The sequence below is a fragment of the Lithobates pipiens genome, unplaced genomic scaffold, assembly GCF_037356315.1.
Source record: "Lithobates pipiens isolate NorthernLeopardFrog02 unplaced genomic scaffold, aLitPip1_a1.2 Scaffold_10, whole genome shotgun sequence".
In the NCBI taxonomy this organism is placed as follows: Eukaryota; Metazoa; Chordata; class Amphibia; order Anura; family Ranidae; genus Lithobates; species Lithobates pipiens.
This window is the reverse complement of record NW_027507686.1, coordinates 169405815-169549993: the sequence shown is the minus strand read 5'-3', so window position 1 is coordinate 169549993 and position 144179 is coordinate 169405815. Positions and strand designations below refer to the sequence as shown.

The 144179-nt window shown below is 44.6% G+C and overlaps 1 protein-coding gene across 2 annotated transcripts; it reads left to right on the top strand.

The window, feature by feature from the left end:
- Window positions 1–24059: 24059 nt before the first annotated feature.
- Window positions 24060–127490, top strand: LOC143935649 (pre-mRNA-processing factor 39-like). 2 transcript variants are annotated; one of them, XM_077459676.1, is made up of 14 exons: window positions 24060–24161; window positions 39081–39277; window positions 45884–46009; window positions 53633–53751; window positions 68690–68857; window positions 69537–69681; window positions 76262–76366; window positions 76472–76636; window positions 86203–86329; window positions 87274–87542; window positions 88291–88469; window positions 123818–123880; window positions 126201–126672; window positions 126768–127490. In XM_077459676.1, the coding sequence occupies exons 1-14, from the start codon at window positions 24122–24124 to the stop codon at window positions 126810–126812; spliced, it is 2220 nt and encodes a 739-aa protein (XP_077315802.1). In that variant the 5' UTR covers window positions 24060–24121; the 3' UTR covers window positions 126813–127490. The 2 variants fall into 2 exon arrangements, with proteins under 2 accessions (XP_077315802.1, XP_077315811.1); XM_077459685.1 differs by lacking the exons at window positions 24060–24161; window positions 53633–53751 and having other exon boundaries at window positions 39113–39277.
- The last annotated feature ends 16689 nt before the right edge of the window (window positions 127491–144179 follow it).

Sequence of the window (144179 nt, the reverse complement as noted above, 5' to 3'; positions counted from 1 at the left end):
TGTAGCTGGGGCAGGAGGAGGAGGGCGTTGGTCAACTTCCTGGCTGCCACTTGCCACAGCCTCCCCCCGACTGAGGTCATCCTGTGTATGAAAAGGGGACATAGTTTTAGCTTTTTGCTCATCAATCACACCATTTTGTGCTCCTGGCTTTTGCAAATTGAATGTTACCAAATAGAACAGACTATCATTCTGAGCCCAGCATTTTTCTTTCCCGTCCCAATCATTTTTGGTCACTACTGTCTATTGAGATGTAAACCACTGTGAGAAATCACAACTTACTGATCAATAAGAACATCTATTTAACATCATTAAATGTAACACAAGAAATATGTTCAACAATGCAATACCTGTCTCAAGCTGGGCCCCACCACATGTTGCTGCCTGGAAGGCCCAGGTTGGACATCAGAAGCCTCAGCTGGGGGTGAAGGATGCCTTGAAGGAAGCCTGGAGAGTGGTGGCCTGAGTGGTGGCCTGGGTACCCCTTGGTCTACCAGAAAATGCAGCCTGTCAAAGTGAACCATCCTGGGGTAATAAACAGCATCTGGATCTCCTGCTCTCAAGGACTCCAGGTGCTTCTTTCTCTCCCTGATATATGTTAGCTTCATGTCCCCAATTTTCCCATTCATATAGGCCATGTCTGCCGTGGGGACCATGATCCGCAACAAAGCAAACAGTTTCTCCAGTGCTGCGTTCCTCTTTGATCTGTCATTATAAAACTTGTTGTGGAACTACCACAGGCAGGGCATCTCCATGTACATGTTCTCTGATGAAGTCACATGACGATACGCGTGGGAAGGAAGTGCTTGTGGATACAGGAAGCCACGTCTGAGAGACGAAAAGGAACATTTTAAACTGCTATCTGGCGTTTTTAAACTGATTTGTTTGTGAGTACCTTTCCATTTGTTTGAGTTTTGTAATAAAAGTGTATACATACTTCACCATTTGGAGCCCTCCTGTTTCCTTCTCTGTGAGATCCTGCCTTAATGTGGGGAGAAGTCCTCCTAGCTTGGAACTAAGGGTACACCGCTGTCACCATCTGAGACCTTGGTCTCTTTATGCTGTTTGCCTTACAGCAGTAAGGTAAGGGGCCACCCTATATGTTAACTGCGGGACACTGAAGAGACACCAGAGTGTGCACAGTTTACGTTGTATTGCACCTGCTACTACGAGACGCACTTTACGGATTTTTTTTGCCATTTTTTTATTTTTGTTTGCAGTTTGAGAGACTTCTACATTTGTCTGCACTGAATGTTTCACTATTTAATTTTGCTTTATACACACTTTGTGCGATACTTTATTTATTTGCATTTATCACTTTATGGGTATATGCGATTTCTTTTCTATTTATGCGATTTTATGTGTTTCTATTTACACAGAGTAAGAAAATTTATTTATTGGTATTCATCACTATCACTGTGTGATTTTATACTTTATTTATTTGCATTTATCACTTTATGGGTATATGCTATTTATTTTCTATTTATGCGATTTTATGTGTTTCTATTTACACCGAGTAAGAAAATCTATTTATTGGTATTCATCACTATCACTGGGTGATTTTATGCGATTTTTACTTTGGTCTATGCGATTTTATATGTGGTTTCTATTTCTTTACATATATATATATATATTCGTTTGGAATGCTTTGTTGCACTAGTCACTTTGATCACTGATCACGATTTATCACGGGAATCAGAATTTATGCACAGATAATTTATGTTTTTATTGGTTAGCACTTTATGGATTAATATTATTTAGTTTAAGGGAGCGCAACACCATTTATTTGATTTGTTGCTATCTCCATGTACAGTTCTATGAATAGCCCCATAAAGTTTGCATTTGTGAAAGGATCCATATTGTCTGCAAGACACAACACAAGACAAACCCTCAAATACTAATAATGCAATTAAAAACCCTCCTAATCTTGTCCCAGCATCAGCCTAGATAGAAGCAGTCTAGTCTAGTGAAGCACCAAGTAAAAAATGTTACCTTCGTTTCCACGTTCGTCGCGTCCGCGCCTCACACTCTCCTCCCAGATCGTACGGATGATACACGCGTGTTGCGTTTTATACACAGTGTGCATGCGTGAAACTCCGCCCGCCCCTGACGTTCTTTCCAGACTATTCCCCGCCCCTTCGCAGTGGGGAGAGCACATGGCGGAGAGAATGCAGGTGCGCACTAATAATAGTTCCACTAACGAGGAGGAGGGTGAGGAAAGCCCGGAGCCTGAAACGTCCCGATCCAGGAAGACAAGATTTAAGGCCTCAAATATGTCTTTTGGAGAGATGTTGGAAATGGACATATTGAACAGGACCGACTATGATGGGAAGTATGGACCTTACCCAAACCCAAATATCAGAAAGGCCAAGATCATGAATAAAGTTGTCAAGAGTCTTCTGAAGAATTTTGGGGTACACCGATCCAAGGATCAACTGAGAAAACGCTGGTCAGACCTGAAACTGAGGGAGCACAATCAGTACAGAAGGATCAAGCGTGTTCTTAAAAAAAGTAAGTAGTTTTCGTGTGTTCATATGATTATTCTTGCTTGCATACTGCTCCATGTGCTTTGATTTCATGTTGTGCATTTTAAAATGGCCACTTTCAAGGTCATGGTTTCGTTCGTTCATATGAAACATCGTTCTGCAGGGAAGTATTCCAGCTTAACAAAGTGTCCCCAATAATGTTCTCACCTTGTAACTCGGCCCAAAAACACAATTGTACAACATTTCCAAGCAATGTTTCATATTCCTATTTCTGCCCTCTGTGTGCTAATTAATCTTTGTTTACATTCTCATAGGGGAGAGAAAGACTCGGCAAGTATGAGGACACCAGGGACCACACCCCTCCCAAAGAAGGGCAACTTCCAAAAGCAGAAACAGAGGAGGAGGAGGAGGAAGAGGAAGGAGAGATTGTGGAGGTTGGAAAAATAGTCACCACAACAGGTGAGTGTCGGAGAACACAGCTTCCGGTAAGCTCATCAATGTATATCACCATATTTGGATTATATGGTGTGTTTGTTTGCTTTGTTTTGTAGGTGATGTGGAAGAAGATTCCCGTTTTACCAGTGAAAGTGCCCAGATCTTGATCAGGGAGATAATGGGGTGCAATCGGGATTTGGAAATTGTCCAACAAAACATCAATGATGTTAAAAAATAAAATGAAGAACATCATTTATGTTTGGGGAGAGTGTGAAACAAAAAAAACTAGATAGGGTTTTATTTTTGCTTTTTTTTTTTTTTTTTTTTTTAAATGTATTTTGCAAAATTACAAATTTGGAAGATGCACAGAGTGTGTAAACATGCGCTATCTCCCATCATGGGGGATCAATGTACATGTTTTGTGGAAAGTGTCTGAGATGAAGGGGTTGCAGCCCCAAAGCATGTACATTGATCCCCCATGATGGGAGATAGCACATGTTGACACACTGTGTGCATCTTCCAAATTAGTTTTTTTCAGGGCTGACACCCCATGTGATGAAGGCAATATCAGCCCAGTTTGTACATACTCATGTCTGATATTGTCTTCACTTTTCCAAGTTGAACTTTGTAAGTTCCTGTGTTCTGTATTTTACGGTTTGATACATGCTTGTTTACACAAAAACAACAAGGAAAAAAAATCTGATTAAACTCCGTTTTGGATACACAAAATCTCTTGGTTTATTGTAAAAACCTTTACTAAACGCACATGTGAATGTGCTTGTATTAAAAAGTTGAATTCTCAACAATGTGTGGCTTCCTTTTTCATTGGGCATAAAATGTATTTGTAGTCAAATTTGAGTTTGTGCTGAGGAGTGTGGTTTAATAAAGGCAACTCCACTTTGCACTCCAAGTGCAGTTTCAGGTGTACTTTTGCAGTGCACTTGTAGTGCATAGTGGATGTGCCTTTAGTAAAAAAAACACCCAGAGTGAGGTGTAAATTTGGACAATCATGCCATTTTCCTGCCATGGTGCTGAAAATGAGCACGATTTGGGTCAGTAATGCACTACATACATTCGTTAACAAAAAGAAGGTGTGTGTGTAGCAGACCCATAACATAATAAGATTATCTGAAGAAGAGACTGTCCCCTCATCTCGCTCTGAACTTGGGTTTGCACTGTTGGTGAAAAAGGCACAACTTTAAAAAAAACTGGCAAAGTGGGAGGCCACAGTCTGCCATTCCTGTGACGTTGAAGGACACTGTGTAGTGAAACAAGAACAAAAACTAGTAATTTGACAAATCAACATTGCAAGCAGATTAGACATTTCTGGTCAAAATTGTTATAACATTTTGAGAACTGAGTATTTAAAGCCTAAAGTATAAGGTCCCCTTATGAGAGTCATAACCCCCCCCCCCCCCATCTGATGGGCCTTTGCAAAAAATGAGGGGGGGGATGTTTTGGACAGGTAACCCTCTCCACTTGATTGAGAGCTGTGTGGGCCAGTCCGCTGTACTTTCGAAATGAGCGGACTGTTCCCGCCCGGAGAAAAGTCTGCTCATTTCGAGCGCGTCTCCAGGTAGGCGGGGCCCGCAAAGGAGACGTCGCGGGCTCCGCCGCCTGGAATGGACTTAAAGGGGAACTCCAACGCCGAAAAAAATCGGCGTGGGGGTTCCCCCAAAGTCCACAACAGACCCTTGTCCGAGCACGCTACCGAGCACGCGCGGCCCCCCCTTCCCCAAGGCACCCCCCCATGTTGAGAGCACGCGGCCTGGTATGGCTCAGGAGGGGGGGCGCGCTCGCTCGCCCCCCTTTCCTGGCCGGCCGGGTAGCGTGCTCGGACAAGGGTCTGTTGTGGACTTTGGGGGAACCCCCACGCCGATTTTTTTCGGCGTTGAGTTCCCCTTTAAGTCCATTCCAGGCGGCGGAGCCCGCGACGTCTCCCTCGCGGGCCCCGCCTACCTTGACACGCGCTCGAAATGAGCGGACTGTCCTCCTCTTGTGTGGGCGAGTCCGTTCATTTCAAAAGTTGCGCGGACTTAGTACGACGAACTTAGTCTGCTCAAAAAGTGCCGTGTGTGGGCAAGTTCGTTCATTCAAAAGTTTGAGCGGACTGTTTGACGAACTTAGTTTCGGCAGACAGTCCGCCCGTGTGTACGCGGCCTCAGGTTTTCATTTAAACCAGGATATTGTTCTGCCTTCATTTTTTTTTTTCCAGAACCTCGTTCTGTGGAAGAGAGATCACAACATTTTCTTGATGTGGTGAGAGCGGTCAAGGTATATTTGAAAGAGACCGCACAGATTTGTAAAACAGATGTTTTGTTTGTGTTGCCAGACAGTCCTAAAAAAGGACAGGCAGTGTCAAAATCTACTATTCCTAAATGGATTTGTCAAGTGATTGTTCAAGCCTATGGTTTAAAGAGGAACAATCCTCCTTTTCATATTAAAGCGCACTCCACCAGGTCTGTTGGTGCTTCTTGGGCAGTGCATCACCAAGCCTCCATGGCTAAGATCTGCAAGGCCACAACTTGGTCTTCAGTCCATATGTTTACCAGATTCTATCAAGTAGATGTAAAGGGTCATGAGGATATCGCCTTTTGGCACAGTGCGCTGCAGTATAATCCTCATGTTTGTTGGTGCCCTACTTTTGTTGTCTCCCTTCCTTCAGTTGGCATTGCTATGGGACATCCCACATAGTAACTACTACGGCTCTGTGTGCTGTGATGTACGATAATAAAATAGGATTTTTATAAATGCTTACCTGTAAAATCCTTTTCTTTGGTATAAACGTGTATTGCTTTGCTACAAAACTGAGGTACTCTCAGTAGTGGCAGGGGTTATATAGGGAGTGCACGTTTTGTTTTGGGACGGGCCAGTGTCCATCACCTGAAGGTGGCCTATAACCCACATATTAACTGCTATGGCCCTTGTGTTGCGTAACGTAACTTCAAAGAAAAGGATTTTACAGGTAAGCTGTTATAAAAATTCTATTTCTTTCTCGTATATCACGAGACACAGAGTCTCAGTAATCGGTGATGGGTTATATAGGGTATCACTAGGTGATTGGACACTAGCACACCCTAGACAGGAAGTTCAACCCCTATATAACCCCTCCTCTTACTGGGAGTACCTCTGTTTTTTTTTGCCAGTCTCTTATATGTGGGTCACAAGTAAAGATGTGCTTTGCTGAGCTCTGCTGGAATATCCTGCACTGGGGCAAGCCATGCAACCGTATCCATTCAAGGTGTCTTTTCAAGGCCGAGTTGGATGGTACCTGGGCCTCATGTCCGAAGAAATTAGGGTTTTACCTGTAACGCTTCTCTTTTTAGAGAGCTAGACCCCAGGATCCAGTATTTTTTTTTTCAGCCATATTCATGGCGGGGTGCTTTACAGGCCCAGAACTGCGGATCCCCCTATACAAACGGAGCCCATTGTCAGAGGTGAAGATTGGGTCTGTTACACAGAACCCTGCAGCTGGATAAGGTAAGGGAGACTCCTTTAAGAATTTTTCTAATTCGAGTAGGCTTCTCCTTTAAAGAAGTAAACTCTCCCACTCTGATGCTTTATTTGATAATTACTTATTATAATGGACTAAATGAAACTATAGCCACTGTAATCCAGCCCAAATTGCATATTACTGTTTAAAGAAACTTTAAAAACTTGTTTCCAGGGGTTAGGCAGCGCCATCTTAAGTACTGTTTTCTGAGTCCACAGTGGAGTGTATTTCCGCCCTTACATTGAGCACTTCCTGTACTGTTAACCAAGCCTCCTTCTCAATCCAACGTTTCTATGGCAACCCTGCTTCCCTGTTCATAGCTGACTTGTTTATTTCATAGTATATACTTGTGCTGATTACCTAGTGTTTGCCTGTATGAGTCCTATCAGCTTCAGCTGATAAAACTGCAGTACTGCTGTCCCATTCCCTGCTTTACACTGTATGTGAGGTCACATGATCACATGGTGTGTAGAAGGAAGCTCTGAGTGATTAGCAGCCTGCTGGGAGTTCAGTGCTGTGCCGTAGAAAGTCCTGATAACAGATAGATAAGACATAGAGAGTGTGCCATAAATCAGGGGCGATCTGGGCATGCTCAGTGACATCATTCTAAAGAACAAAAAGGATTACAACAATACTAAGCAAATAAAGAGATATCTACAAGCAGTGTTCAATAGGGTTTTTTTATGCCGATTCACATGGGACAAAGTTGTAGGGGAGGCTTTACAACCACTTTAAAGTGGAGGGCCATCCTAAAAAAAAAAAAAAAAAGCATTAATATTCTTAAAAAAAAAAAAGGGACATGTCAGCCTCGGCGGCCGACATCACGGGCACCCTGGAAAGGTAATTTAACATATTAAAAGTCAGCAGCTACTTTTGTTTCAGCTGCTGACTTTAAAAAAAAAATTTTTAGGGCTGAAACACAGGTGACAATTTCTTGGAAAAGTAGCCACACGGATGCATAGCGCTCTCAGAGTTAGGACATTGAGACAGAAGGGCGCCAACTCCCGTCTCAGAAACATCAACTTCTAGGATAAAAGGCAACGTAGGATCAGGATGTGCCAACACAGGAGCAGAAACAAAGGCAGCTTTGAGAGTCTCAAAGGCCTTAATGGACTCCGGAGACCAACTCTGTGGGTTACCGTCCTTTCTGGTCATATCAGTCAGAGGCTTGATCAGAGATGAGAAGTTACGAATAAACTTATGATAGTAGTTGGTAAAGCCCAGTAAACGCTGCAGAGGACGTAAACCCACGGGTCGAGGCCACTGTAGGACTGCCGACAGTTTCTCTGGGTCCATCGAAAAACCAGCAGTGGAAATGACATAGCCCAGGAATGTAACCTGTTCACGATGGAACTCGCACTTCTCCAGTTTACAATAGATTGTTCTCTCTTAGTTTCTGAAGTACACGACAGACATCTGTGTGGTGGCTCTCCAGGGACTTGGAAAATGAGGATATCATCGAGATAAACCACCACACACAATTGCACCAAATCTCGGAGGACATCGTTAATAAATTCCTGGAAAACTGCCGGGGCGTTACAAAGGCCAAAAGGCATTACCAGGTATTCATAATGGCCTGTTCTGGTATTAAATGCAGTTTTCCACACGTCGCCCCTTAATGCGCATGAGATTGTATGCCCCTCTCAGGTCAAGCTTTGTAAAAACCGTTGCTCCCTTGAGGCGGTCAAATAACTCCGTAATCAATGGAATCGGGTAGGCATTCTTAATCGTAACACGATTGAGACCCCTATAATCTATACAAGGTCTCAGTTCACCGCTCTTATTTTTCACGAAGAAGAAACCAGCACCAGCAGGAGACTAGGACTTGCGGATGAAACCTTGAGAAAGTGCGTCAGCAACATACTCCTCCATGGCCTTATCCTCCAAGACCTACAAGGGGTGGGCCTCGAGGAGGTATGGCACCAGGTTGAAGGTCAATTGCGCAATCATAAGGCCAGTGTGGAGGCAAACTACCGGCTTGACCTTTATCAAAGACATCGCCAAAATCACGGTACTCCTCCAGCAAGGAGGGGAGTGAAGCGGTGCACAGGACCTTGGATACCTTCAGGAAGCATGTCTCACTGCATTGTGGTGACCAGGAGAAAACCTCAGCACGGAGCCAATCAAAAGAGGGGTTGTGCCTCTGTAACCAAGGATAACCAATAACCAGCGGAAATCTGGGTGAGGAAATAACTTGGAATTGGATTATCTCATGGTGAAGAGCCCCTACGGCCATGGACAATGGAACTGTCTCATGAGTCACATGGGCAGGCTGTAAAGGTCTCCCGTCAAGAGTCTCAATGGCAAGTGGAGTGTCACGCAGCTGCAGCGGAATCGAGTGCTGCGAAACAAATGCAGCATCAATGAACAGGCCTGGAGCCATTTTTTTGTTCATGCAGAAACAGACTGTTTATCCATTTACATCCGTTTTTTGTCCGATCTGTTTTTTTTTTAATGGAAGAAAAATAGGGCTTTGACCTGCTTTGACCTGTCCCAAAAAATGAATGTCGATGGAAGTAGATGTAAACAAATGTACAGTGCCTTGCAATAGTATTCACTTCTCCCTTGGCATGTTTTGTGTTTTGTTGCCTCACAACCTGGGATTAACATGGATTGTTTGAGGATTTGCGTCATTTAATTTACAGAACATGCCCACAACTTTGAAGATGTTATTTGTTTTTTTTTGTTTTTTATTGTGAAGCAAACAACAAATAGTACCAAATAACAGAAAAAGTCAATGTGCATAACTATTCATCCCCTAAAGTCAATATTTTGTAGATCTTTTGCGGCTATCACAGCTCCAAGTCTCTTTGGATAAGTCTCTATTTTTGCCCATTCCTCCTTGCAAAACTGCTCCAGCGCCTTCAAGTTGGATGGTTTGTGCTTGTGAGCAGCAATCTTTAAGTCTGACCACAGATTTTCTACTGGATTGAGGTCTGGGCTTTGACTAGGCCATGCCAACAAATTTACATGTTTCCCCTTAAAGCACTCAAGTGTTGCTTTAGCAGTGTGTTTGAGGTCATTGTCCTGCTGGATTGTCCTAGCCTCGAATCACACACAGAGTGGTACAGGTTTTGCTTAATAATATCCCTGTATTTAGCACCATCCATCTTTCCCTCAACTCTGCCCACTGCTGAAAAACATCCCCCACAGTGAAACATGGTGGTGGCAGCATCATGCTGTGGGGATGTTTTTCAGCAGTGGGCAGAGTTGAGGGAAAGATGGATGGTGCTAAATACAGGGATATTCTTAAGCAAAACCTGTACCACTCTGGATGGTGTTCTTTGGGTGATGTGTTGGGTTTGCGCCAGACATAGTGTTTTTCTTTGATGGCCAAAAAGTTACATTTTAGTCTCATCAGACCAGAGCACCTTCCTCTATACATTTTGGGAGTCTCCCACATGCCTTTTTGCAAAAGCAAAACGCGCTGTTTTGTTTTTTGCTCCAAAGTAATGGCTTTCTTCTGGCCACTCTGCCATAAAGTCCAACTCTATGGACCTCATGGCTTATTGTCGTCCTACAGTGCCTTGCGAAAGTATTCGGCCCCCTTGAACTTTTCAACCTTTTGCCACATTTCAGGCTTCAAACATAAAGATATACAATTTTTATTTTTTGTGAAGAATCACCAACAAGTGGGACACAATTGTGAAGTGGGACAAAATCTATTGGATCATTTAAACTTTTTTAGCAAATAAAAAACTGAAAAGTGGTGCATGCAAAATTATTCGGCCCCTTTACTTTCAGTGCAGCAAACTCACTCCAGAAGTTCAGCGAGGATCTCTGAATGATCCAATGTTGTCCTAAATGACTGATGGTGATAAATAGAATCCACCTGTGTGTAATCAAGTCTCTGTATAAATGCATCTGCTCTGTGATAGTCTCAGGGTTCTGTTGAAAGCGCAGAGAGCATCATGAAGACCAAGGAACACACCAGGCAGGTCCGTAATACTGTTGTGGAGAAGTTTAAAGCCGGATTTGGATACAAAAAGATTTCCCAAGCTTTAAACATCCCAAGTAGTGATGGACGAACTTCCGACGGGACGTTTTGCGAACGCGGAGCGCGAACGCGGCCGATAGTTCGAACCGTAACGTTCGCGGCGGGCCCCATTGACTTCAATGGGAGGCAAACTTTGCAGAAATACATTCACTTGCCGCTGAACATGGCCATATAGCTCTGGGATGCCCTTCTCTGAGAAATACTTCCTTCCTGGGACCTTCCATTGTGGTGTTCCAATGGCCACAAATTTTCGAAAGGCCTCCGAGTCCACCAGTTTATATGGCAGTAGTTGGCGGGCTATCAGTTCTGACAAGCCAGCCGTCAACCGTTGGGCAGGAGGGTTATCCGGCGTCATCATTTTTTTATGCTCGAACATTAGGCCCACTGTTATATTCTTAATATCTAAATTTTAATTGGCTTTATTATACTTTATTCAGAATATAATCTTTCCATACTGTGTGAAAGAAAACTTTGAGTCAATTGATTCTATGTTATGACTTGCGATAATTGGAAAAGTAAACATTTAAAACCTGTCAGGATTTTGATAAATGTTGTTTGTTAAAATTCTGCAGTTCATTATATATATGTTTTTAGAAAGTCATTCCTATGTAATCGAGATGATATTTTGCTTAAGAGTCTGAAATTCTACCTTCCCCCTACATCCTGTCATTTTAGGCTGTGGAGCTGTGTTAAGAGTTAACACATGTTAGGTTATTATAGTAACCACTCATTAGCCCACACTTTTGTAAAGGAGGAGTTATCTTTCGGGCGGGAGATTAGAGCCTGTTGATAGACTGGGAGCAGACTTTCTCTTGAAGATTCTGCAGCCTAGCAGAAAGACATATCTCATGCACACAGAGCTTTCCAGCATACAAAGGGTTATTCGGCCATTTTAAATGACACATGACTTGATATATTGAAAAAGAAAGATACTAATGATTATTATTTTACTATTTTTTGTAAGTATTCTTTTCTATTTAAATGTGTACAAATAAATACACATTTTTGAATTACGCTGACTCAGAACTAATTAAGGAAATTCGTCTCACAATATCAATCGATCTCACCATATATACTTAAGACTTTGAAATATTTGAACATTATTTGCGAGCAATTTTTTACACCCACGGAAGCCTGCCTTTTTGCAGAAAAACGTGAGCTTGGCGTGATGGAAGGTGGAGTGGAGGACAATTGTGAGGAGAGAGGAGAAGGAGAAGTAGAAGACGAGGCTGGATGGTGAGAGCCTGGAGTGTGGCTTTGTGTGTTCCGTTGCTCCCACTGGGCTCGGTGATGGCTGCTCATGTGCCTTCTTAAGGGGGTCGTCCCTAGGTGAGTGTTGGGCTTACCGCGACTAATGCATTGACTGCAAAGATTGCAGATCGCAACGCTATTGTCAGCAGCGGACACATTAAAAAAAAGCCCACACTGCGGAGCCATGCGCCGGTGTCCTGGGAGCGCCAGATGTGACCGTACATGGTTGATGACTCGCTCCTGATACATTAGCAGTCTGCTTTGTCCCTCCTGTGCAATGTAAGTTATTCCTGCTTCTCCTCCCTATCTGCTGGTCCATATCTCCCTCTGAACTCCCCTCCTCTTCCTCTCTTGTGGGCACCCACGTGACATCACTAGACACGTCATCATCGACGTCACCTTCCTCACCGCTATAAGTGGAGATCTCGGAGTAGGCAGCAACACCGGGGACCAACCTCCTCCTTGGGCTGATCTGGGTACTGTCGTCAGACTGCTGAGTAGCGGTTGTTGCTACCTCCTCTTCCTGATCCAATACCAAGAGTGACTGCGCATCAGAAATGTCTTGATATGGATCGGAACATAATTCCGTGACTCAAGCGGAAGGTATGTGGTGGTGTTGTTGGTAGTGTCTTTGGGGGTGCACATAGCAGAGAGTGAAGAAGAGGGTGCAGATCGAGAGGATGAGGAGGGTGCAGAAGAGTAAAACTGAGTGAGCCACTCAACCAAGTCTGGTGCGTCCTTTAAATGAATTGAACGCACCTTCTGCAACTTCCCACTTTGGCTCAAGCCTGTTGCTCCTGCCCTACCCCTACCACCCTTGCGGAAGGGCCTGCCTCTTCCTCTGCCTGTCATTTTTTAAATGACCCTGTGACAAAACTCTCAGTCCCTATACTGATAAAAGACTGCTGCAGTATAGGGCAGCAGTCAGCAGTAGTGCACCTCATCCCTATGTATTGTGGACCTATACCAGTCCTTAAGGAATAGCAGACTGTACCTCACTCAACCCTATGTACTGTAGCACCCTAGACCTTACCAGTCCTTATAAGGGCCTTTGTGGAACAAGTAGGTTGTGAATGATTAGCAGACTGTACGTCAATCCCTATACTGATGAAGGACTGCTGCAGTATAGGGCAGCGGTCAGCAGTAATGCACCTCAACCCTATGTATTGTGGACCTATACCAGTCCTTAACCACTTGCCGACCGCCTCACGCCGATGTACGTCATCAGAATGGCACGGGCAGGCATAAGCACATATATGTACGTCCTTTGCCTCCCGCGGGTCGGGGGCCCGATCGGGCCCCCGCCCGGTGCCTGCGGCGGTCGGTTTTCGTTCGGGAGCGATCCCGGACGAGGGGACGGCCATTCATTCATGGCCACCCCCTCGCGATCGCTCCCGACGAATGGAAATCCCCGGTGACATCACTTCCTCTCCTGTAATGTAAACACAGGAGAGGAAGTGATGTATTCTCTCCTCCGTGTCGGTATTTTTCGTTCCGACACGGAGGAGAGCGGATCAGTGAGTTGCACCAACACATCCCACACACAGTAGAACATGCCAGGCACACTCACACCCCCCCTTTACCCCCCGATCACCCCCCCAATTACCCCTGCCCCCCAGTCACAGTGACACCAATGTCATTTTTTTTTTTTTTTTTTTTTTTTTTGCATTGGTGTCATTTGTGACTGTAATAACTGTTAGGGCAGTTAGGGTTAGCCCCCTTTAGTTCTAATGTACCCCCCTAACCCCCCCAATAAAGGTTTAACCCCGTGATCACCCCCCGTCGCCAGTGTCACTAAGGCTGGGTTCACATTGCAGCGGTTTATGAGAACGAATGTGATTCGCACCGCACTGCAGTGCAAATCACATCCGATCTCTGTGCGATTCGAGTTCAGCCATTCGCCGCACCCGCCGCACCCGCCACACCCGCCGCACCCGCCGCAAATTCGCACGGGACCCTTTTTTTGGCCCGCAGCAGAATCGGATCGCATGGGTGTTCACACCATGCGATCCGAGTTTGCAGATCGCACTGCGATATGCGAACTGATCTGGGGGTGTCAGTAACATTTCACTGACACTCCCAGCAGTTCGCATAGGGCAGTGTGAACTGCCGCCGGGAGGCATGCGATGCGGGAACCCGCCGCGGATTCGCGGCGTTTCCGCATCGCTCCAGTGTGAACCCAGCCTAATAAGCGATCATTTTTCTGATCGCCGTATTAGTGTCACAGGTGACGCTAGTTAGGCAGGTAGGTATTTAGGTTCGCCGCAGCTTTTTATAGCGCTAGGGACCCCCATATACTACCGCATAAAGCCCCCTGATTGCCCCCTAGTTAACCCTTTCACCAGTGATCACCATATAACTGTTACAGGTGACGCTGGTTGGTTAGTTATTTTTTTATAGTTTCAGGGCACCCGCCATTTATTACCTAATAAAGGTTTAACCCCCTGATCACCCGGCAGGTGTCATTTGTGACTAATAACTGTTAGGGCAGTTAGGGTTAGCCCCCTTTAGTTCTAAGGTACCCCCCTAACCCCCCCAATAAAGGTTTAACCCCGTGATCACCCCCCGTCGCCAGTGTCACTAAGGCTGGGTTCACATTGCAGCGGTTTATGAGAACGGATGTGATTCGCACCGCACTGCAGTGCAAATCACATCCGATCTCTGTGCGATTCGAGTTCAGCTATACAGATAGTATGGCTGAATTCGTGTCGCACCCGCCGCAAACTCGCACGGGACCCTTTTTTTGGTCCGCAGCAGAATCGGATCGCATGGGTGTTCACACCATGCGATCCAAGTTTGCAGATCGCACTGCGATATGCGAACTGATCTGGGGGTGTCATTAACATTTCACTGACACTCCCAGCAGTTCGCATAGGGCAGTGTGAACTGCCGCCGGGAGGCATGCGATGCGGGAACCCGCCGCGCATTCGTGGCGTTCCCGCATCGCTCCAGTGTGAACCCAGCCTAATAAGCGATCGTTTTTCTGATCGCTGTATTAGTGTCACAGGTGACGCTAGTTAGGCAGGTAGGTATTTAGGTTCGCCGCAGCTTTTTATAGCGCCAGGGACCCCCATATACTACCGCATAAAGCCCCCTGATTGCCCCCTAGTTAACCCTTTCACCAGTGATCACCATATAACTGTTACAGGTGACGCTGGTTGGTTAGTTATTTTTTTATAGTTTCAGGGCACCCGCCATTTATTACCTAGTCTCACTAGTGTACCCCTAAATTTAGGGGTGTCTACTTTCTAAAATGGGGTCATTTGGGGGGGGGGGGTTTGTGCCATCTTGGCATTTTATGGCCTTCAAAACTGTAACGCCCTTAGAAAGCCTGAAGGCGGTGCTTGGTTTTTGGGGCCCCGTACGCGGCTAGGCTCCCAAAAAGTCCCACATATGTGGTATCCCCGTACTCAGGAGAAGCAGCAGAATTTATTTTGGGGTGTCATTTCACATATGCCCATGGCATGCGTGAGCAATATATCATTTAGTGACAACTTTGTGAAAAAAAAAAAAAGTTTGTAATTTTCCCGCAACTTGTGGCAAAATATAAAATATTCCATGGACTCAACATGCCTCTCAGCAAATAGCTTGGGGTGTCTACTTTCTAAAATGGGGTCATTTGTGGGGGTTTTGTGCCATCTTGGCATTTTATGGCCTTCAAAACTGTAATAGGTAGTGAGAAGTGAACTCAAAAAATTACGCCCTTAGAAAGCCTGAAGGCGGTGCTTGGTTTTCGGGGCCCCGTACGCGGCTAGGCTCCCAAAAAGTCCCACATATGTGGTATCCCCGTACTCAGGAGAAGCAGCAGAATTTATTTTGGGGTGTCATTTCACATATGCCCATGGCATGCATGAGCAATATATCATTTAGTGACAACTTTGTGAAAAAAAAAAAAAAAAATAAAAAGTTTGTAATTTTCCCGCAACTTGTGGCAAAATATAAAATATTCCATGGACTCAACATGCCTCTCAGCAAATAGCTTGGGGTGTCTACTTTCTAAAATGGGGTCATTTGTGGGGGTTTTGTGCCATCTTGGCATTTTATGGCCTTCAAAACTGTAATAGGTAGTGAGGCGTGAAATCAAAAATTGACGCCCTTAGAAAGCCTGAAGGCGGTGCTTGGTTTTCGGGGCCCTGTACGCGGCTAGGCTCCCAAAAAGTCCCACATATGTGGTATCCCCGTACTCAGGAGAAGCAGCAGAATTTATTTTGGGGTGTCATTTCACATACGCCCATAGCATGTGTGAGCAATATATCATTTAGTGACAACTTTGTGTAAAAAAAAAAAAAAAATTTTTTTTTTGTCATTATTCAATCGCTTGAGGCAAAAAAATAAAATATTCAATGGGCTCAACATGCCTCTTATCAATTTCCTTAGGGGGTCTACTTTCCAAAATGGGGTCATTTGGGGGGGTTTTGTACTGCCCTGTCATTTTAGCACCTCAAGAAATGAGATAGGCAGTCGTAAACTAAAAGCTGCGTAAATTCCAGAAAACGTACCTTAGTTTGTAGATGTGACAACTTTTGCGCAAACCAATAAATATACAATTATTGACTTTTTTTTTACCAAAGACATGTGGCTGAATACATTTTGTCCTAAATGTATGACTAAAATTGAGTTTATTGGATTTTTCTAATAACAAAAAGTAGAAAATATCATTTTTTTTCAAAATTTGCGGTCTTTTTACGTTTATATCGCAAAAAATAAAAATCGCAGAGGCAATCAAATACCATCAAAAGAAAGCTCTATTTGTGGGAAGAAAAGGACGCAAATTTTGTTTGGGTACAACATTGCATGACCGCGCAATTACCAGTTAAAGCAGCGCAGTGCCAAAGTGTAAAAAGACCTCTGGTCATTTACCAGCAAAATGGTCCGGTCTGAAAGTGGTTAAGGAATAGCAGACTGTACCTCACTCAACCCTATGTACTGTAGCACCCTAGACCTTACCAGTCCTTATAAGGACCTTTGTGGAACAAGTAGGTTGTGAATGATTAGCAGACTGCAGCAGAAGGGCAGCAGTCAAGTATAATATTCTTTCTATATTTGGAAGAAAGAATATTATACGCGTACAAGCCTATTACCATACCAGTCCTGAAAAGAACCTTTGTGGACCTAATAGTAACAGCTACTGATTAAACTGACTGTCCCTCACTGCCTCACACACAGCTTCCTGCCTGCCCCTATTTAAACTGACAAAACACAGGCTGCTGGAACAATAACTTGAATAGCACTTTTGTGGACCTAATAGTAACAGCTAATGATTAAACTGACTGTCCCTGCAGCACACAGCATCCTGTCCCTTTCTCTACACTGACAAAAGACACTCAGGCTGCTGCAACAATCACTAGCACAGCACTGCCTCAAACCTATATCCTGAACTACACCTAACACCTACAGTGCCTTGCGAAAGTATTCGGCCCCCTTGAACTTTTCAACCCTTTTGCCACATTTCAGGCTTCAAACATAAAGATATAACATTTTTATTTTTTGTGAAGAATCACCAACAAGTGGGACACAATTGTGAAGTGGAACGAAATCTATTGGATATTTTAAACTTTTTTAGCAAATAAAAAACTGAAAAGTGGTGCGTGCAAAATTATTCGGCCCCTTTACTTTCAGTGCAGCAAACTCACTCCAGAATTTCAGCGAGGATCTCTGAATGATCCAATGTTGTCCTAAATGACTGATGGTGATAAATAGAATCCACCTGTGTGTAATCAAGTCTCTGTATAAATGCACCTGCTTTGTGATAGTCTCAGGGTTCTGTTGAAAGCGCAGAGAGCATCATGAAGACCAAGGAACACACCAGACAGGTCCGTAATACTGTTGTGGAGAAGTTTAAAGCCGGATTTGGATACAAAAAGATTTCCCAAGCTTTAAACATCCCAAGGAGCCCTGTGCAAGTGATCATTTTGAAATGGAAGGAGTATCAGACCACTGCAAATCTACCAAGACCTGGCCGTCCCTCTAAACTTTCAGCTCAGACAAGGAGAAGACTGATCAGAGATGCAGCCAAGAGGCCCATGATCACTCTGGATGAACTGCAGAGAACTACAGCTGAGGTGGGAGAGTCTGTCCATAGGACAGCAATCAGTCGTACACTGCACAAATCTGGCCTTTATGGAAGAGTGGCAAGAAGAAAGCCATTTCTCAAAGATATCCATAAAAAGTCTCGTCTAAAGTTTGCCACAAGCCACCTGGCAGACACGCCAAACATGTGGAAGAAGGTGCTCTGGTCAGATGAAACCAAAATCGAACTTTTTGCCCACAATGCAAAACGATATGTTTGGCGTAAAAGCAACACAGCTCATCACCCTCAACACACCATCCCCACTGTCAAACATGGTGGCGGCAGCATCATGGTTTGGGCCTGCTTTTCTTCAGCAGGGACAGGGAAGATGGTTAAAATTGAGGGGAAGATGGATGCAGCCAAATACAGGACCATTCTGGATGAAAACCTGTTGGAGTCTGCAAAAGACCTGAAACAGGGATGGAGATTTATCTTCCAACAAGACAATGATCCCAAACATACAGCAAAATCTACAAAGGAATGGTTCACAAATAAACGTATCCAGGTGTTAGAATGGCCAAGTCAAAGTCCAGACCTGAATCCAATCGAGAATCTGTGGAAAGAGCTGAAAACTGCTGTTCACAAATGCTCTCCATCCAACCTCACTGAGCTCCAGCTGTTTTGCAAGGAAGAATGGGCAAGAATTTCAGTCTCTCGATGTGCAAAACTGATAGAGACATACCCCAAGCGACTTGCAGCTGTAATTGCAGCAAAAGGTGGCTCTACAAAGTATTAACGCAAGGGGGCCGAATAATTTTGCACGCCCCACTTTTCATTTTTTTATTAGTTAAAAAGGTTTCAAAAATCCAATAGATTTCGTTCCACTTCACAATTGTGTCCCACTTGTTGGTGATGCTTCACAAAAAATAAAAATTTTATATCTTTATGTTTGAAGCCTGAAATGTGGCAAAAGGTTGAAAAGTTCAAGGGGGCCGAATACTTTCGCAAGGCACTGTATGTCCAGATACTCCAGTCTCTGCGGTGGAACTCTGCAACTTCTCCAGGGTTACCTTAGGTCTCTGTGCTGCCTCTCTGTTTAATGCCCTCCCTGCCCGGTTTGTGGCCGTCTCTTGGCAGGTTTGCTGTTGTGCCATGTTCTTTCTATTTGGTTATGATAGATTTCATGGTGCTCCTAGGGATCATCAAAGATTTGTTTATTTTTGTTATAACCTAACCCTGACTTGTACTTCTCAACAACATTGTCCCTTGTTTGGAGAGTTCCTTGGTCTTCGTGGCAGTGTTTGGTTAGTGGTGCCTCTTGCTTAGGTGTTGCAGCCCCTGCGGCCTTTCAAAAAGGTATGTATATGTAATGACAGATCATGTGACACTTAGATTGCCCACAGGTGGACATCATTTCACTAATCATGTAACGTCTGAAGGTAATTGGTTGCACCAGAGCTTTTTATGGGCTTCATGAATACATATGCACATGCCAATTATCAGTTTTATATTTCTGAAAAATAGTTTTATGTATATATTTTTTTGCATTTTACTTCACCAACTTGGACTATTGTGTTCTGATCCATAACATATAATTCAGATTACAAAATCATTGAACTAAAGGCTGTAAGAGTTCTGAGTTCTTCAGTGTGCCTGAACTGCAGGTCTAGCAAAGTCTCTAATTCCACCCAGAGAGTAGCCACTTGCAGCTGTGTACTTCAAGGCTGAACAGATCTCTAGCCAGAGATCATGGCAGTCAGCACGTTGACTCAAAACTTTAAGCAATCCTATGAACGTGTACAAGTTGTAACTAAAGGTAAACAGGAACCTTCCTCAGTACCTGGAATGTTTCCCGTCTCCTCAATTGTACTAGAAAAGCGTGCATTCGTCGATGTCCTTCTCAACTCAGTAACCAAGCACTTCCCAGGATGCCACTTGCCGCTCCTCCTACGAAGAGTCCTCCCCCAGTCCCTTCCACAAGTTGCGGTGCCTCTCCAAGCCAAGAGCACATCCGGACACGTTGAATCCTCCCTCAGTTACTGCACCTTGGACCAGCCGGGTCCGAGACTCAGGAACAGACGGATCCCTACCCCACACCAGACGGGTCTATCAGGGGCCTTCCACAGGAATATGTTGCGGGGTATTGAACACCCCTCACGGGGCTACACCTGTCCTGGAACCAGACCAGATCCCACGGGTCTCACAAACTCCTCTCTCCTGAACACGTGACCCACACCCCTTAAGTACCCCTTCCCAGACTCCTCAGCGGGCCCCGGCACTCCCACTGATTGGTTCCGAGAAGGCTGATACTTAAACATCCAACCAGACCAGGTTCTGGCCTGTCATGTGCACCTCACTGTTCACATGACGAGGCAGAACTTCAAACACAGCCTGGCGAGATTGGTGTTAAGGCCTAACCTACACAATCAACCCTCAGAACCCCTACTGTTCCGAGGCAAAAACTAAATTTACATGCGTATGACATTTGATCCAAAATGTCATCCGCTACACACAGGCATATACAGTGCATCCGGAAAGTATTCACAGCTTTTCACTTTCTCCATATTTTGTTATGTTACAGGCTTATTCCAAAATGGATTCAAGTTTTCCTAAAAATTCTACAAACAATACCCATGACAATGTGAAAGATGTTTGTTTGAAATCTTTGCAAATTCACTAAAAATACGGGGCAGTTCCCACTGCTGCGGGGTTCAAGATTGCATGCGATTCGCACCGCACTGCACTACAAATCACATCTGATGTCCGTGCAGTGCGATTTTAGCCATACAGATAGACTGAATTCGCATCTCATTCGATGCGAGTTTTCGGAAAAAACTTGCAAAGGAGCTTTTTCTTGGTCCGCAGCAGAACACCCATGCGATCAGATTCCTGTCCGAGTTTGCAGATCGCACTGCGATATGCAAACTGATTGTGGGGTGTCATTAACTTTTAACTGACACTCCCAGCAGTTCGCATAGGGTAGTGTGAATTGATGCCGGGAGACATGCGATGCGGTAACCCGCAGTGGATTCGCAGGGTTCCTGCATCGCAGCATTGTGAACCGACCTTAAAAAAAAAAATAAACGTATTCACAGCCTTTACCATGACACTCAAAAGTGAGCTTCCACACTCAAAAGTGTGCCTCCTGTTTCCACTGATCATCCTTGAAATGTTTCTACAACTTGATTGGAGTCCACCTGTGGTAAATTCTGTTGACTGGAAATTATTTGGAATTTTCGGCGGGGGTGGCAAGCAGACCTGGCCCCCTCACTTGCACCTCCTGATTGATAAAAAAAAAGGGAGGTCCACTGGCACTACACAACCCCCCCCCCCGGCAGTGATCCTCTCGCACTAGCGCCACCCCCGCGCTTGATGACCATACCTGTGGTAGAGGTGCGGGGAGGAGGATGGGGTGGCACTGCTCTGCTGCATCGGGGTAGGAAGAAGAGAATGCTGCTTACGGGGAATTGCTTCTCCACCTGGCTGAACAGGAGGCTGGTCCTGAGACATTAGCAAATATTAATTGAATCACGTGCATTAATCAGTAGGGAGCGGCACCCCTAATGGACCACTGCAAATTTTTGCAAATTTATTAAAAATAAACTAAAAAAAAATCCCATGTACATAAGTATTCACAGCCTTTGCTCAATACTTTGTGGAAGCACCTTTGGCACCAATTACAGCCTCAAGTCTTTTTGAGTATGATGCTACAAGCTTGGCACACCTATTTTCAGGCAGTTTCTCCCATTCTTCTTTTGCAGGACCTCTCAAGCTCTATCAGATTGGTTGGGGAGCATCGGTGCACAGTCATTTTCAGATCTCTACAGAGATGTTCAATTGAGTTCAAGTCTGGGCTACTCAAGGACATTCACAAAGTTGTCCTGTAGCCATTCCTTTGTTCTTTTGGCTGTACGTTTAGGGTCGTTGTCCTGTTGGAAGATGAACCTTCGCCCCAGTCTGAGGTTCAGAGTGCTCTGGAGCAGGTTTTCATCAAGGATGTCTCTGTGCATTGCTGTATTCATCTTTCCCTTGATCCTGACTAGTCCCTCAATTGCTGCCGCTGAAAAACAACAGTAGGGATGGTATTGGCCAGGCGATGAGCTGTGCCTGGTTTCCTCCAGACATGACACTTGCCATTTAGGCACAAGAGTTCAATCTTTGTTTCATCAAACCAGAGGATTTTGTTTCTCAAAGGCTGAGATTCCTTCAAGTGTCTTTTGCCAAATTCCAGATGGGCTGTCATGTGCCTTTTACTGAGGAGAGGCTTCCGTCTGGCCACTCTACCATACAGGCCTGATTGGTGGAGTGCTACAAAGATGGTGGTTCTTCTGGAAGGTTCTCCTCTCTCCACAGAGAAATGCTGGTGCTCTGTCATCAGAGTGACCATCAGGTTCTTGGTCACCTCCCTAACTAAGGCCCTCCTCTCCCAATCTCTCAGTTTGGCCAGGCGGCCTGCTCTAGGAAGAGTCCTGGTGGTTACAAACTTCTTCCATTTCTGGATGATGGAGGCCACTGTGCTCATTGGGACCTTCAACGCTGCAAAAATTGTATCTGTACCCTTCCCAAGATCTGTGGCTCGATAAAATCCTGTCTTGGAGGTCTACAGCCAATTCCTTAGACTTCAGTTTGTGTTCTGACATGCACTGTTGTGGGACTTTATATAGACAGGTGTGTGCCTTTCCAAATCATGTCTAATCAACTGAATTTACTACAGGTGGACTCCAATCAAGTTGTAAAAACAGTTAGGGCTTGGGTCACACTAAGATCACATGCGGCTCACAGCAGGGGTCCAGTGCATCTCTGTTCTCCGTTTCAGGGACGAATCAGGCCCAAATTTTTACCTGAATTCAGACCTGAAACTATGCCAAAGAAGCTCAGAACCCCTGTGCAATCCATGCAGCAGTCGCCACGGAGATTAATCTCCTGTCGTGCGAATTGGATGCAGAGAAATCTGCATCCAATTCACACTAGTGTGAACCCAGCCTCAAAGATGATCAGTGGACACAGGATGCACCTGAGCTCAATTTGAATGTCATGGTAAAGACTCTGAATACTATATATACATGGGATTTTTTTTTTGTTTTTAATTTTTAATAAATTTGCAAAGATTTTAAACAAACTTTTTTCACGTTATTATTATGGGGGATTGTTTGTAGAATTTTGAGGAAAATAATAAATTGAATCCATTTTGGAATAAGGCAGTAACATAACAAAATGTGGAAAAAGTGAAGCGCTGTGAATACTTTCCAGATGCACTGTATATATCCTGCAGAACTGATAGTATTAACCAGTTCCCGGCTGGCACATGACGATTTACATCGGCAGAATGGCGTACAGGTACGTCCAGTTGAAATTGCAGCCCTGCCATTGCGTGTGTGCCGGTTGAGACCCCCGTAAGTCAGGTCGCGGGTCCCGCAGACTCAATCACTGCGGGGATACCCACAATCATCGTCTCACGGGGAGGCTGAACGGGGAGATGCCGATGTAAACAGCATCTCACCGTTCTGCCTAGCAACAAGTGACACTGATCTCTGCGATTGGAGCAGAGATCAGTGTTCACTAACACACAGCCCAGCCCCCCACAGTTAGTAACATGCCCCTAGGACACACTTAACCCCTACACTGCCACCCCCTGGTTAACCCCTTCACTGCCAGTGTTATTTACACAGGAATCAGTGCATTTCTATAGCAGATTGCTGTATAAATGACAATGGGCCCAAAAATGTGTCAAAAATGTCCAATGTGCCCGCCATAATGTCGCAGTCACAATAAAAATCGATGATCGCCGCCATTACTAGTAAAAAAAAAATTATTAATAAAAATGCCATAAAACGATCCTCTATTTTCTTAACGCTACAAATTTTGCGCAAACCAATCAATGATCGCTTATTGCAATTTTTTTTCTACCAAAAATATGTAGAAGAATAAGTATCGGCCTAAACTGAGGAAAAAAAAATTTTTTTTAGATATTTTTTGGGGGTATTTATTATAGCAAAAAGTAAAAAAGTGTGTTTTTTTTCAAAATTGTCGCTCTTTTTTTGTTTATAGCGCAAAAAATAAAAAGCGCAGGGGTGATCAAATACCGCCAAAAGAAAGCTCTATTTGTGGGGAAAAAAAGGATGTCAATTTTGTTTGGGAGCCACATCGCACAATTGTCAGTTAAAGCGACGCAGTGCCGAATCGCAAAAAGTGGTCTGGTCTTAAGCCAGCAAAATGGTCCGGTCTGAAAGTGGTTAAAAATGCATAGAAAGTAAAACTAAAGAGGACAACAACATTATGCATTATTTTATTCCCGGAAAATCAGAATGACTACAGTACACGGAGGAGTCAGGCGGAACTGTGTATCTTTAGGAGGAGGAGGAGGACTCTTGTATACAGCACAGCCCACCATCGCCCCGCTCTGCTCGGACAGGGAAACTGGATGTCGCCCATTGATGACGTAGAGGGACAACATGGCGGACCCGAGGAAGCGTAGAAGGTTTTCGCCAGCAGGTCTGATTATTGACTATTTATAATGCCGATAAGTGTGAGTGTCGGGTGTTGTGGCGCGGTGTTCAGTGGGCGGGAACTGAGTCGGTGACGGACTCAAGGGGCATATAACGGGAGTCATGTGTCTTGTCCATTTGTTCAGGGGCCCCAGCTCCCAAAATGGCCCTGTAGGTGAAAGCAGAATATGCAGTGGTGTGCACAGCGCCTCATATTGGCTCTCTATAGAACAATTGGAGGGAGATGCAAACAACCGACCCTGCGTCCTCAATAAAAACAAACATTTCGGTAATAAATGCACCCATATAGCAATAGAAAAACATGTGCATGTGTTAATCTGCATTGGGGCATGCAGAGCATTGCAACTGTGAGCAGTGTTTCATGGGTGCAATGCTCTGCTTTCTGCAGACTGTTCCTCCAGGTATGGACCTTCCGCTATGGTGTTATCCATTGAGATGTAAGAGGCCGTCTGCTGTAGTTTTTCAATCACAGATCTGTGAATGGATGCTGTGCAGGCAGGTACGCACATGTGGGTAGAAGTACCCCATGGTTCAGGTAGGTAGGAGGTCGCAGAATGGCACCACATATCATTAACATGGAGTGTACTACAGTGTATACTCATGTGTTTCATCCATCCCTGTGCAGGCAGGCCCATTTATGTTAATTGGATGCAGCATCCGCACAGACACAGCTCCCAATTTAAATCAAATATATGTGCTACTGGCGCAACAAAATTAAAATGGAGGGCCACCCTAAAATAAAATGGCATTAAAACTTAAAAACAATGAAAAAAATATATACTTTTTTTTTTTTTTAACTTGCCTGAAACCGCTGCTGCTAGGCAGGCTTCCTATTCTGCCTCTTCCTATATCGTGGAGCTTCCTCCTCTTTGGCGAGTGCCCCCGTTGCCTTCTGAGACATGTGTGTGTGTGTCCCAGAAAACAACGGGGCCATTCACAAACCACCACACGACTCGCGCATGCGCAGTAGGAAACGAGCAGTCAAGCTGCAAGGCTCCACTGCCTGTTTCACTTCGTTAAGATGGAGGAGCCGGCAGTCGATCTGATGGACGGATCGGACTCAGGTGGCCAACATCGCGGGCTCGCTGGACAGGTAAGTGTCCTTATTAAAAGTCAGCAGCTACAGTGTTTGTAGCTGCTGACTTAAAAAAAAAAAAAATAGCGACCGGGAAGGCCCCTTTAAATAAAATAATTCTAACCTAACAATTGTGAAAAATTGTTTTGTTTGCGGCAGTCAATAAACTGTTTTACCTTTCGCTGGAAAGAAAATGATAACAACAAAATGTTGACTGCGCTAACCCCTATCATATATTCCTAAATACACCACTTATGGTATGCCACCAAATGATTCATTCATTTATGTACAATATGCTAGTGTCTGTGTCACACATACTGTACGCAATCATCGAAACATTAAATAATGCTAAATGGTCCAAATAATATTATAATAAGTGAATCAATCAAAAAATGTGACAAATAAAAAAATGACACAAATTAATAATAAATCAATAGTTGTCCAGTAAATTAATGGGTGATAATAAAATCAATAAGTGTCTAATAAGCGTCCAAGGTTAGGAATGCACAGGAAAAGTTTAATCACAGAGGAGAAATTTTATTGAGATTGTTTAAACTAGCGGGCACATTTAAACCAGCAACAACACTGGACACTGATTGATTTATTGGACACTTATTGATTTTATTATTACTCATGCCCACCCAAATATGGCTCGGCATTAGAAGAGCCCAGCCATATTTGATCACAGGGGGCTTGGTCTGACGTTTTGCCTAGGTCAGCTTCCCATTGAGTGTGCAAGGGCCCATAAAATCAGTAAGTGAGGCGTACAGGTCTGAAACTAGGCCCAACAGGTAGGGGTCTTTTCAAAAGCGATTTTTTAAATGGGGTTAGACGTTTGGGAGATTCTGGTTGGCACTTGAGAAGATTATGAGTAAGTATAGTGGTGTATTTGAATACAGTGCCTTGCAAAAGTATTCACTCCCCTTGGCTTTTTACCTATTTTGTTACATTACAGTCTTTAGTTCAATGTTTTTTTAATCTGAATTACCGTATTTATCTGTGTATAACACGTACCCCAAGTTTAGGAGGGAATTTTAAAGAAAAAACTTTTAGGAGGGAAGTTTAAGGAAAAAAAACGTACATTTAAATGCCCATTAATGCAGCCTTATCAGTGTCATTTGCAGCCTCGCGTTGCAGCCTTGTCAGTCATTTGCAGCCTCGCATTGCAGCCTTGTCGGTCATTTACAGCCTCGCATTGCAGCCTTGTCGGTCATTTACAGCCTCGCATTGCAGCCTTGTCGGTCATTTACAGCCTCGCATTGCAGCCTTGTCGGTCATTTACAGCCTCGCATTGCAGCCTTTTCGGTCATTTACAGCCTCGCATTGCAGCCTTTTCGGTCATTTACAGCCTCGCATTGCAGCCTTGTCGGTCATTTACAGCCTCGCATTGCAGCCTTGTCGGTCATTTACAGCCTCGCATTGCAGCCTTGTCGGTCATTTACAGCCTCGCATTGCAGCCTTGTCGGTCATTTACAGCCTCGCATTGCAGCCTTGTCGGTCATTTACAGCCTCGCATTGCAGCCTTGTCGGTCATTTGCAGCCTCGCATTGCAGCCTTGTCGGTCATTTGCAGCCTCGCATTGCAGCCTTGTCGGTCATTTGCAGCCTCGCATTGCAGCCTTGTCGGTCATTTGCAGCCTCGCATTGCAGCCTTGTCGGTCATTTGCAGCCTCGCATTGCAGCCTTGTCGGTCATTTGCAGCCTCGCATTGCAGCCTTGTCGGTCATTTGCAGCCTCGCATTGCAGCCTTGTCGGTCATTTGCAGCCTCGCATTGCAGCCTTGTCGGTCATTTGCAGCCTCGCATTGCAGCCTTGTCGGTCATTTGCAGCCTCGCATTGCAGCCTTGTCGGTCATTTGCAGCCTCGCATTGCAGCCTTGTCGGTCATTTGCAGCCTCGCATTGCAGCCTTGTCGGTCATTTGCAGCCTCGCATTGCAGCCTTGTCGGTCATTTGCAGCCTCGCATTGCAGCCTTGTCAGTGTCTTTGCCGGCTTGCCGCTTAAAAATGGCGCTGCCAAGATACATAGCGGATGTCCTGTGTATCTCGCTGGCGGTCGGTAGCTTTCAGCTATTTTTGGCTGTTCTCCGCTATTTTCGCCCGTTCTCGACGGCTTCCGAAAGCCGGCGAGAACGGCAGAGAAGCTGAGCAACGGCAGGGGATCGGCATATAACACGCACCCATGATTTCCCCCTGATTTTAAGGGGAAAAAGGTGCGTGTTATATGCTGATAAATACAGTATATGTGATAGATCAGAACACAATAGTCTAAGTTGGTGAAGTAAAATTAGAAAAATATATACATAAAACTATTTTTCAGAAATAAAAAAAACGGATAATTGGCATGTGTGTATGTATTCACCCCCTTTGTTATGAATCCCATAAAAAAACACTGGTGCAACCAATTACCTTCAGAAGTCACATAATTAGTGAAATGATGTCCACCTATGTGCAATCTAAGTGTCACGTGATCTGTCATTACACACACACACACCTTTTTGAAAGGCCCCAGAGGCTGCAACACCTAAGCAAGAGGCACCACTAACCAAACACTGCCATGAAGACTAAGGAACTCTCCAAACAAGTAAGGGACAATGTTGTTAAGTACAAGTCAGGGTTAGGTTTAAAAAAAAAAAAATATCCAAATCTTTGATCCCTAGGAGTACCATTAAATCTATCATAACCAAATAGAAGGAACATGACACGACAGCAAACCTGCCATGATACGGCCGCACACCAAAACTCACAGACCAAGCAAGGAGGGCGTTAATCAGAGAGGCAGCACAGAGACCTAAGGTAACCCTGGAGGAGCTGCAGAGTTCCACAGCAGAGACTGGAGTATCTGTACATAGGACTACAATAAGCCGTAGGCTCCATAGAGTTGGGCTTTATGGCAGAGTGGCCAGAAAAAAGCCATTATTTTCAACAAAAAACAAAATGGCACGTTTTGAGTTTGCGAAAAGGCATGTGGGAGACTCCAAAATGTATGGAGGAAGGTGCTCTGGTCTGATGAGACTAAAATTTAACTTTTTGGCCATCAAAGAAAACAATAAACCCAACACATCACATCACCCAAAGAACACCATCCCCACAGTGAAACATGGTGGTGGCAGCGTCATGCTGTGGGGATGATATTCAGCAACTGGAACTGGTTAACTGGTCAGGGTTGAGGGAAAGATGATGAATGGTGCTAAATACAGGGATATTCTTGAGCAAAACCTGTACCACTCTGTGTGTGATTTGAGGCTAGGATGGAGGTTCACCTTCCAGCAGGACAATGACCCCAAACACACTGCTAAAGCAACACTTGAGTTGGTTTAAGGGGAAACATGGAATTGTGTTGGAATGGCTTAGTCAAAGCCCAGACCTGAATCCAATAGAAAATCTGTGGTCAGACTTCAAGATTGCTGTTCACAAGTGCAAACCATCAAACTTGAAGGAGCTGGAGCAGTTTTGCAAGGGGGAATGGGCAAAAATCAGAGTGGTAAGATGTAGCAAGCTCATAGCGACTTGGAGCTGTGATAGCCGAAAAAGGTCTCTCCACAAAGTTTTGACTTTAGGTGGGTGAATAGTTATACTTGTTGACCTTTTCTGCTATTTTGTCCTATTTGTTGTTTGCTTCACAATAAAAAAAAAAAAATCTTCAAAGTTGTGGGCATGTTCTGTAAATTAAATGATGGAGTTCTTCTGGAAACATTGCTTCTTGTTCTTCAAACAGGCCTGCCTTCCAAAGCTGCTATCTCTACAATATTTATGGACTTTTTTAAGCCATTGTTTTTTCATTTGTCACACTTGCATCTGCAATCTTGTACACAAGCAATTAGATTGGTGGTCAACATTGTATGGTTGTTAGCGCTCACTCCGTCTGTCTATATGTAAATTAAATGATGCAGATCCTCAAACAATCCATGTTAATTCCAGGTTGTTAGGCAACAAATCCCGAAAAATGCCAAGGGGGGGGGGGGTGAATACTTTTGCAAGGCATCGTATATCGAAAAGCTTTGTCAGCCAATGGATTGTGTCAGTGTTTTGTTTATTTTTATTATTTTTACAATTTGACCTTTTAAATATTTATTTATTCAGTTTCCTTTTTTTTTTTTTTTTTTTTATTAAGCCCAGTTGAGGGGTGACTTTGATGAGATATCGGGGGTCTATGTTTAATGTTTATTAGAGACAAACAACAAACATTTACAGTAAAGTCTACTCACAACACCCAATCTCCTGAGCCAAGTAACAGGGTTACCAATTACCAACAGGGTATATTGGTACTCTATACAGTAAAGAAATAACGTAAGTGCCATTGAAACAAACAAATTGGAGGGTACGGGTAAAGTGCACAGCACTAGTTCGGGTATCATGTTGTCTATCACAGAAGCTGAGAGGTGTTGCTAGAAGAACAAGAAAAGGTGATAAAGTGTAGAGGGAAAAAAGAAGGAAAGGAGAGTCAAGGAGGGAGGGGGGAGGGTGGCCTGCGTGGTAACTTGTATAGAATCAGTATAAAGGATTCTTCACTGTGCAAGTAACAAACTCAGGGGTGGGGCATGGCACCGCCTCTTGAAGAGTTGAAGGGGGGACTCCTCTGAGGGATGCAGCTATTCCGGAGGTTTGTACAAGGGTGTGTTCCGCTTCAGTGAGATTGTGTTAAGAGTTCCTTGTATAATGAAGTGGTGGTGAATTCCCTCCAGCAAGACCATGTCAAGAGGGTTCTTTGTGAAGTAGTCTTATTGGTGTGAGTAATGTCCTCCATGAAATGAACTGCCGCAATTTTGTGCATCCAACAATGCAAAGACGGGATTTTGGGTTGGCCCCATAGGGCAGGTATTAGTGCCTTGGCTGTGTTCAGCAGGGGAGGGATTATGGAGCGTTTGTACAGGCCAACAGGATCTGTGGTTGCATGGAAGAGAATGGTCCAAGGATCATTAGGGATGTTAATGCCCGTAATCCGCTGAATGATTTGGATGACATTGGACCAAAATGGTCTGATGAGTGGGCATGACCACCAGATGTGTGCATGAGTGGCCTTGGATCCACAGTTCCTCCAACATAGCAGGGAGTTTTCGGGAAACATCTGGTGAAGTTTCGCTGGAGTGTAGTGCCACCTGGTGAGCAATTTGTAATCAACTTCAGCCATTTGTGAGGCAATAGATGAGATGTGGGTTAGTTGTAATACCTTCCTTTTTTGTAGATCTGTGAGGCTTGCGTTTAGATCCTCTTCCCATCTAGCCAGAAAGGACGGGAGTGAGTTGTGGAGGAGTCTAATAAGGGCTTTATAGAACATCGATATGCAGTGCAAAGGAGGATCCTTGGGGTAAAACACATCTTCAATATCAGTTAGAGTCTCAGGACCTCTTAGTGGTTGAGGCAAGGCCCGCAAGAAGCACTGTAGCTGAGCGTACCTCCACCTATCCAGGAATGTAATGGGTTTGGTACGGAGTATATCCGATAGAGGCTTAATGACAGTGTTCCGGAGGACTTGGTGCAGCAGCAGGGGTCTGTCAGGGGACCAGGCCCGAAAGCCTGGGTCTAGTAGTCCTGGCAAAAAGTATCGATGTTGAAGAAGAGGCATTAGGGGGGAGTTGTAAGACCAGGAGAACTTCTTATGTAAGTTGTCCCATATAGCTAAGGTGGAAGATGTGAGCGAGGAGGTTTCACTGCTAAGATGTCTGTACGTGCGAGGGATCCATGGTGCAACTGTAAGGTCTGTACCACATAAAAAGTGTTCCAAGGCAACCCACAGCTTGGTTTTAGTGGCGTACTTCCAATCTGCTATCCTGGAGAGTATGGCAGCGTGGTAATATGCTCTAAAATTTGGCAGGGCCAGGCCCCCAGCATCTTTGGAACGGTGTAAGATGTCCCTGGACACTCTGGGGTGACTCTTCCTCCAAACATAGCGGGAGATCATGGTCTGCAGCGTTGTAAAAAACCCCATGGGCACCCCCATGGGGATCATTTGGAATAGGAATAAGATTCTGGGCAATATGTTCATTTTGATAATGTTAACCCTCCCCAGCCAGGAGTGCGAGAGGCTCTTCCGTTTCCTCAGATCTTCCCTGATTGTGTTCAGTAGGGGGAGGTAGTTATGTTGAAAGAGGGAGTGAGTACTTGGCGTAAGGTAGATTCCCAAGTATTTCATGCTACGTGGGACCCATCTGAAAGGGAAGAGGGGCCGTATAGAGTCTGCTTCTCGTCTGGGGAGATTAATGTTCAAAATTTCTGACTAAGAAAAATTTATTTTGAAGTTGGAAAGCTTTTGATAAGTAGAGAGGGCCGACATCAAATTAGGCAGAGAGATACGGGGTTGTTGGACAAAAAACAAGATGTCATCAGCATATGCCGCATATTTGTGGATTGTGGAGCCTATTTGAACCCCCTGGATATTAATGTTATGTCGAATTGTGGACAGGAAGGGTTCAAGGGTAAGGGCAAATAGGAGCGGGGATAGGGGGCAGCCCTGCCTGGTACCGTTATAGAGCGAGAATGAGTCACTCAGAGAGCCGTTTATGCAAACTCGTGCAGTGGGAGTGGAGTAAAGGGAGGTTATGCGGTGGAACATTTTAGGGCCAAGTCCCAGGTGATGCAGAGTCGTTTTGAGGTAGTCCCAGTCCACTCGATCGAACGCCTTTTCGGCGTCCGTAGAAACAAGTAGGGTGGGCTGGGAGCACCGTCGAACGTACTGAATCAGGGATATGGTCCAGAGGGAATTATCCCTGGCTTCCCTACTGGGTATGAAGCCAACCTGATCCTTTGAGATCCAACTAGGGATAAGGGGAAGTAGCCGGTTGGCCAGAACCTTGGAATAAAGTTTGACGTCAACATTAAGCAGGGAAATCGGCCTATAGCTACTACATACTGTAGGATCTTTACCTGGTTTAGGTATGACTGTAATATGGGCTGTAAGGGTTTCCGGCCGCAAACAGGTTTTGCGTGATATTGAGTTGGCATATGCCGTGAGGTAGGGGAGTAGGACGTCACTGAATGTTCTATAGTAACAAATAGTGTACCCGTCAGGCCCTGGGTGAGGATTTTAGGGCTACCCGGAACTCCTCCTCCGTAAAGTCCTCTTCTAGTGCCTGGAGTGCGGAAGTGGATAGCGTGGGTAAATTGGCCTCTTTTAAATACGCCTGTATGCGGTTGCGTTTTTCTCCCGGGGTTAGCGGGGTTGTTTCACTCTGCACATTATATAGATCCGCATAATAGTCTTTAAAGGCTGCGGCTATGTGGGGGGTAGCGTGTACTATATTGCCATTGGGGAGTTTTATTTTGGGGATAAAAGACCTGGTCTGTTTCGCCTTGAGGGATCTCGCCAGCTGTCTACCGGGTTTATTTCCCCACTCATATATCGTCTGAGCGAAGCGTTGGAATTTCCTTTTAGTGTCCAGATCTAGGAGGGTTTTTAATTCCTCCCTTTTTAGAGTGAGGGCTTTTAAATGGGATGCATGTAGAGTAAGTTTATGCTGTTTGTCCAGTTCTGCAATTTGACTCAGGACCTGCGCGATCTGCTGACCATGCTCCCTTTTTTTCCTAGAACCCATTTCAATGAGTCGTCCCCTCATGGTAGCCTTGTGAGCTTCCCATACCACAGAGGGGGGGGGGGACTCGGGAGAGGTATTTTCCTTGAAGTACTGTTTCATATGTGTGGACAACTCAGAAACCTCCACCTGGCCAGAAAGGAGAGAGTCATTGAGTTTCCAGTTATTGGAGCGGTGCGCTAAGGAGGGCATGGTCATACACATCGACACGGGTACATGGTCTGATATAGTGGCTGTGCCTATATGAGCGGACCTTAGAAGTTGGAGATGGTGGTGGTCTAAAAAAATGTTATCAATGCGTGAGTACGACTGGTGTGTTTTAGAAAAGTGAGAATAATCCCTGTCTCTAGGGTGGAGCATCCGCCATACATCGATCAATTGTAGATCGAGAAGTTTGCGTTTAAGTGGGGACAAACTTTTAAACGAGATGTGTGAGCGGCCCTGCGAGGTGTCTAAGATGGGGTCCAGCGGCATATTAATATCCCCCGCTAGGATATTTATACCATCGGCAAATTGCGCTAATTTAGAGAGAATCTGGGATAGGAAAGCAGGTTGGTGTCGGTTAGGGCAATACACGTTTGCCAACGTGCAGCGCGTGTTACCCAAAAACCCCTTTAGAAAAAGATACCGACCATGATTGTCCGCTAGCATTTCAACAAAGCGGAAAAGAACACTGCTGCTGAATCCTATGGCCACTCCCTTTGCCTTGTTAGTATCAGACAGGCTGTAGTACCATTGCGGGAATTGAGGGGAGGTCAGATATCAGAGGTCTAAATAGACCCCTGACATCTCCCTTTTGAGACAGGCAAAGGGACTGAGGGCAGAGATTCCCCAGTCAGTGATCACGTGTACATTCAGAAAAGGAAGGAGCCAGTAAATTACATGTTTATCGTCTCGTTCCTCTGCTCTCCATCCTGACAGTTCCAGGACAGGGGGGGACTGGAGGAGGACACCAGGAGCCAGAACAGGACACAGGGGACAGTCGGGGGTGATTGGTGCAGCGGTGTGGGCAGTTACAAGCACCAATCTCACTGTATAGCTTTCAATAATGCAGCTGACAGCCGCGGGAGGAGGAGAAGCGTCTGCTAGTGGCTTTTTTTTTAAAGCTATACAGCAAGATCGGTGCTTCTTACTGCCTGCACGATCATCCGTGAGGCTGCCTGAAACCCCCCCCCCCCTCCACCTGCTATGCTGAGGAAGCTGGCCTGGTGCAACAGGTAGCAGATTAAGCATCGGAGCATTTCCACGATTACAAGTACTCTTGCTAATGCTGGGTATCGGCACCACTACTAGTATCGGTATCGGTGCAACCTTAATATCTATACAAAAATGTTTTGCCTTTCATTTCTATTTTAAACTGAATGGGCTGTTTTACAAGGTGATCATTTACAATTACTTTAAGTATTCTAAAGATACCGTTGAGCACCAGGAGTTCGTAGATGTATTTTATTCTCTTTCACGCTACCATCGAAGCACCAGGGAAGCGAGAGGAGAAATTTGCACGGTGGTATAGTAATGTTTGAGGTTGGGTACTGCCAAGCCTCCTGCTAACCTTCGCCGATATAATACAGAAGCAGTGGATCAGCACGGTCTATGGCTCTACTGAATGAAACAAATCAGTTTACATTGTTCGATTCGCAGTATGTGGTTGGGAATGGAGATCGGTAAGACTGTACGGTAAGGAGCTTTGACAAATAGGTTATGTAAAGTGTATGAATTCTTCCAAACCAAGAGAACTGAAGGGAGGTCAAGGAAGTGAGGTTGCCTAAATTCCTAAAGAGAGAGGGGTAGTCTGCCTGATAGAGGGAGTCATAGGATGGGGTTAGGCAAATGCCAAGGTATGGCAGGGGGTTCTTGGGCATTTTGGCATCAAACAGCTGATTGTTTTGTTCAAGCATTCTCTAAATTCTACCAGGTGGACATTGCAGCCTCATCTAATGCAGCTTCAGATGAAAGGCTATTTTGGCAACTCTTCGAAATACAGGCAGTCCCCAGTTCTCTTTTGATTTCCTGGGCGTGTTAGCGGTGTTGCCCACCCCTCAGCTTTTTGTGTTCCTCAATTGACTAGAAAGAAAATAGGATTTTTGTATCAACTGTAAAATCGTTTTATTGGTTTTCTTGGAGTCCATTGAGGGTCCCATCTACCCCCCCCCCTCCCCCCCTGTTTTTATGATCCTACTCGGGTACTACTCTGCTACAAAACTGAGGCATACTGGTAGCTGAAGAATTTATCCTGAGCTGGCCTACTTTTTTTTCTTGTTTGCCCTTGCCCAGTCCTCCTGTAGGTACAGTGAGTGGAAAAAAATATTTCCCCACTGACAGAGAAATTATCAGTCTATAATTTTAATGGTAGGTTTAGTTTAACAGTGAGAGATATAATAACAACAAATTTTTTTTAGGAAAAAGGATTTTCAAAAAAGTTATAAATTAATTTGCATTTTAATGAGCAAATTAAGTATTTGATCCTCTATTAACCGGTTCCCGACCAGCGCACGCCGATGTACGTCGACAGAATGGCACGGGCAGGCATATTGGCGTACAGGTATGTCCAATCTTCAATGCTGCTCTGCCATCGGGAGCGCGCCGCCACCGGCGCGCTCCCGCGCTGGTCGGGACCCCCGTGAGTCCGGTCGCGGGACCCGCGGACTCGATCGCCGCGGGCATCCCCGCGATCGTCCCACGGGACGGCTGAATGGAGGAAATGCCGTGTAAACGGCATTTCTCCATTCTGCCTAGCAACTAGTGACGCTGATCTCTGCTCCATGTGATTGGAGCAGAGATCAGTGTTCACTAAATGAAAGCCCAACCCCCCCACAGTTAGTAACACACCCCTAGGAACACTTAACCCCCTACACTGCCACCCACTGGTTAACCCCTTCACTGCCAGTGTCATTTACACAGGAATCACTGCATTTATATAGCAGTGATTACTGTATAAATGACAATTATCCCAAAAATGTGTCAAAAATGTCCGATGGGTCCCCCACAATGTCGCAGTCACAATAAAAATCGCTGATCGCCGCCATTACTAGTAAAAAAAAAAAATAATAAAAAATTATTAATAAAAATGCTATAAAACTATCCCTATTTTGTAAATGCTATAACTTTTGCGCAAACCAATCAATAATCGCTTATTGCAATTTTTTTTTACCAAAAACATGTAGAAGAATACGTATCGGCCTAAACTGAGGGAAAAAAATGTTTTTTTATATATTTTTGGGGGATATTTATTATAACAAAAAGTAAAAAATAATGCGTTTTTTTTTTCAAAATTGGCGCTCTATTTTTGTTTATAGCGCAAAAAATAAAAACCGCAGGGGTGATCAAATACCACCAAAAGAAAGCTCTATCTGTGGGAAAAAAAGTACGTCAATTTTGTTTGGGAACCACGTCGCACGACCGCACAATTGTCAGTTAAAGCGACGCAGTGCCGAATCGCAAAAAGTGGTCTGGTCTTTGACCAGCAAAATGGTCCGGTCTGTAAGTGGTTAATCAGCAAGATTTCTGACTCCCAAGTGTCTTCCATATAAGTAACGAGCTGAGATTAAGAGCACTCTCTGCTCAAGAAAGCACATGTACAGGCCCCTCTGAAGTCTGCTAATGAACATCTGAATAATTCAGAGGAGAACTGGGTGAAAGTGTTGTGGGCAGATGAGACCAAAATTTATCTCTTTGGCATCAACTCAACTCGCCATGTTTGGAGGAGGAGGAATGCTACCTATGACCCCAAGAACACCATCCCCACAGTTAAACATGGAGGAGGAAATAGTATGCTTTGGGGGTGTTTTTCTGCTAAGGGGACAAGACAACTTCACTGCATCAAAGGGATGATGGACGGGGCTATTTACCATCAAATCTTGGATGTGAACCTCCTTCCCTCAGCCACAGCATTCAAAATGGGTAGTGGATGGGTATTCCAGCATGAGAATGATCCAAAACACAAGCCAACAAAGGATTGGCTCAATAAGAAGCACATTAAGGACCTGGAGTGGGCTAGCCAGACCTTAATCCCATAGACAATGTGTGGAGGGAGCTGAAGGTTCGAGTTACCAAACGTCAGCCTTGAAAACTTAGGCTACTTTCACATTGAGGCAGTTTTCAGGCGTTTTAGTGCTAGAAATAGCAACTGAAAAATGCCTCCCCAGTGTGAAAGCCTGAGAGCTGTCACACAGGGGCTGTGTGCTTGCAGGGTGAAAATCTTTGGGTGGTGTAGAAGCAACTGTATACAGCGTTACTACACTGCCCCTGCCCATTGGAATGAATGGGCAGTGCTTCAGAAGCGGCACAACACAGGCAGTTTTAACCCTTTCTTCGCCTGTTAGCAGGGGTTAAAAGCGTCCCGCTAACAAAAAGCGCCTCTCAAACAGCAGTAAAGTACTGCTAGTTTTTTTTACCGCTAACAGACCCAGTGTGAAAGCAGCCTTAATGACTTGGAGAGGATCTGCAAAGAGGAGTGGGACAAAATCCCTGAGATGTGTGCAAACATGGTGGCCAACTACAAGAAATGTCTGACCTCTGATTGCCAACAAGGGTTTTGCCACCAAGTACTAAGTCATGTTTTGCAAAGGGGTCAAATACTTATTTTACTCATTAAAATGCAAATCACTTTATAACATTTTTCAAATGCGTTTTTCTGGATTTTTTTTGTTCTGTCTCTCACTGATGACCACTTGCCTACCGCCGCATGCCAATGTATGTCCCTACGTTGGGGACGGATATCGTTATAGCAGCAGCTAGCTGCCATAACCCTGGTATCCCCATGTTCAGCCAGCTGCAAGATAAAAATGGTCATCACTTTTATCGGTGGCGGGAGAGGGCCCCCCCGCCGCAATCTGGAGCCGACGGCAGCGGCGGAGGCGGTCGTGTGTGTCTCCTTGCTAGGTGTGGAGATGAGTGAGGGGAAGATGGCCCCCACTCGTCTCCATACCATAGCTGGGCGGAAGCGATGTCAAAACGTCACTTCTGCCCATACCTCTTTGAGGACTTTTAGACCCCAGATCTCATATTTAAGAGGACCTGTCATGCTTTTTACTTTATTACAAGGGATGTTTACATTCCTTATAATAGGAATAAAAGTGACACAATTAATTATTTTTATTTTTTTAAACAGTGTAAAAATAAAAGGTAAAATAAATAAGAAAACCTTTTTTTATTTTTTTTGAAACACGCCCCATCCCGCCGAGCTTGCGTACAGAAGCGAACACATACGTGAGTAGCGACCACATATGAAAACGGTGTTCAAACCACACATGTGAGGTATCGCCGTGATCGCTAGAGTGAGAGCAATAATTCTAGCCCTAGACCTCCTCTGTAACGCAAAACTTGCAACCGGTAGCATTTTTTAAATGTCGCTTATGGAGATTTTTAAGGATAAAAGTTTGTCGCCATTCCACGAGCGGCCGCAATTTTGAAGTGTGACATGTTGGATATCAATTTATAACACTCTGCAACACACTGCCAATACTCTGCCGTACCCTGCCAATACTCTGCCGTACCCTGCCAATACTCTGCCGTACCCTGCCAATACTCTGCAATATCCAGCCATGCTCTGCCATACCCTGCCAATATACTCTGCCATACCCTGCCAATACTCTGCCATACCCAGCCATACTCTGCAATACTCGGCAATACCCAGCCATGCTCAGCTGTACCCAGCCATACTCAGCCAATATTACAGTGGGGGAGATGACGTGGATATTACAGTGGGGGAGATGTATATTACAGTGGGGAGATTGTAGATATTACAGTGGGGACTATATGGTGGTGGAATTTTCACAGGTTTTTGCAAATTCAATTATTATTTGCTGATCTGAAAAATGATCTGATCCGTGAGTTTTTTGATCCGTTGCAACCCTACATATTAATCAATAGAACGGGGCCCCATGCCAGCCTCTGGTAATATTGCATGACAGCCCCTGGGTTTTGGGGTGCTCTTGAGAATTAGTGAATATCTATTAAGAAACCCATCTGTGTGACTGTAGTAACATCCTTGCTTGTAGTTTATCTATATAGAAGGTTGTATTTGGGATTAGTTCATGATCTGATTTGTAATGATATAACCAACACAAAATGTATGAGCTTTATTTTTATTTTGAAAAATGTTCATTATGCTACACTGAAAATGACTGACTAGGTGGGTCTTTCTTGGTAAAGAAGGGCAGACGTTTGCAGAGCCGTAGGTGCTGTTGAAAATTGGGGATATTTTAGTGTAATTTTACCTTTGCATAACACAGTGTCTAATATTAGAAATGCACAATATAAGTGTAAGTGTTCTGCGTGTAAAGTTATTGCCCTTCATCTCCAGTGAATCCCCCTACATATGATTTGTCCACCACGGACTGCGATGTTCTGACCACAGAGGACTGTAGTGGCAGTGATGAGGAATCCTGTGGTGTGGAAAGTGGTATGCCTCCTGAATTCAACACTTTCTGGAAAACAGTGATGTGGAAGCCATTCAATTTCCATGCTTGGACTAAACTGGTAGCATATGCAGAAAGCGAGGTAAAGACCTAATGCCTTTTTTATCATTGCTGATTTTGCATTAATTTTTTTAAAGGTGTATACAGAAACTTTAATCATGTTTTTTTACTTGTGTTCTCTTTGTATCTCCTTTTCAGACTCTTGTTTGTTGTTCATTTTTTTAACATCAGGCTGTTATTAACATTATCATTAGCCACCTAGTGTGGGCAAGCGTGTAATGTTGGCACTAAGGATTAGCTCAGGCGTGTTTGCGTTGTCCACGTGCAGAGCCCACCAGGAAGTCTGCACAGCCCTGCGCTAATCACAGGCAGTGAGACATTGCCCCGATGCGCGTCTGCAGAGATCGGGCAATGTCTCACTGCCTGTGATTAGCGCAGCGCTGTGCCGACTTCCTGGCGGGCTCTGCACGTGCACCATGCGAACATGCCTGAGCTCATCCCTAGTTGGCACTGATCTTATCACAGTGGATCGTACACAAGGAAGTTGATTTACTAAAGCTGGAGAGTGCAAAATCTGGTGCAGCTGTGCATAGAGATTAGTCCGCTTCCAGGTTCTCTTGTCAAAGCTTAATTGAACAAGCTGAAGTTAAAGGTTGATTGGCTGCCATGCACACCTGCACCAGATTTTGCACTCTCCAGTTTTAGGCTGGGTTCACACTGGTACGTCAAACGCTGCGACATTGGGAGCTTATGTCGCATGACGTGTGAAAATCAATGTTTCCCTATGGGAGCCATTTTAACTGGTCTGACACAAGTCGATCCGACTTTGAAAATGCTCCTTGCAGTAGTTTGGTCTGACTTTTATTATACTTCAGCCCATTGAATATCACTGAAGTCAGATCAAAGTCGGATTGCCATCTTGACTAACCCGACTTTGGCATGTGACGTGTGCTCTGATGAGGATCTTGAAGGAGAACTCTATGCCAGATGAAAAAAAAAAAAGGCATGAGTTTCCCTCCAAGAGCATACCAGGCCCTTCTGTCTGGTATGGATTTTAAGGGGAACCCACACGCCGAAAAAGCGGTGTTGGGGCCCCCCCCAAAATCTACACCAGACCCTTATCTAAGCACACAGCCCGGCAGGTCAGGAAAGGGGGTGGGGACGAGTGAGGCCCCCCCCTCCTGAACCGTACCAGACCGCATGCCCTCAACATGGGGGATGGGTGCTTTGGGGCAGGAGGGCTATGACTAAGCAACAATGATGTTGTGAAACGCATCAGCTGTTTGTCCTGCTTATGTTGTCGAATGAACATTGACTTTTCATTACAATAAAGGCTTTTATCGGAGTGTGGCTGTCCAGAATCCATTTCTTCAATATTACAGGTGCTGAGCCTGCACCTGGCTTCCACTTTGAGGAGGGCATTTTCTTCAATACTCCACCTGGAACGGTTCACCCTTTTGTCCTAAAGATTCATACCAGACACAGTACCTGGTATTGTCGGGGATCAAAGTCAGATTCCTGTTCATTGAAGGTCGACACATGTCGGACTTCAAGTTGCAGGGCAAAGTCGGAACCAAAGTGGTACAACTGTCATATCATACCAGTGTGTATCGGCCTTAGATCCCTTTCACACTGAGGCGCTTTACAGGTGTGTTTGTGCTAAAAATAGCACCTGTAAAGTGCCTCTCAAACCACTCCAGTGTGAAAGCTTGAGGGCTGTCACACTGGGGCGGTGCGCTTGCAGGACAGGAAAAAAAGTCCTGCAAGCAGCATCTTTGGAGCGGTGGGGGAGCAGTGTATACACCGCTCCCTCACTGCCCCTGCCCATTGAAATGAATGGGGAGTGCTGCTGAATTGCCTGCAAAGTGATTTGGCAGTGCCGCAACACGGGAGCTTTTAACCCTTTATTCGGCCGCTAGCAGGGGTGAAAAGCACCGCTTTAAGAGTGGTAAAGTGCCGCTAAATCTAGCAGTGTTTTACCGCTACTGCCCCAGTGTGAAAGGGGTCATAGTAAATCAACCCCATGGAGTTTTTGTGAGGTTTTTGTTGTCCCTTTAGCAACTAGTTGTCTTCTCCCTGTCAAGATGTTAGGGTAAACCTAACAACAAATGGTTGCTATACTATGATATAGATACTTATTTTAGAAGGAATAGCGGTTTTTGTTTTCCATAAATTTATAGCAGTTAAAATTGACAGGATGTTTGTTGGGAATGTGGCTTAATAATGTGTTCACTGCTTTCCAATGTCCAGTCATATGACAATGGTAACTACAGTCATGAGCAAAAATATTGGCACCCTTTGCGCTGCAGAGTATTGAACTGGCCAGCAATGAGTCCAAATCTAAATCCCATAGAGAGATCTCAAACCAGCAGTTGGAAAAAGGAACTCTTTGCATCTGAGAGACTTGGAGCAGTTGGCGACAGAAGACTGGTCCAAAATTCCAGTAGAGAGATGTAATAAACTCATTGATGATTACAGGAAGCGATGATTTCAGTTATTTTTTCCAAGGGGTGTGCTACCAAATATTAAATTAAGGGTGCCAATAAATTTTCCCAGTCCGTTTATGGAGTTTTGAGTGAAATGTGTCATATTTGGTGTTTTGTTTCTCCGCTTTTTTGTTATACCAATACAAACAAAATAAACATGAGAATGCTTAAACCTTTGTAATTGAAACCATTTTCTGAGCAAGGTGGTGCATTATCTGAGAAGAAATGCAGGGGTGCAAATATTTTTGGCCATGACTGTATATGCTCAAAAGACATCATTGTGTGTGTGTGTGTGTGTGTGTGTGTGTGTGTGTGTGTGTGTATATATATAATTTTGCCTGTTAATCCAAGCCTTATCCATGTATAGTACAGTGCCCTAAAAGGTATTCATATCCCTTGAAATTTTCCACATTTTGTCATGTTGAAACCAAAAACGTAAATATATTTTATTGGGATTTTATGTTATAGACCAACACAATGTGGCACATAATTGTGAAGTGGAAGGAAAATGATAAATGGTTTTCAAGATTTTTTTTACAAATATCTGAAAATTGTGGCTGCATTTGTATTCAGCCCCCTTTACTCTGATATCCCAACAAAAATCTAGTGGAACCAGTTGCCTACAGAAGTCACCTTATTAGTAAATAGAGTCCATCTGTGTGTAATTTAATCTCAGTATAAACACAGCTGTTCTCTGAAGCTCTCAGAGGTTTGTTAGAGAACCTTAGTGAACAATCAGCATCATGAAGGCCAAGGAACAAACCAGATAGGTCAGGGATAACGTTGTGGAGAAGTTTAAAGTGGATGTAAACCCTCTCCTATATCCAGCGAAGTGAACAGCCTCAGATGATACACAGGGATGAAACAAATCTCCCTACATAAGTTTTACATGTATATCTGCTGTCTTCAGCTTCCTATATTCTTTACAAAGTGAACATCATGATAGAATATTTACTTCCTCGTTCAGCAGTGGGAGGGGAGTCTGGGCATACAATGTGTGACAGCTGTTTGGAGGAAAGGCACCCCTCACCACACAGGCAGAGGAAAAAAGACACATGCAGAGCTGTGCTGTGAATAGCTCTCTGCTAATCTATTTATAGCAACCTCCCTGACACAAATTTTCAGGTGCGTTTATCTCCTGTGTTGGAGAGCTTGTCATTGGTTATCATGCTGATAACAGAGAAATGAAGCAGCAGAAAGACATAGGACTTAGAGCTTTGAAGAGACAAGTAAACACTACAGATATATGTGCCCAGGTCAAATTTCATCAGGTTTACATCCACTTTAAAGCAGGGTTAGGTTATAAAAAATATCCCAAGCTTTAAACATCTCACAGAGCACTATTCAGTCCATCATCCGAAAATAGAAGAATAATGGCACAATTGCAAACCTACCAAGACACGGCCGTCCACCTAAACTGACAGGCCGGGCAAGGAGAACATTAATCAGAGAAGCAGCCAAGAGGCTCACGGTAACTCTGGAGGCGCTGCAGAGATCCACAGCTCAGGTGGGAGAATCTGTCCACAGGACAACTATTAGCCGTGCGCTCCGCAAATCTGGCCTTTTATGGCAAGAAGAAAGCCATTGTTGAAAGAAAGCCATAAGAAGTCCAGTTTGCGAGAAGCCACGTGGGGGACACAGCAAACATGTGTGAGAAGGTGCTCTGGTCAGATGAGACAAAAATGTAACTTTTTGGCCTAAAAGGAAAATGCTATGTGTGGCGGAAAACTAACACTGAACACACCATCCCCACCGTGAAACATGGTGGTGGCAGCATTGTGTTGTGGGTATGCTTTTCTTCAGCAGGAACAGGGAAGCTGGTAAGTTAATGGGAAGATGGATGGAGCCAAATACAGGGCAATCTTAGAATAAAACCCGTGAAGCCCCATACACACTGATTTTCAAAACAGATTTTCTGCTGAGTTTTTCCTTCAGATTTACCAAAACCTTATAATATGAGGTCAAACCTTAGGAGTTTCAATGTGTATGCAATCAGACAGGCCCTTCTACTACATGGTTTTGGTAAATCTGAAGGAAAAACTCAGCAGAAAATCTGATAGTGTGTATGGGGCTTTAGCGTCTGCAAAAAACTTGATACTGGGGCGGAGGTTCAGCTTTCAGCAGGACAATGACCCTAAACAGCCAGAGCTACAATGGAATGGCTTAGCTCAAAGCATACTCTTGTGCTAGAATGGTCCAGTCAAAGTCCAGACCTAAATCCAATTGAGAATCTGTGTCAACTCAAGACTTGAAAATTGCTGTTCACAGACGCTCTTCATCCAATCTGACAGAGCTTGAGCTATTTTGCAAAGAAGAATGGGCAAAAATGGCACTCTTTAGATGTACAAAGCTGGTAGAGACATCTCCAAAAAGACTTGCAGCTGTAATTGCAGTGAAAGGTGGTTCTACAAAAGTATTGACTCAGGGGGGCTGAATACAAATGTATGCCACACTTTTTCAGATATTTATTTTGTAAAAAAAAAAAAAAAATGTGAAAACCATTTATCATTTTCCTTCCACTTCACAATTATGTACCACTTTTTGTTGACCTATCACATAAAATCCCAATAAAATACATTTTACGTTTTTGGTTGTAACATGACAAAATGTGGAAAATGTTTTTTATGGGCATGGATACTTTTTCGAGGCATTGTATGTATTCTTGCTTGTCAGTACACATTTGGATTCATATTTTGCCTGGTTTAAAGTGTATACATAAATTGAAATGAAAAAATGCACCGCGTTCAAAACAATGTTAATCCTAAACGAATATAACAACACTACCATTTCTGCTACTTTGTGACCAAAATATACTCAAAGGTGAAAAATCTTCAGTAAGAATCCAATAATATTCCACAGTAGCACAAATGTTACAAAAAACAAAAATGGACTGTCATAAACTAATATGTGATTAATAAAGCATTAAAGTGCTTAAAACTGTGCTTCCTGTCTTCTAACTGGAGATGATGCACCATATGTCCACCTCCAAAATGAAAACGCAGGTCCCTCTCCCTCTCAAATTATTAGCCACCAATTGCCCCATCACCAGTAACTAGCAGAACCAGCAAATTGAAGGTAATCCTCTCCTTTCTCCCCCTTTTTTTTTTATTTCATTTTTTTTATTTTATTTTTTCTTATCTTTTTTTATATTACTCCTTTCTCTAATGCGCTTTTAGTGAAATAATCTAAATGCACTAGGATATCCTTGGACTGAATACTATTTTCTAGGTATGGAAATATCAAATCTATTGCAACTATTCGGAATATCTTGAGAAAGTGCGTTCAGATTATTTCACTCAATGTGCATTAGGGAAAGAAGTAACGAAAAAAGATAAAGAAGAAAAAAAAGGGGAGAAAAGAGATGATTACCTTCAGTGCCGGTTCACATTATTGCGATGGTAGACATTGCATGTAATTCGTAGCGCCACTGCTGTTCACATTACATGCGATGTCTGTGCGGTGCGATGTTAGCCATACAGACAGTATGGCTGATATCGTACCGCATTCGGTCCAAACGCGCACAGGACCCTTTTTTTCTTTTCGGACCAGAATCAGATTGCATGTGTGTTCACACATATGCGATCAGATTCATGTCCAAACTGTCAGTTTGCAGTGCGATATGCAAGCTGAAATGGGGGTGTCGTTAACATTTAATGACACTCCCCAGCAGTTTGCATATGGCAGTGTGAACTGCCGTGCGTGTCGGGTGCGATGTTGGAACCTGCAGTTGATTCGCAGGGTTCTCGCATCGCATCTAGTTTGAACCGGCACTCAATTTTCTGGTTCTGCTAGTTACTGGTGAAGAGGCATGTGGTGGCTATTAATATGGGAGCCGTACTAATGAATTAGAGGTGGTCTTTTGAATTTCTCAGGTGGAGATTTATACTCAAGCATTATTGACAGTCATAAGAATGAGTGGCAATGAGGCCCAGTGAGTGATATACTAAAGGGAAAGGGGTCTGAACTTTTACTTTGGTGGTGGACATATGGTGCATAATCTCCAATGAGAAGAGACAATGCACAATTTTTGTAGCACTTTTATGGACATTTGCTTTACTCGCAGATTAGTTTGACAATCTGTTTTTTTTTGTAACGTTTGCACTACTGTGGAATATTATTTGATTATTACAGATTGTTCACCTTTTGGGTATAAAGGGCATGCATAGTTGTGAGTATAGCCATCTTTTATTTTCTTCCCACAGAAACACCTGCCAGCATGTAGAAAAGCTTATGATGCGTTCCTCACATATTTTCCTCTTTGTCACATCTACTGGAAGAAGTATGCTGACCTGGAGGAGCATTATGGTAATAAAGGAGAGACAGAAAAGGTATTTGTGACTGGAGTATCAAAACCATAAAGTTTATGCACCACATAAATGTAAATGGAATAAGCCAACATAGACATTACATTCGCTGTACTTACATCAAAGATTGCGTTGTTATTGAGTCTTTACTTTCTATGCAGGTTACATTCATTGCTAAATATCATCTATTTGGTTGAAAAGCATTGACAAGTTTGTAGGCAGGAAGAAATATTGTTGAGGTTAGATTTTCTTCCAGTTTCCTAACACCATACCAATGGAGTTTATGCATGAAAAATGAAATTCTACTTTTATATGGGGTACCTGAGTGTAGTGGCAGAAAACAGCTATATATCTTTTACTTGTATACAAACATAATTACCCAAAGAAAGGCAATCTCAGCTTTGATTTTGTGATGCTTAGACACAGCCTCCATTTCTACAGTTCATTAGGCAGGCAGACTTACACAGAGCTTATACAAGCTGCAAGAACAATTTAGAAAATAGTTTTTGATCATTGGAAATTGAAGGGGTAAATCAGCCAGTGAAGTCTGAGTGAGCACGTAATATGTTATTGAATGAACACACTGATTTGACAATGGAAAGTGCGTGCAATGTCACTTTATTCAAAGAAAGTCACATAAAGAACACTTACCGTAGATCTCTCACTTCCAGTGATCTTTGGTCAAATATTTGCCCATCTGCCAGCCAAAAATAAGCTTGATGAAAGCAAAAGATGCATATGATTTTAACTTGGGATTGTTGATACATTTTTCTTCTTTCTTTAAAAATAATAATTTATGTCTGGGGCAGTTGGGGGCGCTTGTTATTCCAATGGAGATTTTGAAGTTGGCTGTAATATCTCCATGTAAGCAGGACCCAATATTTGTCTTTCTATGTGAAGCCCTTACCCATACAGCTGCGATTGTCGTGAATATCATGATTGGTACCCATGCTGGAACAGGTCATGCAAGAGCATGCTCCTTCCCCTTTGTTTCTTGGAGTCGGGTTTAATTCCACACATAAATCAAATCCCACAAAATTGTTCCTAAACGAGCATTAGTTTGTTATACTCTGTAGCTACTCAACACTGACCTTTAAGACTTCTTGGAAGTGTGTGTGTTAACAGTTCTTTTAATTAGTGTTATTACAGCAGCTTTTCACCAGATTCCATAGAAAATGCGTGCAGTAAACCACTTTGCAGTAATGTGTGTTTCCATGCATTTTCAGATGCTTTTTATTTTTGCAACATAGCGAGTTGATTCAGAAGAAGCTACAAAATGTTCTCAAGTATTTGTTTTGAAATTTACAGCAATGTTCAGGGCTGTATAGCTGGAGAGTCTTCATCGGCATATGCACACTTAAGCACCGGCTCGTATGTAGTAGAGGACAATGCTTCTGCACTGCAGTTCATTACAGTGTACGTGCTAGTCTAGGTCAGTGTTTCTTAACTCCAGTCCTCAAGGCACCCCAACAGGTCATGTTTTCAGGATTTCCTTCAGATGAAACGGCTGTGGTAATAAGGCAGTGAAACTGATCAAATCACCTGTGCAAAATAATGGAAAGCCTGAAAACATGACTTGTTGGGGTGCCTTGAGAACTGGAGTTGAGAAACGCTGGTCTAGGTAGTGGTTCCAGTCAGATTAAAGTAGGGGGCTTCTTAACCTTGTACCCAAATTGTTCCGAACATTTCATTTCCTCACCCAGGCTGTGTTGACAGGGGCAGGTAGGATGATCATAGCCAACAGTAAGACACACGAGACTTGCTTACTACTAGAAGGGGAGCAAATGCACTATGGTGGCAATGATGAAGAGGCTGTATGAGTCTGCAGGTCGTTGTCACCAAAGAGGGGAGAGTTGTTAGTGAATGGCATCATTTACAGGTGTTTTCTCCTAAAGGAACGTTCCAATGAACAAAGGGCAAAGAGATATTTAAAAAATTGTTAGGGTTCGGTCAATTCCCAGTGTTTATGCGGCATGTATTCAGCATTTTTAAAGCCTCATAGCTGCCCTTCAACACCTGCCATGAATATTACAGTGACCCCAAACAGTGCTGCTCACACATGATTGGTAGCATGTTTTGTTAAAAATTAGCAGGCATGTCCGTTTCATGAGACCTGATATTTGTCAGACACCTCCATTGATTTCAGTGATAATGCTCTGTAACTGCACTTTAACATTACCTATAGCATGTATAGCGTGCTTGTGAAGTATTTAGTGTTACGTAGGCACTGGAGGAGAGATAGTGGAGGATCCAGTATCCCAGAATGTACTGGGAAATAATAAAAGAACTGGGACAGAGCAGCTCTAGCCACTTCCCGTTTGTACAGAACGGCTTTGTGGTAACAACATTTGCAGGCAAAAGCATCAAGCCAGCCAGCAATACTGACCATGCCGGGCTGGGGCTGAGGCACTGAGCATTACTGCCAGTGGCAAAGCTTTATCTTTCAGCAAACCTGAGCTGGACCAAGCCGAGGGTCAAAAAGATGAAAATATTGGAATCCATCTTGCACTTCTGCCTAGCAGCACTAGGGTGTTTGAATTCCAACCATAACACCACCTGCCTGGAGTTTGCATGTTCTCCCTGTGTGTGGGTTTCCTCTGGGGACTCCAGTTTCCTCCCACACTCCAAAGATATTCTGGTAGGTTAAACTGGCCCTAGTATGTGTATGTATGAATGTGAGTTAGGGAGCTTAGATTGTAAGCTCCTTGAGGGCAGGGAGTGATGTAAATGTACAATATGTATATGTAAAGTGCTGCGTAAATTGACAGCACTATATAAGTACCTCTGATAAATAAATCTTGAAGAGAATTCACAAAAATGTCCATCACACCACATGCTAATTAGGCCTTTAAATAGATAATTTCTTCTATATCACGTCCCCTGCAAGCACTTCCCACTAGAAAAGCAACACTTTCATGTGCATTTATCAAGTATTCGTGAAGATTTTTAAACGTTTCAACAACACAATGAAAAATGCATGATAAACAAGTCATAAATGCTAAAGCCTCATTAATGAGCATTGCTTCCTTCTTTATAATCAACACACATATAAACAAACCCTTAGGATATATATGTTTTTTAGAGAAGGGGGTTTATTGACACTTAAAAGGAGTTGTGTGAGCTGCCAATGCCAACATGTTTTTCTGAAAATGCTAACGGTCTGGCTGTCATAGTAGTTTAAATGCTCTCTGGCCCTGAAAAAGTATGCAAATTCTGGATTCATATTGTACTTGTAGCAGGGCAGTGACTCAAAGTATTTAGACCAGAGGCAGCTAGGCATTTGACCATTACAAAAGAAAGACCACCTTGACAGCTCCAGTATTCCATTACATTCCTTTTACAGCTCCAAACGTGCACCCAGCTTCTCTTCTCTGCAGATCATGTTCTCTTCCACTGGGCTTCTAATACTGCCACTTCATATTTTCTCTCCATTCAGTACACTCTGACATTGCAGATATTACACTAATGCTGTGTCTGCCTGCAGTTACAAACACAATGTAGCTGCATCAGTTGCAGAACGAGTTATGGAATTGAACCGAGTCTTGGAGACATTATACAGTGTGCAGCTTCTTCAGGGACCGTGAATGAATGGACTTTCTGAAAATATGAAAACAATTATGTTGTAAAAATATTTGAATGTTTGTCCTCAGATGTGTGTAAATTCAGAGGTTTTTTTTTCCCCTGTTGTTGGGTGAGTGTTCCTTTAGTCATTGTACATGCTATATATGTGTATGCCTGTCTGTTACATGACTTATATTTGGTGGCTGGGTGGTTTGTCCTCTTTATTTAAATTTCAAGGATAAGCTTGACTCTCACAAGCGACATGTTCTGCTTGTAATTTGTGTGTTTACCTTGTATTTGCATGGAATTCCTCTGAATGATTCACTTTCCTCTCATACTACAAAAACTGATAAGGAGGTCAACTGCTGCATGGCCAAACAGATCATATAGTGTGTGTGTGTGTGTGTGTGTGTGTGTGTGTGTGTGTGTGTGTGTGTGTGTGTGTGTGTGTGTGTGTGTATTTGTAAATGTGGAGTAGGGATTTTAGACTGTAACCTCTTTTCGGGGCAGGGTCTGATGTGATTGGTTATATGTACTCTGGAGACACTATTTAAATATGGTAAATAAAGGATACCAAAAAATAATGGCTGTGTGTAAGTGCTGTATAAACCTGTTGTAGAATTTATTATATACTCACACTTTGAAACCTTCATTTTATTTGATTGTGTGTAGTAACAATTGTACAGTTTTAATAAAATATACATATCCTATGTATAGGATGCCTACAGTATTATAAATACTAGGACATGTACATACTAGCAAATACACTAAAAGTTGCTAGCAATAATATTCTATACATACAATCACTTGCAGGTGCACATGGTGTACATACACTGAGGTTAACATTCTCATTATTTCCCTGTACAGGGGACAAATTCAGTAAGGCATTTGTGACACATTTCTGGCATTGTGGATGTAGTCAGAAGCCTTGTGCCGAATTCATGAAACCCGCGCAACGGTTTCATTTTTGGTACCCACATGTGCTTATTTGACATGCACTTCCTATTTAATTGATGCAGCTCCTGTTCATTTTAAGGCCCCTTTCTCACATGTGGACATTATGTCCGTATTTCATCCATCCGTTTGCGGATGAAATACGGACATACATGCATCCCTATGGGATAGCAGGTGTCTGCGGATGAACATCCGCAGACACCCGATATCGTCCGCCTCCGCTATTGTCCAATTCTGCAGACAGAGGAAAATCCTATTTTTCTATCCTTCTGCAGAGGGGACAACGGAGCGATCCCCGCTGAGCAAGTGGATCATCACGGGGTGGATCATTACTGATCCGTCCCGTGTGAAAGGGGCCTAACTGTCTGTTGCTATTGTTGCAACAAATGCATAAAGAAAAGCCACTGTATCGGTGATGAGAAAAGTGGACGTAGAATGTAAACAAGTCCTGTTGCATGTTGGAGTTGTAGCACAGGTGCAAGAATTGTGTCACAGAATTTTTTTTTGTTTGAGACCGTTCTGCTATACACCTTTTTCGAAACGCACGTGAATCTGACAGAAGTTGCGTACCACTGCAAATCATATTTCTAATGAATATTTGAACGTCACAGATTGCTATTCAGACATGTTTACCCTAAAGCTGTATTCCAGGCAGGTATAAAGACACAAATTAATGTAGCTTTATATCATAAACTTTTTTTTTTTATTCAAGCAGTGTAAGTACAGTAAGTTCCCTACTTGTGAACGCTCGTTCGTAAAAGGCTAACTTGTTTGTAAGTCCAATAAAGATCAGTGCTTGCATACAAAGGCTGCGAAGGCTGATCAGTGTGTTCCGGCAGGGGGAGTTCCCCTGTCAGAACACAATAGCACAACTGGGGAAATTGCTGCACCAACATAGCTTGTGTTGGTACAGCGATCTGTTCATTTTTTCATTCAGCCTGTTGGGTTGAATGGGGAAAAAAAACTGTGCAAACACATGTTCACATCTTTTAAAGTTCACAACTGAAAGGGTCTTATGTAAGGGACATACTGTACCTGAATTTGACTTGATATCAGCTACTTGCAGCCTCTGTACAGTCTGTACAGCAGAACTCAAGGGAGTAGAGAAGATGCATCAGGTTTACTACAGTGCAAGGAGCATGCTGATAGGAAAGAGCAAAGCCACGGAGAGCTCATCTGTGTGATGCTTCTCCTTTCACTGCCCATCTTACTGCCCATTTATAATGACATCTGAAAGTCCATGGGATTTACTGTTTTAGGCAGCAAGTGAACATGTCTTCCCTGAAGTTGATGTGTTGAAAGCAGAAAAAAATGGGCATCACAATTTGTTGTGTATGCTGTTGCATAGCCGCAGACTGGTCAGGTTGCCCATGCTGAACTGTGTCCGTAGTCCTGTTCACTGAGTACTGTAATACAGGTTTACATGGCTAGATAGATATATTAAAAGTAATAATTATACACCAGTAAGCATTCAAACCACTCCATAATGCGATTATACCACAAAATGAAGACTTTTAATTGCCACTTGAAAATACTGAAATGCCCACACTTTATTTCCTTCAAAGACATTATCCACACTAATTAAATTGAAGGGCATTATGTGCATGCAAAGAAATCATGCGCACTCGCTTACAGTCCATAGCCACCCCCACTTGAGAGGTTGCGCCGTTTTCTTCAGTGTGCTTTTATGTGAAATCTGAACAAGCTGGGGAGTTCCTGGAGGGCTGGATGGGCTTAGACGCTCCTTTTGACATCTGCTCTGCAACCATCAAGATGGTGATTTACAAGGGGAGAGACATCCTCAAAGAAAAAAGGCAAGTCTTATATTTAGTTGGTGTACTGAATTATTTTACTACTGTATTTAAGAAATACAAAATATAGTAAAATATAATATTGCAGCTTCTTATAGAGGTTTTTAGAATGTTTTTAATATAAATTGATATTTGTAACAATATAAGATATATTTGAGTACAGGCTATATGTAAGTTGGAAAAATGAATAGCAGTCGGGGCAAATGGGGTCTATTTTTATTTAAAAAAATTGCTATGCGATTGTATCAGCATTTGCACACACATTGTGAATAATACCCTTGCAAATGTTTTTAATGCATGAAACTTCCACTCAGATCACCTAGGGCAGTGATGGGAACCTTGGCACCCCAGATGTTTTGGGGCTACATTTCCCATGATGTTCATGCACTCTGCAGTGTAGCTGAGCATCATGGGAAATGTAGTTCCAAAACATCTGGCGTGCCAAGGTTCGCCATCACTGGCCTAGGGGATCCTGACTCCCAAACAAAAAATAATGTGCCAAAAGTTGGGGGGGGGGGTGCAACTTCCACTTCTGGATGAAGTTCCGCTTTAAGTTTTCTTTTGCAGGGCAAATTTGGCAAATTCTGCTGTCTAATTGAATGTAATTAGAATAAGTTACCTATTGTATATGTTGTTGTTGTTTTATGGATTTCTTCTGGGAATATAAATAGTACTGGATATAGCATATTCTAAGTACATTCAATCCTTAAAGAACATACCTTTAAAAACATTTGATCCTAAGAGGAAATACTCTAAGAACATTCAATCAGAAGAGAAAATACTTTAAAAACATTACATTTTTCTCCATTTGTTCACATGCCACTGCTTTATACATTGAGCATAAAATCCCTAAAATGAATAAGCAAATGCTGGTTTAGTCACACAGAATGAATGTACATGCAGTTTCTATGGACAAAAAGCTAGGCAATTTTTTTTTTATAAATAGACCCATACGTTTACAGCTTATGCTTTAAAACTGCACTAATATGGTAAGATTTATGAAACTGAAGCAAAAAGCTAAAATATTAAACTTCCAAAATAATCGTTGTGGTCCACCCTCATATTATTCTTGGCTACAGTATTCATATATCAAACCATAGATTTCTTTTTTAATCGTTGCATATGGTAATTCAATTTTTTTTTGTTTCAAATTATTCAGTCTATTTAGGATATTTATATATTTTTTAAATGTGTGTTATCCACAAAGTGAAAGTTGCAATATAAGTGCAAATCTCAAAAACAAGGCAAGTTACATTGCCAATTTCTGCTAACACTTGTTTTTCACTTCTAAAATAATAAGTAACATTTTTATTCTGTGCAGATCTTTGAGCGTGCTGTGAAGGCCAACCCACTTAATGTCAACATGTGGACCAACTACATTCAGTTTCTGAAGAAGACTATGAACATGGATTTGCCAAAATCTGTTGACAAGTTACGAGGGTAAGACTGATATGACGCTGTTTTTATTCTGGAGTTAAAGAGTAACTGTACCTTTGTTGAGAAAAAACTTCCCCTCTGGGTGATTTATGTACATTACAAGGATCTTAACAAACTTGGTTGCAGACTACTACCTTTTGTTGTTCTGAATAAACAGCTATTTGTTTGTCTGTGTCTATGTGCAAAAGCGAATGTAAATCGGAGAGACTTTATAATGATCAGCTGCTACATTTGTTCTAATGGGTTGTACATGGAAAGTGGCAGGGTCTTCATTCCTTTAGACGTGATTTCCCTTCTTACCAAAAAGTTTGTTGCAGGGGATGCCCAAAATCTGACTTGCATCTTGTAGTGCAAATGTCCTGGAAAATCGGTAAGCCAATCATACAAGCAGGAAGTGACATTTCTGAGGGGCATTCTATACACCATCTGTGTACAGAACACCTTCAGGTTACCATATTGCATTTCAATTTACAGAAAATGACAGAGCTGCAGATTTAAAAGGAAATGTATTTTTTAATAACATTTAATTACAATATGACTTGTGTAGTTATTGTATATGCTATATTATTATTTTTTTCCTGCCAAAGAGCAGTTACCCTTTAGGCGTGACTTGGGCGATGAGGAAATCTATTAATTATTTTGTTGGTATGCCCAAGGACAATAGATTAGATTATGCATGTTTTTCTTTTATTATTGTTATAGACTCTAGAAATAGTTTTGCTGCAGGTTACAGATTTCCACATTTAATGTCCCTTAAAATAGTTTGTTTTGGCCAAGTTAGCCCAAACTATTTACTGCACTAACAGATCCAGTTGCAGGGAGGGCTTATTTACTTTGTGTAACATCAGCTACATAGAGTATACAGCACTGTGTGTGAGTAGTGGGATGGGGACTTTCCATCCCACTACCAGAAAAAACAAGAGTTGGGCTGGGTGCTGCTTAGCCGTTCATGGAAAGCTTTGTATTCTATGAATGAATACAACGTTTCCTCTGATTGGCTGAGGCAGAGATTTTGATTTCATCTACTCACCTCATCGACTGACCCCCATCCCACTGCCAGAACACAGCGCTGTTAACTGTATGTATCTAAGGCCACATACAGTTAATATAGTGCACCCAGTAATAGCATTTCTAAAACCGCTCACCTGTAAAATCATTTTCTTTGAAGTACATCACGGGACACAGAGCCACAGTAGTTACTATGTGGGTTATAGTCCACCTTCAGGTGATGGACAAAGGCACACCCTAAGACAAGAAGTCCACTCCCTATGTATGGACTAAAGACCAAGTTGCCGCCTTGCAGATTTGAGCCTTGGAGGCTTGGTGATGCACTTCCCAGGAAGTACTAACAGCCCTGGTGGAGTGCGCTTTAATATGAAAAGGTGGAATTTTCCTCTTTAAACCATAAGCTTGAACAATCACTTGACAAATCCATTTAGATTTCGATGCTGCCTGTCCTCTCTTAGGACCTTCTGGCAACACAAATAATGGAATCTGAGAAGTCGCCTTCAAGTAGACCTTGACTGCTCTCACCACATCAAGAGAATGTAGACACCTTTCTTCCTCAGAATGAGGTTCTGGAAAAAATGTATTTAAATGAAAACCTGACACTACTTTCGGTAGGAAATTAGGATAAGGGCGTAATGCAGCTTTATCCTTGTGAATATTCAAATATGGCTCTTTACAAGAAAGAGCAGCCAACTCTGATAACCTTCTTGCATAAGATATGGCAACCAAAAAAACAAATTTCTTTGTCAAAAAGATCAAGTGAATATGTTGTATTGGCTCAAAAGGCTGTTTCTGTAACGCCGACCGGACTAAATTCAAGTCCCAAGGGTTCAGGGGTGACCTAACCAGAGGATTAATCCACGTTACCCCTGAATAAAGCTACAGACCAGAGAGTGCGAAGCTACTCAAGGCCAGCTTAATTTCTAATCCCATCTGTAGACATTCAAGGGTCCTACCTATGACCTATTTCCTGGTGTGCCAACCCCTGGATTCACGCCAGGAGACATATGCCTTCCGAACTCTATAATGTATGACTCTGGAGGCCGTCTTCTTAGCATTAACCAAAGTAGAAACTACTGAACCTGACAACCCATGCTCCTTCAGAATGTGGGTCTCAATAGCCAAACCGTTAAATTTAGCGTTTGTAAGGTAGAATGGAATACCGGACCTTGCGAGAGGAGAAGGTCTGGCCATGGTGGTAGGGTCCCTGGGTCCCTTACCGCTATCTTTACGATCTCTGCATACCAAAATCTCCTGGGCCACGCCGGGGGCCACAAGAATCACCACCTTCCCTTCCTGCTTGATTCTGCAAAGAAGTCACCGAAGCAACAAAACACGAGGGAACGCATAAATCAGTGAAAACGAATCCCACGGAAAAACCAAGACATCTGTTCCTCATGCCAGCGGATCCTTTGTCCTTGACACAAAGTTGGTGATCTTTATGTTGAACCTAGAAACAAACAGATCCACGTCTGGAATTTCCTATTTTTGACCTATTGATAGAAAGATGTTGGGATTAAGAGACCGCACAACTTCTCGTGCCCCCTTGGTGATTGATATAGGCCACTGCTGTGGCATTGTCGGATAGGATCTGGACAGGACAATTCCGTAATCTGAGCGTCCAGGCTTTCAGGGCCAGATGAGCTGCCCAAATCTCTAGAATATCAATGGACAAGGTCATTTCTGATTTGGACCATCTTCCTTGGACAGACACTTCCTCTAGGAATGCTCCCCAGCCCAGAAGGCTGGCATCTGTTGTTACGACTTTCCAGGTAACTGGTAGAAAGGATTTTCCTTCTTGTAGATTCTTGGTTACCACCAACTGAGGCTTTGATGCACTTTTGGGGATAAATGCATTGGGAAGTCGAGCTTGGACTTTCTTGTTCCAAATTGATAGGATACTGTTTTGCAGCAGTCTCGAATGAAACTGAGCATAAGGAACAGCCTCGAATGAAGCTTCCATCTTTCCCAACAATCTCATGCAAAGTCGAATAGATGGATTCTTTCTTGCTTTGACCACCTGAATCAGTTCCCTTATGGAATTGATCTCCACCTCCTGAATTGTATCTATGATCAGACCCAAATACTCCAATCTCCTTGATGGTTTTAAGGAAGATTTCTGTAGGTTGAGAATCCAACCTAATTTTTCCAGGTAGCTGACCGTGGTTACCAAACTTTGGTTTAAGCAGGCTACCGACTGATCTATCAAGAGTAGATCGTCTAAGTAAGCTAGAATCATTATACCCTGAGCCCTTAATCTGGCTAAAGGGGAAACCAAGACTTTTGTAAACACTCAAGGTTCAGTAGCTAGACAGAAAGGCAGAGCTAGGAAAAAGTGGGAAAAATAGGTACATGGAGGTAAGCATCCTTGATGTCGATTGACGCTAGCAGTTCACCTTGTAGAATGGAGACCACTGATCGGATCGACTCCATGCAAAAAAGAGCAGATATTCAAAAACTGGTTTAGATCGTTGAGATCTAAAATGGGTCTGACATCTCCGCTTGGTTTTGGTACCGCGAGGTTTGAATAAAACCCTAACCCTCGCTCTTCCGTGGGGACCACCGATATCACCTTTTGAGACAAGAGATGGTCCAAAGCCAGAAAGAGAGACTTCTTTTTTTTCTGGATCTCTGGGAACATTTCATCTGAGGAAACGAGAAGACGGGAACTCTCAGAACTCTAGTTTGTATCCTAGAGATATTGAGGAAACCACCCATTTGTCTCGACACTGTTCCTGCCTAGACCCTTGAGAACTGCAGAAGTCTTCCCCCCCCCCACACGAGTGAGTGGGGGCGCCCCTTCATAAGGAGCTTTTAGTATTTTGTTTTGTGGGTTTGCTCCCCCAGGGCCTCTTTTGTCCCTGGGGTTGACCCTCAGGTTTACCTCTTGAACTTGACGGTGGAGGCCGTCGTTACTGCCCGTTGGCTGATGCTCCTAGCACTGGAGAAGAAGCTTGTTTAAAAGAAAAATGCTTAAACCTTTTCTTAACTGGTAAAAGGGAACCTTTCCCATTAGAAATTCTTGGATGTATTTATCCAGATCGTCCCCAAACAAATGTTCACCGCAAAATGGAAAACTAGCCAAGAGCTTTTTGCATGGTGTTTCGGCTGACCAATTTTTCAACCATAGAACTCTACGCACATGCATCAGCCCGAGCATAAGCCGTGAGGCCTACAGAATAGAATCTCTTATAGCGTCTATTGTAAAACATAACACTCCTGATATCCTGGCCGAATCTTGGGCCTGCTGATTAGGAATAATCTTGAGCACCTGTTTAAACTGGTCTCTTAAGAACTGACATACACCGATCGCTGCCAGAGCAGGCAGAACCACTGAACCTGCCAGAGAAATATTGTTTTTAACTAGGAATTCCAACTTCTTATCTGTTGGATCCTTCAACATTTGAGCATTGTCTACTGAACAAGTCAAGTTTTTATTCACAGAGGATATAGCAGCGTCAATTGCTGGAATCCCCCATTTCTTTTTTTTTTTTTAACAATCAGGAGTGCTTTATTGAACATACATATAATACAAAATCTGCATACAAGGCATACTGTAACATCGTACCAAGGTCAGCAAAACAATCATAGTGAACACTGAGGATCTGTGAGCTAAAGGATAGCTATGACAATGATATAACCCTCTTGGGAGGGAAAAAAGGGCGGAGGCAAGACAGCCGATAGCAGGAAAGGAAAAGAAGAAAGGAGGAAAAGAAAACAGAAAAAGAGGGGGGGGGGGGGGGGGGTGAGAAGCAAGAGGGAGGAAGAGATGCCAGAAAAAAAAAAGGGGAGGGGGGGGAGGAGAGGGAGCTCACCAGAGAGAAACAAGAAAATGTAAGAGGGGGAAGACACAGGGCACCTCGCCACCCTCCGCCCATTATCCAAGGGTAGGTCCAGTCCAAGGGGACCATACCTTGTCAAACTTCCAAGGACATCTCCTACTTAGATAAGTCAATTTGTAAAGAGGCAACACAGCATTGATTTCCCTAATCGTCTTTCAGGACAGCCACTATGAGAGATAGACTCCTCCTCTTCCTCTGGAAACACTGCGCCAGCCCATAAATTCTTACTTCCCCTGCCGGACCTCAGTTATTAGTGTTTCCTCCGGCGGGCAGACACTGTGCAAGGAACCAGGCCGATCAGCTGGGGAGGCTGTGGCCATTTTGTCGTTAAAAGAACCCGGTTGAAAGAAGCAGGGGCTTCGTTTGGAGAAAGCTGGGTTCAAACCGTTCGAAACCAACGTCCGCGTGTCGGACGGGTCGAACGGTTTACTTACCTCACCAGGTACTGCCACCCCTTCCGAGTCGAGCGCGGCTTCAGGTCGTGGGGGACTCCTATCGCGTCTACAGGGACGCAGCTGGCAAGCCGTTCGGAAGATTTCCCTGTACATGGGTACAGTCCGCCCCTTTTTTTCTTTGAACCGAGCGGGCCGAACGACGGGCGACATCGTATCCGGCGGAAACGAAGGCTTGACCTCGAAATACGATCGACTTCCGGTTCCGGGTCGTGGAGCTGATAGGAGGGCCGGGCACAAGCTGGAGATGAGTTCAGAACGTGCACAGGCAACGTGGAACTCTGTAGTAAGCAGCCACCTGCAGTCATGTCGGAAGCTGAGGCTCAAACGACAGACTCTATCTCCAGCATTCCTAAGCTAAGAGCGCCCTGGGGAGGGGTACTCTCTATCTAGGATCCCCCCACCCCAATGTATGGTTCTATCATGGGTGGGGGGCAGACCCCCTGGGTGGCCAGGGGGGAGGGGAGGCTCAGATCCCTTCGTTTTAAAAAAGGGTCTAGTGCACTCCCAGGGTTGTATCCCGAGCTTTTGATTGACTTTGTCTTTTCTGTTTTTTTCTTTTTTCCTTTTTTTTTAGAAAGCTACGGAAAAAGCTAGGTCTACGCATAGCTCTAAAAAGAAGTGTGCCTCCTGTAGGGACATTTTAGGGGAATCTTGGACCAAAGTGTTGTGCAAAGGCTGTATTGACTCCCTCGTTAGGGAAAGGGAATCTGAACAGGAGTCAGGATTAGCAGCTTCAGTCAAGGAGCTCTCGTCCACCTTCTCTTCTTTTAGGTCCCTTTTTGAAAAATTTCAGCTTCCCACGGGTCCATCTCCCCAGGATACAACCCCACCTCTAGCACAGAGTTCTGCTCCAGTCCAACCTGCTAGTACAGGGGGGACAGAGGTTGCAGGCCCTTCAGGGACAGGTAGGGAACTTCCAGACAGTTCCTCTTCCGATTCCCAGGAGGTTTCCGAGGGGGAGGACCAGGACGGGTCCAGGAAAGCCTCCAGATATAAGTTATCCCTTGATGAGGTAGAGGACCTCTTAAAGGCAATTTATGCAACCCTCGGTATCCAGACGGATAAAAAGCCCCTAACCCTGCATGACCAAATGTATTCAGGTTTAGGGGAGCCAAAAAGAAGGGTGTTTCCAGTACACAAAGTTTTAATGGAAACAGTTAAAAAAGAGTGGCAGGATCCGGAGAGAAAACCCTTTTTATCTAGATCCCTCAAAAGAAGGTTCCCATTTTCAGAGGACCCGGCATGCCTTTGGAATAAAAGTCCCAAATTGGATGCTGCGTTCTCCCAGGTCTCCAGACACACAGATTTGGCGTTTGAAGACATGGGGGCCTTGGCAGATGTCATGGACAAAAGGATTGACTCCCTGCTTAAAAAGACGTGGGACTCGGCTATCGGCAATTTAAAGCCTGAAATGGCAGTTACAGTTGTGGCTCGCAATTTAGAGCACTGGCTCTCACAGATCCAACAACATATTGAGGCAGGCACAGATAAGGAAACCATTCTGTCATCCTTCCCTACTATGCTGCGAGGGATCACTTACATAGCTGATGCCTCTGCTGAGTCCGTCCGCATGTCGGGCAGAACGGCGGCTCTAGCCAATTCGGCCAGAAGGGCCCTCTGGTTAAAAACATGGCCAGGGGATAATGCCTCCAAGATAAAGCTATGTGGGATACCCCTGACGGGGGACCTCCTGTTTGGCCCAGGGCTAGAGACGGTTCTAGACCGGACAGCGGACAGGAAAAAGTCCTTTCCTCTCAAACGGAAAACCCCCGTACCAACAAAAAAGGGGTTTCGCCCGCAGGGGCGTAGGGAAACCTCTAAACCAGAGGGGAAAAAGAAAACCTGGCCCCAAAAAGGCAGGGGCAGAGGAGGGGCGATTTTTCGCCCTCCTATCCAGCCCCGTAAAACCCAGTGACTTTCCAGCTACAGTGGGAGGAAGACTGGGGGCCTTTCTTCCACAGTGGGAGACAATATCCCCCAATCAATTTATTTTAGGGGTAATAAGAAGGGGGTACCTCTTGGAATTCCTAAGACCACCCCCTCAAAGGCTCCTTGTCACGCATCTACCCAGGTGCATGGTAAAGGCCGAGGTCTTGCTAGAAGCTCTGAGGGAATTGGAGAATCAGGATGTTATTCTCAGGGTCCCAAAAGCAGAAGAGGGAAGGGGGTTTTATTCTCACATCTTCATAGTGAAAAAACCCTCAGGGAAGTTCAGGTTGATTCTGAACTTAAAGCCCCTGAACGCTTCAGTGACATACAAAAGATTCCGCATGGAATCGATCTTTTCAGTAAAAGCGCTTCTCCCCCACAACTGCTTCATGGTATCTCTGGACTTAAGGGACGCGTATTTACACATCCCTATATCGGAGGCCTCGCAGAAGTTTCTACGCCTTGCCATAGATCTGGGCGGAGAAACAGTACACTTTCAGTTTCAGGCCCTGCCATTCGGGCTATCCTCTGCACCCCGCATTTTTACCAAAGTCCTGGCAGAAGCCATGGCCTTTCTTCGGCTCCAGGGGGTATGTATAATTGCCTACCTGGACGACCTGCTTCTGTTTGCAGCATCCCCAACACAGTTGGTCAGGGATCTGGATCTAACCAAAAGGGTCCTTACAGACCTGGGGTGGCTTCTGAACTTGGAAAAGTCCAGCCTGATCCCCTCACAACAGATCTCCTATCTAGGTTTCCTGTTGGACTCAACACTGTTGAGAGTTTTTCTGCCAAGAGAAAAGGTACGAAAACTGGACAGTGCGGTGGCCTCTCTTCAGAGCAACCAGCTGGTTTCCATAAGGGTTCTGATGTCAGTACTGGGTCTTCTTACATCCACCCTTCCAGCAGTGCAGTGGGCAGGGTTACACTTTCGTCCCCTACAGACCTTCATCCTAGGGGTGTGGGACCACAGTCAGGAGGCCCTAGACACCCTAGTACATATTCCCCACCAGGTAAAGAGATCCCTCTGGTGGTGGAGGAAAGTGACAAATCTGTCGCAAGGTCGTCTGTGGCTCATCCCGGTTTCTCGGGTAGTAACCACAGATGCAAGTGGAAAAGGTTGGGGGGCACATTTGGGTTCCCTTCTAGCCCAGGGCACTTGGGAGGACGGCGAGTTGACTCGATCGTCCAATTGGAAAGAACTAAGGGCAGTGGGACTAGCCCTCAGATTCTTCAAAGAAGAGCTCCGGGGTCACCACATTCAGGTGCGGTCGGACAACTCTTCCGTAGTGGCCTATGTGAACAAACAGGGTGGCACCAGAAGCGGAGCCCTGTTGTCTTTAGCGACAGAGATTCTGTCCTGGGCCGAAACCTACACCCTTTCGCTCTCAGCCGTTTTCCTGAGGGGAGAGGAAAACGTAGTAGCAGATTTTCTCAGCCGAAAGAGGCTGAGGGAGGGCGATTGGGTTCTCAACCAGGAGGTCTTCAATCTCATAGTAAAGAGATGGGGGTCTCCAGAGGTGGACCTGTTCGCGTCCAAAAACAATGCAAAAACCCACTGTTTTTTCTCCCTAAAAAGGGGAGAGGGAGCTCTAGGGGTGGACGCTTTGAGCCAGAATTGGCATTTCAGAACTTTCTATGCCTTCCCACCTCCAGTGTTGTTGCCAGCAGTTCTGAGAAAGTTTCAGATGGAAAGCACATCTCTGATTCTGGTGGCTCCACATTGGCCAAAGAGAGCATGGTTCTCAGTGCTAAAGCAGTTGGCGGTAGAACCTCCCCTGCTCTTGCCCCCTCGGGAGGATCTCCTCTCTCAGGGGCCAGTCCTATGCCCACAGGTACGCCAGTGGAAGTTAGCGGCCTGGCTACTGAGGAGGGTTTATTAAAATCTAAAGGATTCTCAGAGAGACTAGTTTCTACCCTCCTGGACAGTAGGAATAAGGAAACTCGCCAGATCTATGAAAGGGTCTGGTTACGTTTCAACAAGTGGTGCGCAGAGAGCTTTTTCCCAGTACGAAGCTCCTCCGCAGTGTTGGAATTTTTACAATGCGGGGCAGATAAGGGCTTATCCATTAGTACCCTTAGGGGTCAAGTATCAGCCCTCAGTGTTTATTTGGAGGATCATTTGGCTGCCAACCCATGGGTAGTCAGGTTCTTTAGGTCCCTGTCCAGACAGAGACCGGTCCAGGGTCTGTCCTTTCCCAGATGGGATTTATCTTTAGTTTTGCAGAGCTTAACTGGACCCCCCTTTGAGCCTTTAAAGGAGTGTTCTCTGAGAGAGCTTACTCTGAAGACAGTGTTCCTGGTAGCAGTAACAACTGCCAGGAGGGTCAGTGAGATGGAGGCCTTATCAGTCAGGGCTCCCTTTTGTGTTATCTTTCCGGTTCGGATAGTTTTAAAGACCGATCCAGCCTTTTTGCCGAAGGTGGCATCCAGCTTTCATAGAAGCCAGGAAATTGTTTTGCCCTCTTTTTGTCCCAATCCCTCCGGTGAGAAGGAACTAAAGTTTCATTATTGAGATGTATCCTACACTATCTGGAACTGACCAAGGCATTCAGAAGGTCAGATTCCTTATTTGTTTTATTTTCCGGGGCCAGAAAAGGTTGTAAAGCGTCCCGGCGCACTATTGCTAGGTGGCTCAGAGTAGCCATTGAGCAGGCTTATTTAGTTGCAGGGAAAGAAATCCCAGTGGGTATTAAAGCACACTCCACTAGAGCTATGGCAGCCTCCCAGGCAGAAAGAGCGGGAGCAACGCCAGAGCAGATTTGCAGAGCAGCAACATGGTCCAGCTATTCCACTTTCGTAAAACACTACAGAGTGGATTTGGTGTCGGCAGGTGAGCAAACCTTTGGGCGAAAGGTTTTGCAAGCTGTAGTCCCACCCTAACTGGTAAGTGCTCGCTTATCCTCTCATAGTGGCTGTCCTGAAAGACGATTAGGGAAAATTAGAGTTACGCTTACCGGTAACGTCTTTTCCAGTAGTCTTTCAGGACAGCCCTAGTTCCCACCCGAAAATTGGGGGGAGTCTTACAAAAGACCAGAGCGCAGCAAGATAATGGTATTTGATAAATATGTTATTAATGTGTTCTTGTGTCTCCCCAGCTGGCCGGAGGTATTCTCGATATAAACTGAGGTCCGGCAGGGGAAGTAAGAATTTATGGGCTGGCGCAGTGTTTCCAGAGGAAGAGGAGGAGTCTATCTCTCATAGTGGCTGTCCTGAAAGACTACTGGAAAAGACGTTACCGGTAAGCTTAACTCTAATTTTTATTCTCTCATGCAGACACCCTAGGCGGGACCGAGGACGTCCATCGCACCAGAATCTCTCTCCTAGCATAGAAACAAAGGATAGAGATAAGGATCTTACTGTGGTGTGACCTCTGAGCATCCCCCTGTACCCCCAGGAGAGCAAGTTCCGGAGTCCTAGGGACCGACAGTTCCATACGGACATTCATCTGTTCAAAAATCCCTTCCCAGAAGGGCGCCAGGGATGGGCACTCCCAAAACATGTGCAAAAACGAGCCGAGACACGTCCTACAACGGGGGCAGTACGGGTCCCTGTCCGCATACATCCTAGATAATCTAACTGGAGTGAGATACACCCTATGCAAACATTTAATCTGCATTAGCTTGTCACCCGCCGCTATCATTACCCTAGGACCATGATGTAAACAGCCCCATTTCTTATTAAACTCTTTCTCCATAGGATAAAGTGTTAAACAGTTTTTTAATCCAAAAAAAGTTTTCATCTGGGGGCTCCCACTCAGAATACATAAGCTTTTTTTTTTAGTAATGAATGGATAGGAAAAGCATGAATTGCTTGCGGAGGCTTTAGCGAACCCAAACAAGAAGTGGGCTCATCGACTGACTCCGCTACTGGCATCAAAAATGTAGAGCGGACCAATTCAGTGAGCGATTTGTACCAACATTTCAGATTGTGAACCTGATCCTTCCGTATTAGACTCTTCAGAAGAGTCATCAGCCTCTCCCTGGTCCCTTGAGAGAAATTCGTCATCTCTTGCCCCCTGTCCTCAGTTTGAGGGTCCTGGGTAATGGAAGGGGACCTGTCATGTTTAATCCCACTCTGGAATGTGGTTAACGCATAAATCTTTTGTTCCAAGCCTAAAATGGTTGGGGAGAAAACCTCTTTAGTAATATATACAGGGGCTGCAGTGACCAGGGCCCGATGTACAAAGCAGAGGTACTACCAGAAGGAAAGCATCCACTGCTTGAGTAATAGTCCAGGCCTACCGCTGCTCTTAATGCTCAGCCTGATGCAATAGTAAATGTGTCAATAGGAAATGCCTGTGTCACCAAACCTCTTTAATGCCCCTCTGTGCTCTTGTGTTCCTCCATCAACTTGCAGCAGCAACAATGGAGCTTTTAAAAAGCATATTCCCGCGCTGGATGTTGGAGGACGCCAACGCTGCGCTAAGCCCAGCCCCCTCCGCATTTGGCCCCCTTCCCATTTTAAAAAAAAGTTTTCCCACGCGGGTGTGGGCCTCTGGTCCTACAGGATCGTTCTGTGAGGGAGGAATGGCGAGGAGGGGACCTGGAAGCTGCCACCTAGTAGGGCGGCGTGCTGATCGTTTCACCCTTCATGGTGGGTTCCGTTAATAAACCTTCAGGAACCGAGGATCCTTGGGGAAACCACAATCCTGGACTTGTAATAGCATCCTGCCAGTAAAACTTTATGGCATTAATACCAAAAGTACTGGATCCCGGGGTCCAGCTCTCTAAAAAGAGAAGTGTTACAGGAAAAATCTTGTTTCTTCAGACACGAGGCCCGGGTACCATTCAATTCGGCCTAAAAGACACTTTGAATGGATCTGGCTGCATAGCTTGCCCCAGCAAGGATTACTCCAGTGGAGCTCAGCACATCTTTACTCGTGACCAACACCTTAGACACTGGCAAAAAAATTTTGTATACACGTGTATTGCTTTGCTACAAAAATGGAGGTACTCCCAGTAGTGGGAGGGGTTATATAGGGAGTGGGCTTCTTGTCTTAGGGTATGACAGTGTCCATCACCTGAGTGGCCTATAACCCACTTAGTAACTATTATGGCTCTCTGTCCCGAGATGTACAATAAGAAATATGTACTTGTTAGTGCAGTAAATGGTTTGCTTGTGCCAACTTGGCTCAAACTAACTGTTTAAAGGGACATTTTAAACGTGGAGTTAGGCTTTAAGTGTGTGTGGTTGGTTGTTGACTTGGTGTGTGTGTGTGTGTGTGTGTTAAAGATAGTGTGCAATGGGAATTGAATATTGCTGTTGAAAGGTCCTGACTGATTATTACTTGAAAGTTTTTTTCTTTGCTTTGTTATCACTTAACCATCATGTGCTTTGGAGTTTCCTAAAACTGATTGTGATATTTCCATTTTTATTTTTATTTTCAACGAGTTTTACTTAACTTATGACATTTATTCACTTTAGACAGGTGAAGCTCTTAAACTCCATGAAAGGGCATCTTTTAGAACAGGTGTAGATCTATTTTTGACTACTAGGGGGGAGAGTTCAAATGATCAGCCAGATTTTAGTAAATGTATTTCTACTGCTAATAACACTGCAGACACCTTCCTTCTCTGTTTTTTTTTCTCCGCCATGAATGACCTATCCCATCCCACCGTAAATTTGCAGTGAACTTTTTTTTTCAGGTGAATTTTTTAATAGTATAATTGCCAGTGTTGGAGATTGATCCAAGGAAATTGGTGACAATTGATCAAATCTGGATTTGTGCAGTAGTGTTCTATTATTTATTTCTGCTATTAGATCTCAGTAGACAAATCCACAGATTATTTTGCTAATCTCTCAACTTTTATCATGTATGGAACAGAGGAGTTTACATTTTCCCATTTTATTTTCAAAATTTGTTACCTGTAGTATAATATGAAATGGCCGGTGTGTAATGCTCTGCCATGAATATGTGTCTTATAATAAATTGCCTATATGTATATTACCTTTCTAATGACATGGACAAAGATTATACAACTTAATCTCCTCTTACACCCCCATTCCTGTTGGCAGAATTTTCTCCAAAGAAAAGATTATACAGCAAAGGCTACTTTGCTGATTATAAGATACATTTGGGGTTGGGATTTTTGCCAAAGGAAAAGTTAAATACTGACCGACAGGCTCTTCAATGATTCCTCCAACTACCCTGTTTGGTGTGTATGGCTAGCTTAAGGGAAACGCACACCAGAATTGACAGGACAACATACAAGGAAAATTTGAGGGATGCCAAACAGTGCTGTAAATTTTTAATTCACTATACAGGCAATAATACAATTGTTTAATAGAATGATCTCTTGAATAAATCAAATGTTGCGTTTGATAGTTTGATCTGTAAACATTGTATTTAATTGGAAAAGAACAGTGGTGGAAAGTCCAGTTAAACTGAACCAAACTGTACAAAAGCTCATTTGAAATGAATCTTTAACTGATCGTGTATTTAGGGTCAGCATTAAGGTTCAGTGAGAGGCTAAAACCTGTGGTAGCCTTTGGGAGAAGAAGCTGTGACCAAGAGAAGGGTTACTAAATGTTTGCATAGGTGATGTGATTAGATGGTCTTGAGCATGCACATTTGTTGGGGAATTGTGCATTGGAGTTATTAAGATCACCATGAAATAGGTACACCAGACAGGATGAAGGTGTGCGTAAGGGGCTGGATATGTAGTGGCCTAATTATTTTTCAGAATACTTAGAGCTATACCATGTTACAGAATTCTAAATACTTACTAAAAAGACAGTTTTTTTTACTTTTTTCAAATTAATAATTAATGTGAGGGAGGTATACCAGACATGTAAGTACAGATGGCATTCACCCTGAGTGTTCTGATATCAGAATTCAGAAAGGAACACCATAACACTATTCTTTGCCAAGCACTTCACTTCAATTTCATGCAACCTTAATCTTCACTTAACCATTTACATCAGTGAGCAATGCATAGGCTAATTTTCTGAAGAACTGTATTGATGTGTACATTTTGATAACATGTGGTTCTTTCATGACTCTGAAATCTGAAGATCAGTGAGAAGAACAGAAGCTGAAGACTAACTGCTGTGCAGTTCCTTTAGACGAGGAGGATTGCTGTGATCTAATGCAAAGGGGGATAAATTTTGACTTCAGCAGCCTGGGTTTAGTTTCTTTGTCATATTTCAGCAAACTTGTTCTATTACAAAGTAACGCTTGAGAGCGTTCATAAATTTGCCAATATAGTCCACAGATTTTTTTTTTTCATTACTGTTTCTCTTGTGTTTCTGTTAAATTTTCACTCTTTTGTGAATTAAATGTGTACTGTCATGATTGCTAAAGCTATTGTACTTATTACTTCCAATAAAAAATACATTGAAATAATGTAGCAGTGGAAAAGACTTTTGAGATGCTTGTTGCTTATGGGATCCTACATTTTCTGAATTTCTGTTTAAAACATAGAAATTTGTCTTCTACAATCCCTTTGCTTCAGTAGTATAGTCTAGGTTCAGAAAAATTGAAATTATGTCTCTCATAACAAATAATACACCATTGTTTAGGGAGTTGCCATATAATTATTGTATTCAGTTGGGCATTCTTATACAAGTGTTTTTAAATGTGTGATGCTTTCATTTTTGCAGCATGTCACTTCTGGATTGTTATGTCTGAATGGTGACATACAGCGTATGCAGAAATAAACCTTATTCATTTGAGACTTGCCTTCATTTTGTACCTTCTTACAGTGTTTTTAGGGAGGCTGCAAAAGCTTCTGGTATGGAGTTTCATTCAGATGTGCTATGGAGGATGTACATAGAGTTTGAGATTCAGCAGAAGAACCTAAAAGAAGTTACTGTATTATTCGATCGAGTGCTTACTATTCCCACTCAGCTATATAAAACACACTATGAGAGGTGAGGATAATAGTTGGTATGCTTAGACTTTAGAATAACCTTTGTTTCATTTCCTATTCTTTTACTTCTGTTTTATGATTTATAAAATGTTTCTGCAAAAACAAACCTCTTTTTTGTGTATACTTTTCTTTTTTTTAAAGTAAGTGTAAAGTCTCCTTTTTTTTTTTTTTTTTTTTCCAATAAAAATAACAAACATGTTATACTTACCTGTTCTGTGCAGTGGATTTGCACAGGGAAGCCTGGATCCTCCTTCTCGGGTCCCTTTTCTGTACTCCTGGCCCCCTCCGTCCTTTTGAGTGGCCACACAGCAAGTATCTTGCCGTGGAGGCACCCGAGCTGAATGACAGCTCCCTTTGTCCATTCAGACACAGAGCCCTGATTCAGCTCTGCCCCCTCTCTCTGCTGATTGGCTAGCTGACTTTGACAGCAGCTGGAGCCGATGGTGCTGCTGCTGTGTCTTAGCCAATCAGGAGGGAGAATCTCAGAGGGCTGAGACACTCGTGGATGTCGCTGGACAGAGAGGGACCTCAGGTAAGTGTTAGGGGGGGCTGCTGCACACAGAAGGCTTTTTATCTTAATGCATAGAATGCTTTAAGATAAAGGGGTTGTAAAGGCAGAACGTTTTTTTAAGTGTCAGGTAAACCTAGTAAAGATTGTTCTTTTCTGTTGTACTATCCAGATTTAGGGCGTTTGTATTCACTTGTTCCCCAATTGAAATGTTGAGCACAGAGGAACTGGATTGGATCCACTCAAGAGTACAGCTTGAAAGTGACAATGATCAGATCGCTGCTGAAGATTCAGATGACTGTTTGGAGTCATTAACGGTGTGTATTTTCTCCCACATTTTTTGATTGATTTTGATTTTTGATGTGTACTTGTATATTTTTACACATTTATGTAGTGTAACATAGTTAGGAAACAAAGTCCTACATACTATGACAGAGGAACAGGTCCCAAACTGACTTTTCACTTTGATTTACTTTAGAGACTGCGCCATAGAGTGGAAAGGCACACTCATCAGCCTTTCCTAAACAACTGTATCAATCCAAACATGTTTGAAATCTTTTGTGCATGAAAGGCTTGGTTTCATCCAATCGATGTCAAAATTAGATGTGTTCACGGTTTTTTTAAAATTACTAATATTCACATGTGGCTTATGCCTTGCATATTCCCTATTTTTTAGTGCCACAACCTAATTGTGGTAATTTTTCTGTCAGCAGCTGAACCTGTGCCCCAGTCTCCGATCATCTCTTTAGTAAAAGAAACATTCCCATAGCATATCCCTGTATTCCCTTAACATGTTACTGACAACAATCTCTGCCATGAGAAGTTTTCCAGTCTTTATTGACAAAAAACATTAATACAACATAGTGCTAATTGTGAGGATTGTGTTCTCAGGAAAATGAACTGTGTTGACTTACACAACATACAGTATTTTGTTCTCCATCTAAAAAGTTTGGTTTTGATCTCATTAAAGAGCTTTTATCCACCTGTTTGCTGTCTCTCCTACATGCCTTGTGGCAGTGCATTCTGTTAGTGACCTTAGTAGATAGTGATATTCTTATGTACATTGATATAATATCAAGCAAATATGTGCTTATTCATGATAGAGATAATATGGCTTGAATTGTTTTTGGCTTTTGAGTGATTCCTAACATGCAGGTATACATCACTGGCCATTCAGACAATATTATAGCTCGATAGCTATTATTTGGTCAGTTATGATAGCTCACTATATTTTTGAGATACGGGTGTAAGAAGGTAGGGCCAAAGCTGATCATAGACCATTGGTAGAAAAAGGGAGTCAGAATGGTGGCTGAATGAACATTCCAGAAATGGGAGGGTGTAGGTGGATTAGAAGAAGTAGAATGTGGTTGGGGACTAAGGGTATAGTAAGGACACATGGATAGAACTGATCATGGCAGGGGGTATAGAGGAGAGGCACAGGACCCTGTAGATCGCTGCTATTACTATACAGTAGTATAGCTGACTACAACAGTGATTTTCAGCTTCTCCAAGCTGGACCAATATAATTATGCAATAATGATAAAATCTGGAGTTCAGCTATAAGGGGGGGCATAGCTATTAAAAAGCTCTCCCTTCCGGAGTCCAGCACTGAGCAACATTCTTATTTGCCTCTGAGCTCCTTTCCTGTGCCTTTTTTTCTTCCTCGACTTCCTGTGTACCAATCTTGGTTCTTCCCCTTGGCTTTGCTTGTCTGCAGAGTTGACCTTTGACATGTTTCTTGGATCTTCGCAGCATGATTCCTGTCTCCGCCATTACTACCTGAACGTTAGTCAAGGACCAAATGTAACACTCGGATAAGAGGATTGACCGCCAGCAGGCCAACCAAGAGAGAACTATCCTCTTCCTACAAAGCCTTTCTGCCAGCTTGCACCATCTGCAAGCTGCAGTTACCTTGGCCTCTCCTACCTCAGCTCTAGCCCCAGCAGTAGCTCCATCACGGCCAGCATTTATAGCCTTCATCATCTGATGTCTCTTTTTTGTGGGTAATCCAAAGGTGTGTTTGTTGTGGCTTGATAAATTAGTTCACTATTCACTTTCAACTTTCTGGACATCATTTCCCTGCTGAACACTCCAAGATAGCATAATTGATCACACTTGGGTGCCCTGGCTTGAGCCTTTGTTATTTTAATTGCAGCATTTTATGACCTCCAGTCTTACTACCTTCTTAGGTGCTTTCTGTAAAACAATTGATGAGTCTGGGAGAGCTTCCTCTGCTGCTGATGCACTCCTCCAATTTTGTCAAGTAGGTATGACTGTAGGGCATTAATGCTACCTTTTGACAAAGTTTACTTAAGCACACAAAGGATGAATAAGCCAGGAAATCCTTCCCTTCTACCCTGGATGACTTGAATATGCTGAGCATTCAGATTGGCATTCACTTTTAGGAGTGAGCTCTTGAAACATCTAGATTATGTTGTCCTCTAGCTGGCCATTTGGCCCCCGTTTTGCAAAAAGGCTCTTCAGCCTCTTCCATCTTTGGAAGAACTTATGGAGCCAGGGCAGACACGCTTTATGCCAAGTGAATGCACATCGTCGTCTCAGTTGGGTTATGCCTCTGTTGTGGAGCCAAAAGTCAGCTCCTTGAAGACCTGCCAAGTCTGTCCTGGAAACTCTATATTGACCACAAAAATATTTAAAATTTGCAACGCTTGAATTCCTGACAAACTTGTTGGGCTCTCTTTACTAAATTTAATTTTCACATTACTTTCAGCCAAAAAGGCCTATGCTGATGCATTGTCTGCTCCCTTTAATGTTGCCAAATTGAATTTGGAATACCACTTGTCTCCATAGCACTCCTATGTTCCCCGTCGAAAGTCATTTGTAGCGACCAGCAATTGCCCCATGTTCTTAAAAAAGGGGCACATGACTCCAAGTTTTCTGGACATCCAGATAAACTTCCTGCATTGGCAGGCTCCACAGACATCTGCGTGGTGTTAAACAGTTTTTGCAAAATGTGTCACCTAACTTCGCCCTAAATAACACCACCGGTGCTAGTACCAGGAAATCCCCTTTCTTCTCTTAACTTGCCATTTCCTGTTCCTGTCTCTCCTCTAGTATCAGTGGCAGCTTAAACTCAAAAAACCTTCACCTTCATCTTGACAGAGGTTTCCAAAAACCTAAACATTGTGATTTCAGGTACAAAACCGCTTTGGATCGCTAATGTCCAGTGGGTCCCAGTCTACTCTGGTAAAAAAAAAGATGTGACTTTCTACCAGACTACCACATCTGTCTGCAAGTATACTTGATGAAATTCACCCCATGCTTCATCTGACCATTTCCAATACTCCACCAAATTACTCAGTTTGCTTTCAAACTCTATCCACCTTCTCATTTTAAGATAACGCCTTCCACTTGTCTGCAGGTTCTCTGGTTCCCATCATTGCCCTTCTGCATCAATCAGTACAAAATTAAACAATATTCAACAGCCATGCCGTCCCTGTCTTTGGTCATGCAGCATTTAGCTTTTCTGCCATCTGCCCTGGCCCTTTGCCTATTTTACAGGACTTTTTCATCTCCCTAGTATAGTTCCTGTTTCTGCTTTACTGCTTGAACACTTCTGTGCTGCTCACTTCTGTTTGTGCAGGTTATGCTTCACATATTTGAGTAGGGGGAACCTAGTTGTCATGATCTAGGATCAGCATGACACTTCTGAACTTTTGCCAGTGGTCCCTGGCAGGATGCTGACATGCCCTTAGATTCTGCACCACTTGGGGTTCCAAACCCACTGCTTGCACGTGACATCACTCCTTTTAATCCTATGACAGTCTGATTTGAGAGGAAGCAGGTTTTCCTGCAAAATTTATTCCTGGTGACAGAATACTCCAGTAAAAGGGAAAATTGCAGTCTCTTTAGACCACACAGGGGGGAAACATTAAAACTTACGTGTCCTATGAGTTAGTGTTGAGAATCATTGTGTGCAAATGCACATCCCAAAATTTCTGGTAAAAGCCATTGTGTGGCCTCGATGGTATGAGAGAGTATCAAGTGAGCTGACTTTTCTCTTCTGGTTTTGAGAATCATTGTAATTGTGATTTGCTGTGAGCTGATGACCAGGGTTGGTCACCCAGATTGTTCTTTACACCAAGAAATCTAGAGGAAACACTGGCAGGATCCCCAACAACCACAAAAATAGAAAGAACAGTAAATTGTAATCACATTTAATAAAGGATGGAAGGTGAAACTGCCATTACCACTATTCTGTAAGCTAACATCACTGGTAAAGTGCAGGGCCTGCACATGTCTTCAGATTAATTAACTTAATTTAGACTTTTCGCTAGGTTGTTATTAAAGTGTTACTAAACCCAGGACCCTGCATTCACTACACATTATTACATTACACAGAACACGGAAATGCAATTTTTTTTTTGTAAATCTAAACTGCTAAATACCTTTTCTCAGCAGCAGTTAGAGCAGACTTGTGACTTCTATCAGTGTCCAGTGGAGCACTGGTTAAAGCTTTGTAGGAGGAGTTTTCATTATCCCCTGATCGTCCTATGAGGCTGCAGGACTCCTGACCCTCTGTCTGAACAGTGCTGATTGGCCCTGTGCTGATCATATGCACTACCCAAAATAATAAAACTTTGCGATTCGGCACTGCGTCGCTTTAACTGACAATTGCATGGTCGTGCGACATGGCTCCCAAACACAACTGACATAATTTTTTTTCCACAAATAGAGCTTTCTTTTGGTGTTATTTGATCACCCCTGCGGTTTTAAATTTTTTGCGCTATAAACAAAAATAGAGTGACAATTTTGAAAAAAAACGCATTATTATTTACTTTTTGTTATAATAAATATCCCCCAAAAATATATAAAAAAACATTTTATTCCCTCGGTTTAGGCCGATACGTATTCTTCTACATATTTTTGGTAAAAAAAAATCTCAATAAACGATTATTGATTGGTTTGCGCAAAAGTTATAGCGTTTACAAAATAGGGGATATTTTTATTAATAATTTTTATTTTTATTTTTTTTATTACTAGTAATGGCGGTAATCGGCGATTTTATTTTATTTTTTATTGTGACTGTGACATTATGACGGAGACATTTTTGGGACCATTGTCATTTATACAGCAATCAGTGCTATACAAATGCAGTGATTCCTGTGTAAATGACACTGGCAGTGATGGGGTTAACCAGGGGGTGGCAGTATAGGGGTTAAGTGTTCCTAGGGCGTGTTACTAACTGTGGAGGGCTGGGCTTTGTTATAGTAAACACATGGAGCAGAGATCAGCGTCACTTGTTGCTAGGCAAAACTGGGAGATGCTGTTTACAACGGCATCTCCCCGTTCAGCCGCCCTGTGAGACGATCGTGGGTATCCCCGCGGCGATCGAGTCCGCGGGACCTGTGACCGGACTCATGGGGGTCCCGGCGGCGCGCACGTGATGGCAGGGCGGCATATAAAAATGGACGTACCTGTACGCCAATATGCCTGCCCGTGCCATTCTGCCGACGTACATCGTCGCGCGCCGGTCGGGAACTGTTTAAGTCAAGCCATTTAGTAATGGACTGTTAATAAAGAATTACATTTTCATTTATTCTGCATATGCAGATATGTTGCCATCTAGAGGTGTTATGATGGTGTTACAAAATGCTCCTCAAAATCGAATTTCCATATTGTGCAATTGGTTTATCTATAGTAATAGGATACAGAAACTGCAGCCTTTCTAGGCAGGTCCTCCTATACAAATTATTTTGAGATTGGAAAGAAAAAACACCAACAGCAATATATTCAGAACAGAGAAAGGTGTAAACGTGCCAAAGTGTTTGCTAAAAAACTGTGCAATGTACAATATATAGGTTTCCTTGTTTTGTTTAAAAAAAATAAAATAAAAAAAAGTTGTACCCTGTTTTATGTTTATGACCTAGAGTAAAGTCAAATCCCTGCATACACCTGGGGCATGCAATCAGGGTTCTTTCTTCCTTGAACAGAGTATTGGTTTGTAAAGTAATTACATTTGTTTGTAGATACCACAAGGTTCAATTGAATTCATTTAGTATTTACAAACTAAGTCCATAAAAGATAGTGTTTAAAGCGGAGGTCCACCCTAAAATGGACCTTCCGCTCATCGGATTCCTCCCCCCCTCCGGCGCCACAATTGGCACCTTTCAGGGGGGAGGGGGGTGCAGTTACCTGGATAATCCAGGTAACTGCACCCACTTCCGGGATAGCTCTCTGCGGAAAGGGGCGTACATTACGCCCCTTTCCGCAAGTGCCCGCCCCCTTCCGCAAGTGCCCCGCTGCCTGCTGGGAAACACACAGATCCCAGAGGCAGCGGGGACCGTCCTCATTGCGCAGCGCGGCTCGCGCATGCGCAGTAGGGAACCGGGAAATGAAGCCGAAAGGCTCCATTTCCTGATTCCCATACCCAAGATGGCGGCGGCAGCACTCGAGTGTCGATCTAGAGATCGGCTTCGGGTGCCGACATCGTGGGCGCGCTGGACAGGTAAGTGTCACTATTTTAAAAGTCAGCAGCTGCAGTATTTGTAGCTGCTGACTTTAAAAAAAAAAAAAAAAAACGCGGAGTCCCGGCGGCCTCCCGCTTTAAGTATTGGGTGGATGCCCATATATCACAATATATACTGCTTGCATAAAAGAATTCAGTGACCAACATTTTTTCCCAAAACTTGACAGCAGCCCCCTAATACAAAATATATTTATTGTTTTTTCTTTGTCTCCATTTTATGTGTCTGTGTAGCTATAGTCCTCAAGAAACTAATACAAAAAACATAGGGTTTGGTATATAATTAATTTAATAATTATAAGCTTCAAAATACAGTTAAGGCAGTTAATTAATGTGATGCATGCAAAATGGAGTGTAATTTTGCTAAAATTATTAATATATGCACTTTTCAAATTTTTCTTTCATTTTAGGAATCTGATATAGCAAAGTTTCGGGAACATATACTCAAAATTAGAGAGCAGTTGTATATCTTAAATGAAGCAGAAGTTGAAAAGCGCTGGACCTTTGAAGAGTCGGTAAGTAGGCACTCTCTCATTCTTTTTTTCTTTCCACCCCTTTCTCCTACCTTGTACATTTAAATTTTTTTCACCGTTTTCTTTTGTACAATTTTTTTCATCCAGATCAAACGGCTTTATTTCTATGCTATACCAATGAATGCTAAGCAGCTGCAAAACTGGAAAAAATATCTGGAGTTTGAGGTGTCTCAGGGTCAGCATGAGCGTATAGTATTACTGTATGAGCGCTGCCTGATGAGTTGTGCACTTTATGAGGATTTCTGGCTGTTGGTAAGTCTTTGTTGTATTTATTTTTTGGCGCAGGAGCTATTAGATTGGCCATAGATTGTACAAGGTGCTTGGGAATGCAGCCATGATACGAGGGTCCTTAAGGAAAAACACCTTAAAAGCTCTGTTTTGGCTAATGGTGTTGACATCATTCTGTTCAAAACTGCCAGGGGGCAATTCATCCAATTTCTGTGGGGTAACCTAATGCTGATAGAAGATTAAAATATATGCACAATCATATAATTGGTATTTGAGTAAATTCTCTGAAAAATGTGCTGCTATAGTCTTGTAGCAAAGAGTGCAAGTAGAAATAACAAAACCTGCCAAGGCAACCACACAGTTACCTTCATGCCTCCTGAAAGAGTTAGTTGCATTATACTCACAAACAAATGCTTGTATCATAGCTTTCCATGAAAGACAACAGCTCAAGTTCGTGATGAGACAGCCTACTATAACTATATTTCTTTCTTGTACATCACGGGACACAGCGTCTCAGTAATAACGATGGGCTATATAGGGTATCACTAGGTGATTGGACACTGGCACACCCTAGACAGGAAGTTCAACCCCCTATACAGTATAACCCCTCCCCTTACTTGGGAGCACCTCAGTTTTTTCGCCAGTGTCTTAGGTGTTGATCACGAGTAAAGATGTGCTGTGCTGAGCTCCACTGGAATATCCTACACTGGGGCAAGCCATGCAACCGGATCCATTCAAAGTGTCTTTTCCAGGCCAAATTGGATGGTACCTGGGCCTCGTGTCTGAAGAAACAAGGTTTTACCTGTAACGCTTTTCTTTTTAGAGAGGTGGACCCGGGATCCAGTATTTTTTTTTTTCAGCCATAGCCCTGGCGGGGTGCTTTACAGGCCCAGAACTATGGATCCCCCTATACAAAAGGGGGCCCCAGTCTCTGAAGGTTCTTTTCTCTAAACGGAGCCCACCGTGAGAGGTAAAGATTGAGTCTGTTACACAGAACCTTGCAGCTGGATAAGGTAAGGGAGCCTCCTTAAGAATTTTTCTAGTTCTAATAGGTTTCTCCTTTAAGTAAATGTATGCTATGCCAAAAGTCGCTACCGGGGGCTGTCAAGAGCACATACTTTTTATGCCTGATCTGTCTGAGTGTCCATGCTGTATGCTCCTCCAAGCCATGCTCCAGGTAGGATGTGGGAAGGGGGGTTTTCTCCTGCAGGGATTCTCCCCCCACGGCTTAGGTTAGGCACAGAGAAGTGGTAGTATACCACACCGCCCGCTGCTGCCTGTCACCGTCGCCATTACAGCGGCTTCCCATCCACCAGCCCTGCTCTCTCCTCTGTCCCAGCCTCCCCTCCATGAAGGTTCCGAGGATCAGCGCCTCGGCTTGTGCGGGAAAGCGGTCTTTTTTGAAAAGACGAGGGGGTGGGGTGGAAGGGGTGAGCAGAGGAGGGAGGGCAGAGCGTTAACGCAACCTCGGCGTGGTTAGACACCCACATCGCTGGCTACACAGGCTATAAAGGGCACTCTTTTGCAGGTGCACCCAGCCTATGGAGGGACACAGAGCTGACGGGCTCATGTGAGTCTGGGACACAGGTATTCACTGGCAGCATTTACTTAAGCACCAGACTGGGTCTTGGTAGCAGCGGCAGTTGCTGAACTACAGTGCTTTTTTGTGGTACCTCTACCTTTGTTGCTTGGCACTATCGGCAGAAGAAGTACAAATACCCCCAAAAACAGGGGCTCAAAGGGATCTCTCTCAGGCTATGAAGACCCCCCCCCCCCTCTGCAGCACCTTCCCCCCCCTGAACTACCTGGGGAAGCTGGCCAGGGTGAGCCGTCAGGGTCAGGGGCTGCATCTGCTTCTGGCACTTCAGCCCCTGTATGCATTACGCAGGAGGTTTTTTCCTAGAGGAAAGATTATTGGACTTAATCGCATCTTCATTCAGTGGAAGAAAATGCTCTAGGTCCCCCTCTGCCACTCAGGACCCTCAAGGAACTCTGGGGGGAAAAAGGAGAGGAATCCCCCCTCAGAGTATCGGGATGAGACTGATGATTCCTCTTTTGAAAAATCAAGTGGAGAAGGGCCCTCTTCAGCTTCTCAGGATAAGAAGGTGTTGGTGCAAATTCTTGCTGGATTGGTCCACTCCACATTTAAGTTGTCCGTATCTGAGACAGTTAAAGAACCCTCCTCTTGTTTGGGTTCACTGAAGCCACCTCAAACTGCACATGCCTTTCCTGTTCATAGTTTACTGGAAAAGCTTATTCTGAGTGGGATCACCCAGATAAACATCTTTTCCCTCCTAAAAAGTTTTCAACACTTTATCCTATGAAGGAAAAATTTATTAAGATGTGGGGTATACCAGCTATTGATGCCGCCATATCAATAAAAGTCTGACTTGTCCTGTTGACAACGCTCAGATGCTTAGGGATCCAACTGATAAAAAATTGGAATTCCAGTTAAAAGCCGATTTTTCTCCTTGACAGGTTCAACCTGCAGGGGCAGCAAACAGTTTGTCAGTACTTGAGAGACCATGTTAAACAGGTTTTGAACAGCAAGCCCGGGGGTTGGCCAACCTACCAGCGGCTTTGTGTTTTGCTGTTGATGCTATCAGAGTTCTATCCTCCAGACATCTCGCCTTACGCTTGGGTTGGTGCATATGCATAGAATCTTACGGTTGAAAGATTGGTCAGCCGAATCACCATGTAAGAAGCTTCTGGCTGGATTCTCCTTTCGTGGTGCAAGGCTGTTCGGAGAGGATTTGGACAATCATTATGCAAAAGATCTCTAGTGGGAAAGGCACCCTCTTGCCAGTTAAAAGAGGAGTTAACGTCCCTCTTTCAAACGTGCTCTTTCCTCAGTGCCAGGAGCATCAGCCTCCAGGCAGTCGCTACGGCCTCCTCCATCAGGCTCAAGAACTAAATCTCAGAGTCAACCCCAGGTACAAAAGTCTTGGGGGAGGAAGTCTACAAAACGCTAAAGCCCCTTTATGAAGGGGCGCCCCCGCTCGCTTGGGTCGGGGGGAAACTGCTACAGTTCTCAAGGCTGTGGCAGGAGGATTTTCAGGACAGATGGGGGCTCTCCACAATAACTCTAGGTTGCAAACTAGAGTTCTGAGAATTCCCCTCTCCTCATTTCCTCTGATCAAATGCTCCCAGAGAAAAAGAAGTCTCTCTAGCGTTGAAGCGACTATTGCCACAAAAAGTTATCGTGGTAGTTCTGACACAAGAGCAGGGATTGGGGTTTTATTCAAACCTTTTCACTGTACCAAAACCTAATGGCAATGTCAGGCCCATTCTAGATTTCAAGGATCTGAACCGATTGCTAAAAGTATGCTCCTTTCTCATGGAATCGATCTGATCGGTAGTCTCCATCCTACAAGGAGGAAAACTTCTGGCGTCAATAGACATCAAGGATGCGTACCTGCATGTACCTATTTTCCCTGCTCATCAAAAGTACCTGCTTTTAGAAGTAGAAAAATGCCACTTTCAGTTCGTAGCTCTGCCTTTCGGGCTAGCTACTACACCTTGGGTGTTTACAAAAATCTTGGCCCCTCCTCTGGCCAGATTAAGGGCCCAAGGTATAACAGTAATGGCATACTTAGATGACCTGCTCTGGATAGACTGGTCAGGAGCCTGCTTGGACCAAAACTTGGTCACCACAGTCAACTACCTGGAGTACCTAGGTTGGATCCTCAAATTGGAGAAGTCTTCTTTAAAGCCAGAAAGAAGACTAGAGTATTTGGGTCTGGTCATAGATACAGCCCAGTAGAGGGTATTTTTACCCCAGGCAAAGATCAGGGCCTTAAAGGAACTGATTCAGGTAGTCGGGGCAAAGAAGGGTCCTTCTATTCACCTTTGTATGAGGCTGCTGGGGAAGATGGTGGCTTAATTTGAAGCAGTTCCCTATGCTGAGTTTCATTAGAGACTGCTGAAAAACAGTAACTTGTCTGCCTGGAACAAGAAGGTTCAGGCGTTAGATTTTCTGATGCGTCTGTCTCCTGCAGTGCATCGGAAGCCTCAGTTGGTGGTTGACACCCGAAAATCTGCAAAAAGGAAAATCCCTTTTACCAGATACCTGGAGAGTGGTAACAACACATGTCAGTCTTTCGGGATGGGGAGCAGTTCTCGAACAGTCGACTGTCCAAGGGAAATGGTCCAAGACCGAGAGGTCCTTACCCATCAACATTCTGGAGATCCATGCAGTGTATCTTGCCCTAAAGGCCTGGACACTCAGGTTCCAGGTTTGCCCTGTCAGGATCCAGTCCGACAATGCCACAGCAGTGGCTTATATCAATCACCAAGGAGGCACCAGGAGTCGTGCAGCTCAGGGAGAAGTGAACCAAATCTTAATCTGGACAGGAAAGCATGTGCCGTGCATATTGGCAATCTTCATTCCGGGGGTAGAGAACTGGCAGGTGGACTACTTAAGTCACCGGCAGTTAGTCCCAGGGGAATGGTCTCTTCACCGACATCTTCTTGCCCATATGCCAAACATAGGGGATTGCGGATGTAGATCGCTTCGTGTCCAGGTTCAACAAGATCAACAACTTTGTGCCAAGAACAAGGGATCCTCTTGCATCCGGGACAGATGCGTTGGTGACTCCATGGCATCAGCTCTCGCTGATTTATGCATTCCCTCCTATTCTGCTACTGCCACTTCTTCGCAGGATCGGGCAGGAAAAGAAGTCAGTACTTCTGGTGGCCCAGAAGAGCTTGGTATGCAGAAATAGTAAATATGGCAGTAGGTTCCCTGTGGACCCTACTGTCACGTCCAGACCGGTTATCCCAAGGTCCAGTGTTCCATCCTGCCTTACAAATGCTAAATTTGATAGTTTGGTTATTGAAACCCACGTTTTAAAGAGTGGTTGGCTTCAGGCCCTGTGATTTCTACCTTGGTTAATGCAAGGAAGCCAGCTTCCAGAATGATTTATCATAGAGTCTGCCTCCTGGTGTCAATCCAGGGTTGACATCCCAGTACATATGTCATAGGTAGGTAGAATCCTTGACTTTCTGCAAATGGGGCTGGCCTTGAGTACCATCAAGGCCCAGGTCTCAGCCTTGTCAGTATTGTTTTGATGTCCGCTTGCTTCGCATTCTTTGGTCTGAAGCTTTTTACAGGGGGTAACGTGTCTTAATCCTCCGGTTAAGGCGTCCTTACACCCCTGGGGCATGAATTTGGTTCTGTCAGTTTTACGGAAACAGCCTTTTGAACCGATACGTCAAATTCCCTTGGTCCTGTTGACAAGGAAGTTAATTTTTTCTGGTAGCCATTTCTTCTGCTAGAAGAGCATCAGAATTGGCAGCTCTTTCCTGTAAAGAGCCTTATTTAAGCATGCACAAGGATAGAGTGGTATTGCGCCTTCATCCTAGCTTCTACCGATGGTGGTTTCAGGTTTTCTTCTAAACCAAGATATTGTTCTGCCTTCCTTTTTTCCAGATCTGTGTTTGTATTGCCGGAAGGTCCTTATAGAGGACAGGCAGCATCGAAATCTAGCATTGGTAAGTGGATTCGACAAGTAATTGTCCAAGCTTATGGTTTGAAGCAGAAAATTCTGCCTTTTCAGATCAAGGCGCACTCCACGAGGGCTATTAGTGCTTCGTGGGCAGTGCATCACCAGGCATCTATGGCTTAAATCTGTAAGGCCGCAACCTGGTCTTCGGTCCATACATTCACCAGATTTTATCAGGTGGATGTGAGAGGGCATGAGGATATCGCCTTTGGGCGCAGTGTGCTGCAGGAAGTGGTACAAGGTCCTCAGGTCTGATTACACCCTACTTGTTGTTCCCCCTCCCCTCAGCATTGCTCTGGGACATCCCATCAGTAATTACTAAGACTTTGTGTCCCGTGATGTACGAGAAAGAAAATAGGATTTTTATAACAGCTTACCTGTAAAATCCTTTTCTTTTGAGGTACATCATGGGACACAGAGGTCCCTCCACTCTTCTAATACACTTATATTGCTTTGCTACAAAACTGAGGTGCTCCCAGTAAGGGGAGGGGTTATATAGGGGGTTGAACTTCCTGTCTAGGGTGTACCAGTGTCCAGTCGCCTAGTGATGTCCTATATAACACATCAGTAATTACTGAGACTCTGTGTCCCAGGATGTACCTCAAAAGAAAAGGATTTTACAGGTAAGCTGTTATAAAAATCCTATTTTCTCCATTTTCTATCATTGATGTGGATGTCTCATCATGAACTTGAGCTGTTGTCTGTCATGGAAAGCTATGATACAAGCATTTGTTTGTGAGTATAATACTTACCTTCTTTTCACTTATTAAAGCGGAGTTCCACCCTAAAGTGGAACTTCCGCTCATCGGAACCCTCCCCCCCTCCGGTGCCACAGTTGGCACCTTTGAGGGGGGGGTGCAGATACCTGGTATTTGCACCCACTTCCGGGCATAGACTCCCACGGGAGTCTATGCCTCTTCCTGTCCCGCTGCGCTGTCTGCTGGGACACACACGGGTCCCAGAGACAGCACGGACCATTCCCATTGCGCCGCAGTAGGGAACCGGGAAGTGAAGCTGCAACGCTTCACTTTCTGATTCCCTCACCGAGATTGGCGACAGTGGCAGCTGCCGAGAGCCAAGCGATCGATCGGCCTCGGCTGCCGACATTTCTGGACCTTGGGACAGATGAGTGTCCATTTATTAAAAGTCAGCAGCTGTAGTATTTATAGCTACTGGCTTTTAATAATTTTTTTTTTTTTTGGATGGACTTCCTCTCTAAATTTGAGGATAATGCAGTAGGCCTGTGTGCCCTTTGTTCTATTTTATGATTTCAGACTTCCCCAGTCTTTGGAGGGCAGCAAGTTGTGACGTATCCGGATAAGCCAGGATAAGTGTCTGGCCCCACTTCTAAGCACAGAATATTGTGTGTTCTGATATGTAGAGTTACCGTATTTATCGGCGTATAACACGTACCCCAATTTAAGAGGGAAGTTTCAGGATTATTTGTTTTTTTTTTTAAATAAACCGCTTTGAAGCAAAATAATGGTCAATGAGCATCAACGCAGCCTGATTAGTGCCCATCTGCAGTCTCAATGCAGCCTGATCTGTGCACTTCTGCAGCTTCAGTGCAGTCTGATCTGTGCCCATCTGCAGCCTTGCTCCTCACTGCAGCCTAATCAGTGCCCATCTGCAGCCTTGCTCCTCACTGCAGCCTAATCAGTGCCCATCTGCAGCCTTGCTCCTCACTGCAGCCTAATCAGTGCCCATCTGCAGCCGTGCTCCTCACTGCAGCGCAGTCGGTGCCCATCTGCAGCCTAATCCGTGCCCATCTGCTGCCTTACTCCTCACTGCAGCCTGATCATTGCCCATCTGCAGTCTAATTAGTGCCCATCTGCAGCCTTTCTCCTCACTGCAGTCTAATCAGTGCCCATCTGCAGCCTAATCGGTGCTTATCTGCAGCCTTGCTCCTCACTGCAGCCTGATTAGTGCCTATTTGCAGCATTATTCCTCACTGCAGCCTGATTAGTGCCCATCTGCAGCATTGCTCCTCACTGCAGCCTGATCAGTGCCTATCTGCAGCATTGCTCCTCACTGCAGCCTGATCAGTGTCCATCTGCAGCCTTGCTGAAATAGACTGAGCTGGATCTCCTGTGTACTCGGCTCTGCGTCACACCCAGTCCCGCCCAGTCCTTGGTCCTGATCCCATGATGGACATAGCACCGGTCCAATGCCGGGACGTCAATGCTAGAAGCCGTCCAGCGGGCGGGACTGAGCGTGACTGCAAGCAGAGCCGAGCACACAGGGGATCCGGCTCTATTTCGGCAGTGTTCGTCCCCTCTTTCCCCTCGCTGGCAGCCTATATCGCGTATAACACGCACACATGATTTTCCCCCTATTTTAAGGGGGGAAAAGTGTGTGTTATATGCCAATAAATATGGTAGTTGCATGGCTGTGATGTAAATGTAATGATCACCTTTATTTAAATGAGTGACTGACCTGGAACAAGTATGGAGAGCGGGAGTTCCTAAAGGGGTTGTAAACCCTTGTGTTTTTTCACCTTAATGCATCCTATGCATTAAGGTGAAAAAACTTCTGTCACTGAGCAGCCCCCCATTTTACTCACCTGAGCCCATTTGTTCACATGCCGGAGACGCGCACACCCTTTCTGGCCTTGGCTTTTGATTGGATAGATTGATAGCAGCGCAGCCATTGGCTCCCGCTGCTGTCAATCAAATCCAATGACGCGGGGCAGAGCCCCACGTTTTGTGTCTATGGGCACAAAAGCTGGACACGGGAGCACGCCTGCATGGGTACCCTCAAGGTAGGGTTGCCACCTTTTCTTCAAGTCAAACCCGAACACTTTAGTGGCGCACAGCAATTTTTTTTTATAGTATAAACTATACATATATTTTGCTATTAAATAACATTTCTAATCATATAAATTTAAGAACAAGAGTCCTCCTTTACATCAGAGTCCACAGAGTTCCCCTTTTACATCTGAACTCGCAGAGTTCCCTTTCACTGTAAGAGGGGACTCTGCAGACTCTGATGTAAGGAGGAACTCTAACATAAGGGATCCTCTGGGAACCCTCATTTAAGGGGGGAGCACTGAGAGATCTGATGTACGGAGAAGACTCTGATGTAAGGGGAAACGCTGTGGCCTCTGGTGTAAAGGGGGAATCTGATGTAAGGGGTGCTCTGAGAACCCTGATTTACCTTAGTATACTCACTCAGAGGCAGGAGAGAGAAGGGGGGAGATTTCAGTCACAGACAGGGGTGGATGGTGAGCTCACTCACCCTTTGGCAGTCAGCACCTCTCATCCGGATGTATCTGAGGCTGGACTTCAAATTTCCAGCCCCAACTTACTTTCCTATTCTGAGGCACGGCACTGGGGATTGGATTGTGGGCAGACACAGAGGGGTAGATCGATCCCTCTCTCCTCTCCTGTCTGTGTGTGAATTTGGGGGGGTGGTTAGTGCTGGCTTTGGGCAGTGTTAATATAAAGAGTGTAACAGACACTCTCAGCTCAGACAACTGCAGCCAGTAACCCTGCTGGGAAGCCATAGTCCAGTCTAAATAATGTGTCCAGGTTTCAGACAGTCTGAAACCCGGACGTATGATTCCAAACCCGAACTGTCCGGATGAATCCTGGACAGGTGGCAACCCTACCTCAAGGAGAGCGCTTCTCCTAGGTGGTTTGCCGATGTAGGGAGGAGCTACTAGCGCTGCCGGGGGACCACAGAAGTGGGGGATCGGGGCCACTCTGTGGCAAAACAAACTGCACAGTGGCGGTAAGTATGACATGTTTGTTATTTAAAAAAAAAAAAAATGAAAACACAAGGGTTTAGTAACCTTTTAACTTACTGTGCGCTTGTTTTAGATCAGTAACTTGATAAGTATTGTAATAGTTGCATCTGCATGACAGCCAGGAAAGTGATATCGTTTCCACAAAAAAGTCAGCAATGGCAGGCTATAAGGCAAATAAAAAAAAAAGTATAAAATTTTTTTTTTATTTGAAACAGTCATGTGCCAATTTAAGCTATAGGAGGCCTAATATAATAAATGGATCTAGCATTTTGGTGCAGGGTCTGCTTTAAATATCAGGGACTTAAATAACCAAACTAATAAAGTGTATTTCTATACAGTATGCACAATATATGGAGGGCCATTCAGTGGAGGGTGCCCGTTCTATATTTGAGAGAGCCTGTCGTATCCATTTACCAATAAAATATGGCATACATCTGCAATGGGCTGCATTTGAGGAGAAGCATGGTAAGTTACAATTTTCTGTTCTATGTATGTTGTGCCATATAATTTGTTTAGCCAGTGTTTTGCACCTCTATTGTTTAATTCATAGGCTTCAGCCTTGAAGTATAACATTTTTTTGGCCCTGATGTTAAAGAAAAAAAAGACAGTCATAACTATTAGAGCTTCTGCCTTTAGCAAGTCTCCAATATTTGCTATCATTTTCCAAACTGCAGTGAAAAATGTAATTGCTGGGGCTGTAGACATTATTACCCCCTGTCAGGAGTCTGTGATAGTGAGAGTTCGCCAACTCGGGATTACCCAGGGCGTAGAGTCTAAGCCCCAGCCTGCTGCTTCGCCAGAGCCCCTGATGGTGGGGTTTAACTTGCAGCAAGCTGGAATCAGGTCCTGGCTCCCAGGTACACCCAGCTGAGAATGCAGAGACCACTTTGCATGTGCAGAGTACCATAGCAGGAAACTGAAGGAAAAACCAGCAGACAAGCAGAGGGCAGACAGCATGCAAGCATAGACCATAGACCAAGCTGGAAGGGTATACGGGTAGTCAAACTGGATACATAAAGTAGTAAGCAGCCAGGAGCTCAGAGAACTGTGAAGTTGCTCAGGTAATCTGACCTGTACTGAGCATGTCTTTAACCACTTAAGGACTGCCCCATGTACATTTATTGAGGCAGGGCGGCCCTTAAGCGGTTGAAGTGTTTATATAGGGAAGCAGACCAAGGAAGTGATAGAAAGGAAAAGCTATAAATCCCAGAGTAAAGCAGGTGACGTCCATAGGTGAACAGAGATGCCAGCAACACATCTGAAATAGAGTCACAGTTCTAGCAAGGAGGAAAGAGTTTTACAAACATAAATCTACAGGTTTAACTTGTGACACCTCCTACTTTTTTCTTTTTTGCACGTTTTTACATTTGCATCTTGGATTCTTTGTTATGATGACTGTTTTTTTCCAGGATGTTTGGACTCTGCCCGTGACATTTTGTGTCACTTTGAACAGAGAACACCTGGTTTAGCCATTGTACGTCTGAGGCGTGTTGGTCTGGAACAGCGAAATGGAAATCTACAGGAGGCGGAACGATTGCTAAAGGAGGCTATGCAGATCAGTGCAGGCACAAAGTTAGAAGGATTTTATGCCGTGAAACTCTCACGACTAATTCTAAAGCTCCAGAGAGACCCACATAAGGCAAAGACTGTACTTGGCGAAGCCATTAAGAAGGATCCGGTGAGAATGAATAAACTATTGAAAGTAGATGTTTGGTTTGTACTCTGCTATGTAGCTTCAGCATTCAACCTCTATTGTAATCTTGTTTATAAAGTTCTCCTCAGCCATCAAGACTGATGATTTTTAGGATCTGCTAATCATGGCTGATAGCAAATTTTATACCAGATTGGGCTATGCCTGCCAAAGAAAGGAAGTTTTGGGCATTTATATCTGCTCATATATGGGCAGCTTTAAAGGGAATGTGTCTGAATGCACATACAAAACTTTCATCTTGATTTTTGCTTCTTTTACAGTTAGTCTTTAAAATAGAACAACTATATGCATATCCTGTGTATGTGTGTTCTAGGTCAGCAACTCTTCAAGTAGTACAGGAAGGATAAAACTGACAATCTTGGCACACGCATCATCAAAAACAACTTTGCTTTGGCAGTTATCTCATTTACGTTCCTCCTTAAAGAGAAAATTATTTAGACGTTCCACTCCATAAAGTGTCAAGAAAAATATTCATATTCTTATTACCTCAAATGAGTAAAATTTTTGTTAGGCTGCCCAGGTTATTTTATTTTGCATTTTATTTGAAGTCGTACTTCTTTTTTCATACATGAAGTAAATAGAAGATATAATTTAGTATTTTTCCACCAACATGTTTTACCATGAGCGACACAAGAGTATCATACCATTTGGTTAATTGGGATTTTAATTGGAATGTTCTGTGACGTAAATATATATATATATATATATCTCCTAGGATAATCCCCATTTACATATGTGTATGCTGGAGATTAAGATGTCCACAGATGAGGCTGAAGATGCTCCGCTGGTTTGTTTGGAAGAAGCTTTGAAATGTAAACTCTCTGATGATTCAAAGAAGATCCTATCTCAGAAACGACTTGAATTTCTAGAAGACTTTGGCAGTAGCCTAGCAAGGTACAGTGTCTTTTCCAGGTTAGCCCAGTCTTCCATGATCTGTAGGTGTTCGTACAAGAGCACATTCAGATGCCCAGTGTCAGCATCTGGCGATTTGTTTATTTAAAGCGGTTGTATACCCGCTGAAGTTTTTTTTTTTTTTCTGACCTGCAAAGGAAAAGGCATAATGAGCTAGTATGCACCACATACACTGGCTCATTATGAAATACTTACCTTAGAACGAGGCCCCGACATCTCGCCCGATCCATGCTGAGGGAGCTGACATGTTCCTTCTGCGTTTCTTCCAGGTATCGCGGCTCTGGCGCTAAGAGTGGCCAGAGCCACGATATCGTCACTCCCGCGCATGTGTGCGGAAGATCTCTTTCCGGCAGGGTCCAGCGTCTGCCGGACTTTCAGCTGAGAATCCCCTGTGCGCATGCGCCGCTGCAGTCAGCGGCGCATTGCGAGAGGAATATCTCCTAAACCGTACAGGTTTAGGAGATTTTTTTTTTACCTAGGTAAGCTTTATTATAGGCTTTCCTGTAGGTAAAAGTCATTTTTATGACTATACAACCACTTTAAACTGTAGATAATCTTATATCTGTTAGATAAATGTAAAGTCACTTTTACAGCTAGAAAATGCATTTCCTGGAGAAAATGTGTGGGACTGCTGAATAGCATCAAAACTGCCCCATCAGAATTGTCCCTTCAAAACTGCCCATCATATTCTTCTATTATAAATCAGTACATGGTGTGTTTGTGCTCTCCCCCACCGCCCATCACTGTGTATAAGAAGCTTTGGTAACCATGGAAACAAAACAGACAACAAAAGCTTGGATGCCCTAAATTTAATGACATTTTCTGAAATGATCACTAAACTTAAACAGCTTTTTCACAAAAATTGTAAAAGATATCAAACTGAAAAGATATAGCCAAATAGCTGAATATTTTGTGAACATTTTAAAGTTTGTTTAGTGTCTGTAGGTGAAAGTATGAAGGAGCTGAAACTTTTGGCAGCGGAAGAAGATTTTACGGATTTTAAGCATGCTCTCATTGACTTCAATGTTAAAAAAAAAAAGTGTTAAAAAGCTTAATATTTTAAAAAGTATAAATAGTGTAAAAAAAAGTTGAAGTCCCATCATCAGCTGAAAGAGCTGAACATTTTAAAAGTTGAATGGCTTTAATAGCTGAAAGTATGCAGAAGTTACACAAAGCCAAAAAATGTACGGAATAATAATAAAAAGATGATGATGATTAATGAATAAAAAAAACGAATAACAATAGTGGAACTGCTGAAGCAGTCCCACTAATAATAAAAAAAAAAAGAATAACAATAGAGGGACTGCTAAAGCAGTTCCACTAATAACTGTATGTTTGGGGACTTAAGGTATATGTTGCTATCTCACAGGAATAAAAGTGTTTGTCATAGCAATAACATTCCCTATTAGATGAAGACTTTATTAATGTGGATGTAATTGATTATCCAGCATCATTTGTCTCTTATTCTTTTCTTCCAACACGCATGGAAATTATTCACAAAACAAAGAATTTAAAGTAAAACTCTTCTCTTGGAGTTCATTAAGGCAAACACAGTTAGAGGGATTCTAAGGTACATGGGTTATGTTGTCACCTTCAGGAAAATTGGTAAACTGACACTGGCAAACAAAGCTGTTAATCAGCCAGTATAACTCCTCCCAGTCAGAAGTTAGAGGGATCCTTGCATGTATAGGACATCCTAAAGCAGTCCAACTGAGGGTTGGGTAACACCACAAAGGGAATGCTACAAGCCTGCAAAACCTCAGTGTAAAATTGGGGTCAGTTTGCAGCTCATCTAGCCACAGACGGTCCTTGTGTCCAAACTGGCATAAGATGAGGCCTGAACATCCACCTGGTAAACCGCAGAGAACATGTGAATGGAAGACCAGATGGCAGTCTTGCAAATCTGAGAAACCTGTACCTGATGCTGAAAGGCCCAACAGACACTCTTAGATCTAGTAGAGTCTGCCTTAACCACTTTACGCCCAAGCCTATTCTGGCACTCCTCTCCTACATGTAAAAATCATAATTTTTTTGCTAGAAAATTACTAAGAACCCCCAAACCTTATATATGTTTTTTAGCAAGTTTTTTTATCAAGTGGTTGATCATTGACAAGAAGGTTTTCTACCAGAGTTAGGTCTGCTAGTGAACATAATGGCTTTGGTAGTGATGAACATGGAGAGCTGTTGGTATCTCCACTGGTCCATGAATGACACAGTGGACGATGGTAATAGCATAGAGAGAGGTAGAATGCCAGTGGTAGATGTTACTTGTTGGAGTTGAATTGGTGTCTCAAAGATCCAAATGCAAAACTTAGGGTCAAGGTTCCCCAGAGGGAAATAGGCATGTCCCGATAATTGCATTACAGAAGATTTATACGGCCATTTGTGCGTTTTACATAATGAGTCCCAGATCGCTAGAGTAGACCAAGTAAGTGGTGAAGTTTTCGGGGGTTAGCTTCCGAAATTTCCTGCGTATCCATATCTGAGGGAACAAGTCCACACCACTTAGGTCTAATTCTAGTTGTACCCATAGCTATTTATGGTATTTCCAGTCTGATATTCTATTCAATACTATCACTAAGAAGTAACTCTTAAAGTCTGGAAAGGCTAGACCACCTTCCCTTTTAGGTTTAATAAGTAATTATCTAGCAATTTGGGGACGTTTGCGATTCCAGACATATTTGCATACTCTACTATCGATTTCAACACTGTAAAGAACCCCAAAGGGATCTTGTAAGGGATCATTTGGAACATAAAGAGCAGCCTGGGCAAGATGTTTATCTTCACAATGCTGATTCTCCCCAACCATGAGTGTGCTAGCTGGGTCCATTTATGCAGGTCCGATCTAATCGAGTTCAGTAATGGGATAAAGTTTACACGAAACAGAGAAGCTGTTTAGCTGGTTAGGCGTAAGAAATATGCCAATATATTTCATAGAGTGTGGTTGCCAACTAAAGGGAAAGGATGGTTTCAATTGAGCCTCAGTTTTATGTGGGATTGAGATATTTAATATTTCAGATTTGGACAGGTTAATTTTAAAATTGGAATTTGCTCCGAACATTGTAAAGGCCGACATCAGGTTATGAAGTGAAATAATGGGCTGTTGAACTTTAAAATAATATGTTGTCTGTGTATGCCACATATTTATGCTCTGTGGTGCCTGTTTTAATTCCATGGATGCTGGGGTTGTTCTGTACCATAGAGAGGAAAGGTTCTAACAAGAGGGCGAATAAGATAGGGAAGAGAGGAAGGTGAAAGCGAAAGGTTCACTTAGTGTCGCTAATTCATAATTGTGCTGTAGGGGAAATATAAAGTGCTAAGACCCGGGATAACATGGATGGGCCAATGCCGAGGTGAGATAGGGTGGACTGGGAATATCTGATGTCCACTTTTTCAGCATCTGTGGATAGGAGAAGGGTCGACTGGGAAGATCTATGAATGTAAGAGATCAGGGATAAGGTTCTTAGGGAGTTGTCACAGGCCTCTCTCCCCAGGATGAATCCAGTTTGGTGTCTAGATATCCATTGAGGTATCAGGGGCAGGAGCCTGTGGCTTTAGCATGCAGTTTGGCATCCAACTTCAATAAGGAAATTGGTCTATAACTGCCTCAAATGCTGGGATCTTTACCAGGTTTAAGGAGAATAGTGATGTGTGCGTGAAGAGTTTCTGGTCAGAGAGCACTACCTTCAGAGACCAAGTTAGCATATGACGTTAGACGAGGAAGTAATGTATCCGCAAAGGCGTGGTAATAAGCTATTGTTAGACCATCTGGTCCCTGGGCTTTGCCATTAGCCATGGTCTTAAGCGCTAATCGTAATTCTTAGGTAGTGAGTTCCCCTTCCAGTGCTTAAAGAGCAGAAGTGGGGATTTTTGGTAGGTTAGCTTATACGAGATACTCTTGGATAAGGGCTTCTCTAGTCCCCTTATTTACTGTAGTATGGCGCACGTGATAGAGTTGTTGATGTAAGGAGCGGAATTCTTTAGCTATGGCAGAAGTCTTGTGTACCAGGGTATCTGAGGGTGTCTTCATTTTAGCTATAAATGAGGCTGATTTTTCCTGTTGTAAAGAGTGAGCGAGCAAGGAGCCGCCCGGGTTTATTACCCCATTCGTACAAGTGTTGGGAAACTATGCGGAATAGATTTTTTGTTCCAAGTGGAAGAGGGCCTTTAACTCTTCTCTCTTCAAAGCCAGAGAATGATATAGTGTCTGGGAATGTAAAGTTTTGTGATTTGTCTCTAATGAACCTATTTCCCTGGATTAGCTTTGATTATAGATGTGTTCTCTCTCTCTTTTTTTCTCCTATAACCAAGTTCTATGAACTTCCCATAAATGTGTGCCTTGTGGGCCTCCCAGAGTACACCAGGTGAAACATCTGGGGTCATATTTTCTTTGAATGGAGCATGATCCTATATTGTTGAGGTTTCAATGTCAGAACAGAATGACAAGGCTAAGTGGTGATGATCAATAAAAAAAAAAATTATCCTTGAGTAGGAACGATGAAGATGCGAGTAGTGCGTAAAGTCTTTTGCTCACGGATGCATCCCCCTTCAAACATCCATGAGTTGAGCATTGTGGAATTGTATGCGGATAAAAGTCAAACATTTGTGGGGGATACTAGATCTGCCCTGTGAGAGGTCTATGGAAGGTTCCACGGGAGTGTTAAAATCCCCTGCTATGAGAATGCACCCATGAGCAAAATCCCTCAATTTGGTAAGGGTAGCAGCTATGAAACCTGCTTGATCATGGTTGGGGGCGTATCTATTTGCTAAAGTAAACGGCATATTACCCAGGCTGCCCCTCAAGAATAAGTATCTTCCAGAGGGATCACTCAGTGCTGTTTCGAACGTGAAAGAGGTTCCCCCTACAGAGTCCAATGGCCACTCCTTTTGCTTTATTGACATCTGATAGGCTGTAGTGCTAGGTTGGATAGTGTTGGGAAAGGAGCTTAACAGAAGTAGTGTGGGTAAGGTGAGTTTCCTACAAGAAAACAATGTCCCCTTGCAGGTGATGTTCTCTATAGAGGTTATGTCTCTTACCAGTTGTATATCCCCACACATTGAGGGGGGTTATCGGATTTACTGTAGCAATTGGAACCATCGCGGAGTCTCTTTATACATAGTACACCAAAATGTCTGGAGATGGGGGGGGGGGGGGGGGGCGGAGCAGAGAAGTGAGAGAGGCAGAAAGGGCAAAAGAGAAAATACCAGTCAAAGTCCAAAAAGAGAAAATTGAAAACTTCAACTAACATATATAATTTGTCTAGGATATACACGCAAAATATTGCGGTGTGTAGACAGGGCAGGCGTTGGACCCAACACCCCCGAACACGTCTCCCAGCGACGGACAACGACAAGTGGGCATGTGGTCACACAGTGCCCTGTAAAGGGGGGTTGTGCAACCCTGGACATCAGATAGCGCATATCAAACAGAAGTGTGCATCATCTGGGTCCACCGGCGCGTGCATTGTGCATAAAACTATTATATGGTCATAAAATATAACTTTAGGCATAGTAACTAAAGTGTATACCTCTTAGTAAACAGTAAAAGAGTGATGACCAAACCACTGGTGGGCAGTGATTATAATGTCCAACCAAACAGTAGGGATAGAAAAAAACAGACATATCTACCGATTATGATACTTGCGTGTGGTAATCAGGGGTGAGACCCCTGCACTAGGGCAACAAGACAGCATCATGGGGGATTTACCCCATCTGTGGTGAAGAGCCCTGAGGGCTAGAGCAGTGTTTCCAGGCCACTTTCTGCCAGTATACCTCAGAGTTAGTAGGGAGCGGAGGCATGGCATCCTGCCAACCAGGGAGTTCTGGAGGATTGATGTTGAGATCCATGCAGAACTTGTCTAAGTCCTCTGGAAAGCGAAGGATAGCGGTTTTGCCATCCTTTTTTCGCTATGAGGGCAGCAGGGAAGCCCCATTGGTAATTGATAGATTTGATTACTCGTCAGGGGTTTAAGAGCCCTACAATGCTCCAGGGTTTCCCTGGCCAGATCAGGGAAGAAAGACAGGGTAACTCCATAAAATTCTAGGGTGGCTGCCTTCCGCATGATGAGCTTCTACTCCTCGAAGTAGTGGACCCTGCAGATGATGTCTCTTGGGGTGTCTGAATACAGGTTGTGGGGGTGGAGAGACTGGTGAACTCTATTCAGTTTCAAAGGCTGGTCTGCCGGGTTGCCCAGCAGGCTGTTAAAAATGCCACAGGTAGAGACGGGGAGATCATCATCTCTGGTCGCCTCAGGCAGGCCTCTGATCCATATATTTTTCCGCCTGTTGCAGTTCTCTTGGTCTTCAATTTTGTACAGTGCCATTCTGTGAGCGATGGAGAGATTGAAGGTGGTAGCCTGCAGGTCTGTATTTGCTGCCGCGTGGCGATACAGGCGCAGCTCAGATTCCTCTACTCGCACCAGTACTGTGAGAGGCCAGACTGAATCGCTGAGACCTCTTTCTTTATGGCTCTCTCAAGGCTGAGTAGCATTGAGGCTAGCTTTGACTTGGTGGGAAGTCCGCTTGCTAGCGCCGCAACTTCCAAGCGCCTGGGAGAGCTTCTATCCCCGACCGAGCTGACAGAGGAAGCTGGCAACCGGTGTCTGGATTCAGGCCTGTGTCGGGAGCCTGAGCCACACAGAGAGTGGCCTAGGCCACCTGTCTCGGTGAAATCATCCAGTTCTGTGGCCAGGAAACATTTAATGGAGCCTGTAGAGGTGTTTTTCTTAGGCAGGGATTTACCTGTTCTCTTGCCCATAATGTCCATACAGTAGGAGCTGTTAAATATCGAAGTAAAGCTGATAACTCGGATGCCAGCAGCAGAGCGCACAGGAGAAGTGTACTCACTGCTTCATGCCGAAACCTTGGCCCGTGAACCAACAGTATTTGAGCAGTCACCTGTACATAGGTCTTTACCAATGAATGAGGTTCCAACTGTGTTTAAAAAAAAAGAAAAGCTGGGGCCAAGATTCTGGCCTTTGATAGTACTGAAGGCCAACTGTCGATCCAGACCTGATTGTAGGAATGTCAAAGGTGAATTACTGCGCTGTCTGTGAACCACTCCACATTAAGTGGAGTGATAACGAATGAAAAATGAACTGCTGCAACTTCAATGTGAGATGCACAAATAAATCAACTGTAATACAGCTGCGCTGTAATAGTAGAAAAGATATAGTGTATAGTAACATATATCATCTGTCTTGCATCAAAATCTGTGATGGCTACAAACCTTCCCAATATAAAAATAGTGATGCAATACCAAAAATTTGTAACAAAATCAAAACATAAATATGTGAATCGCACAAAAACACAAAGGACTAAAGTGTCATATGAGTGTCCATGTTACTCTGTAGTTGCTATGAAGAAAAGTGTTCCAAAACATGCACAATTTGAAGAAACAGTTCCTCAACCGACTGATCCACAGTGATGTATAACGAAAACACCCAAGAAGATGTGACAGGATATTTTAGGAAAGTTCATCCACCTTAAAACACGCTGCCGCTTACCAGCTGGATAGATCTCTTTTTTTAAGGAGATCGCATTTGCTTGGGGCTTATACCCCAGCCCCGGGTCTCTGTGCCTAGCAGCAGGATGTCCCAGATCCTCTACTTTAAGTTTCCTCTGTGTTACTATCGGTCAATGTTTCCCCATGTAAGGATAAAAAGGGCTTCCATTGTGTAATTCTAAAAACTTTGTCCGACCGTGTGCATACACACGGTCGGACAAAGTTGTCAGAAAATCTGATCGTTCAGAACGTGATGACGTTATTTCGTTATGACGGGACTACGTTCGCGCTAGTAGCCAATAACTTTGGTGTAGAAATTTGATCTGAACATGCGTGGCACTTTGTCCGATCGGAATTCTCTACACATGATCGGACAAAGTCCGATCGGATCATGTTGTCAGAAAATTTTATAGCCAAGCTGGAAAACTTGGTCCGTCGGATATTCCGACAGAAACAGTCCGATGGAGCCCACACATGGTCGGATTATCCAACAACACGGTCCGATCGGACATTTTCCGTCGGAACGTCCGACCGTGTGTACAAGGGCTTACAATTTGTCGTAGTAAAAATAGCGAATAAAAACATTAGAGCCGGCCGGCTCTCGATAACTGCCCGTTCCTTCTGGGACTTTGCGTTGTTTGCGGTGACCTCAGCCCGACGCTCCTCCCCATGCCGTTTCGTCACAGATGACGTCGTCCTGGGGCACGGGCGGCGTGCTGACTCACCACCATATATACTCCACAACAAAATAGAGAACTACCAGCTCTGAGCTCCGAGTGTCCACTGTGTAGAAACCACCATTTTGGAATGGGGCAATTGTCCACAAAGTGCGAAACATTAAGCCTAGCTAGAAAGTGCATCCAAGCACCTAGGAGCCCAGCCTATGTCCGCATACTTTAATAAAGTGTATCAACACATGAACACCTTATCCAGATTTGGGTATTAATGCTTCAAAATAAATGTGGTCTAGAAACAAAATATGAGGCTATCCTTGCTCCTCTTCATATAATGAGGAGCTTGTGATCACATATTAATATTTAGAGTTGAGAACTATGCTGTAATGCACTGCTCATAAAGACTCTGATCTCTGTATGGTGCCATATAACCCCACATCGATCAGAGCTCCAGCATAGCGTTCCATATTGGTATATCAGTACCTACTGATGTCGCCTGTGGGCAAATCCTGAAGTGGGATAATTCCCCAGCGGCTCCTAGCGGTCTCTAAAGATATAACAGTGCAACATTTATGCGGCATTGTCAAAGCTTGCCCACCCTTGTATAGTTTGAATTATATAATGTAAAAAAGAGAAAAATATACAAAAAAAAATTGTAAAAAATGACCATTTAAAGAGAAAAAAATATTTTAATAATTAGATTTTATGAATTAGCCCCATCTCTCCTTCAGTGGAGAGAATGAATGATGAGAAATGGAAATAAGAAACATCTCCAATTGGGGAGGGCCCATATCTGAGCGACCACCCAATAATGGTATATTCCATCGACCTAATAATAAATGTGTCCCAACCCAATAGCATGTCAAGACAGGGTGCAACAAATGCTAACCTATGGAAACTTGCTTGATGGTAAATATGCCTTTCTCACCAAAGGGTAGTGGAGAATATATTGTCTACTCAAGAGCAGAGGGTCAGCCAGGAACTCAGAGCTAGTTCACATCCATAATTTTTAGCCATTGTCAATAAAAGCTCTGACATCTGTGTCTATATTGAGGCCATATGGAGTGTAGCAGCACACCCTATGGATCTATGCCATCTCAAGCCTTGATGGCTTCCTGACTAAAGAACTGCCCCTCCAATGAGCACTGAATTTGTCAGTCCCTAGAAAGAGTGTATTAGCTGGGTTACGATTATGATGGATGGCATAATGTTTAGAGAGGGAATGGTATTTGAAGCCATTTTTTACATTCGTGATGTGCTTCCCTAGGCGAACCTGCATAGAGCGTTTGGTCCTGCCTATATATTGGAGCATGCATGGGCATTGTAATAAATGTACAATACCTGTTGAGCTGCAGGTAATAAACGGTTTGATTTGGTGTTCCCTAGATGTGCTGGTTGAGACAAAGGACACAGCTTTCTTAATTTTGTTCATATTTAATGTGCAGGCTTGACACCTGCGACACTGGTGATAATCTGACAGGTTCTGAAAAAAGATACCTTTTTGGTGGGTGGGTCCACAACATTTGGGGCAACCCTGTCCTTAAGAGAGGGAACCCCTCTGAAAATCACCTGTGGATTGACTGGTAGAAATGTTTTGATGATCCTATCATTTCCTAATAAGTGCCAATGTTTACGGATGATTTTTTTTATTAAATAATGTTGGGTCGAAAAAGTTGTTATAAAAGGTATAACAGGTCTATCCTTAACTTTCCTCAGATCACCATCCAGCAACGTTGATCTATCAATTTTCGCAACCTCTTTAATAGTGGCCTCTAGGGAATCTGAATCGTAACCCTTTTCCTGCAGTCTTCTTTAGGATTCCAGCTTGGAGTTTGAAATCATCCATTTCCATACCTTTCAAATACCTCTCATCCTCGAGAACTGACTTTTAGGGACTGACTTCAGCCAGGAGTCATGGTGGCAGCTACCCAGGGGTATAAAGGCATTGTGGTCAGTTTTTTTGAAGTAGGACACTGTCTTAAAGCAAGCCCTCACCTTTTGTTATTTTAACCACTTAAGCCCCGGACCATTTTTCAGCTAGAGGACCAGGCCCCTGTTTGTGATTCGGCACTGCGTCGCTTTAACTGATAATTGCGCGGTCATGCGACGTGGCTCCCAAACCAAATTGGCGTTCTTTTTTTCCCACAAATAGAGCTTTCTTTTGGTGGTATTTGATCACCTCTGCTGTTTTTATTTTTTGAGCTATAAACAAAAATAGAGCGACAATTTTGAAAAAAATTCAATATTTTTTACTTTTTGCTATAATAAATATCCCCAAAAATGATATACATTTTTTTTCCTCAGTTTAGGCTGATACGTATTCTTCTACATATTTTTGGTAAAAAAAATCGCAACAAGCGTTTATTGATTGGTTTGCGCAAAAGTTATAGCGTCTACAAAATAGGGGATAGTTTTATGGCATTTTTATTAATATTTTTTTTTTTTACTAGTAATGGCGATCAGCGTTTTTTAAAATTTTTTTTTATTGTGACTGCGACATTATGGCGGACACGTCAGACAATTTTGATACATTTTTGGGACCATTGGCATAAATACAGCCATCAGTGAGATTAAAAATGTCACTGGCAGTGAAGGGGTTAACACTTGGGGGCAGTGTATGGGTTAAGTGTGACCTAATGTGTGTTTTTTTTTTTTTTACTGTAGGGGCGTGGCTTGGAGTGTGACATCACTGATCGTCGTTCCCTATGACAGGGAACAGACGATCAGTGACAAGCTCACTAGGAAGCACGGGGAGCGGTTTGTTTTACACGTACCTCTCCCTTGTTCTTCAGCTCTGTGACCTGATCGCTGGATACCGGCGGCGATCGGGTCCCACGGTCACGGAGCTCAGGACTGGGTCGTGAGTGCACAGATGGTGGCGCGCGTGACCCACGGCTGGGTTCTTAAAGGGCAACGCACCTGTACGTGCTTGTCGTGCCATTCTTCTGACATATCGCGTGAGGCGGTCTTTAAGTGGTTAATGTCCAAAAAAATTATTTTTTCTTGGCTCCCCTCATGAACAAATCTAATCCCCCTATCATTCTTATTAATAGAGGAAAATAACTTGTTCAGTTGAGAACTAGTTCCATCACATAGAAGAGGGGTGTCCAAACTTTTTTCAAAGAGGGCCGGATTTCATGAAGTGAACATGCATGAGGGCCGACCATTTTGCCTGACTTTTTTTTGAACCGTTAAAATTAAATGCAAATTAAATTTTTAACCAAAGTTTATTGCAAACGGCATACTTTTCATTTCGTCACATGGATGAAAAATCTACACAGGTGTTAAATCACTCTGCCTTTCATATATGAAGGCCGGATGAAAAGAAAAAAAAATCCAGGAAGCTAAAATATATGTCAGGAACATTCTAAAGTACATTAATAAAGGCTGTCTGTCAACTTTTAAGCTAAAAAAAAAAATATGAACAGGAACATAAAACCAAGTGTCCATCTTGTGAAATATAGTCATAACTTATTTAGACCAACTGATACTAACTGAGATTTTACATTAATCTGAATTGAAAAAGAAAACTTGTCTGCATTAATGTGAAGGGTGAAACTGAGATCTGGACTGCAGCACATAGGCCAGGTCTGGGTCAAAGGCAGTGGTTTTGATGCGCAAAATGTCCCGCAGGTGAGAGTCACTTAGTCTTGTCCTCACGCGGTTCTTGTTAAAGTTCATAACAGAGAACGTCTTCTCACATATATATGTTGAGCCAAACAAGCTCAGCATTTTCTTAGCCAATGTTCGAATCTCTTGAAACCAGCTTTTATCCAGTTGGCGGTAAAAGTTCACAAGAGAGAGTTGTTGGTGATGACTGCGTAACTCGCTGTCACAATGCAGCTCAATGAGCTCAAGCTGCAGCTGATTTGGAGCATCATCGGGGTCAACAGAGAATGGAGAGGAGAAAAGGCTGATCTCCTTTTCAATAGCTGCAAAATCATGAAAGCGCCGTTTAAACTCCCCAGCCAGAGATGTGATGTCTGCTGAATATCTGCTCATTTGTGCACTGATATTGTCCTGTGGAAAACTGGCCATTATTTCCTGCAACGCTGAAAAATGTATAAGATTGGGTTGTGCTTGTGACAACTGCCTTATGAAAAGTTGCAGCTTTGTTCCAAAGGCTTTGAGGTGTGAATAAAGCTGGTTCACCGCTGCATCTTTCCCCTGAATACTCCTGTTCAGGACATTCAGATGCTTGGTTATGTCAACTAGAAACCCCAAATCGGCCAGCCACATCAGATCAGATAGTTCTCGCATCGGTTGTCCCTTTGTTTCCAAGAATTCTCCAATTTCCTTTTTGAGAGAGTAGAAACGCTCCAGTGCAGACCCCCGACTGAGCCATCTTACATCATTGTGATATAAAACATCTTCGTATTCAGCCTGGATGTCCAGTAGAAACTGTTTAAACTGGCGGTGGCACAGGGCTTTAGAGCGAATAAAATTAATAGTCTTCACCACCGGTTTCATAACATGGTCATATTTGAGATGTTTAGCACAAAGAACTTGTTGATGAATGATACAGTGGGGTTTATAGCTTTGCCTCCTTCAATCACCTTGTTACAGATTAGGGTTGCTAATCCACTTCACTCACCAGCCATGGCAGGTGCCCCGTGAGTAATAATCCCAGTAACTTTGTTCCAAGGCAGTTTCATGTCATTTATGGCGGAACTAACAGAAACAAACAAATCTTTTCCTCTTGTTTGATCCGTAAGGCTCTGGAGGTCGAGTAGCTCTTCAGTCACATTCATTTCATCGTCCACCCCTCTCATAAAAATCAGCAACTGAGCCGTGTCAGATAGGTCCGTACTTTCATCACAGGCTATTGAAAAGAAGTCAAAAACCGCTCCTTTGGATGTCAACTGTCTCTTAATATCTGATGAAATCTCTTCAATTCTCCGTGCTACAGTGCTCCGAGCCAGGCAAAGGTTGGCAAACTCTTGCTTCTTCTCGGGACAGATATTCTCCAACATTTTCATAATGCATTCTTTGATGAAGTCACCCTCAGCAAAAGATTTGCAATTTTTAGCAATTAACATTGCCACCTCATAGCTTGCCTTTGTGGCATTTTCATTTGACTCATGGGCTCTTGTGTAAAATCGCTGTTGCGACATTAAAACAGCTTCAAGTTGCTTCAACTTTTCACTGTGGTCGCGCCCTGTTAGCTTGTTGTATGTGCTATGTTGTGACTGGTAGTGCCTCTTGACATTAAATTGCTTATAAACAGCCACAGTCTCTTGGCATATCAGACAAACACAGTGATTCCGTATTTCAGTGAAGAAGTATTCCACTTTCCACTTGTCCTGGAAGCGGCGGCCCTCACTGTCAACTTGCCTTCTCTTGTTTACAGTCGCCATTTTAGAAATTGACCAGAATGGGAAATGATTATGTGAGCGCAGTGTTAGAGGTTTTGGTCTAAGTGTGTTCGTCCGATACACTAATACACTACCCAGCAAGAATTCTCCTACCTTTGCGGCTGTGTGTGGTGAAGATGAGCTATTATTTGGATATATATATTTAATTCTCTTTCTCTTTATTTCTCTCTTTCTCTTTATTTCTCTTTTTTTCTCTCCTTCTCTTTATTTCTCTTTAATTCTCTCTCTCTCTCTCTCTCTCTCTCTCTCTCTCTCTCTCTCTCTCTCTCTCTCTCTCTCTCTCTCTCTCTCTCTCTCTCTCTCTCTCTCTCTTTAATTCTCTTTATTTCTCTCTCTCTTTAATTCTCTCTTTAATTCTCTTTAATTTTATTTATCTGTAATTCTCTTTACCTTTTCTCTCCTCTTGTTCTGTCTTTCAGGAAGCTGACAGCGCGCGGCACCACAGCCAATCCGCGCCGCCAATCCACGCGGCCAATCACAGGCACTGAGAGATCTGCAGCTGCTGCAGGGACAGCTCAGTGTCTGCTATTGGCAGCGTGTGCTGTCAGCTTCCCGGAGGCCTTGGACCGCCCCCAGCCCCAGTGAGAGGCGGGGTGAGAGGCACTAGCAGCCAATCACCGCCACCAATCCCCGCCGGAATCACAGGCTCCGGACCTGCCGCACGCGCCCCAGCTTGTCAGTGAGGCGCTCGGGGTGTGCGGAGCCAGACGGGCCATAATACAGGAGAAGGTGGGGGCCGGACTTTGGACATGACTGACATAGAAGGAGGACGTTGTCTTATGTACCTGGCTCAAAAGATGAGGTGTGGGCTCCGGTCCGTATAGACGACGTCCTTCTCCCACTTGGCCATGAACAAATTAGCCAAGCTGGGGGCATATTTAGCCCCTATGGCTACACCTCACTGCTGTCGATAATACTGATGGTCAAACCACAAGTAATTGTGGTTTGCTGAAAATTCTAGCAGGTCCATGGCAAATGCCTGTTGTTGTTTAGGTATTTTTGAAAATATATCCAAATAGTATTTGACTGCTGATATCCCCAGGTTGTGTGGAATAATGGTGTACAGCGATGTAACATCTGCTGTCACCATCTAGATTTGACCACTGGGTTTTATTTGGGACAACAAATTAATAACATGTCTTGTATCCTTCAGGTATGATGCCATTTGTTGCACCATTGGCTGGAGGAAATTATCAAAATACATGCCCACCCGGGACGTGGTGGAGTCTATACCACCCACAATCGGCTTTCCCGGGGGGGCAAGCAAGACTCTTGTGGATCCTGGGTAAACAATAAAGCACTGAGACCCGTGGGGCCTTGGGAATCAGAAAAATTTGCTCTTTCTCATTGAGGATACCCAACTCAGACCCCGTTCTGGACTAACAATTGTAAAGTCTTCTTATATTGAATGATTGGATTACCGGGTACCCCCCCCCATCTGCCGGGCGGATAACCAATTCTTTGTTATTACCCAACGAGTCTAGTCCCTCTTACAGACTTTTATCCATCTTATACTTGGTGCTTTTAATGGATTCCAAGTCCCTTAGCACAATGTCTCTAAAAACCCTCAACGAGGGAGCTAAAACACCAGGGGGATTGAACGTAAAAGCATTTGCTAATCCTGAATGTTGGTATTTTTGTTGGATAAATCCACCCTGTCTGATTGGGATGCTTGCAAAATGTCGTTTGATATTAATTCTGTGAACATACTTGTGGATGTCCATATACTTTTGAAATTCATTTAATTTCTTTGGAGGTTATACTTCACTGTGGATCATTCGGTTGAGGAACTTCCATATGAACTGTTTCTTCAAATTGTGCATCTTGTAGAACACTTTCCTTCATAGCAACTAGAGAGTGACGTGGACACTCATATGGCACTTTAGTCCTTTGTGTTTTTGTGTGATTCACATATTTATGTTTTGATTTTGTTACTAGTTTTTGATATTGCATCACTATTTTTTATATTGGGAAGGTTTGTAGCCCTCACTAATTGTAGGGATCTCAAGATGTGTCTCAGACAAGGCTAGAATGAGAAGTTCTGCCCAAGTCATAATCTGATCAGTTTCTCTTTAACCCACAAGACTTCTGGTTCTACCTTGGTGACTGATGTATGCCACTGCTGTGGCATTGTATGAGGGAATCCAGAACAAATGACCTTGCAGTGAAGAGGTCCACAGTTGAAGGGAGAGATGGGCTTCTAATGGTGACCAAGTCCTCTACAATGATAGGGTGTCCATGGCCTCTCTCTCTCGCCTGCCAGGCAGGCATCGTCATGGGAATCATCCAGACCAATTTAAGAAAGGACTTCCCTTTGACTCCAGGGTTGAATTTGTGAGCATCAGGCCAGAGAAAACCTGGCCCTGGATGTCAGGCGAATAGGTGAATACAGAGACTCTACCTTCTTGTCCCATGCAGCCAGAATGTTGAGTTGCACCAATCTGGTGTGTAATTGGCATACGGGGCTACCAAGAAGGAGGCCACTATCAAGTCCAAGGCTCTTTTATACAAAGTAAAGAGTTTTGCCTTCTGAACATAGAAGCAGAAGTTAAGGAGTTTGTCTCATCAAATTAAAACTCAGAATCAAGTATTATGTAGTAGAAAACCTAAATTCTCCCAAGTGATGAGTGGGTTCCACCATTGACCACCTGTAGGTTCAGGATCCCACAGAACTGTTAAAAAGTATGAACTTTGGATGTTGCCTGACAGGGACTAACCAGACTGCTCAGTAAGAGGTGTAGATATCCCACAATAGGAATGGCCCTTTAGCGCAAACCACAGGTAGCGTTGATAGGTGGTAAAGACGGGGACATGCAAGTAAGCATCCATGATGTCCACAGGTCCGAAAATCTCACAAATGGAGGTAAACAATAATTAACTTGTTTCATTTCATGTAGAGTTTTTGCACTTCAATGAAGAAATTGAATGCATTTAGAGCTGAAATGGGCAATATAGCTCCTTTCGTCTTGGGAAATGTGAACAGGTCTGAGTTGAAACTGTTCCTGTTCTAGAATAATTGCAGTGACTCCTTGAGAGAGGCGTTGTCCCAGAGCAGCGTGGAGGCCTGTTAATCATTGCTGAGACATTGGAGGAATTGACAAAATGAAGCAGGGTAAAGGTACAGATTGAAACTCTGGTCTGTAGCCCCTCAACACCATGTCCATTATCCAGGCTTTTGAGATATTAAGTGTTCAGGTCGCCACAAGAGCAAATTACATTCCCTCACTGCAACAAGAGGGGGCGGCCAATCATTGTAAAGAGCACTTGCTTTCAGGCTTTGGGAGTCCAAGGGAAGATTTGGGAGTCCAAAGTTTGTGATGGATCTGAAACCCGGACTTTGACTTAGGCAGGCCATACACAATTCATTTTCTTTTGTGCAACCAGCAGATTTCACGAAAGAAAATGAATTGATTCCCCCATCCACACAATTGAGGCGGATGAGGGAATCCCTCCTGCAGAACTATTGTATTCTGACAGTGGGGGATAGTTCCCTGCCGTCAGATTACTCATCAGCATCGCCTGCTATAGCTGTTAGCAGTGATCAACTGAAACATTTTCAACAGGCTGATTGTAGAAATCGAATTCTGTAAAAGAAGCCTCCCTATTGATGGATTGAAATTTGATCCAGTCCCTGCTGAACCAGACGCATTTCGATCCATCTATGTCGGGCTTTAGAGTTTTGAGAAACTGGTTTCAGTGGTAGGAAGTTTTCCAACCTGAAATTTTGATTTCTTTTGCTGAGGCAAATTGATGTTTTTTCACCCCATAAATTAAGTTGTCCAGGGAGGCATCAAAGAGATGGCCCCTATCAAAAGGCATACACAGTAATTTCTTTTTGCACTGTAGTTCTGCATTTTAGCCAGAGGAATCCTCTGCATGTGTGCAGACAGGAGAATCATTTTAGATATGAGACTTATGATATCCACAAGCTCAACACAGTAGTGTAGGGCAACATACATGGGCTATAGTTGTTTTAAAATTTAAATGGTCAGTGAGGATTGAATCGGAAGTATTAGCTACATCTTCAACCATACCCCCGGGGTTTGGCAAATGGACATAACAGCAGTGACAGGTTGTAAGACTGGGCCTGTTAGAGAGAACAAGCCCAGGGTTTCAAATCTCTAGTCTACTGTGTTCTTAAACATTGGCATGTCCTCAATGCAAACAGTGTTTTGTCTAAGCAAGAAATCCACAATGGGAATGATCCACTTTTCAAAGTGGTATTTAAACCAAAACCAAAATGTTATATATTGCAGCTTACCAATTCTTAGATGTGGTGGCTGCATTTGTTTTATTTTTTTAGGCTTTTTATCCTCTGTTTTCACCTGGTGTTCTGGCCACTAACACACCTCCTGTATTAGAGAGCCCCCATTCTGGATGAAGGGGCACCTTTGGACTGCAGGACTGTCACTCTAGGAGGAGGGGAGCATTGGCTACACATGTATATTTAGATACACTAAACAATTTTATAAGCAGTTACAGCAAACATTTTTTCCATTTTAGGATACAGGTTTCACCTGAATGAATAAATGAAAGCTGATTCTTGTAAGCACCCCTGTCAGTGGTCAACCCTCTAACTGCTATTTTGCCTAGACAGCTTGGTCTGTTAACGGAAATTGAAAAACAACAAATTTACTGACAGGATCAGAAGGAGAAAATAAAGTAAAAACTTCTAAAAAGAAAACAAATGCAGCCATCACAACTAGGAAATGATGAGCTGCAATTTCATAATTTTTTGGGGTTTAATAGGGAAACGCCTCTTCAATTGAATATTGCTCAGCCAAACACTTGGTAGGTGAAAATAGATCAGTCACCATACAAAACTGATTGCAGTAGCAAGTGTACTGGGAATGTTTTGACAGGTTGTGGACTTTAGAGATAGCCCAGGCTGGAATTCTAAAAGAATTCAGACACCAGTCGCTCCATATCAGACGTGTATGCACCATGTCAATTGGAACAAAAACAGTATGTTTAACCACTTGCTTACTGGGCACTTAAACCCCCCTCAGTCCCAGACCAATTTTCAGCTTTCAGCGCTGATGCACTTTGAATGACAATTGCGCGGGCATACAACACTGTACCCAAATGAAATTTTTATCATTTTTTTCCCACAAATAGAGCTTTCTTTTGGTGGTATTTAGTTACAGCTCGGAGTTTTATTTTTTGCGAGGTGAGGTGGTCAGGGGTGTTTTCCGAACGGTGCTCGGTGATCCAGAGGTGGAGGTGGCCTTGGACAGCGCACATAGGGCCCTCGGCCCGAAACCAACTGACCCAGACAGACCACGGGACATTGTGTGCAGACTACACCGCTACACGCAAAAGGAATACTGGGAGTGCGGTGATTTGGAGGTGAATGGCGCGAGCTTCCGAATCCTACAGGACCTATCCCGATCTACGCTGCGATGGAGGGCCCTCCTCAGACCGCTTCTGGACCTGGCCAGGCAGCTCGGCAGTACATACCGCTGAGGTTACCCTTTGTCAATCACCTTCCGCAAGGAAGTTGGAAGCTTTACCCTACAGACTGCCGCCGACCTGCCGGCACTTTTTCGGTTCCTGGGTGCGGAGCCTATCCCGGTTCCGGACGGGCTACAGCTGCTTCCGCGGCAGCTGGGTAGATCGGGCACATCAGCCAACCGGGGCCCCCTGCCCCCCCGCCAGCAACGAGGCCGACGGCGGCACCGGTCTGCGTCAGGAGGCGCTCCACGTGAGTAGGCCATGGGCCACCCTCTCCAGACACTCATCCCACATCCACATTGCAGGAAAAGCACTGGCATAGGTGGTAGGAGCACTCTGCACCATTCTTGCTTGTGCCCTTGACCCCTTCACTAACAAGCCCTCCCATAGGAATCCCCCTGCCCCCTTGCCGGTAGATCGCCCCATTACTTGTATGGAGTCCCCCCCAGAGACACACCACGGCCATGCTGGATTGGGCTGGTGATACGGGCTCATAGCCGCGTTTCAGGACAGAACTCATTTTTGTTTTTTGTTTCTCTTTAAGATCCGGCACCCCAGCCAGAATAAACAGACCCGTGGTGTCATGGGTTTACCATGTCAGAGTGCAACCGATGCCACCCATTTTGTCCCGGGCAGGGCTGCTTTTCAATGACTCTACGGCCCTACTTTCTCTTGGGCCACGGTGCGGAGGAGCTCATTGCCGGCCCTGACTGTCTACCTGCTGGGGGGGGGGGATCTGGATAGGACCTCCTAACTTAGGTCAGGAATCCTCTGGTCAGACAGCAGGTCCACTATCTGAAGGTACGTTTTGCACCCCAGTACAGGGGGTGCAGCTGGGACTTCCACCCCTGGGGACATATCGAATGACACATAGCAAACAGATCGCATAGGGGGGAGAAGCCCGGGGGTTGCATTAACCTGCTACCTTATTGCATTGGGGGAGGTGGGGGAAACCACATGATTGCCAGAGAGACTTTGAAGGCCTTTACGCCTGCTAGAGAACTTGACCTGACGGTAATGGAGAGGGGGGGTTCTAATTTAAAATGATCTATGCCTCCACACCGGGGCATGTATTTTTGAAAATGTGGGATTGCCCAGCAGAACTGGCGGCCGAATCGGGGACGCGAACCCCACTATCTCTACAGCTTGGTGAAGGGCAATAATACCCCTCGGCCGCTTCCGCGTGGCAATCCTTCATGATCCGTGTGGCCTCTTGCCATTGGTAGTATGCCTTACACACTGTTATACTTGTGGGCGCAGATGTTAACGCACATAAATGCTAAACTGTTGACCTAACTTTTTGCTTTTCTTGATATGCCGGTTTATATATCTGTCTTTATTCTTTCCATTGTATAGTTGTAAATTGCCGGGGGGGGGGGGGGGGTACCGGGAAGGGCCGGGAGCTCGCCTCTAAAACTCGGTTTACCCCATCTCCCACTTAGGTCTACGCTCAGTAATCAGAGGTAGCTCTGGAGAGCGTTGCAGCCGAATAGGCTAACTTAGTTTTCCCTTTTAACCGCACAGTTCAGTGGTGGCCCCCTACCCCACACATATATTACTTACGTCCCTCCCCCTCCCTTCCGCTTCCCATTTATTATAATCCCCTCCGCTCCCCCCCCCTTTTATTTTTTCCCTCTTCCTCCCTCTCCCCTTCCCCTCCCCTGACTTGATATACCACTTTTTATAGCGATGGACTCCCTCCACATAGTGTCCGTCAACGCAAAGGGTCTTAATATACCTGAAAAACGTAGGATCCTTATCCACGATATGTGAAGTGCCAAAGCGGACGTTGTGTATTTACAGGAAACTCACTTCAAGGACAGTAGTCTGCCATTACTTAATAATCCACATTACCCATTAGCATACCACTCCAAATATACTGAAGCCAAATCTAGGGGGGTGACCATCCTCATCTCGGCGAGGGTGCCGTGGACACTAATAGAATCTCAGACAGATAAGGAGGGATGCTTCCTATACTTGAAGGGTATGATTGGGGGGAGGAAGGTCACGTTAGCAAACCTTTATGCCCCGAACGCCTGTCAAGACGTATTCCTTCAAAAACGACTGGAACACCTTCTACGTTTTGCTGACGGTCAGCTAATAGTGGGAGGTGACCTGAACATCCCCCTCAACCCCATGGACTTCTTCAGGTACATCTACTATCACGAGAGACACACGAAAACGTATAGGCCTCTCCTTACATTCGGCACAACTCATAGACGCCTGGCGACTTCTCCATCCGGGGGAACGCGACTACACATTCTTCTCAAAGCCACACCAGACTTACTCACGTCTGGACTATTTTCTGATACCACACAGACAACTACACGCCGCAGTTGCGCACACTTCCATCGGGTCGATTACGTAGTCTGACCATGCCCCGATCAGCATGCAGTATAATTTGTCAGACAAACACACGCACCCTCAAACGCAGTGGCGCCTTAATGAGAGTCTGCTCCAGGACCCTGCAGTCCTGGCAGACGTGATGAAGGAAATAGGCCATTACTTTGACACAAACAACACCCCGGACAGCAACATAGGGGTGGTGTGGGAGGCCCATAAGACGGTAATCAGGGGGGTCCTCATAAAACACGGGGCCAGACTGAAAAGACAGAGGACTGAAAAACTAGACTCCCTCCTTGCCAAGCTCCACTCCGCGGAACAGACACATAAAACAACCCCAACTCGAGCCCTTGGCATAGAACTAGACGTTATTCGCTCACAAATAAATGACCTCCTACAGTATAGAGCTAAAGCAGCTTTACAGAAATGTAGGTGGACGGTGTACGAATCGGGCAACAAATGCGGAAGACACCTTGCTTAGGCCTTGAAAACGCAATGTATAGCGTCCTATGTCTCACGTTATGACACAATCGGGACAGAAACAGTCGCTACCCCTACAGATCTCACAAGAGTTCAAGAACTATTACAGCTCACTGTACAATTTGACCGGGCCGCCGCCATCCCCCGCCGCTATCTCACAATATCTTGTAGATTCCAAAATGCCATCCCTATCACCAGAAATACGAGACTCCTTGGAGGGACCCATTACGTTAATGGAAGTACAAATAGCCTTGAAGAGCACAAAACCGGGCAAAGCGCCAGGCCCAGATGGCTTGATACTCGCCTACTATAAGACCCTGCTCCCGTCTTTGGGTAGCCCCCTAGTAGATCTCTTTAATAGTCTGGGGACGACAACCAGATTACACTACACCACTCTGCGGGCGCATATATCGGTCATCCCCAAAGAGGGTAAGGACCTGTCCCAATGCGGGAGTTACCGCCCGATCTCCCTCCTAAACTCGGACCTGAAACTTTTCACCAAAATACTGGCCACGAGGCTGCAGCAGCATCTCCCTCAGCTGATTCATATGGACCAAGTAGGTTTTGTTCCATCTAGAGAGGCAAGGGACAACACTAAGAAAGTCCTTAACCTACTCCACATAGCCTCCAGTACCAAGACCCCGAGTGTGTTTCTGGGCACGGATGCCGAGAAGGCATTCGATCGGGTCAAGTGGTCATTTATGTTTAAGACATTAGAATATGCGGGCCTTGGGGACAAAATGTTACACTGGATTACAGCAGTCTATACAACGCCATCGGCCAGGGTGCGAGTGAACGGGATACTTTCTGATGTATTCCCCATTACGAATGGCACTCGGCAGGGCTGCCCCCTGTCCCCCTTACTGTTCGCTTTGACCTTAGAACCCTTTTTATGCCATGTTCGTAATAACGCAGACATTACGGGAATAGGGACCAAAGAGACTCAGCATAAAGTATCTGCTTATGCAGACGACCTCATGTTTTCCTTATCATACCCTGAGACCTCTCTTAAGACCCTTATGCAGGAGTTTCATGTGTATGGCCAACTATCTAACCTGCGGATTAACTTCTCCAAGTCGGAAGCAATGGGGATGGGGCTACCACAGACACAACTACAACATATTAAGGACTCTTTTAAACTGAAGTGGACGGTCACTGCCCTGAAATATCTGGGCACTCACATTCCCCCTTCAATGTTTCATCTTTTTAAACTTAATTTCCCCCCTCTACTGAAATCGGTACAGAAGCTTCTGGACAGTTGGGGGGGCAGTATGCACTCTTGGCTAGGCCGGTGTAATATTCTTAAAATGTCGATACTACCAAAATTTCTCTGTCTATTCCAGGCCCTCCCGATCCACATCCCCAGAGCCTTTTTTGGGCAGGTCCACTCACTTTTCACCCGCTTCCTATGGGCAGGTAACCATCCACGCCTAAACAGGAAAATGCTTTCCAACCCCAAACATCGAGGGGGCTTAGCACTCCCAGAGATTCGGAAGTACTATCACGCCACCCACCTCAGTAGACTTCTAGACTGGTGTCGCCATAGAGACACCAAACTATGGACGCAGTTGGAACAGGACCAATTTGATGTACCCTTACCGGGTAGTCCTTGGTGCTATGAAGACCTACCCACTGGGCTTAAACGACACCCCCTGATAGGCAATACTGCAAAAATTTGCTCGCAACTTTTGACTAACCCAGAACTGTCAACACATGACTCACCAGTGCGACCTGTAATTGGACACCCGAATTTCGCTCTGGGACTCACGGAAAAACGATTACAGGACCTTCGTATGCAAGTCCTTTTCCAAGCATCACATTTTAGTGTAATGGGTAGTTGGAGGACATACACGAAACTGACAGACCCCAGGGGCCCATACAAACTAGACTTTCTGCAAGCTTCCCAGCTTACCCATTTTCCTAAGAACATACCGCCACCTCCCAATGATTCATGGAGACCCCTTACAAACCTAGAAAAACTCTGCACGGAGAGCGGGACCCTCACCCACGCATTGTCCATAATGTACGCGATGCTGATTGAACCCCCGAAAGATTTCCAACCCCCATATCTTACTAAGTGGGAAAGAGACCTAGCTAGTAACTTCACAGACAATCAGAAACAACAAATACTCAGTTTCACCCACAAATCCTCATTATGCACCAGGCAACAGGAAACAAACTTTAAAATTCTCTCACGCTGGTAAAAAAAACCCTGCTCTTTTACATAAGATCTTCCCGGCGACCTCGGACCGGTGCTGGAGGTGCCACTCGGGCGGGGGCACTCTTGCATATATTTTGGTCCTGCCCCCGTTTGTATCATTTCTGGAGAGAAGTGTGGCGTATCACTCAGACATTCACTGACCGTGTGGTCCCGTTCTCACCGGCCTATTTTCTCTTCCACGTGACGGATATACCTCCCGGGAAATATGGAAGATCTGTGATACGACACCTTCTGGATGCAGCTAAGACATGCATACCTCTTAACTGGAAATCCCCGAACCCACCAACTACCGCCCAATGGCTACATAAAGTAGATGATATTAGCCGACTGGAGGACTTGATCCTCACCAGCCAACATCGGCAGGAAACATATTCTAAAACGTGGCAGGCATGGAATGCCTTCAGCTACTCTAATGAAGGCCGTACTCTCAGGAGGGTTGACTGACAACCCTCTCATGATAATTACACAGTACTCCCCTTATGAACCCCCCCCCTCTTTATCTTCCCCCTTCTCATGATCCAACCCATATTACCCTGTCACACCCCTCCCCACCCCAGTCCACTAATCTGTAAGAATTCTAACCTTAGAAAAGACCCTAGAGAAAAAAGAGACAAGACCACACCTACAGGGTCCAACACGCCATCGCTCTCCTCGCCTAGACGAGCCATACCCCTCCCCAGAGGGGACAGTGTCGTCTGTGGAAGTAATTTGTGTTCAGGTGACCTTACGCTCTAGGCCCACCTCATGGTGAAGTCTTGGAGACGAGAATCCTGCCTGAGTCGGTATAGATGTATAGCCTTTTAACTACCGTTGTATTGTTATCTATACTGTTGTTTGTTCTGATCCCTGTGTACTGGTCTCCTTGTGTTAAATAAAAAATGTGAAAAAAAAAAATGGAGGCCACTTTAGGGACGAAGTGCTGTAGGGGTCTCAGCATGACCCTATCCAAAAAGAATGTGACATGAGGCTCTGCCGACTCTAACGCCTGGAGTTCCGATACCCTGCCGCCTAGTTATGGCTACCAGGAATGCTGTTTTCAGAATGATATCCCATAAGGAACAACTTTCTGTTGAAGCGAAAGGAGTGTTGGCCAGGAAATTCAGGATTAGTGTTGGGTACCACTGTGGAAATACTTTTCTTTTTTGGGGGACGAAGCCTAATGAGCTTCCTTGTGAAACGCTCCACCTAAAGGTCTGTTGACCTTTCTTTTCAGGTGAAGGCCAAGATGGCCAAGACCTCAAACTGAGACCTAAATCCAACCCAGTCTGGAAGAAGGATAAGACTTGTGAATAACACAGGTCACTGGGGTCTAATTGACAATCCGCCACAAATACCATGAATTTACTCCTTATCTTGGAATAAATGGAATTGGTTGAGGGCATCTGGGAATTCTGTAAGGATCTAATCACTTATGGGAAGGGGCACCCAAGATCCTGGAGCCCCTGCCTTTGAACTTCCAGACCAGCTGGGCCAGACGAGATGGCTGTGCATGCAAAATCTCTCCCTGGAACAAGAGATAGGGTGTTACTGGTAGTCTCATAGGTGGACAGATGCTGAGGTCCATTGCCAGGAAGAACCATGGCCTGTGGGGCCAGTAAAGCATCGCTACATTAACCGTTTGGTCCTCTGATAATAACCTCCTTAGAAACCTCAGAATTGGAGGGATTGGAGGAAAGGCATAGGCCAGATGACAACCCCAGGGATGTGTCAGGGCATCTACTCATGGTTGAGGATGACGTGACAGGTACCTGTTCAATTGGATGAGGATGCGAATAGATCCAGCTGTGGGTGACCCCATTCTTGGGTAATCTGCCCCAAAACCTCCAAGTCAATAGACCACTCTTTGGTGTCCTGGAACTGTCTGAAAAGGCAGTCTGCTTCAGTGTTCTCATAACCTGGAAAATATAATCCCCCCCCCCCCCAAAAGAAGGTTCAGTTTTGCCAACACCATGATAGGCTCCACCTCCTTTAGAAGTGAATTGACTGCGTGTCCCTCCTTTCTTTGAAAATAAGACACAGCTGCCATGTTGCTCATATGTAGCGTGACTGCATGGCACTGGATGTCCAGCAGTAGGGTGGTTAACACCATGAGTACTGCATGAAGCTCCAAGACATTGAAGGCAATCAAAACTTTGAAGTTTCGGGGATAGGTGGACAGGTCAAAGGGGAGAAAGACAAATGGGTAAAGTTTCTCTCCCACTTAAAATCTGAGGAACTTTTGAAACTAGTGCAGGATTGGGATGTGCAGGTATGCATCCTGTAAGTCCACAGAGATCATGCAGTCTCCTGGTTGAATGACTTGAATAATGATATAAGTTATTCAATTTTTAGCCTCTCGACTCAGATAAGTCGATTTACTTTCTTGAGATTGATCATTGACCTGAAACCTCCTGTTTTCTATTGAACCAGAAATAGCAGGGAGTAGAAGCCTGTAGACTTATGAAAGGCAGGATCTGGCACAGTCGCCCCCTGAAGTTACAGGATATTGATGTATTCCTGGAGTGCCGGCCCGTCCTGGGTGGGCCTCCGGTCAAAATTCTTTCAAAGAGGGCAGAAGGGCTCTTCGATTTCTGAGACTTGATGAAGTTCATTTCCAGCTCCTTCTGGAGTCCCTGGACTGGCGAAGACCCCTGAAACACCAGTACCTGATTGGGGCTCCTCTGGCTGTCCACTATTGCTGACATCTGTACTTTCAGTCTTGGGGAAGTAGCCTTGATTTTCTGCCAGTTGCACTGGAGATTGCTTCTATGCTGAAGAGTGATTTGTCATCAAAGGGTAGATCACAGCAAAGGGTTCTCTTGGCTGTTACAGAGCTCAAAATTGCCCTCGAAGATCATCTAATAACGTTGCTGGCAGCCTCTCCCCACAGAGCCTGCCGAGAGCTTCAACTCACCGAGTGCCTTGGTAATCTGTTCCTCAGCAACCTGTCGCTTGATAGCATACTCCAGATTTTGAGTCCAGGCATGCATGACACTTGCTACTGAAGTTAGAGCAATAGCAGGTTTATAAGCACCACAAGCCGCCAAGTAGAATTTTTACAAGTCTATGTGCCTGAGTAGAATAACTAACTATAAATGAAGAGGAGTCTTCCATCGGGAGAGTGACATTCCTTGCCAGTCTCATAATCGCCGTGTCCACCATTAGTGGGTTATCTACAGCTAGTGCATCTTCCTCCGCAAGTGGATACAGCTTTTGTAAACGATTGGCTGATGATGACTTTCTATCCACCTTTTGCCTCTCCTCCTGGAACAGGCCCTTGATCTCTGCCATTAGAGGAAAGGAGGCTAGTTTTTTCAAAAAAGGATAATATGTCTGACTTTTTTTGGAGGAGGTTCTGGGTCTTCCCTTTATAAAGTCGCTTTGAATGCCTTGATGAGCGGTTGCACCACGCTGAACTCAAAGCCCAGCATTCAGGATCTGCCCCCAGGGAAGATGCATTATTCCCCACCACGTCGGATAAAGCTGGGTGCACGGTTGGACCTGGGGAGTCAGCCCAAGGGTCCCGCTGAGCCGGTGTCACCCCTGACAAGGCTAGTATTTCTCTGGTTAGAGAGGGTTAGGGTTGTGCTTCTCGACTTACTTGTGGGGGAGCTGCTTCCTGTCCACCATCCTCTTGTTCTGGTTGTTTAAGATGGCCAGAGAAATCTGCCAGAGAGTCTCAGACTACTTGTTTGATCAGAGTCTACATCTGCTGACGCTCAACCTGTCTGGCAAGATGTCTGAAACTAACTAACTATACGAACTTGTCTGGCATGGGGTCCGCCCCACATGACCAATATTTATTTCCCTTGAGACATTGTGCTCTCTGAGAAGATGTTTGTTTGCACTTGTGCAAACATTTGCAGCTTTTATGATGGGATCTGCCAAGACTGAAGGAATCACTGTCTACGCTAGGAATGCTTGTTGGACCAGGATCCACTGGATCTTCTCGAACAACTGCAACAGAGAATAATCCACCCTTGTTAGAAAAGAATGCACTCTTTTCCCCTGGTATCTTCTTACTTTTTACTTACCCATAGGGGACATCTACCTAAACATGCAGTGGTCTTGACTGCGTGGCAGTAGGCTCATGCTGGGAAAAAGGTGGCATAAGGAAAGTGCATGACAAAAAAGGGAGGACAGTAAAACCTGATAATCCCCAACCCCACTCCACAGGAAAACCAATTGCCTGCCCTTACCATAGAAACATAGAGGACCTGCAGTAAAAAAAAACTCAGGGCCAAGGGCACAAAAAAGAAAAGAAACTATGCCCTAAAAGGCAGAGTGCAGAACAAAACAAAAGCAAGCAAGAAAGGAAAGGATGGGAACAGAGCCTCAGCATTCTATCAGAAAGGCACAGAAAAGACACGGAAGTCATGCAGCTCCAAACCCTCAGTTTTGAAAACAAGCATGTACACCACAAGATGATTATTTTCTCTGGTTAGAGAACACCTCAGCCCCAAAAAGACCACCAGAAGGGGCTCCCCACCTTGTTTGTGCATTTAGCTACCTAAGATGTGAGACTGCGCCTGGTGAAGGCTGAACCTAGACAGAACCCGACTCAGTCGGTGGGTAAGGGACGCAACAGTGTGGATGTTGATTTTGAGGACAAACAGGAGAATGGGGGAGGTTGCTCTCAGTCAGATTTTTATAGATTTAAACAGATCCTGTGGGTGGTGATAGGAGCAGAACTATATGATATATATGCTGGCATCATGAAGTTTTAACCTTTTCCCTACTCCTTCCAAAGCAAAAATAAATATTTTAGCTGTCATTTCTCTTTAAGTGAGTGTATGGACAGGCTGCTTGATGGGCAAATGCAGCGTACCTTTGACATCTGTTTGAACATTTCTAAGATCATGGAGAATTTATAGCAGGTGCTAGTTGACCTGGTTCAGCTTCTTTTGCATTCACATACATTTGTATAGGCAGAGAAACAGTTCTAAAGTGAACTAAAGCCCATCAACACTGGGCGTGGCCTGAACCGGCATGGTGTAGGGAGTGTTAGACGGGAGCTCCGCTTGCCTAAACTCCGTTTTATCTTATCCTGGGGACTAATCTAATATTTTTCTGCCTCACATCGTGGGCTATACACTGGGGAACATGTCGCCACCAAAGAGGGCGACTGATCCGGCGGCTAAACTGGCCAAATACCGTCACAGCGAGGCGGGGGGCCTGGAAGAACATGGCGCCGGCCTGCCTCCCGCGGAAGGTTCGGCGGCTGCTGACACTGCCCGGGTGCTGGAAGCTATCTCCGATTGCAAGAGTGCTCTGACCTGCAAGATTGATGAGGTGAAAGTCTATGTCTCCCTGATCCGTCAAGACATGCAGAAGCTTAGGGACCGTGTCACTGAAACGGAGGCCCGCATATCCCAGGTGGAGGACGACATTCGACCGCTTCAGACTACCACCGAACGGCTACAACACCAACTTACCATGGTCCTTTCCAAACAAGACGATATGGAGAACCGCCTCTGTAGATGCAACCTGCGGTTCGTGGGCCTGCCGGAGGGTGAGGAGGGCTCGGACCCCGCCTCGTTCCTGGAGGATCTATTGATCACTACGTTCGGGAGGACCGAATTCTCCTCGTTGTTCGTGGTGGAGAGAGCCCACAGGCTGGCGGGACGAACGCCTCCCCAGGGCGCACCTCCACGTACCTTCATTGCGAAGTTGCTGAACTTCCGCGACCGGGACGCGGTCCTTCGCCTTACCAGGTTGAAGGGGAACATACCCTTCCGAAACGGCGACATTAGAGTATTCCCCGACTTCTCCGCTGAGGTGCAGAAGAAGAGGGCACAATTTACGGAGGCCAAGCGACAGTTGCGCATCCGCCACTACTCCTACGCAATGCTCTTTCCCGCTCGACTCCGGGTCGTTGGAGAGGGCAAGACACACTTCTTTGACACACCAGAAGCGGTGTTTGCCTGGCTTGAGGGGAGAGTGGAGCAGGTACGAGACCAAGCCTGATCCTCTGGCATGCTTCCCTGACGATCTTCGGGACTCCTTCGTGCGCTGAACACTGCTTTGCTCCGCTCACTAGGTACTGTCTTACACATTTTTTTTCCTGTCATCTATTGTCGCCATAAATGACCTGTGGTGTATAGAGGGCTCCCTTGTGCTCCCTGGATGCTTTTCTCCCATCCTTCCCGTTCTCACCGGGTGCTCCCCCTCCCCGGGGGTTTTTCCCCCCCCCCTTCTTTTTATTTTTATTTTTTTATCTCTTGTGCAATCCTGCGGATGTTTCCCCCTTGGTTTTTCTTTCCCCCCCCCCCCCCCCCACCTGAATGGCAAGCTACTACCCACTGTGGCATCCGTGACATGGACTCAACGTTCTTCATACTCCTGTACACTGATCCTGCAACATCCTGGAGTCCTTGGCTTGGAGACCACCCTCCCTGTGCTGCTGCCTGCTTTGCAGCGACGAATCGCCCCCCTAGGCGAGGGTGCAGTAACTGGCACTGCTTATTATAATTTTCTAGGTTCTGCTCGTCCTAGAGCGCAAGAAATGTTTCCCTGGACTGATCGGACCCGGCGACTCACCCTGGTTGTGGATGGGGGGCGCTGGCAGTCCGACCCGGACAGTGAGTTAAAGTTCAAGTTTCTGTTATGCTATAAGTTTTGCACGTTTTTTTTTTTTTTTTTTTGGTATTGAGAAGTACAGTATGGTACGTCACCAATGGCTATGTATATTCTTTGTATGGTATGCTGGATGTGGGTGTGCGGGAGGAGTGCTCTGTGACGCAGTTGCGGGAGGGCCCCAGACCTCCGTCTGGGGCTGGGTACGAAGGACGTATGGTGACGCGGGGATGGGGGGGAGTGCTCTATATGTTCTTATTTGAGAATGTCTGTACTGAAATGCATAACTTGGAATGTGAGGGGTATTAGGGCCAGGCCCAAAAGAAATGCAGTCTTATCGTACCTGAAGGCGCAAAGGGCTGATTTGATGGTGCTAGTTGAGACACACTTGACTGGCCAATTGATGCTATCCCTCAAAAAACCGTGGGTGGGCTGGGTGTACCAGGCGCCGTATGCCACTAACTCTAGAGGGATTGCGGTGCTGGTGGCCAAGACCGTCCAGTTCTCTTTGCTTACTATCAAATCTGACCCGCAAGGCCGGTTCCTTTTCTTACAAGCTAGGGTAGGTGGTCTAGAGACATTGATATTGGCAATATACATACCGCCGCCTTTCCAGTTCGCTGTTCTCACAGAAGGGCTGGCGTTCATGGCTCAATTCCCCACAATACCAGCTATTTGGCTGGGGGATTTTAACAATGTGATGGACAGAGCGCTGGATAGGTTGCAGGCAGTCCCGATGAACCCATCTACACACTCGGGCACCCGTTTTGGAAAATTTCTCACTGAGCTGTCCCTAGTGGACACTTGGAGACACTGCCATCCTACTGATAAGGTTTTTTCTTGTTTCTCCGCGACGTACGACAGCATGTCCCGTATTGACCTTATCCTTATTTCCCGGTCCCTTCTTCCATTGCTGGGGGGGGTGGGGTTCTGCCCCCGAGTGCTCTCGGATCACTCACCCTATTGGATCGAGCCCTCCATTGATTCCCTACCCTCGACATATAGTTGGAGACTCAATCCCTTTTGGTTAACAGTAGTCCCAGATTTGGAGGAGGCGGGCGATGAGTGGGATGTGTTTTTTCAGGCCAACATGGGCACGGCCCCTTTTGAGGTTGTGTGGGACGCATTTAAATCTCATGCCCGTATGACACTAGCCCACCGCATAGCCAGATACAGGAAGACCTCTTCCCAAGTGGTTCACCAGGCGGAACAGGCTCTAACAACGGCTGAGCTGGAGTTTTCTAATGACCCCTCCCCCCATAATGCCGATAAACTAAAACTGCAGACCCGTATTGTGAATAATCTTTTATTTGAAAAAGCCGAACGGAAGATTTTTTACAATAAGCAAAGAGCGTATGAGTTTGGGGAGCGGGCGGGGCGGCTCTTGGCCTATCTGGCGCACCTGGACCACAGGCCACCGACGGTGGTCTCTCTTCGCTCCCCGACCGGAGACTTGATTACAGATCCCGATGCGGTGGCGGGAGAGTTTCGCTCCTTCTTCGCATCCCTATACTCCTCTACCAATGACAGATCCCAGGAGGACATTGAAACGTTTCTAGCTGGTATAGAACTACCTACATTGACAAGACCCCAAGTAGACTTGCTTGACGCCCCCATTACTGAGGATAACATCACTAATGCCATATCTCACCTTAAGCCCTCCAAGGCCCCTGGCTCGGACGGCCTGCCCCTCGAATTTTACACTACATACCGGGCGGCACTTCTCCCTAGATTGCAGGAACTATTCTCCCACATCTACTCCACCGGTGTCCTACCACAGACCATGCGCGAGGCATATATCGTATTGATACCTAAGCCCGGCAAAAATCCCGAACTCCCGGAAAACTATCGCCCAATATCCCTCCTCCAATTGGATATTAAAATCCTTGCCAAAATCCTGGCGCTCCGGCTGAATGGGGTGATCTTGACCCTCATTCACCCGGACCAGACAGGGTTCATGCCTTCCTACAATACTGCACATAACCTCCGCAGGCTCCATATGCACCTGCAGGCTACCCACGATCAGATGGGGTCCAGGGTGGTGGTGTCGTTGGACGCCGCCAAAGCCTTCGACTCCGTGGAGTGGAGGTACCTATGGGGCTGCCTGGGGAGATTCGGCTTTGGGCCCAAATTCACCAACTGGATACGCCTGTTATACCAGAGCCCTAGTGCTAGGGTTCTTGTTAACGGCAGGGTCTCGGATGCTTTCCCCCTGTCCAGGGGGACGCGTCAAGGGTGCCCTCTATCGCCCCTCCTGTATGCGATTGCAGTGGAGCCCCTCGCCTCTGCGTTGCGTACGCATCCTGGTATAGGAGGACTGCGGCATGGTCAGCTACATGACAAAATTAGTCTCTACGCTGATGACATGCTGCTGTACCTTGCGGACTCTGGCCCATCTCTACAGGCGGCCCTGGACACCATTAGTGTATTCGGCGACTACTCGGGGCTGCGCATTAATTGGGATAAATCCCAGATCCTCCCCATAGATTTTGGCCCTCCCACGGCGGGACAGGCTTCCTCCCCCCTTATCCGGGTAAGTTCCCTGAAATATTTGGGTATCATGATTACCCGCTCCCCCGCAGATTTTACTAAGCGCAACATGGAACCTTTGATTGCGACCCTTAAAACCAAAACACAAACATGGGCTAAACTCCCCCTTGGGATATTGGGCCGTATCAACCTGATAAAAATGATTATACTCCCTCAATTTTTATATGTCCTCTGGCATGCTCCAATATATTTACCCCTTCGAACCTTTAAAGACATTGAAGCGATCCTTAACTCCTTTGTGTGGGGGCGGAACCGGCATAAATTGTCCTGGCAAATATTAAAACGTCCCACCGACTTAGGCGGCGCGGCGTAACCCGACTTCAACCTGTATTACCTGGCTGCACAACTTTCTCACTTCTTTCATTTAGACAAACAGGACAAGGAACGGTATCTGACCCTAGTGTGCTCTTCCTTGTCTGCTGTGTACACCCACCCCTATCAAGTGCTATTTAAAACTCCAATAGACCCGGAGGCGCTGCGAAATCGCCAGGGTCTGCTACATACCCATTGCAGAATATGGGAATTGGTGGGGCGCAGGCTGGGATGACCCGCTATGCACTCGCATACCCCCTTATGGCACAATCCGGGACTACAAGAACTATTGTCAATACCAGACTGTGGCCTGTGGTTATCCAGGGGTGTGGCATACCTCTCAGATGTTTATAGTAATCAGGTTCTTAAATCTTTCCAACAGCTTAAAGATGAATTCCACGTCCCCAACCACATGTTCTTTAGATTTCTCCAGCTTCGGCACGCCCTTCAGACCCAATTTCGGGACCATCCCCCGAATCTGGAACGTACGAGCATTCTAGACACCTTACTGGGACAGAACCCCTCCAAACTAATCTCCCTCTTCTACAATGATCTTCTCCGTTCCTTAGCAACCGCCTCTGCATACAAACTGAGGGATAGATGGGTCGGGGACGTGGGACTGTTGGAGGATGAGGAATGGGAGGATGCACTGAATACATGTAAAAAGGTGTCTACCAAACTCTCTGATCGCCTCACCCAAATGTACATCATTCACAGGGCCTATATAACTCCATCCCGCCTCGCTCAGTTTAATCCGGCACAGGACCCCAACTGCCCTAGGTGCAACGGATCGCCCGGTACCTTTTTTCACCTTTTGTGGTCCTGTCCGGTAATACATGACTACTGGTCCCACATTGTTAAATTCATACACGATGAGATGGGATCCCCCCTGACCATGTGCCCCAAACAATGTTTATTGGGGATATTCCCAGATCCAGATTTTGATAAGCCCCATATTACTTTTCTACAGGAGGTACTATTTATTGCCAGGTTATTGGTAGCAAGGAAATGGATGAGAGAGACGCCCCCGAGTATGCAAGAATGGATAGCTACCATTAATGGTGTCCTTCCATATAAGAAGGAAATATACGCACACAGGGGCTGCCCAGCTAAATACGGGAAAATTTGGGACATATGGTTAAATAATGCAGCTACTTGCAACGCCATCGAGGTCAATCCCTGACCCCAAATGTGTTAGCCCTTTAGAGTGTCCAGCCTGTTTGTTTTCCCCCTCCTCCCCCTCCCCTCCCCAGGACTTACCGCATTGATGGTTTGTAGCTCCTTTACCGATCTGCCTCAATGCAGTGCTCTAACTCCTATTTCTGTGACCCTGTTAACAGCTCTTCGATGTACCCTCTCCATCCGTTTGGTCTCTAATACCTCCTGCTCCCATCCAGCATGATGTATTTTTGATGTATTTCTGCTTTATTTGCCTACTGTATGTATTTTGTACCCTGTACTTGTGGTTCTTCTCAACTCAATAAACACTTTCTTTGTAAAAAAAAAAAAAGCCCATCAACACAGGCACTCAAGGGTTGCTGTAAAATCTGTACAGGACCATACTGCCTAAACTTACGTTATGTAGGGGGATAAACATGTGATGTAATTTGACATTTTAGTTTGCTTAAACTCAATATAAAAATAGGATGCATTTCAAAATAAGTTTACAATAATACTTTTGTTGAAATAAGCCATTATGATTTATTCCTTTTGCCTGGCAAAGTTTCAGCTATCTGCAGAATTTGGAATACAGCACTGCCTACCCATATTTGTATGCTCTTATCTGCATAATCGCATTCTGCTACTTATGAAATTGTTTTTGCTTGGTGCTTCTTGATAATTGTTTTATGTTTATTCTGTAGCTGGATGGATGCCTACAATGAACATCAAACATATCTGAAGACAAAAAGAGATGATGATGATGGGTGAGTGTCTTAACTAAATAATGTCTGGTTGTTTTGTTTCCTCTCCACAGCTGTAAAAATGTATATAATAGAAACATCAATACTGTAAGCGAAAAAAGCAGTGTAACTGTTAACATGCAGATAAAGAGGGTTAAGATCATGACCAATACAAAAGTTATAAGTCCATGTGTCCATATGGAATCAGTGAATGGTAATGGATGGCGGCAGCTGTCCTCAGAGAGAGCCAACCCAGTAACTAGGACAAGAAAGGGAAACACAGGAAGCGCCACCTGAGTGTAGAATTGGAAGAAACGATTTAATAGCAAGATACAAGAAACACTCACAGGATAAGAATTTAAAACGAGCTCATCTGTAGGTGGTATCATTTGGGTCTCTCCTTGCGTCCGACACATGCATCCACTGGCAGGTGAGATGGTATTAGGTCTGCTGCACGTCCTGTGATCATCAGAAGATATGATGGAACCAGGGTGGAATGGACGGAAGTGACGTCACCAGAAGCGGGGAGACATCCAGGAATGCTGTAAATTTTAGACAGGAAGGCAGGCTACGTGCCCAGAGCTTCAGCTCCTTCTACAGGCGCTGTGATGGCTGTGTCTTTCAGAGGAAAGACCTAATCACCATGGCCCTTTACCACGTGATCAACTGTGTCCAATCACAATGTAAACACACTTGTCGGTTATCTGCATACCTTTCCTCACAAACTGTCACAGCGTGAGGAAAACAAAGCTGGTAACTGGCCAGTGGGACAGGGGACATCTACACTGATAATCGGGGCACTGATTATTAGTGTTCTGATTATCAGTGCAGTCCCAACAGTGCCCACCAGTTCTGCCTATCATTGCCCATCAGTGCTGCCTATTAGTGCCTATCAGCACATATCAGTGAAGGAGAAAAATTGCAAAATTTTATAATAGGAACTTAGAAAAACTTTTACAATTTTATGTATTTTTTAGTTTGTTTCGCAAAAAACCCAGTAGTAATTAAATACCACCAAAAGAGAGCTCTATTTTTGTGAAAAAAATGACAAAAATGTCATATGAGTACAGAGCTGCATGACTACGCAATTGTCATTCACGTGACAACACTGAAAACAGAAATTTGGCCTTGGCAGGAAGGGGTTAAAAGTGCCCAGTAGGCAAGTGGTTAACATAGTGCATGCTACTTATCTGGAGGTGTCACAGAAGAGAAATTGTGGGATAAAGCACCCTGGTTTATGGGGACACAATAGGGAACTGGTATTAGGTTGTATTTTGTGCGATTAGGCTTATGGATGTTCATACCATATGCCTTCAGTTGCTTTTTTTTAAACACATCCTGAATGTATTCACAGTACAATCCTTGTTTTCCGGTCACCCTGGTTCACACCAGTGCATTCAGTAACTGCTTTTAAAACAAGTACACTTGCATGATTTTTATTTATTTTTTCATTGTTTACATGTGTAAACTCACCAGAAGACGGATAAACACAAGGGGGTGGTAAAAAAAATTAAATAAGGAAGAAAGCCCTGAAATGCTTCACAAATGCATTCAATATGTGTGGAAACACAAACTGAACGTGGGCATTGTCATGTGAACTAGCCCTAACAGTAGAGGTACAGCAGGGCATGAACAGTATCCTTCCACAGATTCCAATAGTTACACCAAGAAAGGCCAAGTGCTGCTCCCATAGATTAAAAGAGAAGTAAGGGTTTTTGTTTTTTTAAGAATCATACTTACCTAGGTAGATGCAGAAGTGGCGCCTTACACTGCGAACCAAGCGATCAAACATCGCCAATCGCTTGGTTCTCACAGCTCTCTGCTCTCCCCCCCCCCCCCCGCCCCCCCCACTGGAGCGCTGGGCTGTGGAGGTGGCGGAGCGGCTGGCTCAGGCTCTCAGTGGCTCCCTGAGAGCCTGAGCCGGTGTCGGTCCAGGGACCTGGCGAATCCCGACTTCCATTGTCGTGATGACGTGGACCCTGGACCGACTTCTGTGATGTCAGCAGAGAGCGGACTTGTGTCAGGAGTCACAGGAGTGCAGAACGAACTGCACTCCTGTGATGCATAGGAGAAGTACAGCCAAACAAGCTTTGGCTATACTTCTCCTTTTAATCATCCTTCTAAAAAGTAGTCAATTTCAGTCCACTTGGTAAACAACACACTCTTTAAATGAATGTGTTGAGTCTGCAGCCACCTCTTCTCTTGTAGTATATTGAAACTTGAATAGTTTTTTCAGACATAGGTTTATACAATACTTGTTTTTGAAGATTTTGAGAAGTAACAGTAAAACCACAAATCCAAGCATAATACATTGTTGATAAATCTATATTTTTATTTTATGCAGAAACAAAGATATAGTCAAAGACTCAATTTCTGAAGACTGCTACCCACCAGGAGTTCTGCCACCATCTTCAAGTTTAAAACCAGAAGTTCCTTCTGATAAGTCTACAAAATATGCACCACAACCTGCAGAGAGTCTATCTAAAGCAAATGTTTCAGTGCCAGAAAACTTTCCAACTGTATCATATTCTTCAAAGGCAAATACCACGACACCCACTGTAGAACTTTATCCAAGTAGTAATTACCATAGCCCACGACCATATTTTGCACCTAAAAGAACATATGGCGCACCTCAAAATGCACCAATGCAGCCTTTCTTCAATCAATTTTCAGCACCAAGAGAGAACCCGTTTAATGACTTCCATCAAGCCATAATCCCTCCTCCCCCTCAAGGCCCCTTTAGTGGACCATTTATGGACAATTTCAGGATGCCATTTAACATACCTCCTATATTTGGCTATGGACCATGGTTTCAGGTGAGCCAAGACACTTAGGTAAATTGCTGTGTTGGTGTTTGGCTTGCAATGTTTAACCATGTAAATTGTCCTCTCTTTTTTTTTTTTTTATATAGAACTTTGGAGCTCAAGCTTGGAACAGATTCTTTCCACCCCAGTGATCCTCCATTATTCTGTTCACAAGAAGGTGCCACCAGATGATAACACCAATGAGAAGCTTAAATTGCTGTGTTAAGAAGACAACCAATTACAGTTCATGGTGTTAGATTTTTTGTTTCCAGCTGTAATTGAAGTACACTTCCAGGGAGATAAAACATATAAAACTGCTAATAACATTGCAAACCAGGCACAAAAAGGTATCTGAATTTGAATTTGGATAGCTACAAGAATGCCCTGGAAGTGGAAAATGGAATACTGTTATACAAATCTCTTGGACTTTTGTATTGGCCAGTAGTTATGGCTTTTCGCCTTGTTGGCAAATTGTGATCTCTACAAGGGCAAAAAAGCTCCATTCAGGGCTGAAACTGAGATTTGCATTACAGAGGGTTACTCTAGTGGCTAGCATCTATCCGTAGGTGTGCTTTACCAGCAGGTATTGCTGACCCGTGAAAAACATTAGTGGTTGACACAGCGTTTAAATATGTGGCTTATATGATGGCTTCCTTATATTGTTAAAGTTTTATATTGGTACATATGCCTTTTTTTTTTCTCAAAATGTCATGTACAGGCTTAATTTACTAAGAATTATTTAATTTCTGTTTATTGGGCTTTGGTTGTAAATAAATGTTTACAGTTAATGTAGTTTTATTAATTTTGAGACAATAAATGGCTTAGAAGAAGTGCTAGTATTTTGTTCACACTGAGGTCAGCAAACATAATGCTTTATGTTGCCAAATTGGCATATTTCTTAATTCAGGTCATAGGATTGGCAGTTCCTAGATATTCTCTTATTTAAATGTAGCCTATTCTACCGCTAAGTGGTCAGCAGAAATTTGCATCTGTTCAACCTTTATTTGTCCTCAGACCAACTCAACTATGGAAGTCAGGGGCTGTGTTAGTAAAACTTTGCAGTAGTGTTCATGTAAATGAAGTGTCCTATGTTTTATTCATGCATTTGGGTTGGTGTGAGCCCTGTGTATTGTAATTCTGGGTTGGCAGATCCACCCCACCCCCTTAGTCTAGGTTGAAAATGATGTGCTTTAATTCACTGCAAGGAGATATTGCATCAACTGATTTTGTATGATTTACTAATGTACTAATCGGTTTGAAACCAAATCCTTTGCTTGGTCTCACATTAATTAAAAGAGTATGGGTTTTGTTTTGTTTTTTGCTAATCATACTTACCTCGGTGGATGGAGCATCAGACTGATGCTGCAGCTGACCCCTGACATTGCTGCACTGAGTACCGAGCCACCTAATACCGCCAGTGGCTCAGTTCTCATTCCTCCCCGAGCAGAGCGATGCTGACTGTAATGCTGCATACACACAACCGGACTTTCTGGCAGACTAGGTCCAACGGAATCAGTCCGTCGGACAATCCAATCATGTGTGGGCTAATCCAATCATTTTTCATTTAAAAAATCAGACGGACCTAGAAATAGAACATGTTTCAAATCTGTCCGACTGACTTAATTCCTATCGGGAAAACCGTCTGTATGCTGGTCCGACGGACCGAATATGATGCAAGGAAGTATTGGCTACTGGCTATTGAACTTCCTTTTTGTCTTACGTCATCACGTTCAAAACTAACAGACTTAGTCCGTTCGTGTGTGGCCAAGTCCATTTGTTCGGAAAGACCGTCGGACCTAGTCTGTCGGAAAGTCCGTGTGTACGCAGCATGAGTCAGCATTGCTCCTGGTCTGCTTCTCCAGGCTCATTGGAGCGATGAGCTGTGGAGGGGCGGGGAGAGGCTGCCTCAGCAGCTCGCTGAGCAGTGGAGACTGTCATCAATCAAGGCACCTGGCGGATCCAGACTTCGGAAGTCGGGATGATGCGCTGCTTCGACTGATGGCAGTGACATCAGCAGAGATCGGACTTCAGACCGCTCTCAGCTGAAAACGGGTCACAGGAGTGCAAAACAAATTGCACTCCTGTGACCCTTAGGAGAGGCCCAGCCTAAAAAGCTCAGGCTGGACTTCTCCTTTTAAGGCTCAAGCCTGTCTCCCTAAATATAAAATAAAATGTAACACTGAACCTGAAGTGGTAAAGAGATCTCCAGGTGACAGTTTTATGTCACTCGGAAGTGTATGTTTAATGCCTTTATTCTATTAATAATTAGCAGCAATGGTAAGTTCATAGAGAGGAAAAAATGCTGTCTGAGCTCCAGGAGATTTTACCCCCTTCATGACCAGACCATTTTTCGCTATTCGGCACTGCTCTACTTTAACTGGTAATCACGCATCCATGCAGCGCTGTACCCTAGCAAAATTAAATCATTTTTCCACACAAATAGAGCTTTCATTTGGTGGTAATTGATCACCACTTGGTTTTTATTTTTGGTAATATAAATGAAAAAGACAGGGAAAAAAAGTGTATATTCTTGTATTGATTCGTTTTAGTGAAAAATGTAGGTTCTACAAACGATGGTGTGTGTGTGTATATATACTTGAATTAATTTTAATACCACTAGTAGAGGTGAATACCGACTTATATTGGGACTGCGATAGTGTGGTTGGTCAATCTAACACAAACTACCAGTGACAATTCAGTGATACTACTATACACTCACTGTCCTAATGACACTAGTGTGATCAAGGGGTTAAATGTGTGCCTAACTATGTGTAATATGTGTAAAGTGTGCTGCTTTTGCTAATAGATCTCTTAATTTCTCATCCCTTTGTACAGAACTCTGTGTCGATTGTCAACGCAAAGCTCTGGGCTGTAATTGCACACAGCCAATCAGCAGGTTGCAGCCATAAATCATTGGCTGGGACTTGCTGACAGGCTCCTGATGATTACAATCACAGCAGGTGTCGGCGTAGGACGCATGCCCTAAACCCAGACGCAGTCAGTGACACTTTGCTTGTGCTTGAGTTTTGCTTACAAACCAATATCAATAACCTACACTAGTGTTCAAAAAACAAATGTTTTCACCCAAGATGAATGCATTTTTCAAATTGAGTTCAATTGGAAAAATCTGTGTCCTCAGTGAAAGTTGTGTGAAAACATATATAGCTACAACCCCAATTTCAAAAAAATTGGAACACTATGTAAAAATCTACATAAAAACCAGAGTGTAGTGATTTGCAAATCTCATAAACCCATATTTTATTCACAATAGAAAACCGAAAACCTATCAAACATAAGATGTAACATTCTAAGAAAACCGTAAGGTAATTTTGAAATTGATGGCAGCAACACTTCTCAAAAAAGTTGGGACAGGGTCATAACATGGTGTAGCATCCATTCTAGTTTTAACAACACTCTGTGAACTTAAATTATCAATGCAGTACTAACATAACCTCACATTTAAAAGAGAAGAACCGTATTTTCTGCACCATAAGATGCACCCCCCCCCCCCCCTCCCAGAAATATGCACTGCCCTGTCTTCTGTCAGGAGGATGGAACGACATGAGGTAAGTCTGCATTTATGTGCAATGTGCAGTCTGCATTTATGGGCAATGGTCAGGCTGCATTTATGTGCAATGATCAGGGTGCATTTCATGATCACTGGTAAATATTTTAGGACACCTCTAAGGCCTAGGTGCATCTTATGGAGCGAAAAAATACGGTATGTTTCTTTTATTACATCAGGGGACACAGAGCCATAGTAATAACCATATGTGGGTTATATCGGCATATCAGGTGCTGAACGCTAGCACGCCCCTTAAGGCGCAAACTTCCCCCATATAACCCCTCCCATTAGTCCTCAGTTTTTTTTCGCCAGTGTCTAAGGTGTTGGGCACGTATAAGGATGTGTGTACTGAGCTCCAGGGGCAGTAATCCTTTGATGAGAGCCAGCCATCCTGACCGGATCCGTTCTAATGTCTCCGTAATGGACTAAATGAACGGTACCCGGGCCTCATCATCGGAAGACGCAAGGTTTTGCTTGCAAAGGTTTCCTTTCAAGGTCTCGGAGCCTACCGTGAAGGGCGAAGATTGTTTTTTGTTTTTTTTTTTTTATCTCTGACAAACCCTGCTGCGAGGAAAGGTAGGGGACATAATCTCTCCTTCCATGTATTGTGTTGTCATGTCAGGTCTATGTGTCACCACCGGAGGCTGTATTGAGCACTCACCATTCTAACGTTGGAAACAGCAAAAGCTCCACTCCTCTCCGTTCAAGCCAGCTCAGACCCTCAGGTATGAAGGGGGGTCTGATCACTTCCTGGGCCCCCAAATTGGTGATTTTGATCTATTTGAATACCAGCCAGATGCCTTTTTGTTTAAAAAAAAAATGTTTTTTATTTGGCAAGTCGAGGCCGCTCACCAAGCGGAGGATTTACCCGCCCTGCCTGCCGTGATGCCGGTGTTCACGCGGGAGATTCGCTTCCCTGTTTGAAACAGGAAGAGGGGGGATTGTTTTCACACGGGGGCGTGGCTAAACTGCGTCAGACGTCGGCCACACGTGCAGGAAGTAGTTAGAGCTCTGCAAGAGAAGCTACTGCCTGGCGGTGGAGGGACACAGAGCAGAGTGGTTGCTGGTCAGGTTTGGTGACACAGGCATTTTGGCAACATTGTACTGTATAGCTAGGATTAATAGCAGTTATTGTACTGTACTATAGCCTAGCAAGTGAAACATTCTTTTGCTGGTACTGCCTCTGCTTTGTACTGTAAGCTATGAGTGACAAAGGAACCAGGAACCCCTCTAAGGGGTTAATGGTATACAACAAACTAAAAACCCTTCCAAAAGAATGTCTTCCTCCCCGAGAGATAAAAATAAAAATACGGCCAGTCAGATGAAGCCGTCAAGGGTAGAACACTTCTGTCCCTGTGTATTTTATACAGACAGGTTTTTCTTCTACCATTTAAAAGATTATTGCTATGATGTCTCTCCATAGTAGGACTAAACATAGCAGATTCCCATCTAGTCCTCTGGGCCCTTTTGTTGAGGTGCAGGAGGCTGGGGATCAGGTAGATCTTCCCAAATATTGGAAGATACTTATTTTTTCTCTTCAGAGGATCCTAACGGAGGGAGTAGCCGCATGACTCAGGTGTTTGTCTACTCCCTTAACCCTTTTGTTGCCTCCCACAGGCTCTTGAGGGATCTACCTCTAATAGGGTTCATTTGAACCTCCCCCACCTGGGGATGTTTTTTCCTATTCATGCATAGCTTATGTATTCTGAATGGGAACATTTCTATGAAAGAAATGGGGGGTTCCAGCTATTAATGCTGCAGTCACCTCAGTGAGCAGTGTCTCACATGTCCAGCGGATAATGCACTGATGTTAAAGTATCCAGCAAGTTAAGGTTGGATATTCCTTTTAAAGACTAGATTTCTTTTGCAGTTCTGGCTACAATTGGAGTAGCCCAGTCCATTAACCCTTTAATGTCTGCTCCACTATTGTGGTGGAGCACATTTTGAGTCACGCCAATGCATTGGAATGTGGACTCCAAGGGGTTAAGGAACAGGTGTGAGATACCTGAAAGTTTTGCCTGATCAGCAGGCCCGGCAAGGGGCTGGTGTATTTGACGCACTGTGTCTCACAGATGCTATGAAGGACTCGATTGTTTAACTAGTTGCTTACCGCCGGCCGTCCAATGACTGCCAGGCGGCGCACCTATTGTGGCGGGAGGCCGTCATATGACGCCTGCCGTTTAAACAGGGAATGCGCGCGATCGTGTGCGCGCACCCCTGTTTCTTCGGTGGCGGTGTGTCACGGAGACACCGCTCGCCACCAAAGGGGGTGAACAGCCATTGGTTATGGCTGTTTACCACGTGATCGGCCGTGATGAAGTCACGGGCGATCACAGATGGTCACACCCCAACTGTGCACGGCGCATGCGCGCGATCACGTCGGTGGCGGCGTGTTCCCCGGGAACACTGCTCGTCACCGACGCTGGTAAACAGCCATTGGCCGGCTGTTTACCCACGTGATCGACTGTGATCCTTTCACAGCCGATCACTAAAATGTAAACAAACCACAGTAATGAGATGTTACCGGTTTCTCCTCCTCACACACCGATCGTGTGTGAGGAGGAGATTGCGGTAACATCTCGTTACCGCCTACAGTACACATCAAGCACACTGATTGCCCCCCCCCCCCAATAAAGAGGACCTGTCAATCACAGTCCATCAGAGTACCTGTCACAGTCCATCAGAGTACCTGTCACAGTCCATCAGAGTATTTGAGTACCTGTCACAGTCCATCAGAGTATTTGAGTACCTGTCACAGCCCATCAGAGTACCCGAGTACCTGTCACAGCCCATCAGAGTACCCGAGTACCTGTCACGGCCCATCAGAGTACCCGAGTCCATGTCGCAGCCCATCTGAGTACCCGAGTCCCTGTCCCAGCCCATCAGAGTACCCGAGTACCTGTCAGTCCATCAGAGTACCCGAGTACCTGTCACGGCCCATCAGAGTACCCTAGTACCTGTCCCAGTTCATCTGAGTACCTGTCCCAGCCCATGAGAGTACCTGAGTACCTGTCCCAGCCCATGAGAGTACCCGAGTACCTGTCAGGGCACATCAGAGTACCCGAGTACCTGTCACGGCACATCAGAGTACCCGAGTACCTGTCACGGTCTATCAGGGTACCCGAGTACCTGTCACGGTCCATCAGGGTACCCGAGTACCTGTCACGGTCCATCAGGGTACCCGAGTACCTGTCACGGTCCATCAGGGTACCCGAGTACCTGTCACGGTCCATCAGAGTACCCGAGTACCTGTCACAGTCCAGCAGGGTACCCGAGTACCTGTCACAGCCCATCAAAGTACCCGAGTACCTGTCACAGCCCATCAAAGTACCCGAGTACCTGTCACAGCCCATCAAAGTACCCGAGTAGCTGTCACAGCCCATCTGAGTACCGAGTACCTGTCCCAGCCCATCTGAGTACCCGAGTACCTGTCCCAGCCCATCTGAGTACCCGAGTACCTGTCCCAGCCCATCTGAGTACCCGAGTACCTGTGCCAGTTCATCTGAGTACCCGAGTACCTGTCACAGTTCATCTGAGTACCTGTCACGGTCCATATGAGTACCTGTCACCACCCTTCAGAGTACCCAAATACCAGTCACCAGGCCATCAGAGTACCCGGGTACCTGTCACCAGGCCATCAGAGTACCCGAGTACCTGTCACCAGGCCATCAGAGTAACCGAGTACCTGTCACCAGGCCATCAGAGTAACCGAGTACCTGTCACGGCACATCAGAGTACCCGAGTACCTGTCACGGTCCATCAGGGTACCCGAGTACCTGTCACGGCCCATCAGAGTACCCGAGTCCATGTCGCAGCCCATCTGAGTACCCGAGTCCCTGTCCCAGCCCATCAGAGTACCCGAGTACCTGTCAGTCCATCAGAGTACCCGAGTACCTGTCACGGCCCATCAGAGTACCCTAGTACCTGTCCCAGTTCATCTGAGTACCTGTCCCAGCCCATGAGAGTACCTGAGTACCTGTCCCAGCCCATGAGAGTACCCGAGTACCTGTCACGGCACATCAGAGTACCCGAGTACCTGTCACGGCACATCAGAGTACCCGAGTACCTGTCACGGTCTATCAGGGTACCCGAGTACCTGTCACGGTCCATCAGGGTACCCGAGTACCTGTCACGGTCCATCAGGGTACCCGAGTACCTGTCACGGTCCATCAGAGTACCCGAGTACCTGTCACAGTCCAGCAGGGTACCCAAGTACCTGTCACAGCCCATCAAAGTACCCGAGTACCTGTCACAGCCCATCAAAGTACCCGAGTACCTGTCACAGCCCATCAAAGTACCCGAGTAGCTGTCACAGCCCATCTGAGTACCGAGTACCTGTCCCAGCCCATCTGAGTACCCGAGTACCTGTCCCAGCCCATCTGAGTACCCGAGTACCTGTCCCAGCCCATCTGAGTACCCGAGTACCTGTGCCAGTTCATCTGAGTACCCGAGTACCTGTCACAGTTCATCTGAGTACCTGTCACGGTCCATATGAGTACCTGTCACCACCCTTCAGAGTACCCAAATACCAGTCACCAGGCCATCAGAGTACCCGGGTACCTGTCACCAGGCCATCAGAGTACCCGAGTACCTGTCACCAGGCCATCAGAGTAACCGAGTACCTGTCACCAGGCCATCAGAGTAACCGAGTACCTGTCACGGCACATCAGAGTACCCGAGTACCTGTCACGGTCCATCAGGGTACCCGAGTACCTGTCACAGCCCATCAAAGTACCCGAGTATCTGTCACAGCCCATCAAAGTACCCGAGTAGCTGTCACAGCCCATCTGAGTACCCGAGTACCTGCCACAGCCCATCTGAGTACCCGAGTACAGTACCTGTCACAGTTCATCTGAGTACCTGTCATGGTCCATATGAGTACCTGTCACCACCCTTCAGAGTACCCAAATACCAGTCACCAGGCCATCAGAGTACCCGAGTACCTGTCACCAGGCCATCGGAGTAACCGAGTACCTGTCACCAGGCCATCAGAGTACCTATATCCAGCCCATCAGAGTACCCGAGTACCTATTTGCAGCCCATGTCTCATAGAATATACATTGGGGTGTTTGCTTTCCAAAATGGGGTCATTTTGTGGGTAATTTCACTGTCCTGGTGGTCCAGGACCTTCAAAAGTGTGATAGGTAGGAATGAAATGAGATGTGTCATTTATGCTCCTAGAATGCCTGAACGTACTACTTCAATGTTCGGCCTCTCTATGTGACCAGGCTGTGTAAAAGTCCTACACATGTGGTATCGCCATACTCGGGAAGAGTAGCAGAATGTATTTTGGGGTGTAATGTTTGCTATATACATGCTATGTGTTAGAAATATCTTATAAATTGACAATTTTGTGTAAAAAAATAAATAAATGCGTTTTTAATTTTTTTCCACATATTACAAAAACTTCTGGAAAAAAAATTAACCGTTCAAAAGACTCATTATGCCTCACAGATTATACGTTGGGGTGTTTGCTTTCCAAAATGGGGTCATTTTATGGGAAATTCCATTGTCCTGGTACTCCAGGGCTTTCAAAAGTGTAATAGGTGGTTGAGAAATGAGATGTGTCATTTTTGCTCGTAGAACGTCTGAAGGTACTACATCAATGTTGGTGCTGTGTATGTGGCCAGGCTGTGTAAAAGTCTCACACATGTGGTATCGCCGTACTCTGGAAGAGTAGCAGAATGTATTTTGGGGTGTCATTTGTTGTATGCATATGCTGTGTGTGAGAAATAACCTGATAATATGACAATTTTGTAAAAAAAAAATAATAATAAAGAATTGTGGGAAAAAATGACAACTTAAAAAAACTCACCATGCTACTTACTTAATACCTTGGAATGTCTACTTTGTAAAAAGGGGTCATTTGGGGGGTATTTGTACTTTCCTGACTTGTTAGTGTCTCAAGAAATGAGATACACCTGATGTACTGAAGGCCTGATCAGAAGTGATCAATTTTCAGCGATTGGCACCATAGTTTGTAGACTCTAACTTTCACAAAGACCAAATAATATATACTAATGTGGGTTATTTTTAGCAAAGATAGGTAGCAGTATAAATTTTGGCCAAAATTTATGAAGAAAAATTACTAATTAGCAAAAATGTATGACAGAAACAAAGAAAAAGGCATTTTTTTTCTCAAAATTTACGTTTTATTTTATTTATAGCACAAAAAATAAAAAACCCCCTAGTGATTAAATACCACTAAAAGAAAGCTCTATTTGTGTGGAAAAAAGGATGCAAGTTTCATATGGGTACAGTGTTAGATGACTGAGTAATTGTCATCCAAACTGTGAGAGCGCTAAAAGCTGAAAATTGGTCTGGTCAGGAAGGGGGTGTAACTGCACTGTATTGAGGTGGTTAAGCCCTATGGCTTATTATTTGGACTAGTGCATTTTTCCAGAGGTCCATGACTGAGATATTGATCAGCCGAAGCCACAGGTGAAAACCCTTAGTCAGTCTGTGTCCCTTCCTGGGGTACTACTATTTAGAGTGGATAAGTACATCCAAAAGGGGTAAAGCTCTCTTTACCAATAAAAGAGTTTCAAACAGTTCTCCTTTAATCATGCAGCCTCTCCTAATGCTTAGGGTATCTGCCTTTAGGCGGTCTCGACAGGGGCAGCACCAGGATCTTGGGGCAGAGAGCCCATGCAGCAGAATGCTAAGGCCTTCTCATGCAGGAGCACCCCCACTCGTTTGAGTAAGGGGAAAGGTCCTGTGATTCTCAAAGTGTGGCAGGAACAATGTTAAGAGCAGAGTGATTTCTGCGATTTATTTCTCTAGGTTACATCTAGAGTTTCAAGAGCCCGGATGGCCCAGTCGGCTTTCGATCTGAGGGTTCGTGTCCTGTTTGGGGGCTGCCTGTGGGGTCCTTGGGGCTGCTGATGCGGCAGTGTTTATGCAAGAGTGTCAGTCTCCTCAAAGAATGCTCCTAAGGTTCCAGAGAAAAAAGAAAGAAGAGAAGTGTCTCTTTCTGGTCTCTGGATCAGCTGTTATCCCAGTCGGTGATATCAGAGATTCCCTTAGTGGAACAGGGGTTTTTGGCTCAAACCTTTTACGGTCCCAGAGCCAAGCAGAGAGTTAAGACCCACTCTAGATCTCGGAGATCTGAATCAGCACTTAAACATCCGATCCTTTCATAATTCCATCAGCTGAGTCCATCCTGCAAGGAGGGGAGTTGCATATCTCCATGTGCCAGTGTTTCCCGCTTACTAGAAATCTCTGCGGTTCGAAATATAAAATAATTTTTAGCTAAAATCTCTAGGTTGGATTCTCAGCTTAGGAAGATTCTCCTTAAAACCATCAAGGAGGTTGCTTGGGGGCTGGCTATAGATACCATACAGAAGAAGGTATTCTTACCTCAGATGTGAATCAGTTCCATTGTAGGACTAATTCAACTTATCAGAAAAGGAAAATTCCTTCATTTTGGCTGCAGGAGATTTTTAGGGGAAATGGTGGCCTCCTTCATGGCCGTCCCTTACACGTAGTTTTATTCAAAGACTGCTTCAAGACACCATGCTGTTGGTCTGGAATAAAGAGGATTCAGGCCTTGTTTGTTTCCAATACGCTTGGCTCCCGACATAGGTCAGAGCCTAAATTGGTGGTTGTTATCCAGCAGGAGGGAAAATCTTTATTCTGCAAGGTGTTAACAACAGATGCCAGCCTTCTAGGCGTGGGAGCAGCCCTGGAAGAAGATTCTGTCCAGGTGAGATGGCTCAGGTTAGAGGACCTTGCCTATCAACTTTGTTGTAAGTTTCAGGCAGTACATCTGGCCATAGAATCTTGGTGGTCAGATTACAGGACTGTCCTGACAGGATGCAGTCTGACAGAGCCACGGCGGTGGCTTACATCGATCACCAGGGGAGGCACGAGAAGTCGTGCAGCCCAAAAAGAGGTGAATAATGTTCTAGCTTTGGCAGAACACAACACTCCTTGCCTATCGGCAATTTTAATATTTCAGGCATACTACTTGAGACGCCAACAATTATTTTCGGGAGAATGATCTCTTCACCCTGTTACGGAAATAAATTACAGTCTAAGACCGTCCTCGAGGCAAGATAACATTTATTACATATGCAAGAGAAATGAGTTGCATTACATGTTCAAGTAGGCATTGGTCATTTCTGATAACATTACAGAGTATTCTCCTTTTATTTGCCTCGGACACCCCCCTTTCCTGTTACAGAAGTGTTCAGTCATATATTTTGAACTTTATTCTGAACAATGGCAGTAAAGGTGGCAATGTCCGTTTACAGACTTTCACATTCACAATTGTTATACAGGATACTGTCTAGAGCAGTGATGGCGAACCTTGGCACCCCAGATGTTTTGGAACTACATTTCCCATGATGCTCATCTACATTGCAGAGTGCTGGAGCATCATGGGAAATGTAGTTTCAAAACTGGGGTGCCAAGGTTCGCCATCACTGGTCTAGAGCCTCCCTAAGCTTTTTGCAAACATCATGAGTTTTCCAATTGTGCAAGTCTAAGCATTTTGTTATAACTAAGCTATATCAAATAAAACTATATTAATATCAAATAACGGTGTTCATAGATGACATAAAAAGTATAATTTCTCTGACACACCCCGACATCTTCCTAGCAATATGTCAGATGGGGTACTCTTGATATGGACCTATTCACGTCCAGATTCCTTAATAAGGTTGTCAACTTTATGTCAAACAAGGGGTCCACTAGCAGGCGGAACAGACGCTTTACTCTTCCCGGGGGATCAGTGCTCACTGATCTATGCATTTCCTCCAGCTCTGCTACTTCTGCGCCTTCTCTGTAGGATTAAGCAGGAACAGAAGGAGGTGATTCTGGTGGCCACAGCGGGTCCCAGAAGAGCTTAATTTATCGAGATCATAAAGAAGGCAGTTGAAGTGCTTTGGACTCCCCAATTATAGCCAGACCTTCTTGCACGAGGTCTGGTATTTCATCCTACTTTATGAACAAGTAGTTTAACAAGTTTGACGGTTGAATCCCACTCTATAAAAGATCGTGGGTGATCTCCTTCAGTAGTGTCTACTTTGACTAATGCCAGGAATCCGGCTTCCAGAATCACTTACTATAGAATCTGGAAGGCATAGGTTTCTTGGTATGGATCCAGGGGTTGGAACCTCCGGAAGTATGTCAACAGGCAGGATTCCTGCATATGGGATCTGAAATGAAGCTGGCCTTTTATCAAGAGCCAGATCCAGGTCGTGTTAATGTCTTTTCCTACGGCCTCTTGTTTCCCACTATTGGTAAGTAGCTTATTCAGGGGTTAACACTGTTTATTCCCCCTATCAAGTCACAATAAATCCTTAGGATTTAAAATTGGTCTTGTCGGCTTTGTTGAATCAGCCGTTTGAACCTTACAAGAAATTCTCTTTGTTCTTTGACAAGAAAGATACCGTATTTATTGGCGTATAACACGCGCCGGCGTATAACACGCACCCCAAGTTTAGGAGGAAATTTTAAGGAAAAAAACTTTTAGGAGGGAAATTTTAAGGAAAAAAAACTTACATTTAAATGCCCATCAATGCAGCCTTATCAGTGTCCATCTGAAGCCTTGTCAGCGTCATTTGCAGCCTTGTCATGCAGCCTGTCCGTCATTGCAGCCTTGACATGCAGCCTGTCCATCATTGCAGCCTTGACATGCAGCCTGTCCATCATTGCAGCCTTGTCATGCAGCCTGTCCGTCATGCAGCCTTGTCATGCAGTTTGTCCGTCATTGTAGCCTTGTGCATCAGTGATGTCAGCTAATGTTTTTAAAAATCATGCCGCCGAGATGTCCTGTGTATCTTGGCGGTGCTCGGAAGTTCTTGGCGGCTTTCGGCCGCTCTCAGATCTTCTCGGCGGCTTTCGGCCGCCTCGGCGGTACTCGGTGGCTTTCGGCCGCCTCGGCGGTACTCGGTGGCTTTCGGCCACTCTCGGCCCTTCTCAGTGGTTTTCGGCCGCCGAGAAGGGCCGAAGGCGGCCGAAAGCCGCGAGAAGAGCTGAAGGCCACGAGAAGGTCCAAGAGCGGCCGAAAGCTGCCGAGTACGGCCAAGGTGGCCGAAGGCCCAAAAATCGTGCGGGAATCGCGGAGGATCGGCGTATAAAACGCACCCGCGATTTTCCCCTGATTTTAAGGGGAAAAAAGTGCATGTTATACGCCGATAAATACGGTAATCTTTTTTGCTTGCCATTTCTTCGGCTAGAAGAGTATTGGAACTAAGGGCTTTGTCTTGTAAGAGCCATATTTCATCATGCATAAGGACAAGGTGGTTTGATGTCATCATCCTAAATTCTTAACAAAAGTGGTAACAGGTTTTTATTTAAACCAAGATATTATTCTTCCTTCTTTCTCCCCAGAAGCCTTAATCTGGGGAAGAGAAATTTGTTTGTACTGCCAGAGGGTCCAAGATATGGACAGGCCGTGTCAAGATCCACTATTTTCCAAATGGATTTGTCAAGTGATTGATCAAGCTTCAGCTTAAAGAAGAAAATTCTTCCTTCTCATTAGGGATGAGCCGAACACCCCCCGGTTCGGTTCGCACCAGAACTTTCGAACGGACCCCAAATTCGAACGAACTTTAGAACCCCATTGAAGTCTATGGGACTCGAACGTTCGAAATGAAAAGTGCTAATTTTAACGGCTAATATGCAAGATACTGTCCTAAAAAAGGGTTTGGGGACCTGGCTCCTGCCCCAGGGGACATGGGTCAATGCCTAAAATGTTTTTAAAAATGGCCGTTTTGGCGGGAGCACTGATTTTAATGACGATTAAAGTTAAAAAAAAAGTGAAATATTCCTTTAAATATGGTGCCTGGGGGGTGTCTGTAGTATGCCTGTGAAGTGCCACGTGTTTCCCGTGTTTAGAACAGTCCCTGCACAAAATGACATTAAACGAAAATAACACCATTTAAAACTGCTTGCGGTTTTAATGTTATATCTGGTTCCTGCAATATGGTTGAAAATCATTGAGAAAAATGGCATGGGTAGCCCTCCCTGCCCATTACCAGCCCCTTTAGGTCTTGTACGCATATTAAGGGGAACCCCGTACCCATATTAAAAAAAAGGAAATGCGTGTGGCCCCCAGGCCCTATATACTCAGAACAGCAGTATACAGGCGGTGCAAACAAGACAGAGACTGTGTAGGTTTGTTGTGTTAAGTTGAATCTGTTTGTAATTTTCAACTGGTACATTTTTAAAGTGTAGCTCCAGTCAAAAAAACTATTTTTAAGCTTTTTGGAAAACATAGGGAAGGGTTATCACCCCTGTATAATTTGTTTTGTCGTCCATCTTTTTTCATCTCACTTGCTGTTGTCTCCTTCTTCCGTTTGCAAGTAGGAGATGTTTGTAAATTGGATGTTTGAAAGTAGGGGCCTGCCCTATATGCTCTGCAGAAATGGCGGAACAAGGTGTTGGTTTTGCCACAACATTGTAAGCCCTCAAAGTGACTCTTGGTGGGCGCTGGAGCGCCCTGCTGTGAACGATTATATCAAGAATTGTAATGACATGCCATTGTTGAACAGTGGTAGAAAAATTGACCTTTGGTGGTTGTGGTGCTGGTGCCACAACACTATAAGTCCTCACCGTTACTCTGGGTGGGCACAGGAAGGGGCCCTCCTGTGAAATATTATATCAAGAATTGTAATTACATGTCCCTGTTAAACAGGGGCTGAAAAATTTGGCCTTAGGCACTGCTGCTGGTGCCACCACACTGCAACCTTTCCCATATACTCTAGTTTTATTGCAGGAATTAGCCCTGCTGCAAAGCATTGCATCAAAAATTGTAATTAAACGCCCCTGTTAAACAGGGGCAGAAAAATTGGGCCTTAGGCACTGGTGCTGGTGCCACCACACTGCAACCTCTCCCATATACTCTTGTTTGATTGCAGGAATTAGCCCTGCTGCAAAGCATTGCATCAAAAATTGTACTTAAACGCCCCTGTTAAACAGGGGCAGAAAAATTGGGCTGATGGCATCAACCAGAACCAGAAATGTTCTACCAACATATCAGCGGAGGAGGAAGAGGATAGATAATCAACATAACAGGACAGTCACTCAGCATCAGCATAGGCAGTTTTGAAGGGATGTGATATTTCAAAAAAAATTATTCTGTTACATCAGCTTCAGGTGCTTGGTAGCTGTGGGTGATCCAAGACTGATTCATTTTGATGAAGGTCAGTCGATCAACTGATTCGGTGGACAGGCGCACCCTGTGATTGGTAACAAAGCCACCAGCAGCACTGAAGGTGCGTTCCGAAAGAACGCTGGATGCAGGACAGGCCAGTAGCTCAATTGCATACTGTGCAAGCTCTGGCCAGTGATCCATCCTCAAGACCCAGTAAGCCAGAGGATTTTCGGTGGGAAAGGTGTCCAAGTCTGACCTTGCCCCTAGGTATTCCTGTACCATGTAAATCAGACGCTGGCGATGGGTGCTGGAACCGATCTTACCTTGGGGCTGCGGACTAAAAAATTGTCTGAAAGCATCAGTCAGACGGCCACCTTCTCCACCGCTCCTTCTGACCGATGCCTCAGCAACACGTTGTCCAGGACCAGGAGTTTGCAACCTCCCAGTCTCTGGGAACGCGTTGCACAGACCTTTCTGCAAGGCCTCCCGGAGATGTCTCATCCTCTGCTCCCTCTGCGATGGCAAGATAAGGTCGGCAACCTTACCCTTGTACCGTGGATCAAGGAGAGTGGCCAGCCAGTAATGGTCCCTCTCCTTGATCCGAAGAATACGAGGATCCTTCCGCAGGCTTTGCAGGATCAGGGAGGCCATGCAGCGTAGGTTAGCTGAGGCATTCGGTCCGGAGTCCTCTGGGTCACTAAGGACAACATGATCCGCAGCTACCTCCTCCCAGCGACGTACAAGTCCACGTGTTTCTTGGGACTGTAAATCATCCCTACAAGACTGCTGCTGATGCTGATGCTGAGTGCCAGCCTCCACCTCCATGCTGACACAATCATCCTCCTCCTCCTCATCCTCTTCCTGTGTGATGGGTGGCACAGCAGGAACACTGTCTCTGGATAAAGGGGGCCTTGAGAGGCAAGGAAGTCCTCCTCTTCCTGCCTCTGTTCTGCCTCAAGTGCCCTGTCCATTATTCCACGCAGCGTATGCTCCAAGAGGTGGACAAGAGGTACAGTGTCACTGATGCATGCACTGTCACTGCTCACCATCCTTGTGGCCTCCTCAAACGGTGACAGGACAGTGCATGCATCCCTGATCATGCCCCACTGGCGTGGTGAGAAAAAACCAAGCTCCCCTGACCCTGTCCTGGTGCCGTAGTCGCACAGGTACTCATTGATGGCTCTCTGCTGCGTGTGCAGCCGCTGCAGCATGGCCAATGTTGAGTTCCATCTGGTGGGCATGTCACATATAAGGCGGTTCTTGGGCAGGTTCAACTCCTTTTGGAGCTCAGCCAGCCGAGCACAGGCATTAAATGATCGGCGGAAATGCACACAGACTTTCCTGGCCTGCTTCAGGACATCCTGTAAGCCGGGGTACCTGCCCAAGAACCGCTGCACCACCAGGTTAAGGATGTGAGCTACACAGGGCACATGGGTCAGTTGTCCCTGTCGGAGGGCGGAGAGAAGGTTGGTGCCATTGTCACAAACCACCATTCCTGGCTTGAGCTGGCATGGCATCAACCACCTCTCGGCCTGCCCCTGCAGAACTGACAAAACATCCGCCCCAGTGTGGCTCCTGTCCCCCAAACAAACCAGCGCAAGCACAGCATGGCATCGTTTTGCCTGCATACTTGCGTAGCCCCTGGAACGCCTACGAAGCACCGCTGGTTCTGAGGACAGAGCACTGGAAGAGGCCATGGAGGAAGAAGAAGAGGAGGGGGTGGAGGAGAGAGGTGTGTCACAACCAATAGTAGCATTTTGGAGGCGTGGTGGTGGAACAACCTCCAACACTACTGCACCTTGTCCTGCATCCTTCCCAGCTGCCAGAAGAGTGACCCAATGGGCCGTGAAA

Coding starts and splice junctions, on each gene's coding strand:
- LOC143935649 (XM_077459676.1), top strand. CDS start 24,122: ATGGCGGACCCGAGGAAGCGTAGAAGGTTTTCGCCAGCAG. Junction 39,278..45,883: donor TAGCATATGCAGAAAGCGAG/GTAAAGACCTAA, acceptor TTCTTCCCACAG/AAACACCTGCCAGCATGTAG. Junction 53,752..68,689: donor TCTGTTGACAAGTTACGAGG/GTAAGACTGATA, acceptor ACCTTCTTACAG/TGTTTTTAGGGAGGCTGCAA.